The 144,179-nt window shown below is 38.4% G+C and overlaps 3 protein-coding genes and 1 long non-coding RNA gene across 7 annotated transcripts; 3 read left to right on the top strand and 1 right to left on the bottom strand.

The window, feature by feature from the left end:
* The first annotated feature begins 14,488 nt into the window (after positions 1–14,488).
* On the top strand, positions 14,489–68,514 carry LOC109409075 (calcyphosin-like protein). Of its 3 annotated transcripts, none has more exons than XM_062854397.1 (4): positions 14,489–14,607; positions 67,190–67,467; positions 67,747–67,899; positions 67,967–68,514. In XM_062854397.1, exons 2-4 carry the CDS (start codon positions 67,190–67,192, stop codon positions 68,181–68,183), a joined length of 648 nt encoding a protein of 215 aa, XP_062710381.1. In that variant the 5' UTR covers positions 14,489–14,607; the 3' UTR covers positions 68,184–68,514. The 3 variants fall into 3 exon arrangements, with proteins under 3 accessions (XP_062710381.1, XP_062710380.1, XP_029716653.1); XM_062854396.1 differs by lacking the exon at positions 14,489–14,607 and adding an exon at positions 30,934–31,193; XM_029860793.2 differs by lacking the exon at positions 14,489–14,607 and adding an exon at positions 56,282–56,608.
* On the bottom strand, positions 37,129–37,780 carry LOC134287495 (uncharacterized). The gene is made up of 2 exons (XR_009997342.1): positions 37,381–37,780; positions 37,129–37,320 (listed from the first exon to the last, which is right to left on the bottom strand). It is a non-coding gene; the product is annotated as an uncharacterized LOC134287495 (long non-coding RNA).
* Positions 68,515–83,786: 15,272 nt separating the features above from the next.
* On the top strand, positions 83,787–130,438 carry LOC109622524 (27 kDa hemolymph protein). 2 transcript variants are annotated; one of them, XM_029860794.2, is made up of 7 exons: positions 83,787–83,953; positions 121,845–122,109; positions 129,070–129,382; positions 129,444–129,607; positions 129,672–129,825; positions 129,898–130,027; positions 130,094–130,438. In XM_029860794.2, the coding sequence occupies exons 2-7, from the start codon at positions 122,052–122,054 to the stop codon at positions 130,196–130,198; spliced, it is 924 nt and encodes a 307-aa protein (XP_029716654.2). In that variant the 5' UTR covers positions 83,787–83,953; positions 121,845–122,051; the 3' UTR covers positions 130,199–130,438. The 2 variants fall into 2 exon arrangements, with proteins under 2 accessions (XP_029716654.2, XP_029716655.2); XM_029860795.2 differs by lacking the exon at positions 83,787–83,953 and adding an exon at positions 84,455–84,608.
* Positions 130,439–136,425: 5,987 nt separating this feature from the next.
* On the top strand, positions 136,426–143,502 carry LOC134288710 (uncharacterized). Its single transcript, XM_062854395.1, has 2 exons — positions 136,426–137,069; positions 137,162–143,502. Exon 2 carries the CDS (start codon positions 137,628–137,630, stop codon positions 142,980–142,982), a length of 5,355 nt encoding a protein of 1,784 aa, XP_062710379.1. The 5' UTR covers positions 136,426–137,069; positions 137,162–137,627; the 3' UTR covers positions 142,983–143,502.
* Positions 143,503–144,179: the final 677 nt, after the last annotated feature.

Genomic DNA, 144,179 nt, shown 5'->3' with positions numbered 1-144,179 from the left:
GCAACAAACACCAATGAACATGTATTTAGACGGACACAAATTTCCGCTTGCTTGATGTTTATCCGCTTCCGAACGGTTGAGCATGCTGAGGCTTTCCACGAAGCAGCACGAAAAAAATCCATTTTTTTAATTTTGCATTTTTGATTTGCATAAAATTTTGCACAGCTGTTCTAATCAATATAAATAACTATTTTTTCATATTAAAACTTTTTATTGAGTCTCGACTAACTTTCAAATAGGGCCTATGAAAAAATGGAACACATGCAAATGAAAAATCATATCTCTGAAACTGCTTGTTTGATCGGAAAACTGTCTTTGGCAAAGTTGTAGATTAATAAATGGTGGCTATCAGAAAAATACACATTGAAAAATTTTAGTTTTTCTTCTGAAAAAAACTGAATTTTATTACTAAAAATTAAATATCTCAAAAAGTTATTTTTTTACCTTCGTGATATTTTGTGAGAATAAAGTTCATTCTGTTAGCTACCATCTGTAGAAATTTCATAATGGTAAAAAAATGTTCAAAAAAGTTATGGCACTTTGAACATTTTCGGTTGTGTGTTTTTTAGAGTGTATGATGGATTCACGAAAACTCGCCGTAGGGGTTTGGCAAAACTGTCTCAGAATCCGATGGAATTTCTTAGCTTTAAAGACGTATTTTAAAGCAAGATTGCATACGTTGTTTTTTTTTATTTACCTAGACTAATATTTGAAAAGGTCTAAAGTATTTGACCGTTTTTTACTCAATATAACTTAAAAATGACATTACCTACAAAAAAGTTATGTATGGGTGACTTTTAGATAATCATGTGAACTTTCATAACATTGAAAAATGTCAATACGCTTTAAAAGTAAAAAAAATGCATATAAGAAAAATTATTTCAATTTGCAAAACATGACATTTTTGTAATTATTGAAAATTTTGCCATATATCGCAAGATGCGCACTTTTGAAGAAAAGTATTTCTGAGGTACCGTGATTTCGGGTGAAACTGATCAGTGGGGTGAAATTGATCGACGTGAGGGTCATGTTCATTTGTTAAAAATATTGCTTTAAACTGTATGCGTCTAGTTGAATAAAGTTCCAATAAATGTGTTAAAAAAAACAAAAAAACCTAAAACAATTTGTAGAAAATGACCATCATCCGGTTAAAGGATTATTGAATGATGAGTTACATGTTTTACAGTCAATTAGCCACATATTTCTGTATTAAATTCAATATTTTCCGTAATTGCGTGTTTGGCGAACCTCAAATACCCTTTCAAACTTTTGTTACCGTGGCTGTATCGCACATGTAATGAATATTCGAATGGATGCTTTTAGCTGCCAAGTATTTGCTAAACACGATTTCATAATCAAAAATTTTATAAATATGTATTCAAATTTATACATAAAATTGCACTTTCCGGAAGTAATCACTTTTTCAGTATGAAAAGTGCATACTTTAAGGCGTTTTCATGAAATTTATTAAATTTAAAACTTGAATAATTAAAAATTGAGAAAACTCGTTAAACTTTTGCGCAGCATTTCGCATTCTGGGGTTGTTAATTCAGGTGGAAAACATATTTTTGGCACATGCAAAGGTATTTCATTTACTGATCAATTTCATCCCGAAAGCAAAATTATTGTTTTTTTATTTTAAATGATATTTACCTATTGCAATAAAATGATTTGTAGTAAAAGTTTCAATCTCGTTGACTGATGAGAATCGTGGTCGTACTTGTTTATTGCTTTGAGTTTGACTTTCTTTGGGTGATCGACTGTACGTTGGATGATATCTTTAATTGGCAATTCAGTCTAATTTGGTCAATCAAAAAGAACTATATGTTTTCTTAACCCGACGTTTCGGTCCTTATTGGACCTTTTTCAAGGATTCTGTAATGTTTGAGTTTGACCATATCGCTGCATTCGAAATCACGGTAGCATTAGTAGAACATTTTTGACAGCTCCTTCCCTCTTAAAGTATATTCTCCTATACCTAATAGAGGGCTCCTAGCAATATCATAAACTTCCTCTAAAATGCTACGTCTTTAATGGACGGTTCCTAACAACAAATACTTCATGTCATCATTTTGCGTGTTTCTCTTCGGTAGAAAACAAAAGATTTTATCCAGGGCGTTTTTTACAGATATTAAATTAAACATAGCCCCATATGTTTCAATCACAAGTCTATCTAATGCACAGTATTTATTTTATTCTCTTTTGAATAAGAAAACTTTTAAGTTGAAATTCGACTTCTGGTTGATGTTCTGAATTTCTGTGTAACAAATCTGGTGTTCTGGTTCAAAAGAGAATCCTAAATTATATTATAAAAAGACAAAAAGACACTACACCGTCTTCAGCCAGAGGCTGCACAGACTGAACATTACATACAAGAGACAACGGACAACACGCATAACACCCAGTGGCCCAATGGAGAATTTTCCGTTTGACGAAAAGTTTTCCCCGACTGGAGCGGGAATCGAACCCGCACTCCGAGGCTTACGAAACGCCTAGACGACTGACGCCGCTAACCGCACGGCCACGAAGCCCACATTCTTTGTATTGGATAGATTTATAATTGAAACATGTAAAGCTATGTTCAATATCAATATGTGAAAATCCACGTATAAAAATACCCAAAAATTGGTTTGACTAAAAAAAAACATTTTGTGTTGGGTTAAATTTAGATAATAGCAATTTAATTACTTTGATCCATTTTGAATTCTATTCTTATTGGTTAGTGTGGGGTTTGGTTCTCCGAAATAGGATTAATTTAATTTCGCAAATGGGCATGTATTCCAAATTGACTTCAATTTATTTTTTAACTTTTTTTAGCGTGATCGTTTTTTCAATATTTCAATTTTTACTTGAAAGTTTACACAAATTCCTTAAAGTCACACATACCACACTTTTTTGCAGGTCATTATTATTATTACTATTTATTAACGACACTTTACCATTATTGTGGCATTCGTGTCATTATATTTTGCAGGTCATGTTATTTTTAAGTTATATTGGTATAAATAAAATAGTCAAAAACTTAAGCCCTTTTCAAATATTAGTGAAGATAAATTTAAAAAAACAACAAAGTATGCAACGTTGCTTTAAAGTACATAGTCTTCATACCTACACAATTCCATTGAAATCTGAGAGGGTGCTGCCAACCCACTAGCGTGCGCAGGGTTCTTGCTTAGGGGGGGCACCATTATTATGGTGCAATATTTGTATGATCATGGTGCAAAATAGAATTATGGTGTTACACGCAATATGAATTCCCAAGTAGGGGTTTCAACATGTTGTGGTGCTAACATCGCCAGCCAAGTACTTCATATTGGGAGTCTGGAGAAGGCTTCGGATGGTGATTATATCAAGGCTTTACGAAACTTTAATATGAAGTCATTATCTCGACTCTTATAACATTTTATAATCGTATCAAATACAATGAAGAATATCCAGAAAATTATCAATTATAAAAAGAAATATTGTCGTTGTGAAAGAATTTTGATCCTGGACAATTAGTTATGCTAGAATTGAAGAATGTCAGAATTCCTAGATAGAACATTTTGATCGGAATCCTTGTTGCAATCTGCAGAGATTCCTCTAGGATTTCTCCAAAGATTCGTGCATGATTGCTCCAGGAATTCCTCCAAAAAATCTTCCAATAATTTCTTCAGAATTTCCTCCAGGAATTCTCATATATTTCTCCAGGAATTCCTCCAGTATATACTCCACAAAGTCTTCCAAAATTACCTTCAGGAATTCATCCTGAAATTTCTTTCAGGAAAAATCCTCTAGGAATGTCTGCCAGAATTCCCCCAATATTTCCTCCAGGGATTCCTCTAGGAATTGCTCCACGGAATCCCCCAGAAAATTCTAAAGGAGTTTCTAAATATTATCTTCCTGGAATTTCTCGAGAAATTCCTCCAGGAGTTCCTTCAGAAAATTATCCAGGAAATTCTCCACGATTTTTTCAGGAATTCCTGAATCCATGAATTTTTTCAAAAAATTCTTCTTACAACAAATTCCTTTAGAAATTCCTTCAGAAATTTCTCGAAAAATAACGCCAGAAATTCCTACAGGAATTCCTCCAAAAAAATTCTCTAAGAATTCCTCATGAAATTCCTCCAGGGATTTCTCCAGAAAATCCTCTAGGAATTTCTGCCAGAATTTCTCCAGAGAATCCTAAAAGAATGTCTCCCGGATCCCTTCCAAATATGTTGCGAGGAATCTCTACAGGAAATTCTCCACAGATTCCTCCAGTAATTTCTCCAGGATTTTTTTTCAGGAATTCCTACAGGGATTCAATAATGAATTTCTTCAGAAATACCTCCAGATATTCCCTTAGAAACTCCTCGAGGGGTTCCTTCAGACATTTCTTTAGAAATTCCTCCAATATACAACTAGTGATTTCTTTCAGGAATTCCTCCACGGATTCCTGCAGAAAATCCTAAAGGAATTTCTTCCAAAACTCTTCCAGGAATACCTCCAGGGAATCCTCCAGGAATTTCTTTAGATTTTTTTCAGAAATTTCTTCAGGAGTTTCTCCAGGGATTCATTACTGATTTTTTTCAGAAATTCCTCAGAAACTTCTTCCAGAAATTCCTTCAGTAATTCCTTCAGAAATCCCTCGAGGAGTTCTTTCAGACATTTCTCCAGGAAGCCTCATATATTTCTCCAGAAATTCCTCAAATAAATCCTCCAGGAATTCCTCCAGTAAATACACCTAAAATTCCTCCAGAGATCCCTCCTGACATTTTTCTAGGAAAAATTCTGAATGTCTGCTTATCAGAATTCCCCCAATATTTCCTCCACGAATGCCTCCATAACATGCTAAAGGAATTTATCACGGAATTCTTCCAGGTATTCCTCAAGAAATTTCTCCAAGGATTCTTCCATGGATTCCTCCAGGAAATTCTCAAACAATTTCATCAGGAATTCCTCCAGGGATCACTCCATGATTTTTTTTCGGAAATTTCACAAAAAATCCTCCAGAAATTCCACCAGGAATTCTTTCAGAAACTTGTCGAGGAAGAACTCCTGATATTCCTCCAGCAACTCCTCTAGGAATTTCTGCCTGAGTTCCCCAAGAATGTCTCCCGGAACCCTTCCAAGAATTTCTCGAGGAATTCCACAAGAAATTTGTCCAGGAAATCCTCCACGGATTCCTTCAGGAATTTCTTCAGGATTTTTTCCAGCAATTTATCCAAGAATTCCTGCAGGAATTCATTCATAAATTTCTTCAAAAATTCCTCAAAAAACTCCTCCAGGTATTCCTTCAGAATTTGCTCGAGTAGTTCCTTTACACATTCATCCAGAAATTTCCCCGAGATGCCTCCAGGGATTTCTCCCCGAAAATCATCCATGAACTCCACCAGAAAATCCTAAAGTAATTTCACCCGAAACTCTTCCAGGAATCTCCAGGATTTCTCCTTGCATTCCTCAAAGAACTCCTCCAGAACTTTTTCTTGGAGTTTCTCAAGGAGTTCTTGCAGGGATTCGTTAAAAAAATTTCTTTAGAAATTCTTTAAAAAAATCCTGCAGAAATTCCTCCAGAAATTCCTTCAGAAATTCCTCGAGGAGTTCCTTCAGAAATTTCTCCATGAAGCCTCATATATTTCTCCAGAATTTCCCCAAATAATTCCTCCAGTGAATACTCCAGAAATTTCTTCAGAATTACCCCCAGGAATTCATCCAGAGATTCCTCATGAAATTTCTTCTAGAGAAAATCCTCTAGGAATGTCTGCCAGAATTTCTTCAATGTTTCCTCCAGGGATTCTTCAAGGAATTGCTCTACAGATTCCTCCAGAAAAACCCTAAAGTAACTTTTACCGGAACTCTTCCAGGATTTCCTCCTGGAATTTCTCGAACAATTTTTCAATGGATTCCTCCAGGAAATTCTACAGGAAATTCTCAAGGATTTCTTCAGGGATTCATTCCTTCAACGATTTATTCATGAATTTCTTCAAAAATCATCCAGAAATACCTCCAGGAATTACTCCAGAAAATCCTCTAGGAATTCCTGTCAGAATTCCTCCAGAGAATTTTAAAGGAATGTCTCCCGGAACCCTTCCAAGAATTCCTTCAGGGATACCTCCATGGATTCCTCCAGGAATTTCTCAAGGATTTTTTTTTCAGGAACTCCTTCAAAAATTCCTTCCTCCTTGGATTCCACCAGAAATTTCTCAAGGCTTTCATCCAGGGATTTTTCCAGGAAATCCTTCACGAAATACTCCACATAATCCTCAATCAATTTCTCCCAGAACTCTTCTAGGAATTCCTCCAGGGATACTTCCACGGAATCCTCATGAAATACCTCCAGGGATTGCTACCGTAATTCCTACAGAAAATTCTCTAAGAATTTCTGCCAGAATTCCTCCAATATTGTCTCCAGGCAGGGATTCTTCCAGTAATTCCTCGACTAATTCCTCCAGAAAATCCTAAAAGAATTTTTCCCGGATCTTTTCCGGGAATTTCTCTAGGAATTCCTCCAGAGATTTCTCCATGGATTCCTTCAAAATTTCTTCGGGAATTCATCCATGAGTTTCTTCAGTAATTGCTAAATAAATCCTTTATTAATTCCTTGAGGAGCTCCTCCAGACATTCCTCCAGGAAGCTTTCAATATTTGTCCAGAAATGCCTTAAAGAATTCATCCAGGAATATCTCTAGTTATTTCTCTAAGAATTCATAAATGAATTCCTCCAAAAAATTTTGGAGGAATTTATCCAGAAATACCTCTCGGAATGCAAACATGGATTCTTCCAGAAATTTCTCCAGAGATTCCTGAAAAAAATCATCCAGGAATTTCTCCAGGAATGTTTCGCAAAAAATACCTCAAAGATTTTTTTCGGGAATTCCTTAAGGAATTCCTCCATTCATTCCCTCAAAATTTTTTTCAGTTATTCCATCTTGAATTTCTACAGATATTCCTCCAGGATTTTCATCAAGGATACTTTAAGGAATTCCTGCTCGGATTTCTCAAGAAAATACTGAAGAAATTTCTCCCGGAACTCTTCCAGGAATTCCTCGAGATTTTTTTCCAGGGATTTCCACAGAATTTTCATATCTGGAATTTTTCCAGGAATCTCTCCAGAAATTTCTCCTGGGACAACTATAAAAAATTCTCTAGTTTTTGCTCCAGAAAATCCTCAAAAAAATTCTTCATGAATACCCCCAAGAATTCCTCTAGGTATTCCTCCAAGAGTTTATCCACGAATTTCTCCAGAAAGAACTTCTCCCGAAACTGTTCCAGGAATTCCTCTAGGAATTCCTCGAAAAATTTCTCCAGGGATTCCTCCAGGGATTCCTCCATGAATTTCTCCACGAATTTCATCAATGAATTTCTTCAGATATTCCTCAAAAATCCCTCTGGGAAATCTTTCAGAAATTGCTCGATGAGTTCCTTAAATCATTTCTCCAGGAAGCCGCAAATATTTTTCCAGGAATTTTTCAAAAAGTTCCTTCAGGAAATCCTGCAGAAATTTTTCCAGGAATTCCTTCATTTTTCAGGAATTTCTCCAGAAAAATCTTCAAGGGTTCTTCCAGATATTTCTCTAGGAATTCTCCAGGGATTCATCCTTGAATTCCTTCACAGATTCCTTCAGGAATCCCTCCTAGGATTACAGCAGGGATTTTTCCCGGATCTTCTCTGGGTATTTCTCTAGGAATTCCTTTAGGGATTTCTCCATGGATTCCTCCAGGAATTTCTTCGGGAATTCATCCAGGAGTCCATCTATGAGTTTCTTCAGAAATTACTCAAAACAATCCTTCACAAATTCCTCGAGGAGTTCCTCTAGAAATTCGTCCAGGAAGCCTTAAATATTTGTCCAGAAATTCCTTAAAGAATTCATCCAGGAATTTCTCTAGATATTCCACCAAAAAAAAAATCTTCAGGAATTTATCCAGAAATACCTCCCGGAATGCAAACATGGATTCCTCCAGGAATTTCTCCAAAGATTGCTCAAGAAAATCTTCCAGGAATTTCTCCAGGAATGTTTCGCAAAAAATACCTCAAAGAATTCTTTCGGAAATTGCTCCAGGAATTCCACCATTATTACTTCAAAAATTCCTTCGTTAATTCCATTTTGAATACCTCCGGGGATTTCTACAGAGATTCTTCCAGGAATTTCCGCAAGGACTCCTAAAGGAATTCCTGCTCGGATTTCTCCAGAATATCCTGAAGAAATTTCTCCCGGAACTCTTCCAGGAATTCCTCGAGAAATTTCTCCAGGGATTTCTACAGACATTTTTTTCTGGAATTTTTCAAGGAATCTCTCCAGAAATTTCTCCTGGGACAACTATAAAAATTTCTCTATCAATTGCTCCAGAAAATCATCTAAAAAATTCTTCATGGATTCCTCCAAGAATTCCTCTAGGTATTCCTACAAGAATTTATCCATGAATTTCTCCAGAAAAAAAAACTTCTCCTGGAACTGTTCCAGGAATTCCTCGAAAAATTTCTTCAGGTATTCCTCCATGGATTTCGACAGGAATTTCTCCAGGAATTCCATCAGGAACTCCTCCAGGGATTCTTCAATGAATTTCTTCAGATATTTCTCAAAAATCCCTTTAGGAATTCTTTTGCTCGAGGAGTTCGTTTAATCGTTCCAGGAAGCCGCAAATATTTTTCCAGAAATTTTTCAAAGCATTCCTTCAGGAAATCCTACAGAAATTCTTCCAGGAATTCCTACATTTTTTAGGAATTTCTCCAGAAAAAACTTTAAGGGATTCTTGCAGAAGTTTCTCTAGTAATTCTCCAGGGATTCATCCTTGAATTCCTTTACGGATTCCTTCAGGAATTCCTCCTAGGATTACAGCAGGGATTTCTCCAGGAATTTTCCAAAGCTTTCTCTAGGATTTCCTCTATGAATGTCTCCAGGGATTCAGCCAAGTACTCCTCCTGAAAATCCTCCAGAAATTCTTCCAATAATTCTTGAAAGAATTCCTCCAGATATTCCTCAAAGAATTTTTTCACGGATTCTTCCAAAAAATCCTTCAGGAATGCCTCCACTGATTCCTCCAGAAATTGCTCCACAAATTCCTCCAGAGATTTCTCCAGTAATTTCTGTAAGGATTCGTCATTGAATTCCTCGAGTTATTCTTCCACAAATTCATGCAGGAATTTTTTCCAAAAAATCCTTCAGGAATTCCTCCAGCAATTCATCCTGGAATTCCTCCATGAATTATTTCATGGATTCCTTCTGTCACCCCTCCAGTGTTTCATCCTGTAATTCCTTCACGGATTCCTTCAGGAATTCCTCCAGGGATTACATAAGGGATTCCTCCAGAAATTTCTCATAGCTTCCTCCAGGAATTCTTAGAAACTCCTCCAAATGTCTTTCCAGAAATTTCCTCAGGGATTCCTGCAGAAATTCCTTCGGACATTGTTCCAGAAGTTCCTCCAGGAATTCTTTTTTTTTTAAGACAATTACACCGTCTTCGACCTCGCGGCCTCTACAGACTGAACAATACTAACATTTGACAACGGACAACACATATAACACCCAGTGGCCCAGTGGAGAATTTTTCATCCGACGAAAAGTTTTCCCCGACTGGAGCGGGAATCGAACCCACACTCCGAGGCTTACGAGACACCTAAACGACTGACGCCGCTAACCGCTCGGCCACGAAGCCCACAAGGAAAATTCCAGGCATTCTTCCAAGGATTCCTTCAGGGATGCCTTCAGAGATTCCTCCAGAAATTCTTCCAGGAATTCCTCCAGGGTTTCTTCCAGGAATGCCTCCAGAGTTTACTCCAGGAAATCCTCCAGGGGTTCGTCAATGAGCCCCTGCTGGAACTCTTCAAGAAATTTGTCCAGGAGTTTTTCGAAATATTTCTCCACAAATTACTCTATGAATTCTTTCACGAATTCCTCTACGGATTCCCCTAGGAAATTCTTCAAGGATTCCTTTAGGGATGCCTCCAGAGATTTCCTTCAATAATTTTTCCAGCAATTCCCATAGTAGCTCCTCCTGCAAATTCTACAGGAATTTCTTGACTCCTCTTCCAGTTTTTGAGAGCTTCTTTCAAGAAATTTTTCAAGCACTTCTTTAGTAATGCCTTCAGGGATTCCTCCAGAAAGTCCTTCAAGGATTACCCCTGAAATTTCTTCAGGGATTTCTCCTAGAATGCCTCCACGGATTACTCCAGATATTTCTCGAGCTGGTAAAGTGTTTCTCAAAATGATCCACGGAATGCTATTTTGATGCGCAAATCACAAAATGGTATATAAAATTCAATTGTGGATGATACAATGAACACCAAGAAGGTGTACAGAATTTTAAAAAGGTGTGTGATGTGAGTATGGTTTATTATATACCTTAATGATCAAGGGAACGTCGAGATAATGCATGCGTGGTAAGTAATTGCAATTTGATTTATAGAATGCTAAGATAAAACATGAGATTTGGAGATGGTGTAAACATAAAAATGTTGGCGCTGCGTGAAAATCAAATTGCGTGCGGCAATAAAGGTGCATGAGGTCACCGTGGTGTATAGGTTCTTCTGGTAACACTGAGTTCATTGGTATGGTGCATTGAATGCTGATATGGAGCATGTCATTCAAAGATGGTGCTTGATGTCAGTATGATGCATTAGAGTTGACATCGTACAATAAATGCTATTTCGATGTACGAAACTACATGCAATAATAATGGTGCAATAGATGCCTAGATGATATAGTGAACGCCTCGATTACGCATTAAATGCTTTAGTAATGCATGAAAATTAACGATGGTGCATTATTTCGCAATTAGACACATATTTGATTCAAAGATGGTGCGTGAGATGTGGCCTAGATGATTCTGTGAACATCATGGCGGTGCATGATGTCTGTATGGTGCACTAGCTTCACCATGATTCTGTTATACTCGTCATGTTTCATATTAAGGTGCACTTGCAATTCGTGCAAAGGTGCAGGAAACTCAATGTGGCACAGAAATCAACATGTTCCAGGTACGTGGAATACTATTTTGTATGCGAAATGCTAAAATGGTGCATCATATTTAAATGTTAACCACATCATAATGGTGCATAAGATACCTAGATGGTATAATGAATGCCAAAATGGTGCATTGAAGGCTTGGAAGAAGGCGTATGATGCTTGTGAGCTACATTAGTTGTCACCGTTATTCAAAGATTATCAACATGTTGCATGGTTAGGTGCACGAATTGCAAAAATGGTGCATAGAATACAAAATAAAAGTATATTATGTGATGCTTACAACATAATGGTGCATCAGATGCCTAGATGATATAATAAACGCTGAAATGGTGCTTGGAAAGCTTTGATGGTGCATGAAATTTAATGATTTAATGATTAGTTGATTAAAAGTTAGTGCATGAGATCAGCATAATGCGTGGATAACTAGATCAATCTGTGGATGCTTTGAAGAAGGTACATGATGTTAGTGTGCTGTATTAGTTATCACCGTTATTCAGCGACACTCGACATTGTGTATGGCTAGGTGCACGAATTGCAAAAATGGAATTCAATGTAGTGTCGAAGTCACCAGGTTCACGTAAATGGATTACAGTTTTGGAAAACGAAATGCCAAAATGGTGCATGTTATTCGAATATGGTGCTGACATCACTGATTAGTTAAAAGATGGTGCGTTAGATTAGTCTAAAAAAGATTCTGAGAACATCATGGTTGTGCATGAGATACTAAGAAATTGTATGTATCAGGGGTGCATTTGTTGCCATCATGATTCAGTGATTCTCAACATTGGGTGGATAGATCTAAAATCAAGAATTGCAAAAATGATGCATAGAATTTAATGTGGTGCGGAAGTCAACATGGATCAGGTACATGGAATACAATTGGGTATACGATATGGCAAAATGGAGCTTATGAAATTCAAATGTTAATTAAATGCTTAGATGACGCGTGAGATGGTGCTTAGATATTTATGTGATCATCAAGGTGGTACATGGGATGCAAAGGAGCTACATGATGTCTGTATGGTGCATTAGTTTTACCATGATTCAGTTATACTCAACAAATTCCATATGTACTGCCTATGATCGCATAATTGTCCCATATGAATAGGAAACCCAGCAAAGATGGGACTGATATGCGATCATGGGCAGTGTAGGTGCACGAATTGCAAACATGGTGCGGGAAACTCAATGCGGCACAGAAATCAACATAGTCCAGGTACAAGGAATGCTATTTTGTATGCGAAATACCAAAATGGTGCATCAAATTCACTTTCGAACCACATCATAATGGTGCATAAGATGCCTAGATGATATAGTGAATGCCAAAATGGTGGTTCGAAAGCTTTGAAGAAGGTGCATGATACTAGATGATGCATTAGTTGTCACCGTTTTTCAAAGCTTATGGTTAGGTGCACGAATTGGAAAAATGGTGTATAGCATACAAAAAAAATGTATTTTGTGTGATGCTCACGACATTACGGTGCTTTAGATGCCTAGATGATATGATAAACGCTAAATTGGTGCTTGAAGAGCTATGATGGTGTATGAAATTTCATGATGGTGCATATCAGTATGAGGTATCGTCACTGTTATTCAGTGATACTCGTTATTTTGTATGGCTAGGTGCACGAATTGCAAAAATGGTGCTTAGAATTCAATGTGGTGCCGAAGTCACCATGATTCACGTACATGGAATACAGTTTTGGAATACGAAATGCCAAAATGGTGCATGTTTTTCAAATGTGGTGCTGACATCACTGATTAGTTAGAAGATGGTGCGTGAGTTTAGCCTAGATGATTTTGAGAACATCATGGTTGTGCATGAGATACTATGAAATTGTATGTGTCAATGGTGCACCATAGCTCAGTGATTCTCAACATTGCGTGGTAAGGTGCAAGAATTGCAAAAATGGTGCATAGATTTTTTTATAGAAGGGGGGGCAAGTGCCCCCCCCCCCCCTGTGCACGCTAGTGTGCCAACCCCAAAATCTAGTTTGCGGGAAATTCGTCATGCACTCTAAAAAAACACGCAACCAAAAATGTTCAAAGTGCCGTAACTTGTTTGTACATTTTTTTACCACTATAAAAATTTTACAGATGATAGTTAACAGAATGAACTTTATTCTCACAAAAAAACACGAAGGTAAAAAAATAGCTTTTTGAGATATTTAATTTTTAGTAACAAAATTCAGTTTTTTCAGAAAAAAACTAAATAAATTTTTCAATGTGTATTTTTCTGAGAGCCGCCATATATTATTCTACAACTTTGCTGAAGACACCTTTCCGATCGAACAAGCCGTTTCCGTGTTATAATTTTTTGTTTGCTTGTGTTCCATTTTTTCATAGGCCCTATTTGAAAGTTAGTCGAGACAAAATATTAATTTTTGATATGAAAAAATGGTTTCTCACATGAAAAGGAATAGTATACAAAAATATCAAGTAAATTAAAAACATCGATTAAAATGGATTCGTGCTGGTCCGTGGAAAGCCTCTGCTGCTAAAACGTAGGGGGTGTTGGTCAGTAGGGAGACAGACAGGCATTTTACTCAGTGTCTCAAAAGATGCTTGAGGATTAGGCTGTCCCAAAAAAAAACGATGTTCGAACAGTCAAGGTACTCAACCCATAAATGAAAGATATACATATTTGAAGCATAGAACCTTCCGTACATCATCATCATACTTTCTTTATTTTTCGGAAGTTTTGCCAACATTTAGGGGATATAGACGGGCTTGGTCGTCTAGTGGCTACCGCTTCTGTTTCATATGCAGAAGGTCCTGGGTTCAATCCCTGGCCCGCCCCTTTCCTTATACTTTGAATCTTACTATCCACTTTCTCTATACTCTCTTCTCTATATATACAACTCATGTATATTCATATGTTCGTAGCCATCGCTAGTATCAAAACGGTTAAAAAGCCGTTCCCTTCCTTCCAACTTTCACAGCACAATGTCAATCTATCAGATAACGCCTACAAATTATGCAATCAAGCGAACTGTGCCGCTTCAGCTTCATAGTAATAATCGGACTTATTTATCACTTTAAGCCGGGCATACATACGCCAATGTGGGAACCCTATGCCAACCATATCCCACCAACACTCCAATCAATTTTGCTAACATTAAAGGAGATCGTCCCATAAACTTGCCAATGTCTCGACTTCCATCAATCTAATGCAACAATTGTATGGCATTCACATTTTTAATCATGCAAAAATATTCAAAATTGGTTGATTATAACGCAAGATATTTGAATTTTAGTTAATTCCATATTAAAAAAACGGTAAAACTCGGTTTTCACCTAAAACTTAAGAGCTGTTTTACTATGCTGTGCAAGCATCCCCTATCTCTAACCAGAACCGAAACACAAAACTAGGCAGGACACCTTCTATAACTAACTATATTCAACAAGACCGCTCCCAACCCCCGGGGCAGCATTTGAAAACCTCCATCGGGGCCTATCGGGGATCAAGCAATAATGTGGGATGGGTCCGACGAGAAACAAAAAAGAAAATTCGTTTCCGAACGTTGTCTTTCTGGCGCCTTCAGTTTAGGTTGTACCGTGTCCGTGCGTGCTTCGAGTTGTCCGGAATTTCGTTTTCGGTGAAAATTTTCGGTGTGCTCGGAGAGATAACAACCACCCCCAAGTGCATTGCCTGCCGTACTTGCATTCAAGGCAATTTCCGAGGTATCTACAGCGGGAGTTCAATGAGTACATAGTATCCATCAAGGGGAAAGCAACATATGTTTTGAGATAGAGTTTCAGTGATAAGGAAAAATGAAAGGATTACTCATCACCTAAAGCTCTGAAGGTTCTGTTCAGTTGGGTTATTAGTGGCATGCGACGAAATTATACCGTGTTATGCGGTGATAGGGTGCTAAATGGAAAATCGATTCCAGATAGCATGCAATAAAGAGAAAAGGTTATGATGATATATGATAGCAACCTGTTGAAGGTGGGGTAGATGTAGTGTGACCTAGTTTTATGATATATGTGTTTTGGGAAAACCAGCAAGCGCATTTGATAAAAAGAACTCATTTGAGCTGAGATAGACAATTCGAATGTTGTGTACCGTCGATAGGGGTGACAATGGGTCTGGGGGGTGAGATTGGGTCAAAACGGAGAAACATAAAATTTGAAATAGCTCAATAACTATCGCTAATTTATGTTGAAAACTTTAAATTATTTCAAAGGGGAGATGTTTTTACACGTCATGATGCAAAATAAGATGTTTTGCAATAATCGTTTTTTGTTAAATTTGTGGCTAAACTTATATGATGAAATTACTTGTAAATCACTCTGAAAAAAATTCTCTTTCGTAATGTTTAACACAAGTACCTAACCATAAATTTTCCTATAAGTGGTTAGCTGTAGGTATAACCTGGTTGATGTCATGAAATAAGCGGGCTGTCATTGCTCTTTTTATTTAAAAACTTAATATTTTCGACCCTATGTCTAAATATTAAGAATAGGGGTGAGATTGGGTCAAGCAAGTTATCGAGTGCACATAACCTTAACTAAAAATTCAACTTGTTATCCAGTCCCCGTTTGACGTTAGAGTGGTGCCATGTTTACCGTATTTTCACTAAAGCACGCTTTCTTTCAAAAATATGTCGAGAAGCGTCAAACGAGTGTGTTAATACGTTTAGTGCCTAAAATCATTTATAACAATACACCCATGCGTGTGGACAACTCCTCTAATCATCAGCTAATCTTTAGTGAACTGCAATATCGTGAGCTCACAAAATAGACTTACCATAATATTTGAACGATCCTCTATCTTGAGATGGAGTGATTTGCTTTAGCAATATAGAGGCCAATGATCATGTACAAAAGAGTTTATAACGGAGGGTTTGGTTAAACATTTCTTATGCAGTATACAAAAACTAGCATGTTTTTTTTTACAATCAATCTTTTATTCTTTCTTCGCCCCTCCCTCATTGTTATCTCCCCTCCTGTCATGGAGGTTGAAACTCTTAATGAGGATGATTATGATGGCTCAAAATGATGATACAGTATACAAAGGTTATTTTATCAAATTTCAACCATTTTTTCGGTTGGATTTTAGGTGGATTAATCATCTTTTAAAATTACCTAAGCTTTTATTCGTCATGATAATATTGTGTTTTAAGTAGGTTTACTATATATGATCAATAAAATTAATTTATACTCTTAGATAGGTGATTTCGAATACTTTGACCCATTCTCACCCCCTCTAAGGGGTGAGATTGGGTCAATTTTCAGTAATTTGTAGTTTACTAAGCAATTCATATAACGTGATACTTTCTTGCTAAACTATCATTACCACATAGAAGAGTATACATACCAAATAAAAAGTTATTCTGACTTCAATTGCATTTGTTATTTAACAAACAATCTATGAGTATCGTTTTTTGACCCATTCTCACCCCCAACGACGGTATTCACATATCTATCAAAAGCATCTAGTACATAACCCCTTTCGTTATTCGTCTGCAATCTATTCGTCTGAAATCTATAATAGGACAACCTTTTGTGATAAAAATGGAGTAAACTCACGGTTACCTAAACTTAGCCAAGATACTGCACATGTACGTAGATTGCCATCATTTCTTGTTCATTTAAGCAACCCGAGACCTATAGATAGCTACAGGGTAACTTCTGATGGCTGATACTCCATCACAAAAAAAAAATAACTTGGTCTGCCTTCACCTGAAAGATGCAACCATGTACTGTGACTAGATGTACAATAGGTTTGCTGTTCAAGCATCTCTTCTCATTCCTAACCAAAAGTGTTGCCACCAAGATCGATTCTCAAGAAGTCAACACACAAAGCCAAAAAGACCTTATTCTAGGACAACTATTTCTATACATTTTAAAGGCAACTTAGCTTTTCAATCAGGGCCGCATTTCGGGGTTAACATATTTTAAAAATTCTGATTTTACGGTTACGCATTCTTAATAAACCAAAACAAATTGTTAGCTAACCCGACGTTTCGACATTTTGAAAGGACACTTTTTTCAGACGAAAGATGTGTTTTTTTGTTCTATGTGGTTTTATCTCTAAAATGTACAGAATACAGTTGATTCTGTACATGTCTACCACTGTAGAAAATCGAAATGCCCTGTCGAGTATTCATGTTCTTTTCTGTGGAAAATTCTTGAAGATATTTTGAAGAATTTTCTACGGAGTTCGTAAAAAAAATCGAAAAATATTCTAGTTTTTTTTGTCGGATTTTTTTGTTCTTAGGAAAATTGAATATATTTTATACTAGCTGTACCCGGCAAACTTTATCTTGCCTACTGCGTTTTTTTGACGTTTTAAGTTTCTATCCAAGACCAAGTCCCGGTCAATATGCATGGAAGATCGATTTTCAAAAACTCTCAATTTTTCCATCTTTTTTGTCTCATAAACCTTCCTTGGGTGAAAACTAACAGAACAAAACTAAGACGAACAAAATCGGTCCTTCCGTTCGCAAGTTATGCGCGGCCCCACGTATGCCACTGCATTTATATATATATATATATATATATATATATATATATATATATATATATATATATATATATATATATATATATATATATATATATATATATATATATATATATATATATATATATATATATATATATATATATATATATATATATATATATATATATATATATATATATATATATATATATATATATATATATATATATATATATATATATATACACAGACAAACAGACGTAACACTTCGAACATTTTTCGATTCAAATCATAGTCACGGAAACATATTCGCCCAATGCTAAAAGGCCTATGTTTGGCCGACCACCAACTAGGTGGCGGTAGTGAGCAAACGTCAAACTCGAACAAAAACGATGCGAGCGCCACGGTTGAGCAGTTAACCAACAATCAAATTTTGGAAAAGACCGTTAAATCGGTGTACGATGTGAATTATCAGAGTGTTACGTCTGTTTGTATGTTTATATATAAGATTCAAATTTTTTCTCAACACTACAATTTAATTTGTATCCTCTAGTGAAATATCTAGAAAAATCTTTTATAAGCTACTACCAGCAGGTCATTTTGACTTCCTAAGAAAAGTCTTGGCAGGAACATGAAGAAATTCAGGTTGATTCCCAGAAGCAATTCCTTAAAAAATATCGACGATAATCATTAGAAAAAAAAATCAATTAATTAAAATAGATCCACCGTTCACAGAAATTTTTAAAAGACTTTATGATGAAATCTTTGACAGCATTTCTTATGGAATTCAAACTGAATATCTTGCCTACCTCTTGATAGTATTTCTAAATGTTTGCAGTAATTTCATGATAAATCACTAGAGATATCCAGGAAGTAACTATCATTCGAAAAAAAAACAGATTTCGAAACTGTGTAAGGATTTTTGCAAGAAAGCCAAAATAAATTTAGAAAGTATCACGTACTTCTACTTCTTTTATTTTAACCCATTGACTAATGTTTTGTAGAATAATTGGAAAATTTCTTCAATGAATCTATGGATAAATCCGATTAAAGCGTGAAACTACAGTGAAGGATTTGGGTATTCTTTTGGATGTTCAGCTGACCCTCAAGGACCATGTGGCGTACATCTTTTCGAAATCCTCGTCACAGCTGGGATTTCTGTTTCGCTTCTGCAAAAAGTTCACGGACGTATACTGCCTGAAAGCGTCCTGTACTAGAATACTCATCCGTCGTATGGTCACCGTACTACAGGAACGAAATTCAACGGATTGAGGCCGTCCAGCGTAAATTCGTCCGTTTCGCCCTTCGTCACCTCAGTTGGAGGCACCCATTAAACTTGCCAAGCTACGAAAGCCGCTGCAAACTGATATGCCTGGAGCTACTCGAGCCGAGGCGCGACGTGGCAAAAGCGTGCTTTATAGGGGATCTCCTACAAGGCAATATTGATTGTCCGCTGCTCCTCAGCATGCTGGATATCAACATACGCTACCGGAATCTTCGCCAAAATGCATTCATCCATTTTCCCCGCACCAGAACTAACTATGTATTCCATGAACCGATCCGCAGTATGTCCCGTGTTTTTTAATTTTACAAGAGTTTTATGTTAGTTTTAAGATTAATCATTGTCATTGGGGTTGGGATTTCACCTGTTGACGAATAAACAATACATAAATCAGTAACGGAATTGATAGAAAAGTTGAAGTAGCAGCGAAGGTCCGTATTATAGTTTTGTTCCAAGTTTTCTAGGGGAGCCTATTTTGTAGAATATGGTCATGTTTTCTTTGCGTTTCTCTAAATATCGTTGGTAGGACAATACATGGACTGACCTACCTGCCATAAATAGGCTGCTTTTTTGATAATTTCCATAAACCTTCTAAGCGCTAGTATTTTTTGTGCTTAAGTTCCACACAAAATATATTATGATAATCGACCAGCATCCACTAGGAATTCTCGTTGGAGCTTTTACAACAACGATCCCAGCGATTGCATAACAAATGTTACTAGCAATTTCTCGAAGTTTTAATGTGGGAACTTCAGAGCGATCACCTTTTGGAATGCTGCCTACAAAGTGCTATCCCAGATCATCTTCCGTCGTCTGCCACCTAAAACAAATGTCTTCGTGGGAAGTTATCAAGCCGGCTTCATCGACGGCCGGTCGACAACGGACGAGATCTTCACCGTACGGCATATCATTCGGAAATGCCGTGAATACCAGGTCTCAACGCATCAGCTGTTGGAGAATCATGGACGAAACGGCTTTCCAGGGAAGCAGACTAGACTGATTAAAGCAACGATGGACGCTGTGCAAAACTGCATAAGGGTTTCGGGTCCATTCGAATCTCGCCGGGGACTGCGACAAGGTGATGGACTCTCATGCCTACTCTTCAACATCGCTCTGGAAGGTGTGATGCGACGACCCGGGCTCAACAACCGGGGAATGGTTTTCACAAAATCCGGTCAATTTGTGTGCTTTGCGGACGACATGCAGCAAAGGTCGGACTGGTGGTGAGTGGTGTATGCCTCAAAAACAAAGTACATGCTGGCAGGTGCAACCGAACACGACCGGATCCTTCTGCGTAGAAATGTTACGATAGACGGGGATAGGATGAACCACGAGTTCGCTGCACTTTACAGCGAACCCAGCATCCAGAAGGTGGCCAAAGCTGACAGAATAGCAAGGCATGTTGCAGGAATGCCGGATAACAACACTGCAAAGTCGGTGTTCGCTACTGATCCATTTGGCACCAGAAGGCGAGGATCGCAGAGAGAACGATGGGTGGACCAGGTGGAGCATGACTTGGCAAACGGGTTATCTTCGCAGTGCTTGCTTTGAAACTTAATTACAAACACAGTAGCCCATAAGAAACATCCAAAGCCAAGGTTATTTGTCTTCTGTTCCATTTCTCATCATCTACAGGGTGACCCAAATAGATTGGCAGTATTCATGTTAATGTTTCTTTTTAAATGAAACGTAATTTTATCAACTGAAGTGAAGTGAAATGTTTTCGTTAATTTTAAAAGCTAGAGTAATATGTTATTCCATAACGATTTGGATATTGATTTCATTTCAAATTTGGAGAAATGCAGTTACTCTTTCTATCACTTTCCCAATGAGCAAACCAAACTGAGAGCGCTTCTCAACGCTTTGTTTGATTCACAAACTATGGGGTTGAGTCTTAATACTAAATTAAAAGTGTGTTTCCACTTCGTGGGTACTGTGCAAAAATATAGGGAAAGCAATGATCAAGTATGATTCCGCTTCAACCCTTTGGAGGCGGTATTTTCACATTTCTGGATGCAATCTCGCTGGTCTAGAACACGTTTGTAAAGGTCGGTTTTCACGGCTTGTCTAATGTGGCTGATCCGTCTCCAAAACGGTTCAAATGTATTGAGCAGTTTGCAGATGGCAAGTAAAGAAAAAAGTGTAACGACTGTAATGTCTCCCGTGTAAATCAAATAGTGTATTGGTTCCCTTATTAAGCATATGGCTCCCATTTTCATCCTACTAAAAACCAAGGATTGAAGCGTTGTTTGTTTTGTTTCTTATTTTTGCATTTTTCATTAGAAGTGAGCTCACCAAACCAAAAAGAACGGAATCAATCGGTGCCGCAATCGCTTGTTTTCGAATAGGATGAACACGGGAGCGTAATATTAATTATGGCACTCATACACCCTAGATCTGTTACTTTCACGCTCGGAAAAATACTCCGTTCTAATACTACATACAGTGTATCAAACAATTGTCCGTACATCAATTTTTTGGTCAAAATAATTTTTCATTTAAATGTTTATAACTTTTTTATACGTCCATCAAAAACGCTGAGATTTTGATCAATTATAACCCATATATTAAAGCTCCATTGGTAAAATTTTGAGCGAGATCGAATAAGTTTTCTGAAAGTAATAGAACTTTTAGTAAAACTTATAAAATTTTTGAACACATTTTTAAAACATTATATCTCAATATGTACTTGATGAAACTTTTTCAATTTTTTTTGAGTTACAGCTCATACCTAAGGCTTTCATATGCAGCTTCGTTAAAGGTTTTATATTCATTACAAAAAATATGAAAAATTTGTATATGTTCAGAGTGTCATTTGGAAACTTATCATATTTTGATCAATAAAAGTGCCAAGTGTTTTCAACTTTTTTAAACTCTCTTAAGGTAATATTTTTATACAGGACCTACTAAACTACATATGATGAGTAGGTCCTATGGATTTTTCGTTCAGTTAATGCACTTTTATTGGTGGAAAACGTTTGGCAGATTATATGTGCAAAATATGGTAAATTTTTGAACATCGTCAACTACATAAGCACATTTTTCATATTTTTTGTAGTGAATAAAAAAACCCAAACATAGCTGCATATGAAAGCCTCAGGTATAAGATGTAACACAAAAAAAATAGAAAAAAATTCATCGAGTACATATTAAGTTATAATGTTTTAAAAATGTGTTCAAAAATTTTATAAGTTTTACTAAAAGTTCTATAACTTTCAGAAAACTTATTCGATCTCGCTCAAAATTTTACCAATGGAGCTTTAACATATGATCCATGATTAGTCAAATTTTCAGCGTTTTTGATTGACGCATAAAAAAGTTATAAATATTTGAATGAAAAAATATTTTGACAAAAAAATTGCTGTACGGACAATTGTTTTATACACTGTAAGAACTAGTCACTTTTCTCCCGAACCGGATCTGCTGTCAAAACAATATTCAGATAAAAGACGCATTTTACTTGAGTGCTCTTTTTGAAAACAGCTTAAAGTTAAACAACCACCAAGACTAACATGAGAAAAAAAAACTTTATACACTTTAAAATAAACATTACCTAAAATATGTACGATCATTATTTGCTGCATTATGTCTTTATTGCATTACTGACAAGTTGTCCAGCGCGTGACAACTAACCTGGGACACCCTGTAATAACGCAAGAATTCAAGTTACTTTTTCTTGTTGCATTGGTCGACAGTTAGACATTGAAAGGAAATAAAAAAATCGATAAAAGTAATAGAGTGTAGTTCATATCTGCAACCACTAGGTACTCGCAGGACACCATCATCAATAATAGATTACCATTGAGGCAAGCCTCTTTGTATTAGATATGATTGCATAGGAATATGGATTGAACAAAACACACATATATGCCATACCACGCACGCTTAAAACGCAAGGACATGCGGTATTGTGTCATTCGATTGTTATCTTTTAATACATGTTTAGCGAGACTTTAACACAGATTGTTCTATTATTGTGGAAGCTCTGTGGAGCGCGTGAGCAATTACCGTTTGTTGTGGTATGGAAAACGTGGCTGCTCCACGTTGACAATGCAATTGACATACCGTAAAATGGGGTATCTTTGATAATGCGGGTAACTTTGATATCGCGGCAGGCATTGTATAGTATATCTTATAACTATGATTCCTTCAGCCAGTTAAGAAAAAGGCAAATGTAAATCAATTCTATACATATGAAAGTTCATCTTAGACGTATTTTCATTAAAACCTAGTTTATATACATTTTTTAGGCAAAAAATAAAAATTGTTGATATTTTTGTCATTTGTCAACCCCTTCAAACAATCTGCTATACGACTTCGTTACAACTATTTTTCCAATGAATAGACTCTTATTCTCGATAGATTCATCATAGTAGATTCCAAATCTGGCCTTGAATCTCTTAACGAAGTGTGTTTTTACGAAATTGAAGCAATTTTGTAAATTAGGATATAAATTTCCATACATTGATAAACGCCTAAAAGTATGCAATTCCCTTGTAATTTCATGTAGATCTGTGTTGTTCATAATTTGCAAATTACATGTTAATAAAACATTAAAAAACTACACAAAAAAGAAAACTCACCACGAATATTATATTATCATATGTTGATGTACCGTTAAGCATATATTATTACAAAGATAATGCTTTTTGATAGCTAAATTCACTGTGTTTTCCACTCAGTACTCCACAAACTCATTTTTATATGTAGAATTTAGTAAAAAATCAATATTTTAATATAAAAATTCTATCTGGCATCTCCGCAAGGCTTCTCTCATCATGTTCTTACTCCTAAGCTTTCAATCTGTGATTATTTTTTAAGATTTGATGTGTTTTCAGGGCATTATCAAAGTAACCCCAAAATGAAAATCTGATTCTCGCTCATATGAAAAACTAAAAGTTAATCAAAATATTTCAAATTACCGAATCTTTCAATTGCAATTGATAACTGATACCCCAGTACTTGTTTCAAAAATATAAAAGTCAGGGAAATACTGTTACATGGAAAAATATCGAGAAAATTCGCTGAAAAACTATCAAAGTTACCCCATTTTACGGTACTTTTAATTCAGATCAATCAAGGTTGTCGTCAAGGTCCCTTGCATGAACACTGGAAAGTCCGACCTTCACGAGCTTAATGCTTAATTGAAAGCTTATATGTATGTTTATTTTCTTTATATGTATAAGAAGAAATAAAGTAATGTCAATGTGTAGGATCATTATAAAGTATCAGTAGGTCAGGTCAAGGGACACGTTCTCCTCAATTTGGGATATCCCAAGCAACACACATGTTATATAAAAGTTACGACAGCGCAAGTTTTGGTTGTATAGAAGTTTATTTTACGTTATTTCAACACAATGTTAGAATTACGTAAAATTAACTTCTATACAACCAAAACTTGCGCTGCCGTAACTCTATTATAACATGTGTGTTGCTTGGGATGTGTAGGATTGAAAATCGTTTTCTACGACTATTTAAGTTGCAAGCTTTTTTAAAACACTTTCTATGTTAAGCGCACCTTGAATTGATCTGAGTGTTATTACAGTAGTGATAGACATTCGTTTAGCCGAGGCCCAAAAAAAAAAAATCAAAAAATTGTCAGGAATCTCATACAAAAGATTTTATGATAGAACTTTTTTTATCGCAGTGATAGTATTTCGCCCCCTTAATGCTAGAACTAGGTCTGGTTTTGCAAAATTTCGAGAATTCGGTTTATATCTGAACATGCACTACGAAAACACATAATGATTCATCTTTTAAGACCAACAAAGTGTTTATTTTATACCAGGATTGGTTTTACCAGCCATTTTTATCCGCACTTCCAAAAACGAGTTACCTAGCATAAAGGGGGCGATATCTAGTACTGTTTTAGGAAAACGTATTACATCACACTAACATCTACACCGAAACAAAAACGACGGGAAAAACCTTTCAAATGTCATTTTTTGCCAAGACATTCGTTTAGCCGAGGTAAATGATCAATTGAATTTCAATAGAGTTTTTGCAATTTGAGCATTTTTCGAGCATATACCCCAAGGCATTTAGTTTATGACGTGTTAGCAAGATAATTGACCTTAAAAAGTTGATTTATTTGAGAAATTCAGATAAATATAACAAAAAAAATTCTCAATAATGAGATACGATGATAAAAAAATTATATGAGCAAAATGCTTTCTGTGAACACTCTAATGTAAGCTAGATTAGTTGTTTTGAAAATATGGCACAGAATTATTGTTGGAAATGTTCAAATTATTACATAAAGTATCGTGAGAAAATTATGTATATAGGTTTTTGGGTGATTAAATACCAAAATGGGATTGATAAAAGTTAAAAAGAATAGTTCTGTGTAGGAATAAAGACGTATCCTAATGCGTCTGAAATATAACTGTATAATGCTAACTATTAAATGAATTAGAAGACTACCAAGCGAAAGAACTGCAAGAAGAGTTGGAATTTTTGTACCCTGTTTATTTTATAGCAGATTTTCATACAAAAATGCATGAAATGGTCAAACAATTGGCTTATTTCATCAAATCTGAAGAAATATATTATAAATGAGTCTTAGTTCTGAACCACATTCATTTTTAACATGACATATTTGAAAAGAACGTCTAAATTATGAAACAAATAGTTCATGCTAGCAATATGAATACTTTGGGTGCCATTTCTCAAAGTGTGGGTGTCCAATATATGTTATATTAGTCAGCACACAGTCTCTAGAAGATATTGGGAGCTATCAGAAGACATAATAGTAGTAAATATTTCGACTTATGCATGTACAGTTGACTCTCTTCATCTCGATATTGAAGGGACCATCGAGATAGAGAGAGATCGAATTCAAGAGCCAATTTGTAATGCACACTAGATTGAAAACCCTTCGTAACTAGGAAAACCCGTCAACAAACAAATGTTACTTCGCCTTCAGAGAATGTCTTGCACCTAAGAAACGCGATCTAGCAACCTGTAAAAAGGGGCATGTCGACAAATGGAGAGAAAATCTCGAACAAAAACGAATGAGATTTCTTCGAGATAAGAAGATATCGATATGTAGAAAGGAAAAATGTATGCAGATTGAAGGGATCGAGCAAACCATCGAGAGAGGGAGAGATATAGAGATGTAGAACATCGACATGTGGAGAGTCGACTGTCGTACTATCATATTTAATCAAAACAATACTTAAATACGTGATTTTTTTAAGTTTTTCGGCATTTTCTTTCTTTTTAACTTTATTTTTCATAGTTTTAACCTGCACTCGTCATGATACTTTTAATAGAATCTTTTGAAACATTTCAGATGAAAATATCTACAAAAATTCTCAATTTGGAAACATTTTCAATATTATGACATAGTTATATGAAATGCATGTAAAATTAATATGACAATATTTCCGAAAACGATCAAATTTAAAATTTACAAGCCGATCTACATGGTAGGTCACCATACAAAATAATTGTGTTGGATATTTTTCGAAATTTGATAGTTTTAATTATGTAATTCTTAACATTGAACAATTCGGCTAAACGAATGTCTAGGCAATTTTTCTATTATTCTTGTAATTTACGACCAAGAAAATAATAATATATTGTTTCATCCCATTGGCTAATGCAAATTACTCAGAGAGAAATTTACGTAAAAAATAGGAAAAATATGCCTCGGCTATACGAATGTCTACCACTGTAGTAACCATGCACTTCCAAATTCATCCAATTCTAAAACAAGTGATTATGTCACCGATTGATTCCGTTCTTTTTGTCTTATACCTACGTGCTTACTTAAAAAAGAGGAACAAAACTAAGTGATAGTTCCGCTCAAAATTCTGGCAAAAACCAATATTACTTCTTCTAAGTATTGCAGAAACTCTGTCAATTCGATCATAAAAGGAGGAATTTAAACAAGCAAGTCTCAGAAATTGAAAGGAGAAGTTTCCAGAGCAATTCCTAAAATAAAATAAATAAAAATGTATGTGACAGCTGCGGCGAGAATCGAACCGCGCTCCTCAGCACGGACTAAGTGCTTGGTGAGACTAGCCGCACAAATATTTCTGTAGAGCAACATGGATAAATGTGATAATTTCGTTGAATCTTGAGTAAATTTTGTAAGTTTTGGCGAAACAAGTATCTATAAATTCATCCGAAATTTCTGCCATTTATTTTCAAATCCTTTCAACAGATTCTTTCTTGAGTTTTCGCAGAAACGACCCCAGCGAATGCGAATCGAATTTTTTCAATTCTTTGTCTCAAAGTATGGTTAAGAGCCCATGCTGTGTTTTGTCTCAAAATATCATTCCTTCTGAATGGTGTTCCATCGAAGTGATAAGCAGAGATGCCAGATGTACAAATTTTGCTGTATTATACAGATTTTTGACCTCCTGTACAGACAAGATAAAGTGTACAGAAAAATACAGATGTTTATACTGTGATACAGATTTCTCCAGAAAACATAAAATTTGAATTTATTCTAATAAAATTAATGAAAACTTTATAAAATGTTGCTTAAACTTTAAACAATTTATGAAAATTTGTTAATTTTCATGTTTTGGAAAAATAAATACCTGTAAAAATAAAAGACAGTCAAAAAGTAGTAAATTTTTCCTTTGTTTCCAATAAAATTTAAAACTCTCGGTGTCTACTATACCCTCAAACAGGCTTGTCCGCAATCAGCGCATGAAAATTCTGCTCTTTTAATTTACATCCCCTGAATCATCGTATTTATTCAATCTTCCTATCTTACCTGATGAAAGGATGTTGAAATATCCTAAATGTCACTTCGAACTGTCAAAAAATCGCACCGCAGTGCCACACTGTGTACGCAAAGTGAATTTCACCCGGGTGAATTCACCCCAGTGAATTTCTCTTTGCATGCTCAGTGCGGCACTGCGGTGCGATTTTTTGACAGTTCGAAATGACATTTTGGATATTTCAACATCCTTCTATCAGGTAAAATAGAATGATTGCATAAATACGAAGGTGGTGTAAATCAAAAGAGCAGAATTTTCATGCGCTCAGTGCGGACAAGCCTGCCCTCAACTACGACGATTCAGAAAAAATCTGTATTGATACAGATTTTTTATTAAATAATCTGGCATCTTTGGTGATAAGTATAAGGACATACTTGTTAGAATTCCAAAATGGTCGTCACAATGGTCGATTTTGGCACCTACTCACGATCTAGAAAGCACAAATCTCTTCGTAAACAAAACCAGCGCACCTGAGCTTTTTATTTTAAGCTTAGGCGCTGTCCATAAACTACGTAGATTCAATTTTGGTCATCTCAGACCCCCCCTCCCCCACCGTAGAATTTCTTCCATACAAAAATTTTGAAATTTGTAAGGACCGTAGACTTTGGCCAAACCTCGCTTGCAACGGTTATACATATACATATACCTAACGATAATTCCTACGTTTTCATCAAACTCCACACTGATGTTCATAGCCATGTTTAAGAAAGTCTGATCATAGCACACAGATAAAAATAATGACATTTACACGTCATGTAAACTTAATTTTGGTAATGTAAACTTAGTGTTATGATGGTTTACATGATATATCATGTAAATTTACGTTATATGTCATGTAAAAACTCAGAGTCATGCTGGATTACATGACATATAATGGAAGTTTACATGATATTTCATGAATTTTACATGATATGTCATGTAATGAACCATTACCGCACTGCTAATTTGGTGTGGGAAAATAGGCCTTTTCTTGGCAGATTTGCGTGAGGTAAAACAGCCTATTCTTCCTTACACCAACAAAGCTAGCCATGAAAATGTTTGACAATTCTCAGGTCATTTTGGCAGATCACACACATGCACGAAAAGGACGGATCATATATTCTATTTTATCGATCTTGTTGCCGTCCTTTTCATGCTCATGTTACATCTGTCAAAATGGTTAGGTTCGTTGATGTAATAAAGAATTACGATGAGGGTTGGATACCATAACTTTTGATCTCGTTTCAGAGAGCGGGTAAAGGCGCTTAAGCGTAGGCTTGAGAGCCAGAGCATACGGGGTAAATACCGTTGTCCCATCCTAGGATTCCAAAGGCATTGGAGTGACATTAACATTCTTAGCATAGTCACTCCCAACGATGCGGTACATTATTATCACTTTTGAAGGAACGGTTGGTACGAGATGACCCCGTTTTCTGATTTCAATAACAATAACGCTACACAGTAGGCCTCACTTTAATGCTTGTAATGCAGTTCTGATGCACTGCAACCATTAATAATGACAAGGAAAATTATAGGAGTAGTCGATCCTATCATTTTCCAGGATTCTTTCAATGAATGACTGTGTATGTGTAGACTAGACTAGACTAGACTAGACAGTTTTACCAAATTTTGTTTCTCCAAGTTCTTCTAGATTCCCTCCTTCAGGGATTTGCTCAATAGATATGTTGGGTGTTTTCGAGAAATTCTTTAGCATTTTGTGAATCTCCGGTAAATAAAGTTGATGAGATGAGAATTCTCAACGGAACTCTAGCAGCTTCTGAAGCTGCTGTAAAATACACATCAGGGGATTTTTTATTATCGTACGAATTGGGCCGAAGGGTCTCAGTTTTTCATGAAACTTTTTTTACAGGCAGGGCAGGCACACCCGATCAAAAGTTTGGGGTCACCCCCTCAAAAACATGTCATTTTTTAGACCAATATCTCCGCCAATTTGCGTGCGATTTCAAAACCCTAGGTCTCATTTGAAAGATAATAAGTCAAAGTAACTGTAAACATGCTTCAAGTGAAACTTTTTCAAAAATATTTGTATGTAAACTTAACCCAAAGTTGCCAAATTTTCTAAAAAATGAATATAAACTTACGACAGTGTCGCTGGAAATTGGGTCAACCAAATTTTAAGTTGAGGTCGGTAATAGGGTATCGCGCTACTTGGGCGGTGGGTTCTATATTCGTCTGTTTGCCACTATAACTCAGTCAATTTTGAACCAATTGACTTGAAATGTTGTACACGGGTAGATACTATACCTATCTCACTGCATTCCAAAAATTGTATCAATTGGTTCAAATTTGACTGAGTTATAGTGGAAAACAGACGAAAATAGATGCCACCGCCCAAGTGGCGCGATTCCCTATAACCTATTTTCTGTTAGCTTTCGACTACTTTTTACCGAACTTTGTTAAAAAATCTAGAAAAAAAAGTTATTGAGTATATTAACACTTGATGTCATCGACCAAAAGCTTGGGGTCACTATAGTAAAACATGGAAAAGTAATTTGTTAATATCTTCGTCACCTATAGTTAAATTTTAATTCTTTATGGCTCATAATTAATAAATTAACGTTTGATGTTTCTAATTTGACGTATTCAACGATTTTTATGTATAAAAATGTTATGTACAGTTAACACATTTCACCAACTTTCAAAAAATGAGGCAAATAATCCAAGAAGTATTAAAATTGTATTAAAGATGACAAAGATATCAACAAAACACTTTTCCATGTTTTACGATAGTGACCCCAAACTTTTGGCCGATACACCATTTTGAGGGGTGACCCCAAACTTTTGGTCGATGACATCGAGAGTTAATTTACTTAATAGCTTTTTTTCTAAATTTTTTAGCTAAGTTCGGTAAAAAGCAGTCGAAAGCTAATAGAAAGTAGGTTATATTACCGCTCTCATCTTAAAATTTGTTCGAACCAATTTCCAGCGACACTGCCGTAAGTTTATTTTCATTTTTAAGAAAATTTGGCAACTTTAGCTTAAGTTTACATACAGACATTTTTGAAAAAATTTCATTTCAATGATGTTCAAAGTTACTTTGACTTATTATCTTTTGAATGAGACCTATGGTTTTAAAATCGGACGCAAATTGGCGGAGATATGGGTCTAAAAAAATTACATATTTTTGAAGGGGTGACCCCAAACTTTTGATCGGAAGTGTATATGAATGAAAAAAAATGGGAAAAAACAGGGTCACTATTTGCCCAGCTATTTTTTGTTTTTGAAAATTTGTTTTATTCATATATCCATGCCTATGGGAAAAGTATCATGAAAATCTGAGACCCTTCGGCACAAACTCGTACGACAATAAAAAAAATATTATCAGTTCTCCTAATTCTCGACAAACCCACATTTTACCTCGACAGCCCCCATCATCCGAAGAAGGGTAAAACAGATACAAACCTCATCCGAGTGTTTTTGTTGTTGTTTATGGAAGAGTATACTAAACCGGGCCGACCCGACACTGACTCACGTGTGCCTCACGCCCGCGGCGCAGGCTGGCTCGCTGTGCTGCACCAACCCTAGCGAAGAAGGAAACTTGTTCTCATTCGCGATCTACGCTTTCGGCGGGTCGGTCCAGTTTGTTTTTTCTCTCTTCTGTGTGAGTCACGCGAGTAAAGCCATTCGGAAGTGTTCGAGCGGTGTTAATTTCTGTTCAGTGCATTTGTGAGCTACAGGTGTTCGGATTGGGACCGTGGTGAAGTGTTTGTTGGTGATAATTTGAAGAACTGATCGATTTCTCTGGACCTCAGCGGGAAACGAGAAGACAATTTTCATCTTTGGGGCGTACCAGTGTGTAAATATCGTTGCAATTACTCATAAAACTAGTTTTATTAAACAGCGGAATTACAATTATCTACTGTGTGGAAGTAATCGTCAATTCATCTGAAATAGCATGGTGTTCAAGTGTTGGGGAAGTGGCCTTGATACGCGCGAAGTGATTCACGGCATGTCGTCAACTACTTATTTGCTATTTCTATGCATCATTTTCTGCCAGTTAGCGTCTGTTTCGAATAGAAACTTTTAATTCCCATTTTATGATTGCTTGAGTGAACCAAGGAAAAAATGAATGACAAATCAATAGCTGAAACTAATTCCTATCTAATTTTAGAATAATTTGGGTCGTCCAATCTGTCGTGGACTTTAGCTTCGTAGATCTGGAGCATGTGTTTTTTTTCTATGAACAGTAGTTTGTACATCCATAAAATCTCTTAAAACCTCAAAAGTTATTCAAAGTGCGATAGGTCTACCGGATTACAAATTTACTCTGGAGAACAGACCTGCAAGTCCACCTTTTTGTCAAAATTCCGATTTTCTGCAAATCAGATTTTGAAAATGTTTTAAAATAAAATTCAATATGTAATTGTAATCTGGTTATACAAATTTGCTTGGCATTTTAAAAGTTTTCAATTATGTAGTCCTATACAGATTATAAAATGCTAAAACTCACCGATAAAGTGTAACTATAAATAGCAAAATAAGTTGATATTACGATTGAAGATTCTAATTTTCGAATTTTGAAAATGTTCAATTAGCTGTAACTTTTTTGTAAAGTCTAGCCATTATTGATCAAACTGTTATACCGTGGGTACACAGTAATGGATCACTTAATGGTATTTTTGACCTCCAAAACTCAATAAAAAAAAATAGAAGAAAACACAAACAAAGACTTTGAAAGTAGTGTTGGTTATGTTTTTATTGAAACTTTTGGTTTCTGGACCATCTGAAGTATAATGAAAAGCCATTTTCCTGTGAAAAAAAGAATATTTCACTGTTTACCACTGTTTGCCCTATTATGGATCAATTTGCGTCAAATTATGGATCAGTGCGTCATTACTCAAAATTCCAACTCTAATATTAAATTTGCGTTGGTAAGGCTTAACTATGCAGTGTATTGATTATTTCATTGATGGAGTACCCGATATTACAACAGGAATAAAGAGAAAACATCAAAAAGTCCCGCATCCCTATACTACGCAAAAGGTATGCCACTAGGGTTTAGTGATGTTCTATATCATAAGTATAGCGCATTTATTTCACCACTGGACTATCGCACTAGTTTTTACGAGTGCGAAAACGCAAATAGAAGTGCGCGATTGCATCTAATCAACTTGGTGTCCTCAGAGCACTTATTCAGCATACATCGAAGAAATAGTGCGCCGAAGACATCAATTTGATTTGATGCAATCGCGCAGTTTTATTTACGTTTTCGCACTTATGAAGACTAAGTGCGCAGTCCAGTGGTGAACTAAATGCGGTATATTATTATTACCATTCTGCGTTTCGAAACACCTGGTTTTCAAGGTTCTATGTTTGGAAAGGTTGATTTTGACACTTTAAGCAAAAAATTTTATATCAAGAGCGTTGAGCAAAGCAAAAATCAATATTTGTTTAAAGTGATCCATAACAGCGTCAAACGATGCGCTTCTGGGTCACATTATGGATCACTGTTGAAAGTCACATTATTTTAGTATTCGAACCCAGAATGAAACAAAACTTCGCTAAATAGATAGAAACATATATTATCCAAGCTGTACGAACGATTTTTATATCAAAATCGATGGATTTCGATACTATTAGAGCTTACCACTGCAGCAGTAGCTTCTTGTGGAATCCAGCTATTTTCTGGCAGTTGTGAAGAAACAACTCCATCGTTACATTATACAACATTTGATTTTCAGATTGGGCTCTTAAAAAATCACTTTTAAATGCAGAAAACAAATAGGATCATGCTACAAAAATGAATTTTGTGCCGAAATATATGTTTTGTATAAGATATTCGACTTTAAACATCAAAGTGATCCGTAACTGTGTGTGATCCATAACTGTATAGGGACGGTAACTCTAAATCAATGAATGAAAATGTATTGCAAAATTGCAGTAGTTTGAGATAGCTATATTCTAACATAAATTGCTGTATTACTTTTTGCCTTTCTCGTACACCAAAGTGTACTGAAAGGCTATATCACAGACAAACTGACGTCTCACTCTAGTCACTTCTCATCGTTACCCTTTTTAACGGTTAGTTCAAATATTTTGTAATTCGCAAATCGCTCGGTCACGGCGCCCGCATCGTTTTTACTCCTGTTTGACGTTTGTTCACTACCGCCATCTACTGAGTGGTTTGCGTAACACAGCTTGGTTAGCATTGGGCGATTATGCTTTCGTGACGATGATTTTTATCGCAATTTGTTCCAAGTGATACGTCTGTTTGTCTGTGGCTATATGTTCACTCAAAAAACGAATTTTCGATAGAAGACTCGGAGGGTCAAGTCACATATACCAATCAACTCAGTTCGATGAATTGAGATGATGTCTGTATGTGTGTATGTATGCCTGTGTACAAAAAAGGTCACTCATTTTTAAGGTACTTCCCATTGATCGATTTTACGGATTTTAGCACGAATCGAACCGAAATTCTACCGCATTGTTGGCTATTGAAAATGGTTAGGATCGCTCAAGTTCCGGAGTTATGGCCATTTTAGTGATCCGGACCAGCACCGGTGGAAATCGTCATATATAAAACTGAACCAAGCCCCATCAGGCGACACATCAAGCTGCGCCGATTTTTGTAACCTTTAGCATGGTTGACGAATTTTGTGCGGAAATAAATACTGGAGACCAGAGAATCCCCAATATCGGCCCAATATCCAAGATAGCGTTCTAAAATCCAAAATGGCGGTTGAAAATTTTGGTTCAAAACCATGCAATATAAGTATATTTGGTACAGTAGACGTTCGATAACTGTAACATATTTACGTTTCACTTAGCGAACAAAGTTCGAGAACTGCAACGTCAGACAGGCATCAACAACCCATAAATTGACGTTAAATGAACACAAAATTCATTCGACCGTTCATTTGGGCTAACTTGGCGCACCGTTTTGACGGATAGCGGTGCGATAACTGCAAATTTGTTGCACTTACCGGACTTGCAGTTAAAAAGCATTGCAGTTAAACCGTTTGCACCGACTGAACGTCTACTGTATGAGGAAGATGCCCGGAGCTCAAAAATGGCCACCAGAATATCCAAGAAGGCGGTCATATATCCAAGATAGCGGCTCCAAATTCAAGATGGAGGCTGTTTAATGGAGTTTTAGGCCCTAAATCATGCAATATGGGTACATTTTGTAAAGAGAAGATGTCCGAAGTCCCAAAATGGCGGCCAGAATATCCAAGATGGCGGACTAAAACCCAATATGGTGGCTCCAAATTCAAGATGGCGGCTCTTTAATGGAGTTTTAGGCCCCAAACCATGCAATATGGGTATATTTGGTATGGAGAAGATGTGCAATATGGGTATATTTGGTATGGAGAAGATCTCCGGAGTCCAAACGTGGCGACCATAATATCCAAGATGGTGGTCTAAAATCCAAGATGGCAGCTCGAAATTCAAGATAGCGGCTTTTTCTTAAGATTTTAAGACTCAAACATCAAAAGCCATATAAGCGATACGATTTCTGGTGTCATAAAATGGATTCTTGTTAAAGTGCTATATAGTTTCTTACCGATTTTAGCAACACTCGTTTCTGTCTACTCCCGATTTTGGCAACATCCATTTTGTCAACATTTTCTTCCCGATTTTGGCAACACCCGTTTTTGGCAACAATTTCTAACCGATTTTGGCAACACCCGTTTTTTGTAACATTTTTTTACCGATTTTGGCAACACCCGATTTTTTTTTACTTTTTCGTTTATGGGCATCACTGAGCCGATATCTTTTGTTTTTACATTGATTTTATGTTAGTTTGGGAAGCCGAAGTACTCGCGGCTGTTTCGAGGTTAAGGATTGAAGAAAAAAAAATATTGATTGATTTGTTTATATTTAAGAGACTTTCAGCCTTTGGCTCGAAAACAAAATAAAATAAAATTGGGAAGGAGGGATTTATGGGTTTCAAATTAAATTATTTGCTAACTTACACTAAAAACATTGATGTTACAAATTGTCCATATCTGAAACGGAACCAAAAAAAAAGGACTTTATCGGTAGACACCGACAAGAAGAGGACAACACAACCAAAAGGCGGACAACGAAAACAAGGAACGTACTCATCAAACTCTGACATCAACACGTTTCAAATCCTGATAAACACATCCGATTTTGGCATCTCAAATTTTTGACAAAATTTTTTAATCGCAAAATCATCTTAAATACATGTATTCAGCTTTACCTTTATTAAAAAAATATAAATTCATTAAGTTTTCAAAAACGACTTTTTTTTAAATCATGACGTAATTTATGAACGTCACATAGGAGGCGTTTTGTGACTTGTGAATAGTCCATATTCATAATATAAGTCAAAATAACGTATAAAAGTTGTAAAATCAGAATTTTTTTTACCGATTTTGGCAACATAAAATTCCCCTAATGTTGCCAAAATCGGTAAGAAACTGTATTCATCAACATGTCACTTGAGTTTTGTTGAAATTGGTTTTCGAAGGCACGAGAAAAGCGCCAGCACCGCTAGGTGGATTAACTAGGGTTTTTAATTCAGATTTTCCAATATTTTCAATTTCTACTCGGGAATCGAGTAGCTACGCATTGCATCTAAAAAATGACAATAAACTGCAAATTTGTGTTGCTTCTAATATTTATTGAACATTGGTAACGGCCATAAACTTCAAATCAGATTATCGACTCCGAACCGGAACGACTTTGATCGGTTAATTAAACAAAACAATTTAGTTCAAGAGTTCTAGAGTGCGTCGTCGTCGTCGTTAGATGTTCAGAAGCACCACGTTGGTTGCTTGGTTGTTTGCAAGGTTTCGCCAACATCGTCGTGTAAGATTGAATTGAAACCTATACCCTCTGGCTGGCTAGAGGCAACGATTCGGTCCGCTTGATGGAGCAAAATTTATTTCGCGCTTGGCCGGTTTTACCCTTTGTATTCTTGTTACTTACTACCTAGTGCTTTTCTGAATCATCGGCGCAGATTCACAGAAGGAGGAAGTGTTCCAGGCTAACATCGTTTATTTTGTATGCAGAGTAAACAGCGCTGAGCGTCGAAGGGTGCGTCATTTGAATTCGTATGTGTAAAAGTTGGAATATTATTACTTAATCGCGGAATTTTTTTGTTTTACGTGCTACTGCTACTAAATGGCAAGAAATAATTCCAATAATTGTTTTTGCTTATTTTGATCATTTGCCGGAATGGTAGGGAAACTCAGCCCAAGCCAGGCAGACAAAACCAGGCAGATTTCCCTATGAAAAGAGGCAACTTCCGGTTTTTCTTGCTATTAATTCAGGTTTTCTGGTGATTTTATCATCAGCCAAGTGTTTCCAAGAAGTTTGAGAAACACATGGAGACGCATGGTTGTTGATACCTACGGTATTCCATGTTGGAGGTCATTCAAATATGACGACCATCGTTTAGAAGAGAGATCTGTAAAAGTGTGCCACTCCATGTATTGAGTATACCAATAAAAGCATGACAAAGGTGGATATGGGGTCTGAAATGCCCGAAGCATGATAGACGTCATTTTTGAATGTCGTCATTAAGTGGCATCTTACCCCATGGCAGATGACCTTTTTGCACCTCTTCCATTTTCCGAACCAACCTTTAAAATAGCTAAAATCGTTTTTGTTGAAAATTCATGAAAACGCATGTATCATCAACGATGTTTAGAAAGTAGACGAATTCACGAAGATACCTGTGCTTCCTGAAGATATATCATGATTATGAAAGAAGTTTGGGAGATGGCTTAGCAGTCTTGGAGGAAATTGAAAACTAGTTGTTTAAAACTTTCCCGACGTTTCGATCCGTTTGGGATCTTTTTCAAGGGTTCTAAAATAGTTTAATTATCGTATTATAAAATAATGTTACATTGGTATAATTTGACTTCTAGTTACCGATTTGCTACTGTTTTTTCGTCAAGATTGGTTTTGTATAACGTGAAAATGTCATATGAAAAAATGGTCTGTTTCTGGAAGAGTCAATAGTTAATTCTAGATTTTCGTGGTCACGTTTTTCTCAGTGTACTCACTTCGACTTGGTCCGACTAAGTTTGACGGTTTGTGCGTCGGATAATCCGCAATATTCTGCGCTGGTCGAATTCGGGCACACTGTTTTGCTGTCTTCCACCATTGCTTTTCATATTTCATTTCAACGTCATTGTGTGTGTCAGGGTGTTTTACATTAGTGTTTGTGTTTACAATTTTTGAGTATTTCTTCAAGTTTGTTTTGATCATCAGTTTCGTCTCATATTTCTCTCATTTTTCAATGTGTGTAACAGTCCTGCATAAGCTGTATGGAGATTATCAGTGTCAGTGCGTTTATTTACAGTGTGGTTTGTGTTGTATATGTGGCAGCTCTCAAGAATATTTAAGTTGTTTGTTTTGAATGTTCTGTCTATTATTTTCGTCTCTTCTAGTTTGAAATTATGGTTGGTGTCAGCTATATGACTCGGTTTTGTCCCTTCCCAGAGAACCTCTGTGTCAGTATTTGTGTGCCCCTTATCAAGTAGTGTTTTTAGTTTCTTCACATTTGACCGATGTCCAGATATTCGTTGCTTTAATTTCGTGCTCGTCATCCCTATGTAGCACGATTCACAGTCCGCGCAGTCTATTACGTTGCTCATTTCCATGTCTGGTGTTTTGTCTTTGACACCAACCATAATTTCAAACTAGAAACGCGAGTGTGTTGTGGATTGGCATCTAAGCCGAAAAAGAGATGAATTTGTGAAAAAAGGAACACATGGTGTGGCGTCGGAGTCAGTTTGGCTTTCTGTTCCGCAGAATCGTTACATGTTCTGTGGCTTAGTTGGTTAAAGCGCCGGTCTAGCGAATACGGAGTCGTGGGTTCGAATCTCACCAGAACACGATTTTTTTTTCACAAATTTGATCTCTCAATTTGTCAATTAGCAACACTTCGTTTTTTTAGTATATTTCACTGCTATTTCAATTTCAATAGATGGGTAGAAGTCTTTTTTTGATGCATTCCTTTATGTTATTTTCACCTTTTATTGTTCCTGTTGTGAAATACGAAGAATTGTTTAAACCGCATGAACAATTGGCTTATCACACCAAAAACTTTTTCCCAATTTTTTCAGTTCTGATGTACCCTGCATCATCCAGCACATCTGTCCCCTGCTCAGCGTTGAAAAATTGCGGTCCCGGATGTGTACTAGTATGCCAATTCTCGAAACGACAACTTTTTGGAACACCATTTGTGCAGAATTCATCTGCTAGTCGCTAAGCTAATTCAACCCATCGATCAAAATTTCTCACTTTTTTCCGTTTTCTTTGAATAAGTTGCCGAAGTGAACAATGGTTTAACACACTGAGCAAAAATTTTTATTTTTTTGTTTAGTTTTAACTCTATACTACTGGTAAACAGATGTCCACTTTCTTTAATGAACAGTCCTCATAATGCCTTCGGGAATTGCTCTGGCAGCTCCTCTGAGAATTCTAATAGGACTCCATCCAAGAATTTCTCTAGGAGTTGGAGTTTCTCTGGGATTTCCTCTAAGACCTCCTCCGGGAATTTTTCTAGGGGTTCTCCAGAGATCGTGAACTCCGACAAGAATTCCATCGGAATACCCGATGGAACTCCTAGAGGAAACTTCTGGAAGAAGAATTCTGTATGCAGCTTCCGGAGGAATCTCCAAAGAAACTCCAGGAGAAATCTCTGAAGGAACTGCTAGAGGAATTCGCAGAAGAAACTTCCGGAATTTTCGGAGAAATTTCTAGACGAATTTCCAGAGGGTTTCTAGAGAAATTTTTAGTGGAACTCCTAAAGAAATTTCCAGAGAAACTTCTGGAATTTCCGAAGGAACTCCTGGAGAAATTCCGCATGGAACTTCCAAAGCAATTCCCTGAGGAGCATCTAGAGATATTTTCAGTGGAACTCCTACAGGACATCCCGGTGCAACTCATGGAGGAATTCCCGAAGGCACTGCAAAAATAGTTCCCGGAGGAACTGCTAGACGAATTCCCGCAGAAATCTTTCGAAATGCACGGAGGAATTTCTTGAGGATTTCCTTACGAAATTCCTATAAGGAGCATCAGGGGAAATTTTTGAATGAACTGCAAGACGAGCTCCCGGAAGAAAATTTCGAAATTCCTAGAGGATTTCTTAGAGCAAACTTCAGTGGAACTTCCAGGGGATTTCTTGGAGGAACTCCTTGAGAACTTCCAGGTGGAGCTCATAGAGGAATTCCCGAAGGGGCCTATAAAAATTCCTGCAGAAATTGTTAGAAGAATTCCCATTGAAACTTTCAGAGGAATTCCCTGAGGAACTCCTACATGAATTCCCGGAGGATCCCCTAGAGAAATGTTCAGTGGAATTAATACAGGAATTCCTAGTTCCTAGATCAATTCAATACGTAGCTTTCGGTAGAGCTCCCAGAAACACTCCAGGGATTTTTTTTTTCGGAGGAACTGTTATAGGAATTTCAAGAAGATACTTGTGGGGTAGTTTCTGGAGTAATTCCCAGGGGATTTCCTAGAGAAATTTTCAGGACAGCTCTTACATTCCCATTCGAAGTAATAGAGGAATCTCCAGTGGAACTCTTTTGGGAATTATTGACTGGGGAATTTCCAGAGGAACTACTAGAGAAATTTCCAGTAGAACTCCACGATAAATTCCCGGAAAAACTCCTAGAAAATTTTTCGAACGAACACAGAGTAATTTCCAGTAGAACTCATAGAGAAATTAGCAGGGGCATTCATAAATGAACTACCAGAGGAAATTCCAACAGCCATTCTCAGTGAAACACCTAGAGGAATTTCCGAATTTTCTGGATGAACTTCTACAGTAATTCCCGGAGAAAATCGTAGAGGAATTCCTGGAGGAACTCCTAGAGGAATTCCCGGAATACTCCAACATGGATTTCCGGAAGAGCTCTCACAGCTTTTGCTAATTTAGCATTTTCTTTTTTCTTACTCACTCTCCTAAACAAACACGAGAAAGACAAAAATGAAAGACGGTGCACTGGAACCCCTTTGGATCCCGCGCTTTTTCATGTTCATCAGAGAGCATGAATTAGAAAAAAGAAAAAGTTAGAAACGCCAATGTTCAACATAAATTTCCGGTGGAACTCCTACATGTCTTGCCGGAGGAACTGCTAGAGGATTTCCTAGTGGAACTCCTAGAGTGATTTCTGAAAAAAAAAACTATTCAAAGAACTCATGGAGAAGGTCTTAGAGGAATTCCGGACGGAATTCATAGACGAACTCGCAGTGAAATTCCCGCAGGAACTCCTAGATCAATTCACGGAAGAATTCCTAGAACAATTCCTGGAGAAGCCCCTAGATCGGTGATTCCCAAAGTGGGCGAAATCGCCCCCCAGGCGGTGAAAATCATGCCGAAGGGGGCGAAAATGTGGAAAACCAAAATTGGGGGGCGAGAATACTAAAAAAGGGGGCGATTTTTTGAATAATTGGAAAAAATCAAAAGTATTGAAATACAAGTCCAGAATGTCAACTAAATCATTAAAAATCCCTAACATTTGGTTGTTTCCAGGATTATTGAAAAATGTCTGTTTTGAGATCGACTACATTTTACAGATTTTTTTTCCGATTCAGACTTTTCGTCAAAATTTCAAGAACAAAAAAACACAAATAAGACTGCTATATAATTTCCTAAATAAGGAATTATGGAGATCTAATGTTATACATGTTAAGAAACTATGAAGAAACTTTTATAAGAGATTTTGAGAAGAACCGTTTTTTACTTGATCAGAAAGTTTTGTTTTTAATTCATGGGCGTTTTTTTCATGGAATTTTCAATCAAAATCATGATGTTTCAGACGAATTTCAGAACACGTTTTGGATGGGAGCTATCACACTTTGTTTGAACATTTCAAACTTATTACTAGTAGCTATTTCGATTTTCTACGAATTCAGCGTTGATTTCCCTCAAAACCGAGTAATGACTGTTGCATATTTACTTATTTGACAATAGAAGTTCCTCCAATTTATACTGGCTTTTCATTATTTGCATTTACTTTGAAAAGCTGACTACATTTGAAAAAACACAGATATATTCCTGATTCGTTCTTTCTGTATAAAACATATTTTTGAAATTGTATTTCAATATCCCACCAGTAGTAGAACCTTTTTCAAAAACACTAGTACAATATCTGGTGTAAGATAACGAGTTTTCGTAAATGTTTACAGTCCGTTCTGTTTGCTCGTTTTTGTTCAAGAATATGTATAGCACAAACATGATTTCAAAATGTATTGTTATGCATGCAATAATGCGTTTTTTTTTTAATAAGAGAGATACTAATTTAGATACATTAAATATCAGTTTCGCCACAGTAGTGTCAAATAGTGGGGTTTTGAGGGCTTCAGCTCAACAAAGTTTCAGCCTTTTTTCATAAAACAAATAAATCTCATTTAGGGGGGCGAAAAAGTTTTTCTCAAGCTCCAAGGGGGCGATAACTCCTAAAAGTTTGGGAAACACTGTCCTAGATGAATACATAGATAAATATGAAGTTCAACTTCTAGTGGAATTCCCGGAGGAATTCTCGGAGGAACTCCTAAAGTAGGCCCCGGAGGAAATCATAGATGAACTCGCAGAGATACTTTTAGAGGAATTCTCAGTGGAACTCTAAGAAGAACTCCCGGAGGAATTCATAGAGGAATTCCGGGAGGAACTCATAGATGGATTCCTGTAAAAACTATTAGACACATTCTACCGTGACGTTACAACGTTTTGACGCATTCGTAGTCAGATTTTCCTCCATAACTCTTAAAAACGAGCGTAAACAGCAAAATATTTTTTCATATTCGGATTCCTTGTAAAATTTCTGATTTATTTGACCTATTGAATATTTAGTTTTCATTAGAAAAACGTGTTCGAAATGCGTATTTGTAGCGTGACGTTACAACGCGTTAGAATCCGACCCTCTCTAACGCGCTAACAACATCTTAAAAAATCTGCTTATGATATTCTGAATTTTTTTTCCACCATTCAAATTTATTGGTTTGTTCTTCAATTCAATGGAATAAAACATTTAAATTTCGGATTTGTTTTTGAATAATTGACTTTTACATTTCGTGACGTTACAACGCCCGTTCAGTTTCAAACAGGGTTCTGCTCGCGTTGTAACGTCACGAAAATGCACATCATGTTAAAATCAGAATAATCAGCCAAATTTACCCAAATTTGTGGATATATCATTGCATTATCTTCACTGCTTCAAGGGGAACTTTATTCTATTGAAAATCTGTTTTGTGATAAATGGCTCGGAGGGCCAAGTTATTGCTATCAATAGTATGAATACTCCTTCATGAAGGTTAATGAGACCGGCACCCATCTTCGGTTTAGTACCACCCATATTCTTCTAGTTTTGTTCCAAAGACTGGCGCGCTGAGATCCATTACTTTGCACCGCCAGATATTTAAATTTTTCAGCATATAATTCATCACGCCGTCGAGATAGGGCACACTCTACCGTGACGTTACAACGTTTCTACGCATTCGTAGTCAGATTTATCACTGTAATTCATAAAAGCGACTGTAAACCTCAAAATATTTTATCATATTCAGATTCCTTGTAAAATTCCCGATATGTTGGACCTTTTTAACATTTAGTTTTCATTATAAAAACTTGTTTAAATTGCTTATTAGTAGCGTGACAGTACAACGCGCTAGAATTCGACCCCCTCTACCGCGCAACCAACATCTTGAAAAATTTGCTCGGATTTTTAATTTAAACTGAAAGTTTCTTCCACCATTGAAATTTATTGGTTTGTTCTTCAATGCAGAGAAATAAAACATACACATTTCGGATTCGTTTTTGGATAATCGATTTATACATTTCGTGACGCTACTACGCACGTTTAGTATCAAACAGGGTTCTGCTCGCGTTGTAACGTCACGAAATTGCACATCATTTTTGAATCAGAATAATCAGACAAAATTGCCCGAATTTGTGAATATATTATTGCATTATTTTTACTGCTCCCAGAGCAACTTTATTCTATTAAAAATCCGTTTTGTGATAAATGGCTCGGAGGGCCAAGTTATTGCTATCAGCAGTATGAAAACTCCTTCATGAAAGTTAATGGTACCCATCTTCGGTCTAGTACCACCCATATTCATCTATTATTGTTCCAAAGCCTGAACCGTTGATATTCATTACTTCGCACCGCCAGATATTTAGATTTTGCAGCATAAAACTAATCACGCCGTCGAATTAAACATTTTTTTCAATAATTTATGCAATGTCATTGATTCATTGATTGATTGATTTGACTTTATTAAACAGACTTTCAGCCCTTGGCTGGTTCGTTTCTAGGATCATTGATTTAATTAAAAACGCTTTAAGACAGTGTTTCCCAAACTTTTAGGAGTTATCGCCCCCTTGGAGCTTGAGAAAAACTTTTTCGCCCCCCTAAATGAGATTTATTTGTTTTATGAAAAAAGGCTGAAACTTTGTTGAGCTGAAGCCCTCAAAACCCCACTATTTGACACTACTGTGGCGAAACTGATATTTAATGTATCTAAATTAGTATCTCTCTTATTAAAAAAACGCATTATTGCATGCATAACAATACATTTTGAAATCATGTTTGTGCTATACATATTCTTGAACAAAAACGAGCAAACAGAACGGACTGTAAACATTTACGAAAACTCGTTATCTTACACCAGATATTGTACTAGTGTTTTTGAAAAAGGTTCTACTACTGGTGGGATATTGAAATACAATTTCAAAAATATGTTTTATACAGAAAGAACGAATCAGGAATATATCTGTGTATTTTCAAATGTAGTCAGCTTTTCAAAGTAAATGCAAATAATGAAAAGCCAGTATAAATTGGAGGAACTTCTATTGTCAAATAAGTAAATATGCAACAGTCATTACTCGGTTTTGAGGGAAATCAACGCTGAATTCGTAGAAAATCGAAATAGCTACTAGTAATAAGTTTGAAATTTTCAAACAAAGTGTGATAGCTCCCATCCAAAACGTGTTCTGAAATTCGTCTGAAACATCATGATTTTGATTGAAAATTCCATGAAAAAAACGCCCATGAATTAAAAACAAAACTTTCTGATCAAGTAAAAAACGGTTCTTCTCAAAATCTCTTATAAAAGTATCTTCATAGTTTCTTAACATGTATAACATTAGATCTCCATAATTCCTTATTTAGGAAATTATATAGCAGTCTTATTTGTGTTTTTTTGTTCTTGAAATTTTGACGAAAACTCTGAATCGGAAAAAAAATCTGTAAAATGTAGTCGATCTCAAAACAGACATTTTTCAATAATCCTAGAAACAACCAAATTTGAAATGTTAGGGATTTTTAATGATTTAGTTGACATTCTGGACTTGTATTTCAATACTTTTGATTTTTTCCAATTATTCAAAAAATCGCCCCCTTTTTTAGTATTCTCGCCCCCCAATTATGGTTTTCCACATTTTCGCCCCCTTCGGCATGATTTTCACCGCCTGGGGGGCGATTTCGCCCACTTTGGGAATCACCGCTTTAAGATGTGCGAGCAGTTATTGAACCAAAGACATACCTGAGGATCTGCATACCACTTAGGGGCATCAATTTCTGTGATTCCAGAGACAAATAGACCTAATTCTGACAAAAAAAATCCATCCTATATATGTCGGAGTCATAATTAGTTAGAGAGTTAGAGTCTTTTGCAAAGTTGTTTGATAAGTCAAAAACTTATAGCTGATTTACTATTGGATGTGAGATTCAGACACACTGGGCGACGCTTATTAAAAGTTTAGAATAGTTTAGAATTCCTCAAAAAGTTTTCAACATATTTTGATTAGTTGAGAAACTATTTTTTGGCAAAATATTTAGGCACTTTATAAGAAGTTACAACATGTTGAATATTTTTTGAATAAATATAAAGTGCATTATTTTTCAAAATTTCAACTACCACTAGTCAGTTAGAAACTTGAACTAAACGGCTTTTAAACTGAAAATTCTTGACAAGATGAACAGCTTTTCCAAATACATCAACATTCTAAAAGTCTAAAGTCTAAGTAATTAGAGTCACGAGATAGAGAAACGCGCCACTTGGGCGGTGGCTTCTATATTCGTCTGTTTTCCACTATAACTCAGTCAAATTTGAACCAACTGACACAACTTTTGGAATGTGATGAGATAGGTATAGTATCTTCCCGTGTACAACATTGCAAGTCAATTGGTTCAAAATTGACTGAGTTATAGTGAAAAACAGAGGAATATAGAAGCCACCGCCCAAGTGGCGCGATACCCTATATGAGTTTCAATTTCGTAGGTGTTACGTCTGTTTGTCGGTGATTCTTGTTATATCATAAATAGATGTAACACTGACGTAATATCCATCCCATATATTTCAAGATCCTAACTATTTAGACAGTTGGTGTCCTCGACAAAATTGTTTGGCTGGTCAAGAACTTTCAATTGATGGGCCGTATGATTTCAAATCCTTCCACTAGGAGGCGCTAGAGCGCATACACATTTTTTGTTTTACTTATCTCAGGATCGTGATTAATTGGAAAGATGGTTGCTTCATTAAAGTATTTTGGTAGATCACTAGACTTTCAGTTTAATAGCCGTATGGTATTAATTTCTGCCACACAGTGGTGGTAGTTGCAAATTTTCAAAAGCATGCCAATTAATTACCCAAAACACATTCAACAAGCCGTAACTTTTTATAAAATATATAAAAAATCTCAAATTTTGACTGATAGTTCCTCATTTTGTTATCTGTAATTTCTACAATTTTGGACTTGATTGGTTAGCTCTACACAAAGATGGAGCGCTTTAAGCAGAATCATATTTTTGACTGTGTTCTATTGACTTTTATATTTAAGAAATAAGTGAATCAAATCAAATTTAATTTTGAAAGTTAAGAATTATATATTGATCTTTGATTACAATTTGATTTGAATACAATATGTCCAAAGTGAAAAAGTTCCAGCTTGTAGAATACTTTTCAAGAAATTCTAATCCCTTGCCTGCTTTTGCAAAATGGAAACTAACGTCTTCTAGTGGCAAAATCTCACATCTATTGGTAAATCAAGTGCAAGTCCTTTACTTACCAAACAACTTTGCCGAAGAAATCGTATTTCTATGTAAAAGGGACCCTGAGAACTTTAAATCAAACTATCCATCAACTGTAAGTCTTTGACCAACTTAATAACTTTGTAATTTCATAAGTGTTTTGTCTGTTGTCACAGAAATTTTCGGTTTGAGTGGTATTAGATTACGATTAAAAAATTTTACAATATCGCAGTACAATTACATCGTAGATTTTGGCCAAACACCATCATCAAGAGCATACAAAATTTCATATTTGTAACGTTTTCCGTATTGGAATGAAATTCAAAAATGCTGATTTTTCGTGACGCTACAACACAATAAAAACCCATACTATGATCAGCCATATTTCAGAGTTGTAAAGTTTTCCGATTAAAAATCTTTTTATGCTAAAAAATCTACATACATTTATCTACAAATGATGGAAGACTTTTGAAAAATCAGTGTGTTGGTGTTTAAAATACGATAGTTTGGATGAAAAGTGTGCTTAAAAGACTTAAAATCACGATTTTAATGTTAATCTTAATCGTCGTTCAATTTATATTTATTGTCACACTAATGTCATGTCGAATACATTTTTGGATGACAAAAGTAATGTAGAATGTGATAAAAATGTCAAATATGCCATAACTCAACTTTGAAAAATTGGTATTGATGATACGGGGCCCGTAGAATGTGTCATTAGAGGAATTCCTGGAGCAGCTCCAAAAGGAATTCCCAAAGGAATTCATAGACGATCTCACAGTGAAACGCAAGAACACCTAGAACATTTTCTGGAGGTGCCCCTAGAGAAATTCCTGGGGAAGCTCCTAGAGGAATTCATAGACGAACATGCAGTGAAACTCCTAGTGAAATTCTCGGAGGAGATCTTAGGGAATTCCCAGAGAAGCTCCTCGAGAAATTCCCTGGAGGAATTCATAGATCAACTTGCAGTGATACTCCGAGAAGAATTCACGGAGGAACTCCTAGATGACTTCCCAGAGGAACTCCTAGATTACTTCCCGGAGAAACTCCTAGTGGAGTTTCTGGAGGAACTCCTAGAGAAATACCTGGAGGAACTCCTGAAGGAATTCTTGGAGAAGCTCCTAGAGGAATTCGCGAAGGAATTCATAGACGAACTCGCAGTGAAACTTCTAGTGGGATTACTGCAGGAACTCCTTGATCAATTCACGGAAGAAATCCTAGAACAATTCCTGGAGGAATTCCTAGAGGAATCCTTGGAGGAACTTCTAGAAGAATTCCTGGAGGAACTCCTGGAGAAATTTCTGGAAGAGTTCATAATAGAATTCCTGGAGGAACCCCTAGAACAATTCCTGGAGAAGCTCTTAGAGGAATTCATAGACGAACATGCAGTGGAACTTTTAGTGGAGTTCCCGGAGGAACTCCTAGAGCAATTTCTGGAGAACTCCTAGTAGAATTCCGAAGCTCCTAGAGAAACACGCGGAGGAGGTGTTATGAATTTTCTCTTTCCTCTTTGAGGAATTCTCGGAGGAACTCCTAAAGTAAGTCCCGGTGGAACTTCTAGAGGAATTCCTTGAAAAACTTCTAGAGGTATTCCTGGAGGATTTCCTACAAGAATTTCTGGAACACTCCTACAGAAAATCATAGATGAACATGCAGTGTAACTCCTAGTGGAATTCTCGGAGGATTTCCTAGAACGATTTCTGGAGGACTCCTAGTGGAATTCCGAAACTCGTAGATGAACTCACAGTGATACTCCTAGAGGAATTCTCGGTGGAACTCCTAGAAGAATTCCCAGAGGAACTTCTAGTGGAATTCCTGGAGGAACCCTGTCGAGGAATTTATGGAAACTTCTAGTGGAATTCACGAGAAGTCCTGTAGGAGTTTCACTGATAATTCGTCTTAAAGTTCCTCCACACTTTTCAGGATGCTTTCACGTACTGGCTGCGTTTGTATTAGATTAGATTAGATTAGATTAGATCAAGTTCCCTTAGGATATCCGCTGAAAATTGCTGTCCCTCCGGTTATTCATTTCGAAATTCCCACAGGAATTCCGGAAGTTCCTTCCGGGAGCTAGCAGTTCCTCCACAACATTTCTCGCGGAGTTCTACTGGAAATTCCTATAGGGGTTCCAATTCCTCTAACAATACATCCTGGAATTCCGAGCGTGCTTTTGGATTTTTTTTTCTAGCAGTTAAAAATGTGACAGAGGGTGGGGTAAAACGAACTTTTTAGAACCTTGTACGGTGTTCAATAATTAAATATTGAAATTTTGAGAATTATTCTCCTTTACTCAAATCATGAAGATCCTCCCACTCCGATTCGTAACATTGAGTTTTTTCTTCTTTCTATTTCCACTATCCACATTAAATAGCAATTCTTCATCTTTAACAAGTCGTTTGGCAAGCAGTCTTTCAAACGTTAAAAGAAATGGAAACTAGCAAATATTATTAAATTATTGTTAACATTTCAAAGGATGGAGTTCATCATAAAAAATGTAGGAAATTTAAATATGGACTTTCGAAACACATTCCTCTAATATATTTGACTGAAACTACAATAGAGTTAATAAACTATAGAGGACGAATGTCGCTGCTGTTCCCTTTGTTCTCGCTCGCAAACATGTCGGGTATCTATCTGTCAAACTGCATACTTTTTCGCTTTGACACTTATAGCCCGGCATATCTCCGCCAGCAAGAGATGTTTCGGCAGCGACGCCAGCGACATTCTTCCTCTATAGTTTATTAACTCTATTGAAACTACTGCCACCTAGCGTTAACTAGCGATACATTTACTGTTGTATCGTTGTATCCTCCTACCATCCAACAAAACGCTATAGTCGTTAGTCACGGAAGGCCGAAACGAATCTGAGTTAATCAGCGATTTCCGTTCCTCTCACCTGTAGTTGAAAACGAAAGTTCTTCGTTTACTTCGCAGCCATTACCTAGTTTCGTTCACCTGCTTGCTGCCTTGTCTCTGTATACTGAGAGAAAAAATGTTTCCAACCGCGCTCGGAGAATCCGGTATAGCAAAACAGCGACTCAGCCGGTTTCCTTGGCATTAACCGGTATAAACAAACGCCACCACCATAACCGTAGCACGGTTTGGCGAAATGTAGGTGAAAAGTTTAACCGCACTGATGAACTGGGCTGGGGGTCGTTTTCCAATGGCCGGTGGAAAACAGATTTTCGCAAACAATCAAAACACAACCACCCACCGCACACGGATGAATATGCATAGCTATGGTCGTTCGTTCGTCATGCAATCGTGGGTGTCAAAATTATATTCAATTATTTAGGAACAACCCGTGCTTTTCCGATTGCACTAATTTGACAATGTCAATTCGCCTATTTTGTACCGGGCGGTCAGCAATATCAATTATTCAATTTAGCTATAGGTATTATGCGGGGTGTGGAATTTGGGGCGGTCGATCGATTAATCGATTGATCGGATAGTATTTATTGGGTTGGAAGCCGTACCTATATAAAGCGATTCAAGCTCATGACCACATGGTAGATAGAACTTTGTTGCATTGCATGTTGCATAGATAAAGGAACAAATATGCCAGCGTGCCATATAATCGAGAAAATGACGGCCCATATGATTGATGCCAAACACTTTCACAGACAGAATATGTTGAAATTATTGATTTTCACGTTATCAAAGGTACATAATCAACGTGATGGCTTGTTTGGAGACTGTCATATGCTGTGTCAAGTAAGCTGACGTTTAAGGTGAACACATTTACTAGAATCATCAACCATTAGATTGTATCAACTCGGTACTGTATAGGCCTGTCAGAAGAATGTCCGTCATCTTCATGTTCGCACTATGTCAAACAAACTGGATTATTAATTAGTTGGCTTTTCTGCTATTTCACCCATGCTTTCATCCACCGTAGAACTTCCCAGCCAAGCACATTTCATCTAATAACAACCACCCTACGCTACGGAGGTTCTCAACCGTTGGTTGGCTAGTCGCTGCCTTTTAGCTTTCAGAAAGGGTGCAGGAATTAGGGATTCGTTTTGGTATTGCTGTGTGTGCACACAGCAAAATTATCAATACGATCACGCCTAAAACAACAAATGAATTTGCTATCAATAATACTAAAACAATAATAAAAAGTAAGAAAGGTTGTGTACTAGTCAAAAAGATATTATAGTACAAGATAGAGATTGTCGCTAGTGGTCCCATTGTTCTGGCGTCGGAGCATCTCAGGTACATATCTGTCAAAACGGGATTGTAGCGTAAGGCTGAATTTCAAAAGGCTGTATGCACAAAAGGCTGAATACGAAAGGCTGAAATCAAGAAAGTGTAACATAGGGCTCAAATTACAAAAGGCTGAAAATTCGAAAATGCATGTATAAGTTATAGCACGTCTTCCTTTTCTTGGAGTAACGCCCGAACTGAGATCGAGCCTGCTTCTCAGCTTTCGCATATAGTGTAAAAAGTACGAAGATACTCAATGCCGAAGGGAGCCAAGAAACTTTTCATAATGAAAAGTTCTTGGACCGAACACAAATCGTACGCGTAGCCCTCAGCATGAGCTTATAGTGAAAAGATTAATCGTGCATATCAACGAACACAAAAAGTAACTGATAATATTCATATCGTTAATTTATCCTTCTTCAAATATGAGCTACAGTGGTTTTTCGGTTTTATCACGGTCAAAAAAAAATTTACCGTGATATAAACGAAATCGTGAATTTAGCGAAACGAGAAATAAATGTAAATTTTTTATCTAAAATCGTTTCGCTGCAAAATATATGCGTCGTAGCTTATATTTTTTAACTGTTTTGGTGGATTGGACAATGCTGTATTGATTTTATATTGATTTCGGAATGTTTTAAAACAAGTGTGATAAAAACGAAATGAAAATCGTGATATAATCGAACAGAAAACCGTGAATTTGGGCGAGTAGTAATTAAAACGACTAGTGATAAAACCGAAACGCCACTGTATTCTTTTGAGTCATGTTGTTTTGGAGTTGTTTGTCATTACGGCTACTAAAACAATATCATCAGAGATTTTCCCTTCTTTGATATTTATGCTATTCTTTTGTAAAATACTATCTTAGTAATGTAGGCGTTCAATAATCCATAGCATTAAGGCCAGTCGTCAAACTTTCCAATTCAGAACATAGTAACTGAAGCATGCTTCCTCAAAATGGCTTAGTTTGACTAACCATGAACTAGGGACGGTCGGACGGTCTATCAATCTATCTATCAATTTCAAATAGATCGAAAAATCAATGAATCCCAAGTAACACACTTGTCACCGAAGAGTCACGGCGGTGCAGGTTTTTGTTGCGCAGAAGTCACTGTGACTTACTACTAGCAAGTAAGTGTTGATTTGTTAGAAGTAAGTCACAGTGACTTCTGCGCAACAAAAACCTGCGCCGCCGTGACTCTTCGGTGACAAGTGTGTTACTTGGGATGTATGTAATTGTTCCCAATTGGCGTAATCTGTTTGTCTGAGTTGATAGTGTTAATGTTAGCCTTTAGGCTGGTGCATTTGAAAACTAGTCGAATCACTGTTTCCACCTTATGCTATTTCAGCCTTTTGATGCATTCAGCCTTCTGTAATATCAACCTTTCGTATTTTAGCCTTTTGTTATTTCAGCTTTTCGTAATTCAGCCTTTTGTACGTAACCCGTCAAAACAGAATGTGGATGTCTTGAAATCACTACACCGATTGTGCTGATCATCGACGATAATCAGCACGGTTTGCATTGGGATCCCTAGTTCCTCCCATTTGCCTTTCAATGTTTCTATCTCAAAATTTGATTATACCCTGAATCACTTTTCTCACATGCGGAGTACTCGTATCTGAAAACAAAATTAGCATTTTTTTTATTAGACAGCGTTGAAGAACCTGACAAAAACTTCTATCGTTAATGTTCGGCTCAGATTGCTTCAATGATTGATTTCAACAACAACTATTTTCAAGATTTCGTCACTCAGTATGGAGGCTGACATATTCTATTTCAGACACTTTCATATGTTAGCCTTTCATCGCCACCAGCTGATGCTGGCTGTAAACAAACCGTTTGACAGACGTGACCCGGAGATGTTGCGGACAGTGACGCGAGCGACAATCTTCATTTTGTACTATAATATCTTTTACTAGTCACGACCACAGGTTTGACGTTGAATAACGTCCGTGTATGCATTAGTTTCGACTATTGAATGCTGTATGGACATTGATATAGACTCTTATACGCAGTTTTGGTTTGTCATTGGTTTGAAGTAAGATGGCAATTGATAGACCTTGATGTTAGAGGAGGTTGCTAGCTATATGAATACGAAAATTAACTCTTGAGTGGATTTTCTTTGTGGCCCTGAAAAGGGCCATTGATTTGATTGTAGGAGAATTAAACTCTTTTTTCCACAGATGCGCTCTCCTCGGAGAGTCTAAGAAAAGTTAGCCAAGATGCCAAGAAGCAGTTTGATTTTATACGACATAACACATTTGCGTTCTTAGAAAATTCGACACTGATTTTTCATTAGGGCCTAACTGACATTTTCGATTTCTCTTCATCGATCCTCTCTTTATGTTATTACAGAATGTGTATTGCGTTTTCCAAAGATTTTTTGGTTGAAATGCGAAGAAGACGACTGCATCTTGCTATAGAAACAAGAAGAATAATGATATTGTTTGTTTTGATCAAGTTATTAGCGAAAGAGAGAGTCGACGAAGAGAAATCGATCAAGTCAGTTAGGCCCTTATGAAAAATCATTGTCGAATTATTCCTTCTCTCTTGAAGCCCTAAAAAGGGCTGTTTGAATTGTGCCAAAAGCAGAACAACAACGGTGATGTTGGCGTTGCGATTGCGATGAGGTGAACCGCCCTCGCTGCTGTCGTGCCAGTCTTTGCCGACTACACAGCACTGGCGAAAGCGAACGCACCCGAGCGCAACCGCCGACAACTAGCGCACTCAGCCTGTCAAAGAATACTGAAGGAACTGGCTGACTCTCTTTCAATACGTTCCCTTCGGACAGCAAATAATGAATGAGGTAAGATGGGAAGAAGATATTAACTTTTACCTACTGGTCGATGCTCCATATTGACGATCTTGCGCCAAATACGACGCACAGGCAAACAAAATTGTCCCACCACAAAATATGCACTGATAGACGGCTTGCGGTAATGACGAGCACACAAATGTTTTCAAATTTACCATGGCAAAACGTGATCATCGACCAACAAACGCTTCTTGTGTGCGTTTTGTTTCCTTACTTATCAACCGGTTCGATAGCCGAGTGGTAGCGTGCGAGCCTGGTGATGTCAAGGTTCTTGGTTCGAATCCGGCTGCCAACAGACACTTTTTTAATTTGTAAATCGGGTCCATGGTAGAATTGAAAACATAAATCTGTTGAGCTGAAACGAAAATCAGTCTGCACAAATCAAGTGGCGTTGTGCATTTAAGTTGACCCTCAGAATAGTAATTTCAACTGCAAACCGCCTTTCAGTGTGCACACCGGTTTCAGCATACATTGGTTGAAGTCGCCGCTACAGTTTTCCAGTAACGGAGCGTTATTTTGGGGTGGTGTTTCGACTAATCGGTTTGTTTATGCACTGTTTCCTTTGTTGTTGGATGTGTGAACATTGTGCTTTCAAAGATTGAGCATTTGCACGATCGTCGCGAAATCCTGGCAAAGCTCAATACTTGGTCGAAAACCACAAACTTGTGCTCAAACGTGATTGGTCGGACAAGTGAGGGTAAGAATCAGTGATGCCATGAATATTTATCTGCAATCAAACAAATTTTTCATAATGTTCACCACAATTCATTAAACTTTTACAAACTGATAGCCTGAATGGACCAAAATATTTACCTGTGGAAAAAGTTTCATGAAAATCTAAGACCCTTCGGCCCAAACCCGTACGGTAATAAAAAAAATCCCCATATCAGTCACTTAGTTGTGGTTTTGTTGTACTGGTATGCTGGACAATTGTTGTACTGGTTTTCATTGAAAGTACAAAGTCATTTTCGTCCAAAATGTCAAGACTCATTGGCATAAACAATGCTTCTTTTTATTGGTCATGCGTTAGCTTCGAAATTCAACTATGAACCTCTGCTTCCCACCAAGAATGTTTCATATCAACCTGCAATAGTCTGACTATTCCACCCACAACTCAGTTCAGAAGCCAAAACAGAAAAAAACATATTTTATATTAAAAACCGCAAACATAGTTTGCCTTTATTTTGTATTAAAAATCGTAGAAAAAAAAATCGGAAAAAATAGTTAAACGACTTTGATAATTTTGGTTTTGGCTGGGATACTGTCAAATTTTGAGGTTAGTAGTCAGCTTTCTACAGAAAAATAATAAAAAAAGTCGACGAATAAGGTTCTTGGCAAATTGAAATTATACGACATCTAACATAAACAAGCGATGAATATTACTAACAGTGTATTTTTTTTTCTAAAAGTCCATCAGATATCCTTAAACATCTTCGAACACGATCTTGTACCGACTTTTTCGAACCCTCTTCGAATTAAAAGGTACGAAACTGATAACACTCATTCGAAGATCTTCGAACACATTATTTTAGTACAACAAATCGTTTTCAAGTTATTTTTTGCAGAACAAAATTCGTTTTTATTTTATACGCTTTTTTTAAGTTAGGTGAGGAAAAATGTATGTGTGTTGGTGCAAAAGTAAGTGATTCATGAAACATTTTATTCAAATAAAAAATATCGAGCCAAAAACAACCATTTTATTCGTGTTTTGGGCAGGAAACTCCATATTCAAAATTGCGCAACTAGAGTGTCCTTCCCGGGACATCCCGGGACAAGAATTCCCGGGATTTGAGTGATTTCGGGATTTCCCGAATCCCGGGATATCATTTCAGAAATCCCAACAATCCCGGGAATCCCGGGATGAAGACAATATGTAGATAAAACTGCCAAATATCAAGGCAAAAACTTTATCTGGCCATTTTCACTTTCGAAATATGAGCGGTTTTCTCACACACCACCATCGGGCTTTGGACACTAGGTCATACTTGAAAAAAAAATCAATCATTCATGATAAACTTGGTATCATGTTATGCTTTTCATTCATCTTTTTCTATTTATTGGTTTATTCAGTAGCAGCAAAAACAAACTGGACATAGCCCACATACCATATTACATTGTAATTTTGGAAATCTGAGACCAAACTTTTACTATATTATATAAATAATTTGAATTTTTCAGAAGAGAATTAATGAATCTCAATAACAAGTACAAAAGTTTTAAAATTATGGAAAACCGCAATTGCAAAAAGAGTCCAACCTTTTGTATTGAAATATTCGGAAACTAAGAGTTCAAAAGGTACTCTTGTGATGGATACAGAAATAACCATAACTAAAAAAATGAATAGTTCAACTGCACAAAAGCTAAACAAATCAATTTTCTGGGTTTTATTGAAATTTTAAAAAATCCCGGGATCCCGGGATTTCCCGGGATTAGCGAAGTATTTTGTCCCGAATCCCAGGACACGAAAATTGGCCGGGAAATGGACACTCTATGCGCAACATAGTATTCCTATTGAATATTGTGCTCGAACCGTGCCTTCGGAACGAGAGCGATTATAAGCTCCAATTCCCTAAAAAAGGTATAATACACTTCGAAACGTTAGATGAATATAATTTGCTTGCACTAAACGATTACGAAGCCCAAAACCCTGGTTTTAGTAGCTACCACAGTACTACATACATTTGATACAAATTTCCCAAATGGAGGAGAACGTGCCTCTGGAGCCAACCTACTGATACTACGTACATTCAGGCAAGGTCTCGCACAGGACACACCTGGGAACCTCTGCTCTGTAGAGCCAGTAGTGGCACTCTCTTAGTTTTCGAGACTTTCGCTTGCTCTCGCTCCACTGGCACTGGTAAGGACCAGTCCGTGTTGTGCCTTAGCCGAGGAAACAAATCCGTTCGAATTGCAGAAAACGTTTTCCATTTGCACAGTGCTTCTACCTTGTATTGTGGGGTATTCCAACCGGATAGAACGGAATATGAGCGAAAACGAAGTGTGGTTTAGAAATTCTTCAACGGGAGTCTTCGATTGAAGCTGTTCCATTTGGCAAACCCAGTGCTCGTGGCACCCCTCCTCAACTACCTCAAACTTGCCGAAAGGATTAATCACGCATCATCATTCACTTTTTTGAAGATTTCATCAAACGGTTACCGTCTTCTAAGCAGCACCAAGTGCCCATCATGAGAGCAGCGCATAGATTCAACAACAGAATTCCATTGAAGGTAAATCGAGCCATTTCACGCCAACAAACGCTGCTGACCAATCGATTGGATGGCCGTACTTGGTTTTATACAAGGATACTTCCATACGCCTGTTCAATGCCCCGCCATGGTTCCCTATAGATCTCGTTTCACCTTGGAATTCACACCTTCGATTAATTCACATTGCGGTTGAGCGGCACTGACTGTGAGCTAACACCAAATCTAAACAAGGACCTTGTGTGGGTGGAGGTTAAAAATTGAGGTCAACACTGATATAATTAGTATCGAAGGCGATGACTGCCCCAGCTAGGATCCACAACCACAACACTTTGAACGGAGGAGACGCATGGTTGATAGTTTGACGGCAACTGCGAAGCGGGAGGGTGCTAACTAACGAACCGAGCAATACCATGATGAGGGGAAATTGAACAAAAAGACGTGCAAATTTGGCATTACCACGCTCGTGCAGAACTAATTCAAAGTTCAGATGCCTCAATCAAGGTGGTTTCAATTCATGCTTCATCATTTTGGTAAAATCTATTATGTCGAAAAAAGCTTTCAATTTGCTGTACCTGCAGCTTGATATGAATCTTGAACTCATGCAGGTCAACGTTCTTGGAGATTTTTTTTTTGTATGTTCACACCTAGTCCAATATACCCTACGTTTGAAATGGGAAAGACTGTATGTTTATATATAAAGGTGATGCATGATTGCGGCGAGCGTCATTAAAGGGAAATAAATGCACTCAATAATTTATCAGCACCAATGATGCCATTGGTGATTGGAATGGAAATATAGCCGACAAGCCCCTTGACCTAAGGAGGATATCGGCAGTCGCAAACATGCGGGATTAAATCAGTGACTCCTAAACTTTTGTAACTTTCGTAAGTACACTCCGTCCTCGTTTAACGTCTAGGCAGGGTGACCGTAAAACATTGTAGTACATACCTACTTTCGTGAAAGTTTAAGTACAAGATGCAATTTTACCTTCTCTATATGTTCAGCAAAGTTTGAGTGTCTATTGAGAACTCTTACGTGGCGTGGATATTCACTACTCGGAATTGTGACTTCAGATGACAACACTGATCGGTATACATAAAATAGTCCATTAACTGTGTGTTTATATAACCCTTTGAAGCCGGATTTTTTTCCAAGCGTTATAATAAAGTTTTTTGCATGTTTATGAAGCATAAAAGGGGTAGAATATGATACAGAATATTTTTTTCTGGATATCCTAGGTCATCCAAACTGTTCTTAAGCTTAGATGCTAGAGTATACGGGTGTAGCGTTACTTCTTTGATTATACAAAGCTACGATGTGTAATCTGTCATGTCCAGTAAGTCTTCTGAAAGTTCAATGGACAGTATCAGATCAGTCAGGAGGCCCTAGGTCATCCAAACTGTTCTTTAGTTTAGATCCTGAAGTGTACGAGTGTAACGGTGACATCCCAAGTAACCAAAAGTTCCGCTTCCCATGATAAAATGCACTTTCAAGTTCCGTGAAGTTCAGATAAAGTTCCAAATGGAACTTTCTGGCTGTTTAAGAGGCTAACGATGAGCCTTGCTGGAACTTCGGTCACAAGTTCCGGTAAGGCTCATTGTTAGCCTCTTAAACAGCCAGAAAATTCCATTCGGAACTTTATCTGAACTTCGCGGAACTTAAAAGCTGCTTAAGATGCTACTCGGAACTTTGTCGGAACTTTTAAGTTTATAGAAGTTCAGTTTCTTTTACAGAAAACAAGTCTTTAAGCATACACGAATAAAAGACAAATATGAATTTATCAAATCAATGAATACTAGGCTTGAGCAAAAAAACTGCCGCCCACCGGATTTGAACCGATAGTGCTGCGTGAGAACCCTACGCTCTACCACAGTACTACAGCTGTGATTGAGTGGACAGCAGGTAAAGTCTGACTTGAATCGATTTTCTGTCGGCAGCTAGTTTTGCACATTTGTACAGTAGTGGAGTTAGCTTGACTTCGTCAAGTGTCTTCAGCGACGCAGCGGTAACTCGGCAGGCTATCACGCAGCACGGTGTGCTGAAACATGATTATTATCGAAGTTGCATGAACCTAAAATATTTTTTTCGTTATAAGTTAGCCTTAAGCGTGTAGAAAAAGATTCTGGGGGGTAGAAAATCTTTCATCGGGGAAAATTGAAATAAAATCGATTTTAGTATTTTACCATTTTCTTCATATAAAAAATATACGCAAAAAACAGGTAAGTCAAACTCCTCTTTTAAAGCCACCTTTCCAATCATAAAATTAAACATTCATAGAGTAAAATAAATGTAAAACATTTTACAACAAATTACAAATTATTTGAGACGTTCGTTCTATGTGACCAGCCCACTAGAGTCTGCCAAATGTCATATATTAGAATAGCACATAAATTCAATGCCCTATATGTGAAGGTTCTGCCGCTTATCCCTTGTTATATTTTACTCATAACAAACCCTGACAGTGACAAAACATCGTCCTAAAGTATAGACGTGACTTGTGAATTTACAGGCATTACCCGTAGTTCCTGTCGATGCCAACGGCCCAACTTCCCTTCTAAATGGCAACGTTAGTTTTTTTCTGATGCAACTTCTAATAATATTTGATTCTGAGCCAACGATACCAAAAGTCTGACTTCTAAACGCGACGCCAGGACAGCATCAATGTTCTTTATGTGTTGTGATGTGAATAATATTAATATATATACCTGGTTTTGTGTGGTAGCCCCAAAAAGAGAACATAAAATTTTAGTAATTAAATAAAATTTTTGTGTACCCTAAAATTGCCTGTAATCATCCATGCCATGACGCGCAAATTATTTTATTTTTATTTATTTTTTCATGACAATTCCAAAACATGAAATGGTTTTCTGTAATTGTGTTTAAATTTAAATGATTAAATTTATGTTATCTTACAATTGTTGAAAGCATAAATTTCTGCCACCTTTGATAAAATGAATCAGTAAATCACACTGGTCAAATTCGATAAACTGTGTATGAAAAAGGAGCTCCTCATTTGGCCTCAATCCCATTCAACCAGACATACTATACGTATCTTCACCGTTCACAGTATGGTCCAGCGTTCTGAAAGGCAGTCATCTTGGATCGTTTCTTCCCCAGCTGTACATAAATGACGTTAAAATTATCCTTAAATGCCTGAAACTTTCATATGCTCACGACCTGCAGTTGTATTTCATGATTAAGCAGCGTCCCGATGCAGCTTTTCTGCACTGCCGTAATTCTGCAAAGTGACGTAAGCGACATTGATAGTTTTTGCCCGTTTTTTGGTTATTATGCATAAAGCTCTTGCTCATTCTCTAAGTTTCTTTCCATAGATGATATATTACGACTAGATGTTGCATGATAATACAGCAGGCATACCACAGTGTTATTTTTACACCAGATATAATATAAAATATACCAAAAAATACCGACATTTTGAATGGCGCTTACGTCACTTTGCAGAATTACGGCAGTGCAGCAACAGTTTAAAACCTTTGCTACATGGTGCTCGTCAAAGCGGATATCACTAAATATATCGAAATGCTCCGTCATATCATTCGGCCCAAAAAAGTCTATTTCCTACTTTGGCTACGCTTTGGGAGGTGTTAAATTAATGCGCAAATCGACAGTCAAACTGCCGTAATTCTGCAAAGTGCCGTAAGCGCCATTCAAAAGTTTGACATTTTTTGTTATAAAAAATAGGCCAAAACTATCAATGTCGCTTACGTCACTTTGCAGAATTACGGCAGCAAAGATCTCGGAGTTCTGTTTGACACAAAACTGTCATTCAAAGACCGTGTCACTTATGTCATGGTCAAGACATCGTCGCAACATGGCTTCCTCTTTCGCTTCGCCCTCGCCAAGAAGTTTAAGGACATCTATAGTTTGAAGTCGCTATATTGTTCAATAGTGCGCCCCATCTTGGAATACTCGGTTGTTGTCTGGACTTCTTATTACAACAATGAAATTCCCCGCATTGAAAGAGTACAGCGTAAATATATTCGTTTTTCGCTTCGTCATCTCAAGTGGAGGAATCCGCTAACATTGACAAGCTATAAAAGCCACTGTTAGCTTATTAATTTGGACCTTTCAGTGCGAGACGCAATGTGGTCAAAGTTTATTTTGTTAGAGATCTTCTTCAAGGCAACATTGATTGCCCCGCTTTTTTAGGTATGTTGCACATCAACACACGTCGACGTAGTCTTAGATCTCATCATTTCCTAAATCTTCCATCAGTGAAGAGATGAACCAGCCTAGGGCTGAAAATCTCTATAATAAAGTAATAATAATAATTATAATTCCATCAGCAAACACCAACTACAGCATGAATTACAGCCTACATGAGCCGACTCGTGGTATTTCTTGTTTGTTCAATATTTGTTATTTTGAAATTTTTGTGCTAAAACACGATTGTTATCGTACTTGCATTGAATATATCACGTCTATACTTAAGGATGATGCATTAACAGCTTGTTGTAAGTGAAATTCAATAAGAGATAAGAGGCAGAATATTCACATATAGGGCAATGAATTTATGCGCTATTCATATCTCTGATATATGGATTTTGGTAGACTCTAGTTGGCTGATCACATAGAACGAACGTCTCAAATAATTTGTAATTCGTTGTAAAATGTTTTACATTTATTTTACTCTATGAATGTTCAATTTTATGATTGGAAAGGTGGCTTTAAAAGAGGAGTTTGACTTACCTGTTTTTTGCGTAACACTAGCTTTATATGAAGAAAATGGTAAAATACTAAAATCGATTTTATTTCAATTTTCCCCGATGAAAGATTTTCTACCCCCCAGAATCTTTTTCTACACGCTTAAGGCTAACTTATAACGAAAAAATATTTTAGGTTCATGCAACTTCGATAATAATCATGTTTCAGCACACCGTGCGCAGGAGAATCCAGTTCAAATTTACATAGCAGCGACATGTGTGAAAATAAATTTATCAGAAGCAATTGCCAGACGTGAATCACAAACTCACTAACAGGGTTGTGATTTTGAAAAACACATTTTTGTTTCTGCATGAATTTTGTCAAAGTTCTGTCAGAAGCTACCTAGAAGGCTATCCAGCGTGCTTATGTGAACTTTCAAGTTCCAAAATTACTTAAAAATGAAGCTGCTTAGAAGGCAAACGAGCAACCTCGAACAAGCTGCTTAGCTTATAAAGTACCCTTTTTTATCTGAACTTTTGGTTACTTGGGATGTTTCATTATACAAAGCTTTTATTTGTAATCTATTGTGTCCAGTAAATCTTCTGAAAGTTCAATGGACAGTATCAGATCAGTCGGGATATCCTAGGTCAAGCAAACTGTTCTTGAGTTTAGTTACCATAGTCTACGGGTTTAACGGTAACTTCATTCATTGTACAAAGCTACGATTTGTGTTTAATCATGTCCAGTAAGTCTTCTGAAAGTTCAATAGACAATAGCAGATTTGTTGAGATTTACTAGATCATCCAAACCGTTCTTGAGTTTAAACACTAAAGCCTACAGTTGTAACTTCATTCATTATACAAAGCTACGATATATAATCTATCATGTCCAGTAAATCTTCTAAATATTCAATGGACATTATTAGATCAGCTGGTGTCACTTCGGAATGTTGGCTTTGGGGGAATCAAAAACACTAGTTTATGATTTTTCCCGACGTTTCGGTCCGTATGGGACCTTTTTCAAGGGTTCTAAAATATAATTATTCTACTATCAATACAAAATTTTTAACAGTTAGTTAGTTATACAAATTACTAATCGTTCAAGGTTTCCTAGTCAAGATGGCTTTGCATCTTCCATTTAAACCAAAACTTCCGCATGTCAATTTTTAGTTTATCACCAACCAACTGTAGTTTCTGTTTATAGAGTTATATTGCATAATCTATTATACTTACTGTGGAGCTCGCAGAATATAATCAGAGACTATGACATAATTTCGATGTATTCAGAATCGTATACATTGTCCTGCCATAAATAACACGAAGTCTGCAGCTTACGCAGTCAATTAATCTGTTAACAGAATCCCTTTAAGATATTCTTAGCTGTTTTGAGTTACACAACATTACCAACTGTAATGATTGTATCTAATTTATTATTTTAGCGTAAATAACAATAATAATAACACTGAATCAACAATACTTCACAATGACTACAAAGAATGCAGATTTCAAAAAATAGGTTCCATAAAAGTTTAAGCAACTTTAAATATTTTGAAGATACAGAACAATGTCTACTAGTCTTTGGAAAATATTAGTACCCAAGCAGCACCTGCAACATCATGCAAAATCTGGTTTTCTATGCTATGGTCTAAAAGAGTTGCAATAAAAGCACACGCAACTTCAATCTTACCAGTTGAGTTGCATTTAAACTCCGAATATCGTTAAGTTGCAGCTTTGTTTCATAGGAATTACAAAAAACATCGTATTTGACATCGATTTATGGAGGCGGAGCTAATATATTCCTCACAAGTGACAATACAGTCAGCTTGCATTAAATGTGCTATGTAACACACATGAAACATCTAACTGTGGTTTGTTTGTTCAGATTAGGTTCCAAATGTGTTACAGAAAACTTGCGCGTCTTTTCATTTTGACAGCTTTCTAACTTGTGACAAAGAAGATACAATGAAGTAACGCGTAACTTCAGTAGCTTTTATGGTGCGTTGAACAGCAAATCTCTCACAGAGCTTCTGGTTTAGTATGTTAGGTGAGTGGTTAATACTCCTGGTGTCCATGGTTCGAGTCTGGACATTTTTTTCTTTTTTTATCAATACCCCTAGCTCAAGTTGCATAACGATTTAGAATTTGCGCTTTTTGCGTTTCAAAGGAGAAGCAATTATGTTATGTTGTCCTTAATACAAACACTGAATAAATTGCACTGATGTTGCTTGTTCTGGCTTTGAAACAAGTCGTGTTGCTTGGGTAAACATGGTTCATTATTGTATCATCATTCAGCGTAGCAGGCTAGCATTGCAAGTGTAGATATAAAGTTGTGTACTTCACGAATGATTGGATAACCTAAATTATCACAAAACTATCGTGGAGTAACCCTTGAGAGTAAAGAGGTATATGGATCCCATTTGGTTGTTCAACGTTACTGTCTAAAGCTAAATTACCTTATGCTTTTATCAATTAGGCTCCATAACAGTAAGGATGACTCATAATATCCCAAAATTATATAAAAACGCTTATTGTTCCTTATCCCTTATTCCTTATCCCTTATTGTAGAGTAGTTTGGATGATCTGTAATATCTCAAAAGTATCTTGAAATGACTCGTGAAATTCCAGGATGATTACATATTGGAGTAGGAGTAATCAAGCAAAGTTGCTCAGTATAGTATAGCTGCTGTTACAATTGTAGACCTAAAGTTCTGAACTCTAAGGTAGTTTGGCTAATCTTGAATATCCCCATATAGTGTCTCTAAATGGCATTTCAAATTTCAAGAACTTCACGGCTCCCAGCAAGTTATGTTATGCTATTATTTATGGCGAAAACACATTCTTGTAGATTTTTGAAGGATACTTCATTATAGGACAGTTTGGATGACCCCGCATGTTCCAAAAGTTTATAATAATATCTAGTAGACTTCAGGTTCATCCAGTAACCGCGGTTGATTATGAAACGTTACTCCGTATGACAGACACGACTACTGTTGAGAGTATAAATCTGAAGTTCTGAACTCCGAGGTAGTTTGGCTGACCTGGAATACCCCTATAGTGTATCTATATCACATTTCACATTAAGTAAATTTATGGCACTCAGTAGATTGTGCAATGCTATTATTTATGGCGAAAACACAAGGAATTATTCTTGTAGATTTGAAGGACTTTATTATAGGACAGTTAGGATGACCCTGAATGTGCCAAAAGTACTGGACTCCAGTAACCGTAGTTGGTTATGCAACGTTACTAAGTATGACAGATATGGCTACTGTTACGAGTAAAGATCTGAAGTTCTGAACTCCAAGGTAGTTTGACTGTCCTGGGATATCCCTATAGTGTCTACAAAAGACATTATAGATTTCAAGAGCTTCACGGATCCCAGTAGATTATGTAATGCTATTCAAGGATGTTTTCGGTCACCTGGCAATCATTTGACTCATTTGGCTATAACTCAGTTCAGAAGCCCAATATTTCAATGTGGTGTTCGGCAAACTTGTGGATTAGTGTTTTTCCTACAATTATCACCAAGGACGCCATATTCTAACTCTGATATGTATTTACGGCGTACAAGTGTAAATACCACCTACTCTTACTAAACGATCGGATTTTTTGATCGTTTAGTATGAGTAGGTGGTACTAGTGCTCTCACACCGTAAATATTAGAGTTGGCATATGACTTCCTTGGTGATAATTGTAGGAAAAACATTAATCTACAAGTTTCCCGAACACCACGTTGTAATATTGGACTTCTGAACTGAGTTATAAACAAAAGAGTCAAATGATTGCCAGGTGATCGAAAACATCCTTGATGCTATGATTTATTTCGAAAACTAATCGGATTATTCTTGTAGATTTGAAGGACGTTATCGAACAGTTTTGAGCACCTAGGATAAGAATATAAAACATCTTTTGATATTCTTGACGAAGGTTCAATGAATGCATATGAACGTAACCCACATCCAAATTCAGCTTTTAGAACCACTGGTATGTCAATTAGTTCGTTTCATGGTGTTCAGACAAGGTTCAGAATGTTCTAGGTTGTCAATAAAGTTCTCAAGAGGTTCCAAGGATTTTGATAAAGGAGCCTCAGGACTTTAAGGTCGCTCAGAGGTATTTCCCGCTCCTGAGACTCCCATTATGCCCTCTAAAACGCCCCTAAAGCCCCTGAGACGAACCTTAGACCCCCTTAAACGCGCGCGTCGGAGACCTCATGGTATTCCCTAAAACCCAGTGTGACCCCCTTGAAATATCCCTGAGATCTCATGGTACCCCACTAAAACTCCACAACACTTGTTGACCTTTCAACTTATCTAGTTTCAATCACCTGCTTCAGCTGATTTCAGAAGCTGAAGCTAAAAATAGGATGCATGACAAACTTGTGCGGCTAGATATCTATTTTTTAAGATTTTCAGTAAGATCGATGAGAAGAGTTGTACTTCATGAAAGGATAGTTGTGATACCGGAAGTTCATGTGTGAATCTGTTTCTGAACCGGAAATAAGTGCTCCCTGGTGCAAGGCGAGCTTGATGGTCTATTGGCTACCGCTTCTGAGTCGCATGCAAAAGGTCCTGACCCGTCTCTTTCCTCCTACTTATCTTTCTATATACTTTCTCCCTCCTCTCTACATATACAACTCATGTATACATGTAATAATTTCATAGTCATCGGTAGAACCAGAAACGGTTGAAAAGTCGTTTCTCTTCCTTCCAACTTTCACAGCACAGTGATGATCTATCAGATAACGCCTACGCGTTATGCAATCAAGCGAACTGTGCCGCATTAGCTTCATAGTAATAATCTAAAGCCTGGCACCAATGTGTGAACCCTCTGCCAACCATACCCCAGCAGCAATCAGATATCCGCATTAATTTGTGCAGACGCAGAGGTACAGTCGGGTCTCCTATTAGACGCTGCCACCCACTTTACGCCCACCGCGTTTTCCAGGCTGTCTTATAACCAATTCAGTTCATTTTTTATATGTGATAAGTCTATAGTAAGTACTAACTGCGCTAAAAAATCAGCTGGATTGGATTCAAGACAGCTGAGAAATTGCGGTGGGCGTAAAGTGGGTGGCAGCGTCTAATAGAAGACTCGACTGTATATTCGATCTGCTGTGGATACAAACGATTGCAATCATCACTTCCTTCCCCTTCTCCACATTGACCTTCAACCTGAGGTGGCAGGCGCCATTATCGGCTAAAAATAGAAAATCACCAATACTCACACACTGAGGAATGAATGAGGATGCCTGTTAGCCCCGGCAGATATCTTATTGGTTCCTTATGTGAGTGTGGCTGGTCTTGCGATACTGGAGCAGCATCCGCGGGCGATCAATCAAGCTCAAGCAAGCGGAAATAAATAAATGTTTCCTGGTGCAATGTTTTAATGATTCGTACATGAATCTGGCATTTTATAATAGTTCTGAGCTTTTTTAACAACTTGAAATGGTAGGCCAATGCAAGAACACATTGCTAAGGTTGTTTTCTAGCATGTGTTGCATCTGAAATTTGATCCCAGATGTGTACTTCCGGTAGTACTCTGGGCACACCGTTCCCTTAGACCCGATTTCATGTCTATTTATAAGACAAAGTGGGGCTTTATCGTAATCTGATATGATCTCCACTGATTATCGTTTGAGTGTGATTGAATGACTGAAAACTTGCACCGAGGTCATCCGGAAAGTTGGCAGAGTTGGTGTCAGGGCCCGCCAACCAACCCTCCAATACTCACCGATCTTCTGAAGAATCGGTAGAAATAGAATTCTCAACAGTAGTATATAGTTAGTACAATGGATTAAATGACAGAGTTGATTGAGTTCATGAATTAGCGCGGTGTGTTTTCTCCGCGTAAGAAAAGATCTGACTGTAGTTTTCTTAAGTACAGTGTTTACGAAAAGTATTGTAAAATATGTTGTTTCTACCCCCTTTTATTCTCCAGATGACACATCGTCCCGTCAGTGCAATGTCTCGTCAAGAATCGGAAATGATCAACCGCAGCCGTCGGGCTCTGTCGTCGGGCACCCTGACGGACTCGATCGAGAAACTACGTCACATGTGTCTGGCCCGAGGCGCGTCGGGAATTCTCGGCCTCGGTCGGTGCTTCCGTCGCATGGACGACGACGGCAACAAGGCACTCAACCTGGAGGAGTTCATCAAGGGTCTGCTCGACACCGGACTGGACATTACCAACGAGGAAGCCACCGAGATGTTTAACAAGTAATGATGCAGGCGTAGAATTGATATATTTGAACGCTTTTAGTTTTTGTTTGTTAACCAACTTACTTACTACTTGCTTACTTACACACTTACTTATTTACCTACTCACTTACTTACTTATTAACTTACTTACTTATTAACTTACATACTTACTCACTTACTTACTTACTCACTTATTTTCTTACTTACTTATTTGCCGAATTACTGATAACTGTTTGATACAATTTCTACCTGAAAAAATCACCCATTTACTACATTCGACTTCCTGTTTAATTCCAGGTTTGACACCGATAGCAGCGGATCGATAAACATGACCGAATTCTTGATCGCAATCCGTCCCAATATGTCCGAATCAAGGAAGAACATCGTGAGCCAAGCTTTCGCTAAGTTGGACAAAACTGGTGATGGAGCCATCACCATCGAGGATTTGAAGTATTGCTATTTCCATTATCGTGGAAGTAACATGTCATTAACTGCTCCTGTCCTCACTTTTTTCCAGGAATGTCTACTCGGTCAAAAATCACCCGTTGTACATCAGCGGTGAGGAAACGGAAGATGTCATCCTGAGGAAATTTTTGGCCAACTTCGAGGAGAACGGAAACGTCGACGGGACCGTCACCAAGGAGGAGTTCCTGAACTATTATGCCGGCCTTAGTGCTTCGATCGATTCGGATGCCTATTTCGATTTGATGGTTCGCCAAGCTTACAAGCTGTAAACTGGCCCTACAAGAGTATTCTAAGTCGTTACAAATGCAACAATATTAAATATTACTATTTATTGTTTTATTAACATACCTAGAATGTGCAGCATATTACCAAAAAGATACAAAAAAAAACAAAATGGACGTGGAACAAGTCAAAGCGCCATTCGTTGCAAGGTTTGCTTGCAAACTGCCTTCGCTGATTTGAACTAGTAGTGTTTTGAAAACGATTACAATTCGTTCACTAGGATTACAATTGAGAGCAAACATGTTTTTTAACTTTTATCAATTGAATCACGCGAGATCTGTGACAATGCAACAGTAAAATAAATGTTCTAAAATGCTAGTTTGTAGTTCTTATGTATTTTCTTCGAAAAGAAATCCAACACCGGCAGTAGAAGTTAACCGTTAGTTACCCTAAAGTTACGCACAACGGAAACCACACCACAGCCCTGATAACATCAGAGCATTGCGTCCAGCAATTGACTTCTTTTGTGGTGTTGAGATAATTCCATATTCTGAATCTGCATGCAAAACTGAGTCGAAATCCAAATTTTCATGAATTTTGGTGTCCGGGAACCTATTTAAAAAACAGTTTGAAGTTTGTATTGGAGCGATTTGTCGAATCACCCCTTGTCGCATTTTGTACTGGGTGGAGCTGTCAAGCAGTTGCCCAGCTGACAAAAGGTGATTTCGAATAATCTCTTCGAAATTGCTTTTAGGTACCAAAATGAAGTTCTAAAAATCTGAAATTTGCTCTTTCGTATAAAATCAAAAAATCAATACATTTTTCTTAATTTAAAAATCCAATTAGCTAGAACCTGCCAGCTATCAAACATTACCACGAAGTAGAAGTAACACTTCATTCCCGCACAACATAAAACAGGAGATAACCCAAACATTAGTTGCGGTCAAGATGATAAGAACTTTCTAGGAGAATGCAGCTGTTCATAAATACCCCATGGAGGAGGCAGTCTCAAGTCAGTCTTGTTTGAGTCCGCATTCCGGGCAGGCCACGGTCTCGTGTCAGAATTAAGTATAGAAACACATGATGTACTGTATATCCTCATACATATTCAATTGTGTGAATTGGCTGGAACGATTTAGGAAACAATCCAAAACAACTCATATCACAGAAAACCTGTAGTCATGTGATCGATTCCATGAGAACGGAAATAAAGAGGACTTTTTAGCGTTGTAACTCGAAAAATACTTAGGAATTAATTACGAAGAGTTTCACTGTTAGAGAATTGCAGACCTAAAGTTACGGTTCCCGCAGTTATGAGTGTCCCTCAAAATGGTTAAAAATAAAAAGTAAGCATATTTGTTTAACTACCGTCAAACGGGGTTACTTGCAACAGCGGTGTAACTTGCAGCACGATGACATATATTAATTTTGATTTATATTCTCATAATAATGAAAGCTAGTATGCTCCACTATTACGGTTATCAATATTGTGTATGTAAAAAATCGCACGGTGTGCTGAAACATGATTATTATCGAAGTTGCATGAACCTAAAATATTTTTTCGTTATAAGTTAGCCTTAAGCGTGTAGAAAAAGATTCTGGGGGGTAGAAAATCTTTCATCGGGGAAAATTGAAATAAAATCGATTTTAGTATTTTACCATTTTCTTCATATAAAGCTAGTGTTACGCAAAAAACAGGTAAGTCAAACTCCTCTTTTAAAGCCACCTTTCCAATCATAAAATTGAACATTCATAGAGTAAAATAAATGTAAAACATTTTACAACGAATTACAAATTATTTGAGACGTTCGTTCTATGTGATCAGCCCACTAGAGTCTACCAAAATCCATATATCAGAGATATGAATAGCGCATAAATTCATTGCCCTATATGTGAATATTCTGCCTCTTATCTCTTATTGAATTTCACTTACAACAAGCTGTTAATGCATCATCCTTAAGTATAGACGTGATATATTCAATGCAAGTACGATAACAATCGTGTTTTAGCACAAAAATTTCAAAATAACAAATATTGAACAAACAAGAAATACCACGAGTCGGCTCATGTAGGCTGTAATTCATGCTGTAGTTGGTGTTTGCTGATGGAATTATAATTATTATTATTACTTTATTATAGAGATTTTCAGCCCTAGGCTGGTTCATCTCTTCACTGATGGAAGATTTAGGAAATGATGAGATCTAAGACTACGTCGACGTGTGTTGATGTGCAACATACCTAAAAAAGCGGGGCAATCAATGTTGCCTTGAAGAAGATCTCTAACAAAATAAACTTTGACCACATTGCGTCTCGCACTGAAAGGTCCAAATTAATAAGCTAACAGTGGCTTTTATAGCTTGTCAATGTTAGCGGATTCCTCCACTTGAGATGACGAAGCGAAAAACGAATATATTTACGCTGTACTCTTTCAATGCGGGGAATTTCATTGTTGTAATAAGAAGTCCAGACAACAACCGAGTATTCCAAGATGGGGCGCACTATTGAACAATATAGCGACTTCAAACTATAGATGTCCTTAAACTTCTTGGCGAGGGCGAAGCGAAAGAGGAAGCCATGTTGCGACGATGTCTTGACCATGACATAAGTGACACGGTCTTTGAATGACAGTTTTGTGTCAAACAGAACTCCGAGATCTTTGCTGCCGTAATTCTGCAAAGTGACGTAAGCGACATTGATAGTTTTGGCCTATTTTTTATAACAAAAAATGTCAAACTTTTGAATGGCGCTTACGGCACTTTGCAGAATTACGGCAGTTTGACTGTCGATTTGCGCATTAATTTAACACCTCCCAAAGCGTAGCCAAAGTAGGAAATAGACTTTTTTGGGCCGAATGATATGACGGAGCATTTCGATATATTTAGTGATATCCGCTTTGACGAGCACCATGTAGCAAAGGTTTTAAACTGTTGCTGCACTGCCGTAATTCTGCAAAGTGACGTAAGCGCCATTCAAAATGTCGGTATTTTTTGGTATATTTTATATTATATCTGGTGTAAAAATAACACTGTGGTATGCCTGCTGTATTATCATGCAACATCTAGTCGTAATATATCATCTATGGAAAGAAACTTAGAGAATGAGCAAGAGCTTTATGCATAATAACCAAAAAACGGGCAAAAACTATCAATGTCGCTTACGTCACTTTGCAGAATTACGGCAGTGCAGAAAAGCTGCATCGGGACGCTGCTTAATCATGAAATACAACTGCAGGTCGTGAGCATATGAAAGTTTCAGGCATTTAAGGATAATTTTAACGTCATTTATGTACAGCTGGGGAAGAAACGATCCAAGATGACTGCCTTTCAGAACGCTGGACCATACTGTGAACGGTGAAGATACGTATAGTATGTCTGGTTGAATGGGATTGAGGCCAAATGAGGAGCTCCTTTTTCATACACAGTTTATCGAATTTGACCAGTGTGATTTACTGATTCATTTTATCAAAGGTGGCAGAAATTTATGCTTTCAACAATTGTAAGATAACATAAATTTAATCATTTAAATTTAAACACAATTACAGAAAACCATTTCATGTTTTGGAATTGTCATGAAAAAATAAATAAAAATAAAATAATTTGCGCGTCATGGCATGGATGATTACAGGCAATTTTAGGGTACACAAAAATTTTATTTAATTACTAAAATTTTATGTTCTCTTTTTGGGGCTACCACACAAAACCAGGTATATATATTAATATTATTCACATCACAACACATAAAGAACATTGATGCTGTCCTGGCGTCGCGTTTAGAAGTCAGACTTTTGGTATCGTTGGCTCAGAATCAAATATTATTAGAAGTTGCATCAGAAAAAAACTAACGTTGCCATTTAGAAGGGAAGTTGGGCCGTTGGCATCGACAGGAACTACGGGTAATGCCTGTAAATTCACAAGTCACGTCTATACTTTAGGACGATGTTTTGTCACTGTCAGGGTTTGTTATGAGTAAAATTTAACAAGAGATAAGCGGCAGAACCTTCACATATAGGGCATTGAATTTATGTGCTATTCTAATATATGACATTTGGCAGACTCTAGTGGGCTGGTCACATAGAACGAACGTCTCAAATAATTTGTAATTCGTTGTAAAATGTTTTACATTTATTTTACTCTATGAATGTTTAATTTTATGATTGGAAAGGTGGCTTTAAAAGAGGAGTTTGACTTACCTGTTTTTTGCGTAACACTAGCTTTATATGAAGAAAATGGTAAAATACTAAAATCGATTTTATTTCAATTTTCCCCGATGAAAGATTTTCTACCCCCCAGAATCTTTTTCTACACGCTTAAGGCTAACTTATAACGAAAAAATATTTTAGGTTCATGCAACTTCGATAATAATCATGTTTCAGCACACCGTGAATCGTTTAGTGGAAAAAACAATTTTATTTCTTTGTTTATTGTTCAGCTACACTGTAAAAACAGTTTGCTCATTTAATGCCATAAAAACAAGTATGAATATCGTGCTTTCCCTCTCTTCTATGGTAAGTGCGATAAGTCTGATGGTTTTGGTAGCAGTTAGGGTACCTAATAGTAATACTTGAAATTATTTTAATAATCCATGTCGCACACTCTTATTATTCACCATTCCAAGCATTTCATGATGAAGAGCTGTAGCGTGAATCGGATAATATCCAAACTGCTGCTTCCCGATAGACTTTAGGGGGTTTGTAGTAACAGCCTGCATTCGTTATATTTTTGTAAACGAAACAGCTTCAGCTTAAGGCTCAAGCATCCGTCATCATTTTTCGGAAAATAAAAAGCAGTTTTCTCGCTGTAAATCAAAACATCGATCATGAAAATATATTCACTGCATTCTATTCCTCATGTGGAGTACAGTGAATATATTTTCACATCTAAGACTTTTGTTTTGAACGAAAAAACTGCTTTCAAATATTTGATGATGACGATGATTTCAAAGACGAATTGTTCAACGTGAAACATCTAATAGGTATTTATTTTGTTTTGCTTCATGCTAATAATTTGACAGTCTTATTCTACTTAGCCATGTATGTATGTCTTTTACTATTACTCGATACTAGATTTCCTGAGCACACCTGATCATGCCGGAGTCACCTTCATCTGGCGTTGCGTTCATTGGAGCAGAATCTTCCCGTCCCGTTTGTGGCGGTAGTGCAGTTTCATCGTTTTTATAGACATACTGCCGTGTGCAGCAAAGTAGTCCCATATTAATGTGGATTACCATAGAATATGGGACAGCAATGCTGCACATGCCTGCATTGTAGTAATAAGATTTTGAGTAAGCAGCTCTAAAGCGGTATGCGAATGATGATAGATTTGGGTCAGACCAGGATAATACATCTGTGATTATATTTAACAAATTTTGCTCTGGGGGCGATTTCCTTACCAGATGCTCTCCAACAAACTTATGTCATTTATGCAATCTTTCGCCTGCTAAGAAAACAAAGCTAAAACTATATGCTGCCGCCACCTCCCGTCTATGAGGCTATGCGCAAACAACATTTAGGATATTTTTGGAGTATATCAGCAATGGCTCATCGCTTGGAAATGTTTGGAATCGTTGGTATTAGGATGCGAACCACTCATATCAAATCAAACTCGCCTGGTTTCTTTAGAAATAATGTGTATTCGATCATTTATTCAGTTATTGTCACGTAAAAAAACATTATTAAAAATAAAAAATGATTTTTTACCTTGAAAACATACCATTCCCTAATTGACCCCACAATACCCTAACATTTCAACATTTTAATGACTTAAATGTATGTAACGTTACTCAATGGAGTTGGGGCGATGGAATCCCAGTGAAAAAATCATTAAAATCATAACAAATGCCGTAAAATGGCAGAAATTCTCAATTTCAAGGGGAACTGGGGTAAAACGGGCTCTATAACTCACTTCAGAGTAGTTGCCCGTACATGAATCATCCACCAACCAATTCTTGAGAAATTTTGCTTTTGAATAAGCCATCGATGGTCACATAGGGTCTTGTATTAAGAAAGTAATTAATTTTTTCCACCTTTGGGCTTGATTTTGCCCAATGTGCATTGTTAAGAACTGCCATATTTTGACATTTTATTCATGTTGTACCTTGTTGAAAGTTCAATTCAGTTCATGGACGTCGGAAAACAATCACCAATATCAATTGTGAAAATATATGGAGTAAATTATTTCAGCTGAATGCCCAAATAACCGGCATTGATATTTACAAAGTTGAATGATTTAATGTTATTTTTGCTGAAGTAGTCAAACATCACTTCAAACTGAAAATCATCTTAAAATGACTTACTCTACATTTTCAAGAAATTAAATTAGGCAGCATCGTTTTATTACATAACGCTAAAATCGAAATTCTTCGAACAATTGAATTACGCGATACCAGTGACAATGTAACAGTAACATTAATGTAAATTAAATGAATTTAATATTGAATTTAATTCTGTTGTTCTTTGCATTGTCTTTGGAAACAAACCCAAAAGCCCACTAAATCTTTTACGTTGAAACATCTTGGTAGAATTTTGGGAAATAACGATTTTTAATTTTGCAATCTATAGTAAAAAGGAAAAAAACACGTTAAAGGCAAGGGAACAATACTTCACCACTGGTTGTATTGCACATTATAAGCCTGTCCAATTTTTAAAAATGTTCTCTGATTCTCAAGTCAGTCAAGTCCACCCCCATATTTTGATTGGCATCTTAAAAGAAGTAACTGGTCAAAATTTCAGTCAAATCCATTGCAATTAAGAGGTACATACATCACATCAATTTTATGATTCTCGACTATTTTCGAGCTTCAAAAAATCATAACTACACTAAAATTAGTCAAAAATTAATTCTTTCAGCACAAATTGAAAAATATACTTGTTTGCTATAAGTTCTCCGAACAACGTATATGTCAATAAAATTAAAGGAAACATATGTAGTTAGTGTAATTGTCACATTTGTAATTATTAATTAAATAATTAATTAATTAATTAAGTAATTAATCACCTTCAAAATATGATTTTTTGATAGTTTTTTTCTGGAATACCCTAATATACATAACAAGTTTACGATTGGTGGGTGTTCAGCTTTGTAGTCTACAGTTCTCTAGAACGACCGTTAAGGATTCGTCCCAACGTTTCGGCAATTGTTGGTGCCTTCTTCAGGGGAACTGGGGAGAGGGGTTTATTTTAAATGTGGTTTTGCACAATATTTTAGAACCTATACTCACAAATCATGAATATCGTTCACCGTTTAATGTCAGTGTTGTCATGTTGAGATGTGGTAGATTGTGCATATGGGATTTTGGGATTTTTAATAATTATGGAAATTATTGACTTTTGGCTATTGACTTACATACGTTTTTGTGTTAAATTTGTCAATTTACGTTTTATAATTATTGTTTTAATTTTGTACTTCTTGCATGGAGTAGCTGTTTTCATCAACTGTAGACTTGTTTTTACTAGGATAGGTTGTGTGTATGGTTTGAATCTTGACTATTTTCATGGTTTTGCGATATTGTCGTGGAATTATAGGTTCGAGATTTGATTGTGTGCAAAAAAGCTGCGTACGTTCAATTCAGTCCTTGTGAGTCTACTCTTTCGTTTACGTGCGCACAAATCTAAATTCCTTGCAGCTGTTGGATAGTTTGGTTCAAAATTCCATCAACAGGCGGTTCTAGAGAACTTACAAATTTTATATTTCACTAGCTGACCCCGGCAAACTTCTTACCTACTGCGTTTTTTGACGTTCCAAGTTTAGGTCCCCGTCGAGTCCCTGGTCAAAATGTATGAAAAATCGATTTTCAATAAATCCTTTTTGTCTCCATGTTTTTGCCTCACCTTCCTGGGGTGAAAATTAACAGAATAAAGCTAAGCCAACCTCTAAATCGGACCTTCCGTTCGCAAGTTATGCGCCTGCCCCCCTTCCCAGAGATGGAAGAGGTCTCACACCGAGCTAAGAACCTTCCTCGGCATCAAAAGCACATACACACAAAGTTTCAAGCCAATTTTTTGTCATACGAATGCAGTATATGTTTTTTTTTAAGTTTTTACACAGGTTTTCCTAACAAACATTGTTGCTGTACAACAGATGAATAAGCCGCTCTAAATCTTGATTTTTAAAATTTGGCTTAATAATTTGTTATTAAGCTGTCGTTGTTACTTGGGTTGAGTTCAATTTTATTCTAGGTTAAACATCAGTTATCTGTGCTTAGAGTGTTGATGTCTTTGACAAATTTGTTTGACTTTTCAAGGACTTTAACCATCACGTAGGTACCCGACCCCTGACAACAAATTTTGAAAATGCTGGCATTTTGTCAATTTCCTACCGATTATTTTAAAGTCGCCCTTATCGATCATAAATTGGCACAAGTTTATTACACTTAAGTGGTCATGTAGTATCCGGAACCATTCCGGAGATATTCCGGATTATTTCGTGTATTATTGTATTTAAGAGGCCCTCGCGGAACCTGCTACTGGTGTTCCGGAGCGGCTTTGTAAGTTGATACATACTCTAGTCTTTCTTTTCTGCCCCATTCTCTGTTTTGGCTGCAAACCAGAAATGTCCCCGATGACGACTCCGCGAAACCTGTGCTAGATGTTCCAGGATGGTCATATTAGATGATAGAGACTTCAAGGTATCGTTTCTGACTCCTTCATTCGAAATCATGAAGTGTTTGATATGTCACATGACATGTTTTTGTTGAAAACCAAAAGTGTCCCCAATGAAGCCCCGCGGAACCTGTCAGTCACGGTGATCCCGATGGGTCAACTTATTCAAATCTGATTATCGCAGTTGTGTTTTATTGTTCGCAATGAAAACTCCGCTGAAAATCGATTATTCAAACACAATAGCACACGAATAATCACTTTTAGCTATTTCGGTGCCCCTCCTGACCCCAGTACAATCCGGAATACCTCCGGAATGGTTCCGGATATTGCACGGTCACCTAAGTGTAGAATTAGCTATAAGTTAAAATACACATTAATAAAAACAAAAAAAAAAAAATTGCACGGTCAATCGGATGTAATAAACTTGCACCAATTAATGATCGATTGAAGGCGACTTCAAAATAAAATGAATGAAAGTTGACGAAATGCCAGCATTTTGAAAATGAAATGCTGGGGGTCGGGTATGTGAAGGTTAATTTTTAAGATTTGTAATCGATCACTCATGCGAAAAGCGCTAAAATCGCTAGAAAATAAAGGGGACGTTTTGCCCCGGTGGGGCACTTTATATCCATTTATCCTACTAATGTGAGTCGGTGCTATGTTGGTCAATTCGGATCAATCACTTATGGGTATGCAATTCACAATTTCAAAATGTTTCATCATGAATCATGGAAAACTTATCTTCTAGTCGACTATAACGGACTATAACGTTGTTTGTTTTGTTTCTTATTTCTATAGCCATCACAGGAGACTATCGGTAGAATTCCGTGGAGTCCGAATCCGCCAAGTAAGGGTTGAGGTGAGAGTAAAAATTAACGGGGCTTTGCATAGAGACAAATCGTAATACACTGGAACCTTTTTTAATGTACAGAGGAGGGGAATTCGCTTCTGCGGGGTAGTGACTCTGGATGTAAGGAATGCATTTAATAGCGCCAGTTGGGCTGCTATTGCTGATGCGCTCCTGCGTCTGGGGATACCGGAATACTTGTACAAGATTCTCGGAAGCTACTTCCAGAATCGCGTACTAGTTTACGACACGGAGGTGGGTCGGAAGTGCTTTCACATAACCTCAGGAGTCCCGCAAGGTTCCATCCTGGGTCCGGTGTTATGGAATGTCATGTACGACGAGGTGTTGAGGTTAGAGTACCCAGTGGGAGTGGTGATTGTTGGATTTGCCGACGATATTACGCTCGAAGTCTACGGTGAAACGATCGAGGAGGTGAAGTTGACTACCGACCACTCGATCAAAGTTGTGGAGGCGTGGATGCGGTCCAGAAAACTGGAGCTGGCTCACCACAAGACAGAGGTGACGGTTGTTAACAACATGCAGTCGGCGCAGCAGACGGAGATCAGTGTAGGAGAGTGCACTATCCTGTCGAAGCGCTCTGTCAAGCACTTGGGCGTGATGATCGACGATAAGCTTACCTTCGGTAGCCACGTCGATTATGCCTGTAAAAGAGCCTCCACAGCTATTGCGGCACTGTCCCGGATGATGTCCAATAGCTCAGCGGTGCACGCCAGTAAGCGCAAGCTTCCGGCTAGTGTTGCTACGTCCATACTTAGGTATGGCGGCCCGGCGTGGGGTACCGCGCTAAGTACTGAATGCTACCGACGGAAGCTGGAAAGTACTTACAGGCTTATGTGTCTGAGGGTTGCAAGCGCGTACCGTACCGTGTCACACGACGCTCTCTGTGTCATTACTGGTATGGTGCCCATCAGCATTCTTATCAGTGAGGATATGGAGTGCTTCGAAATGCGCGGCACAAGAGGCATACGCAAGACTGTCAGGATGGCCTCTATGGTCAAATGGCAGCGCGCGTGGGACAGTTCCACCAAAGGAAGGTGGACCCATAGGTTGATACCGAGGGTAGATAGTTGGATTAACAGGCGCCATGGGGAAGTTTCATTCCACCTGACACAGGTCCTTACAGGTCATGGTTGCTTCCGACAGTATCTACACCGTTTCGGGCATGCGGATTCTCCCGAATGCCCAGTGTGCAATGGTTTAGAGGAAACGGCGGAACACGTTTTGTTCGTGTGCCCGCGTTTTCGCACAATGCGTGACCGCATGCTTGCCACATGCGGGGAGGACACAACTCCGGACAACTTGGTCCAGAGAATGTGTAGGGATGAGATTAGCTGGAATGCCGTTTCAACGGCTATCACCCATATCGTCTGGGAGCTACAAAGGAGGTGGCGCGTGGACTCGGAGAATGGCTAGTCCAGATGCAGTACAAGAGGTGGTCCAGGGGTTCGAAGTCGGCTTCGTAGGTCATACCGGTGCCCTGCGGTCGAGATCGACCCTTACAGCGATTAAGTGGCCGCGGAGAGGAAGTCCCGGTAGCGGTGCTGTCGTGGCGTCAGTCTACTGGGTTGGATCTGAGCCCGCGGTTGGAAAGGGGTCCCCGGCAAGGGTCGGGGTAGGTGAGACCCTGCTGTCTGCAACCTACGGGTGCATCTGATAGGGCCTGAAGGGTAGTGATACCCTTCCTTTGCGGGCAGGTCAGATCGGGTTGCACGTGGGCATCAGTTCTTGATGTCCGCTCAGCAGTAGGGCGCGGGCGGGGTTGACCCTGCCCGCCTTCCGAGGACAAAGGGAGTGGCGAGGACCACTCGGGAAACTGGCTAAGCGCCAGCATGCTATCGTGATGGACTCTCCAGAGCGAGTCATCGATGTTCGTTGCTGCTAGGCTACGGCAGCTAACCTTGAGGGTGCGATATGCACTAGCCCCTCTCAGAAGCAATACCTTCTTGGTGGTTCCGGAGAGACGTAGGGTTTGGCGACCATAGGAATGTGTTTTAGTGGGTCGAGGAGAGAGTAGTCCTGGCTTCTACCGGCATTGTAGAAGACGGCCTCATCCCCACACTACCCTAACCTTCCTGTTAGGGTGTCTGATGAGCAGATTTATCCCCCTATGGTTTAGAAGGAAAAAAAAAAAAAATAATGTACATGGCTGCGACTGCATAAATTAAAAATGTGCGTAAAAAAAAGGCATAAAGAGAGGGAAATTAATGCGTAAATTAAGTTTAGCCTTTAACGAGGAAATGTAGCTCGCGAGAACAGGCCTTGCTCCTGAGCAGTTAAGGTGGGGCTAAGGGGGTTTCCAGAAAGTTCCCAGAGAGTCCAATCAAGGGGGTTCCAAGGGGCTTAAGGGGCGTTTTAGGGGTTGTTTCAGGGGATTTGAAGAGCTTTTAAACTGCGTTCTGTCAAGAGTTGCTGGTGTTTTGATGGGATTACGGGGAATTCAGAGTCATTTAAACGAGTTTCAGGGTGTTTCAGGAACATTTCATGGGCGTTCGTAGAAGTTTTAGGGGCGTTTGATAGCAATTCAAGGACGTTTCAAGGGGTTTAAGGACACTATTGAAGGCATCCAAAGGGGTTTCAGAGGCATTTCGAGTTGATTATGATGATTTCAAGGGCGTTTCAATGGGATTACGGAGGTTTCAGGGACGTTTCAAGGCAATTTAGGTCAGGGTCTGAAGAACACCTATAAATCAACGGGTATTTCAGGGGTATTATAGGATATAGGATAGTGTTATAGGAATATGTATTTACGACAGCTATAGAAAGTCTAAGGCGTGCATGATGGTTAGAGGAACCCGGCTCAAAATGTATAAATGTTGCCAAGATATGTTTGCAAAAAAACATCCTTCTAGAAACCAGGCAGGCAAACCCACGGAAAACCTTCAATTTCCCAATGAAAATTGGCAACTTCCGGTTTCTTATGCTCGCATTTTTGTTGATTTTATTATCAAAGAGATCCAAAGAGATTGAAAAACACATGGAGGCGCATGATTGTTGATTCTACTGAATTCTGCTGAAATATCAAGCAAATATTCCCAAGTAACCAGTAAGCATTTAAAATAGCATTACTCCAGAATTATAGTAGTCCTTACGACAAGGCGTATAATGCTAATTGGCTGTATATGCGCCTATAGTGCTACCTCACAGCAGGTTTTGGCAAAATAACGGGCTACCTGAGTGCAGCACCTTCAGGAACGTCGTATCAAAATGTCAAAGAAACGTAACGCCTCGTCGAGCAAAACAAAACAAAAATAGATTTACGCCCGCTCCTCGCTCTTCGCACTTCCTCGTCCTTGCACACTCCAGCTGATGTTAGTACTTTTTTTTTTGCATATTTTAATAGTTATTTGGATTTGAACATACGATCCAGAGATTATTCGTCCATGTTTGCTGCTCCAGTTTATGCTCCACGCTACAGGATATGCCACAGCTGTTCCGATGGCGTGTGTTGATTTAATTCCCAATATAAAGAATAATTCCAAAGTAGCTTCAGTTCCAACACCCAAAACTTGTTTTCTGTGCACAAAGCATTTTCATTCCCTCTTCGATCTACCATGATTCCCTCTTCCGCATAATTTTATGACCCGCCAAAGCATTCACCGATTCGGTACATACTTTTCGACGAAATGATGCATGGTAATTGTTCGATGGCCATGTTCCTAATCTGAACCAGCTGCAGCAATGTTTGCTGCGGAGCTTTTGGATGAGTAGGGGAACAAACAAGGGAAAATTCATAAAGAACTCAGATGTACAAATATGTCAACAGAGGCATAGACTATATAAGAAAGAGACAACATGCGTTACCAAACAAGTAACATGTCTTCCATACTCTTTGATCTTAGCATTTGAAGAGCAGTTAAAAAGCATTCTGAATGCTTCCAGGCGAAAACATCTCAAGCAGTTGAAGTGCTAATTAACAGCCAAAAGCTTTTGAGCAGCACAGCTTATGCTAATTCAAGGCTGCTATGCATTCGAACTGCTTATGTAGGGCAGCACGCAGTTCAAATGCTTAATACGGTCTGCTCTACGGCTTATCCAAATGCTAAGTGGTTAGCTGGGTTGTTTAATTGCTTTAAAATGGCATCTTACCTCCGTTTCCTAATGGCAGCCCAATGTTTGCGCCTTTAAACTTAAAAACTGATCCATGAAAAATTGTCAAATGATCCATTGATAACTTTTCAATATTCTATTGAAGCATACCAGAAAACCATAAAGCAGTCATTTGTATCCATGAAACATTGTCGAATGCTCCCTACTTTTCGTAAAATTTAGCAATAAAAAAATCAGAATTTCATAAACTGCTCCTTGAAATGGTTAGAATCGATCCATATAAAATCGGAAATGATGCATAGAAAATAGGAGAATGATCCATAAAATTTAAGAAATGATCCATAAACCAACAGCGTGAATTTTATGAAAAAGTCATCCATGGTTTTATTTGATCATTTAATAAAAATATGGATCGTTTCCTAAAGTTCATGGATTATTTCTTATATTTTATGGATCGTTTCGCAATTTTCTATGGATCATATTCTATATTTTATGGATCATTTGCTATTTTATCAGGGATCGTTTCGTATTTTTTATGGATCATTCTATGGATCGTTTCAGTCATTTCATGAGGCGGATCATGAAAACCTGGAATTTTTATTGCTAAATTTTACGAAAAGAAGGGAGCATTTGACAATGTTTCATGGGCCCTGGTTTCTTGACTGCTTTATGGTTTTCTGATATGCTTCTATGGAATATTGAAAATTTATCAATGGATAATTTTGGAATTTTTTCATCGATCACTCGTGGCTTTTTTCTTGCCACCTAACCGCTCAATCGCTTACATTCCGTGCGTATTAAACTATCGTTTTCTACGCTAGAACGTAATAAAATTCTGTTAAAATGATATCATGGTTAGTTAAAGTCTACGCTCCATACATTTTTTATGTATGAACAAAAGTCTACGAGGAGGAGAGGAGGGGGTATGAGATGGCCAAATTTTGGTCTACATGGTTTATGAACCCCCTTACTTTTACAATTTATTGTCGGCTGTTTTTTTTTAAATTTTGTTCAGTCAGAGCATAGTGTTTTCGACCCTATTCCTGGCACAAAAGGTAAACAAAATTGTTCATTGCTAAATCTCACAACGAAACGACCGTTTTCGTCCACTTCTTCCATCTGAATCAGATGCCTTATAGCGTAAACTTGTTGTTAACAGTGATTGTTGTGATGATTTTCCGCCGGAAAGTGGATTTCAAACGAGTTTACTGCACCTAATTCAGCGCCAATTCTCGGCACCAGTGCCGAACTTCCAGCGAAATCAAATGGGGAATCACTTCGGCATTCATCTGTGTGCTGCCGAAGTGCACTCGTCTGCGTGTAATATTTGTTTTGAGCACTTGTGCGGCTTCAGAGTGAAATCGTAGCTCTTTGACTGTGGATCCCGTTACGCATTTCCGGGAGATGACTACCTACGGAAGTGCGTTTGAAAAATATGCAGCATGTGATATTTTGATTTGTTTTGTTGTGAGGCGCCGGGAATTGACGCGGGTGCCCAAGTAGTTTGAAACCCTATGTATATTTAAAGACAAACATCTTTAAATCCCGCTTCAACAATGCATCAGAACTTCAGACGCACAAATCTCAAGAAACAAGCTTCAAACAACAGTGCATTCAATTATTCTGTTCTTGCTCACTTGTAATAAGCTTAAAATAAGAAGATCAGATGCGCTGGTTTTGTTTACGAAGAGATTTGTGCGCTCGAAGTCGTAAGTAGATACCAAAGTCGGCCATTGTGGTGGCCATTTTGGGATTCTAACAAGTCTGTCCTTAAGTAGGACAAAAGTAATTTAAGTGAACTAAAATTACCTTTTTTGAATTTTGATGGTGAAGTTGCGACTTTTTTTAATTGTATTAAACATTAAACCAAAAATATCATAAACTTTGAAACCCCCCTCTGAACTATTGGAGGTTTATCCATCCTTGCAAAACACACTGTCCACCGAAAAGACCGACCTTCAGGTCTTCATTTCAAGGCTACGGCGCCGCATACACCGATCGACTCGACGCGCTGGTAAGCTAGAGTAATCTGCGTGCATCGGACGCCATAGTCCGGTCTACGCCACTACACGCAGAAAAAGAGCATGGTAAACTGTGGTGGACAAGCAATAAGCTTCTTTCTCGTTTCCCATTCAGTTCGCCTTCGGCACTCGACGTGGTTAGGAGGACTACCTCACTTGATTTTTATCAGTTTTTATTCAAACTATTCGGTTTCTTTACTAATCATTCTGCTTGTTGGTGCTTGCGGTGTACATACGTAATTTATCAGAACGGAACTGTGATATAATCCAGCAAAGTGTTCAAAGGTCAGTTTAGTAAGCTAATCGAAGCGTCGATCTACAAATGAGCGATTAAAGCTACTCGCGTATAAAATCTGACCGAGAATGTAATAATCACAGAAGTACACAGAAAGTCTGTGTGCGTTGTTTACTCATGTTTCTATACGTCCAGTCGACAGTCCAGCCATCAGGGTCGTCATCATCGCCATATACCTACCTAGCACCTTTTTTTGTTTATGCATGGAATTTCGTACCGGTGATGAATGGCAAATTTCTGCCTGCCCCAAACTCAATGCTTTTTATGATTGTTCTGTGTTGTGACGCGGTTGGTTGTGAATGTATTTTGAAGAGACCGAAAAAAAGTGTTCGCACATTGCTACTCCAAGCGGGTACTATACAAGTATTGTTGGTTGTCAACAGTTCAAATCGGGCAACCGCACCTAGTGTATGATAAGGTGCATTGATTGAAATAATGGACAAATTGCTCAGGTGCAGCGTCGTGGTTGGTTCTTCACACATATTGAAATTAATTGAAAGGTGCCCGTTGCCCCGTTGAACCGGAATTGCACTAGCAACGCGCTCGGACTGTCTTGGAACGCGGCAGTGTCGTCTAGAAGTCGTCGCGCGCGCACACAATATCAGCTTATCAGCTTGCAGCAGCTGTATTGAAGCATAGGCAAAGGTAGGATCGATGGAAAGGGAATATGATTCGCGGCTAGCTGTCGGAGCTGTATCCGCATTTATTATCTGAAAACTAAGTTTTATTTTCAAAGTTGTCATTTTTTGTGTTCGCATGTGGAGAGCACAAAGAAGAACTTTGTAAAAGCAACGCAGCCACTTTCAAAAAAAACTTTACCTTGGGCCAACGCAGGCCTTGTAATGAACCACTAAAGTCATTTATTCTGTTGAAAAATAACTATTTTCTACTGTTTTTGATGTTCTTTATTGACGAATGATAATCTAGTCAGCGAGTAAAACAAGATTTGGTGTTATAAATAGGTGAAAAAATGATTGATTGATTTGTCTTTATTATAGAGACTTTCAGCCCATGGCTTATTCGTCTCTAGTAAATATCGATGTTTGAGTTACTGGAGATACTAACGTGATTATAAAGTGCCCTGACGAATAAAACGATTTTATTCAAATGTTGACCGTAGCCTAAAGTGACCACATATGTTTTGTTCTATTACGGGACACATGGTCGGCGTTAAGTCAGAGGGGACCAAGTAACAAAATTGACGAAAATTAGATTTTGAAGGCATTTGATAAAGAATTACTTTAGCTACTTGGAACATTCACCCAATTTTCTTAATATTACATTTAACGAGAGTTATAGCACAATTTTATTTTGATTGAACTGCGAAAATCGTTAATAGTGTGCAGTCAGTGTGGACCAAATGCTTGATGTCCAGAGAATTGAAAATATGTGTATTTTTTAAAATCCAATAATCAAAATAATTTATCATCAAAATATAATACGTTTCCAAATCGTATGACCCCCTAACGCATTTTCTGATGATTATTGATCAAGAAAGCACGTAAAAATCAATTTTATTATGATCAACATCGTATTTTACAGATCATCGTGTTGAAGCATATTGTGGCATTTCGCGTGCAGACAGAGTGGACCATGTGTCTCTAAGAAAAATAGTTGAAATTACCTTATTCTCCGTAATCCTCTCCATATCAAAATATGTTGGGCATCATAATGAAATGTACCAATACTTGTTTCATGAAGAAATTGATTTTATTAAGAATTGTGTACTTGGATCACTCTGTCTGAACGAATTTTTGAAAAACGCCAGTCCTCTGAATAAATTATTATGAACTGTGTAACAACAATATTTCAAAAACGTACCGAACTATAAAAATACGTTCAAAAATTGTAAGTTATTAAATGTTCAAGGTAAGAACTCTTAAATAGCTCATTAATTGACTACCCTTCATGTGATATTGAACTGTTGTGCGTGGTCCACTCTGACTGAACATAAAAATTGAAAATGGTAATCGACAGTGTAATATGTAATAGAAATATCAAATTTCAAACTTCCTGCTCACATTATACACCACTGCCATTAACTGTTGTCCTACTTGTGCATTATTTTTTCATCAAATATGTTCACAACTTGAGTGTGAACTGTAGTTGGCTGTAGATTTTCCAAAAATCGTTTAGTCAGAGTGGATTAAGTACAATCAATTACTTAGCAATTTCTCGGCTTCAAGCTTTATTTTACGTTTTTTCTCGATCAATACAGAGCGATGCTTTGATGAATAGTTACTGAAATTTATGACAAAAATTCAAGAATATTTGTTGAAAAACTCAAAACCAGTGGTGTCATCGTGGTTACTCCAAGTTACTCATTGAGTAACCAGCTCTTCAGTTGAGAAAAAAAATTTTTTTTAGCCCTCAGGATAAAAATACGCTTTTTTTGAAAAACGTTTTATTTTTTTTTTGTGCATACCTTATTAAATGCAAGCTGTAACAATATAAATATTAGATATTTTTCGCATATACCGCAATATTTACTCTGTTGGTGTGCAACCAATCAGAATTTTTAAAAGCCCTTAATCTTATACTTATCCGCCCTCATGAATATCGAGAAAAATATCTTATCATTTACCTACTAATATACCTTTTCGATTTGACCAATTTTTACTTCCGCCCCGAATTCGCCAAATTGATTTTATTTTTCTTCTTGCGCCCCCATGAGTATCAGAAAAGTTATCTTGTAATTAATTCACTGATATACCTTACCATTTTTTTCTTATGCCCCCACGAATTGCAAAAAATTTATCTTATAATACGCCCATGTCTGATTTTACATTTTTTTTTCTTCCGCCCCGAAATTACCAATCGAATTTTTTTTTGTGCCCTCATGAGTATCTGTGATCTTACCATTTTTTTCCGCCCTCATGAATAGCAGAAAATTTAGCTTGTAATTCGCCCACGTCTGATTTTTCCAATGTTTTCTTCCGCCCCGAAATCACCAATTCATTATTTTTCTTTTACACCTCCTCAAATATCGTAAAACTTATCTTGTAATTTGCCCACTAAAATAGTTAATTTTGTGGGTTTTTCAATTTTTTCTTCCGCCCTAAAATGACCATTTTAATTTTAATATTTTTTCCGCCCCCATGAATATCAGAAATATGATCTTGTAATTCGCCCATTTAGGATTTTCCCAATTTTTCTTTCGCCCCGAAATCACCATTCTAATTTTATTTTTTTGCGCCCTCTTGGGTATCAAAAAAAGTTATCTTGTAATTAATCCTTTGATATACCTTTGTGGCCTTGCCATTTTTCTCCGCCCTAATAAATAGCAGAAAATTTAGCTTGTAATTCGCCCATGTCTGATTTTTCCAATATTTTCTTCTGCCCCGAAATCACCAATTTATTATTTTTCTTTTGCGCCCCTTTAAATATCATAAAACTTATCATGTAATTCGCCCACTAATATAGGTACCTTTGTGGCTTTACCAATTTTTTCTTCCGCCCTAAAATGACTATTTTAATTTTAATATTTTTTCCGCCCTCATGAGTATCAGAAATATGATCTTGTAATTCGCCCATTCATTTTCCCAATTTTTCTTTCGCCCCGAAATCACCATTCTAATTTCATTTTTTGCGCCCCCTTGGTTATCAAAAAAAGTTATCTTGTAATTAATCCTTTGATATACCTTTGTGGCCTTGCCATTTTTCTCCGCCCTCATAAATAGCAGAAAATTTAACTTGTAATTCGCCCATGTAATATTTTCTTCCGCCCCGAAATCACCTATTTTTTTTTTGCGCTCCCTTAAATATCGTAAAACTTTTCTTGTAATTTGCCCACTAGGGTCGTGAGTTCAAATCTCACCTGAGCTGAGGATTTTTTTCCGAATTTAACCAATAATTTACCCATCTGTACATATGTACGTTGAATTGTTTAAAATTCACCAATTTATTAAATATCGTAAAACTTATCTTGTAATTCGCTCACTAATGTAGGTAACTCTGTGGTTTTACCAATTTTTTCTTCCGCCCTAAAATGACCATTTTAATTTTAATATTTTTTCCGACTCCACGAATATTAGCCCATTAAGGGATTTCCTGATTTTACTTTCGCTCCGAAATCACCATTCTAAATTAATTTTCTTTTTGCGCCCTAATAAATATAATAAAACTTATCATGTTATTCGTCCACTAATATACCAGTGGTTTTACCATTTTTTTTTTCTTCCGCCCCAAAATCACCATTCATCTTTTTTTGCGTGCCCATGAGTATCAGAACAAGTCATCATGTAATTTATCCACTGATATAGGTAAGACCTCAATAACATTTTTTTCCGCCCTCATGAATAGCAAAAAATGTATCTTGTAATTCACCCATGTCCGATCCTTCCAATATTTTCTTCTGCCCTGAAATCATCAATCAAATTTCATTTTTTTTCGCGCCCTCATGAATATCAGAAATGTTATCTTGTAATTTGCCCATTCAGAATTTTCCTATTTTTTTTGTGCTCCGAAATCGCCATTATTAATTTCAATTTTTTTTGCGCCCCAATGAGTATCAGAAAAAAATAGCTTGAAATTGGCTCATTTATAACATTTATATTTTCTAATTTTTTTCTTAGCCCTAAAATCACCAATCTATTTTTTTTTCTTGCGCCCCCCCTAAAACCTGATTCAATTGTATAAACTGCACAAAACCGCTATATACGTTCCAAAGTACCGGAGCCCATATGCATACTTACGACAACTTTTCTCGATTTCTCATGGTGCCTTATAGAATATGCTAGATTTTCGAAAATTCGACTTCCTATGATTAATGTTTGAAATTATTATGACCATAAAAAAAGTTTCGAACCACGTCTAAAACTCAGCCTTGAACATGGAACCTTGACATCCGCAATCTGATACCGTACCACTGCACCACTGCAGTTGTTTTGATTGTTGGGTAAGCTTTACTCAATATAAACTCAACCACTCTATCCCAAGACACTAGTCTTACTACACTCGTTACTTTGCTGGCCTGATATTTAACCCGGGAGCGGTCGCGTCGTGTACTGGGTACACGCACCATGAAAAATGCTCGCATGTGGTACACAGCGTGAGCGGGGCGTCGCTGCAGGTAGTCGAAGACGCGACTGCTCGAGGGTTAACATATATGTTAATATGGTATATGTACTTACCAAGTTATGATATAGGGCACTGCATGGAATTCATTCTTTCTCTTTCACTCTTACAGAAATTTTGTAAACAACAAGGCCAAGAAACATCAAAATCCCATACAAAATCAAAACAATGTAGTCGCCTTCGTTGTCGTCATAATCTTTATATCCCTTCCCCACATATTGCACAAACAAATCGTACAACAACACATTATATCTTTCATAAATTGTTCACTTGAAATCTGGTTCAATTTATCCTTTTGAGTAGGACGTATTATTTTACCATGTTAAATCGGTGACAATAATGAACCCCCTTGAGTTTAGTCAATAGTGGCCCCGCAGTCTTGTTTACATTTTGCAAATTCGTTTAAAGAAACGAATTATGATATTACAGCATAATTCTACCAGCTGGAACTGTTGTCTAGCAATAGAAGAATTCGAATGCGCCAATTGTAGAGGTGCTTGGTGAGATAAGGTGAAAATCATTTGTTTACAACAAAAGTTTATTTTTTGTCTTCAAAATTAACTAATATTCCGCCCTACAAGGGACTATTTTCAATTTGCAATGGCTTCAAATATCATCATTCTCGATGTCCACGCCGACAGACATCGGATTGGCCAGCAAACAAAAAATCCGGAAGTCAGCCCGCCGGAGGCATAGCAAGAGCTTTTCAATTTAATCACATAGGTATATTGTTCGTAAGTACCTACCGGATCTGAGAGCATCTGAAAGAAAATTAAATTTTCTATCCGAAAAGTGTTCGTTTGGTGCTCTACGAAGCGGAATTTGATCAGAAAAAGTGAAAAACGTGTACTTTGCCTATGCCACGCCGTGACACTTTTTGGCGGAATCACTCTTTCCACCGCACAGTTCGAAAAAAAATCTGTAAAATTAAGACGGACCGAATGTAACAAAAGGACCCCGTCATATATGATGGAAATTTTTGTGCGATCTTAAAATTACATTGCAGATCTGTTAGAAAATATAAAAAAAAATAATTGAGAAACAAGCGAGAATTGAACTCAGATCCGTGGAGTGTGAGTAGCCCGCCCCAGCTCTCTCGGCTATCTCAGCTTCTTGAACAGAAGACAGTCAAAGTTAAACTGCTTCTACCATAATGCACGCATTCCCGACATGCTCCGACTGCTGCAAAGAGTACTGAGAGAGACAACGGGGAAACCGCCACAGCTGCGAGCAGCCGTTCGTTTAGCTGATGACGGAGAGTGGCTGGCATGATTTATAGCAGATGCATGTGGATTTAAAGCGAATATGCTTTAAAATCTGTAAACAAGCCGTCTGACCAGCAGCGGACTGCTCGGCTGACGTTGAATGTTGGCGATTTACATTTTTCTGTCGCAAATTTCAGTTGATCTTCAATTTACGTGTTGTTTATTTTTCATGATTTCTTTCTGTGCGGGCTCTCATTCCTGTGTAGAATAACTAGCCACAGAAGTCCTGTGTCGCGACTGTTCGTGTGACTAACATCTAGTTTGCCACGCCCTTACAGCGTCAGCAGCGGTACTAGAAGCACAGACAAACAGACGTAACACACTTCAAAACGGCTTGGTACATGCATTTAACGATCAATTCAAATTTCATTTGACTTGCGCGATCGTTCCACCAGATGCGCAATTGTTCGATCGCTTTGACGTTTGCCAATGTACACGTTGCTGAATGATGCAAACGAAAATTACAGGCAATTTGTGTAGTAGTGTGCGTGTCAGCAAAACGTCAAATCGAAATCCATCATGGCCGACAGAGTCGCGCACGGTTCTACCAACAGGTGGCAGTGTGCTCATGAAAATGACACCGGGCAAAAGTTGTTGATGAATTTCCTCTAAGAGTTACGTCTGTTTGTCTGTGCTAGAAGTGTCAAGTTGCTTTTGTTTACAATAACAAAAAGTCCTCTACAAGATGGACACTTGAAAATAGTAAATTATTGCAATCAAAGTTATTAAAATAATTGAATAAGAAAAGTGACTACAGCGCCATTGAAGTTCTAGTGTACATATTTCTATTCATTCCTGCCACCAGATGCGGAAAAACATGGTCAAAAATACAATTTCAAAATAGTAACATCAAGAATGTTTTCAGTCAATGGTACTTCACGCATGGTAATATTGACAATGTTTCAGTACAATTAACAGAATTTTGCATTCGGTTGAAAATTGTTGGTACAGTTCTTAATTTTACCATGGATTCGGTGAAAACGACAACAAAATTTATTTCAGTGGAGGATTTATTTATTTATTCGTTAGCTTCCGTCGAATAAGCCTATTGGCTTCCTGGAATCTGAAAAAAATTGTTGCATGTGTGCGTGTGCCCTGTCGCGCTAGTTTCTCATTATTTGTCTTATTTTATGAGTAGCCATGACAGTAGTGGCGGTACCGCACCATTGACCAAAACAGGTTTAAAAAAATGTGGGTGGAGGCGGGAATCGAACCGAGACACTATCACAGTGTCAGTGAAAATCTTTCTTTATCTGCAGTACAGTGTGTTACGCGGGCCAGCAGCAGCGGATAAAACAACGAAAAGTAGCTCAGGCAGCCTGAAAAGTGAAGAAACTTTGAAAAGCGGCTGAAGACTGCTTGATGGGATCCTGCTGCAGGAACGGAAAATTTGTATTTATCGATCCGGATGAGTTCAAGGTGCAATTCACATCTCCAACCAATTTTAATTTACCAGAAATATAGTACCTAATGTGTTCAATCGTTGTGATACCAAACAAAATCAGTACAGGCCATTTGTTTTACGTGATGTGAACGGACATTCTTCATTACACCAACAAAGCTAGCCATGAAAATGTTTGACAATTCACAGGTCATTTTGACAGACTACACACATGCACGAAAAAGACGGATAACTTTATCGATCTTGTTGCCGTCATTTTCATGCTCATGTTACATCTGTCAATCTGTAGATGTAACATGAGCATGATAAGGACCTGTTCGTTGGTGTAATACACAATTAGGAGCATCACGGTTGCTCGTTCCACATCGGATGATTTATTTCAGACAGCGAATCGTCGTGAAGGGCTTGCGTCGTGAAGAAAACAAAATCTTCATTCGTTTTGTTTCGCTCTTCGTCCAACTGCTCCTAGCCGGCGGAGTAAATGTTGTCCTCAGCAACCAAAAATTGGATTTCAATAAAGAAAATGAAAAGACCTGGAATCAAACCACAAACGTGTAGCTTGACAATAACGAGGTCATACCAACAGAGCTAATGTGGATTTACACCGGCCATGCGCTGGAACGCCAATAGAAGCGGGTTTCCGTTTTTGCTCACTTGGCCCGTTGTCGTTCGTTTCCAAGGAACAAAGCGGACGGCGAAAAACAAAGTGCGCGCTCGTGGAAAATTCAGTTGCGTGCGGACTCTTACCAAAAATGTGATGTGCGGCAAAGGCCCACTGCACAAATTTTTGCTGGTCTGTTTACTCTCACAGTAATTTTGATGTTTGAGTGGTGCCGACATCGCTCAAACGTCAAAATTTCGTGTGGGAGTAAGCAGGGCAGTATAAATTCGTGCAATAATCCAATGATGGCAAGCTGGTGAAACAGAGCTCCAGAGTTCCCCTTTTAAGAATTTCTCCTTTTGGGATAACTCGATGAGTTTTTTTTAACGATTCTTCCAGGAATCCTTTTTGTGTTCCTCCAGAAATTTATCCGGAATTTCTCTAAAAGGTTCTCAGGGATCTCCTTGAGAGATTCATCCTGAAATTTATTCCGAACTAGCTGTCCCGGCATACGTCGTACTGCCTGCCTACTGTGTTTTTGACATCCAAGTCCATAAAAAAGTGCCATTCAAAACGCAATTTCTGATTTTCCCGTATTCTTCATTACACCAACAAAGCTAGCCATGAAAATGTTTGACAATTCTCATACAAACACGTCGGCGCCCTGTCCGAATGCAACAGTGAAAGAATAAAGTACACCCGTTGCCCCGTTTTCGAGCCTATTCCTGATGACATACAAACACCATACCATTTTTATTTATATACTAGCTGTACCCGGCAAACTTTGTCTTGCCTACCGCGTTTTTGACGTTTCAAGTTTCTAGCCAAGACCCAAGTCCCCGGTCAAAATGTATGGAAATCGATTTTCAAAAACTTTAAATTTGTCCATCTTTTTTGCCTCATAAACCTTCCTTGGATGAAAACTAACAGAACAAAACTAAGACGACTCGAATCGGATCCTCCGATCGCAAGTTATGTGCGGTCCCACGTATGCCACTGCATTTTTATATATATAATATAGATAGATATATTTGTTCAGAAGATATAGATAGATAGATTTGTTCAGAAGTTCTATCTGGGATTCCTCCAGGAGTCTGCTCCGAGATTTCTCCAGGAACTGCTAAGAGGTTCCTTCAGAATGGAAGAATTCGAATAATTGTAGAGGCGCTAGGTGGGATGAGGAAAAAATCGTTTGTTCACATCAAAAAATCAATTTTTCGTCTTAAAAAATAACTAATATATTGCTATTAACCATTGGTAAAGGCTTCTATTATCATCATTCTTTATGCCCACGCCGACAGGCACCGGATTGGCCAGCTTTTTGGAAAGGAAATTTGATTTTCTTTCAGAAGCGCTAAGATCCGGTAGGTACTTACCCCGGGAAATCTTCCAGATTTTTTGTTTGCTGGCCAATCCGATGTCCGTCGGCATGGTCATCGAGAATGATGATATCACTATCAGAAGCCATTACGAATGAAATTGAAATGAAATGAAAATGACAAAAATTGTCTTTTTTTATGTAAACAAACGATTTTCTCCTTATCTCCAGGGTCCATCTGTTTCGTCACCGATCAACGACGAAAAATTAAAAATTTCGTCACCAAAAAAAAAAAAACTCCGTTACTTGCATCATCATCAGCGACCGACAAAGAATCCACGACTAGGATGAACCGAAAATAACGCAGGGAGCTATAGTTTTCGTCATTCTCTTTTATCTCCTTTTGCAACGACGAAAAACGAACATGTTTTCGTCACATGGCATCCGATTGCAGACGAAAGGCGAACCAAGCTTTAATTGACAATTTAGTCTCATTTGTTCAGAACTGCCCAAGTAACCACGAAGCCGTATATAAGTGCATCAATTTTGCCATATATTCATATTTAAAATTGTGTATATAATGCTGCATTACTTTAAACACCTCATTGAAGCAATATTAAAGTCGAAAAGGGCCCCACTAAAATCAAGTTAGTGCCACATATTGCAGCACGCTGACAGCCATTGCTAAAGTAACATAAATGCATGTGCTGTACATTTGCATTTGCACATGCTTAATACGTGCAACACGGAAAACCAAAACAAAAAACTATTTTTAGCACCGTTTCGTTATGGGCGGTACTGATGCCCCACACATGCTGTTTTAACCATTATTTTTTGTCGCCCGGTCGGGAGTCGAACCAGAAGTGTTGAAGACCGCTAGATGAGTTCCATCGCGCTGGCGCCTTGGACCGTTTCTGCTGCAGTGATAACAACAGATTTTTCATTAACTAAAAGGAAACTGATCTTCTGTCCTTATCATTGCAGTAGAAGCCAAAACGACTATGTCATATGAATAGAATACAGTAATTTATCACATTCTGATAAATTAATGATAAATACATAATGCATTTTAGAAGATATTTAATCAATAAGAAAATTAAAACGTCGATTAAAACACCCTTCGCATACTGCTCATATGCTAATTGTGATAGCAGCCTACAGAAAAGAGAAAAGGTCATTTCTAAAAAGGTTTTGCTGTCGTCGATCGGTGGCTCAAATGGGGATTAAGTTGGTCGCAAGACGAACCAGAAATGTTGAATACTGATGGAGTTGATAGTCAAGTTGTTCAATCTTCTTGATTTCATTTGTTTACCATTAGAGTCAAGCTTTTATAATTGTATTGTTAGAGCAAACTTTGCTAGTTTGTACATTGCATTTATTCAGTTTTTGCAGTGTTGAATTATTGGATTATCTTATATCACTTTTTAATGAACCCTAATGTAAAAAAAAAATGCAATGCATCATTACATTGATAATGCCAATCTAAAGGATTATTGCATGACAAGTGTGGAATAACTGCATTTCGCATTGCAGATGTTGATATTCAGTCTAATTCGTGCAATGATATAATGCTTGTGGTTACTTGGGTGTTGAGTTAGCTCTGATGGTAGGCCTGTTGTGTTGCCAATCTAAAGGTTTTTGGTTCGATTCCGAATGAAGGCGTGTTTGATTTTTGCATTTTTTTTTTTATCAGCCATTCCCGTGAGGCTGATTATTCGCTGGCCTGCCCTGTTCGGTGCAAGCCACTCAACGAAAATGGCTATAAAGAGTGTAAGGAGATACTTTCAGCCCTTACCCGCTGTTACCCGGCAGGGCGGCCTAAAGCAGGGTACCTCCACTAAATTTCGGACTTCGGATAGAATCAAATAGGAAAATGGGTAATAAATAAATTTTGCAATAAAACTTATATTCTACTCAAACCTCTGTTTTACCCCGTTATCCCCAAGGCACTTGTAGACGTCACTCGTTGGGGCCCTTGCTGCAAACGGTGGTGGTGGTCGTCGTTGGATTCTGCGCTCCCGCACGGTCTATGCGGAGCTGCTTCTTCTTCTTCTTTCTTCTTCCACTTTTCTTCTTTGGGCTCACTTTTGGACTACCGAAGTAGTCGTCTTTGACGATTAGCTAGGGGGAGGAGATTGACTCCTTTATCGGACCCCCCCCTAGCGACGGTGGTGATAAATCACCGGACAAGCTACTCGCCGTAGCAGGTCCCGGTAGAAACCGCAGTTTTACTACCGCAGGCAGTACGCCCCTTTGTACTGTCCTGCCTTCGTTCTCCTTGGCTATTAGCTACACGGGCGAGACAAAGCTCTATTGGCTGAGCCCGTGTAGCGAGAACGGTGGGATTTTGGACGCTTTGCGAACCGCTACGCAATGGCGGTGGTCCTCACCCTAGCACTTTTAGCACTAATCACTGTGCCCGAACCACGGGCCGGCACAAATCGGGGAGAAATGTTCACTTTTCACACCCGACGAGACTGGGAACAACCATCCAGCCTATATGGACAACGCGAAAACGGCACTAAATCATTGTTCTGGCACGTCTTTCGCGGAGTTAAACATGCGTCCGTCGCGTTTCGTGGTTCGACACTTTCTTCTTCAATTGTCATCCGCTCGACCAAAAACAAACCACACACCGCACTCGATTGTTTCTGCTGCTTGTTGCTGCTGATGTGTGCCTTGGAGTGGGGGAGCTTGGGGGTCGAATGCCTCACCGATACAATATTCATGAATTTATTTCCCTAATTTAATTTGATACAAAAAAACTAAATAAAATAAAACAAATTAAAATTAACCAAAACACAGTGGTGTAGGTGGGTAAAATGCACACAACAAAAGTACACAAAATTGTAACCACAGGTTACAAGAGAAACGACAAAACTTTTTCGTCGCGACCAGCAAACTGACTGACGGTTCATTCAAGAGCTGCTGACTCCGTGACACAAACTTTTTATTGTCCCGGTTGGAATCAAGACCGACATTCAATCAAAAATAGCCATTTTCTTAGTCTACAAGTGTCGCAACTGTTTCGCATCTAGTGCGCTGTGTTGCTGACAACAACGGGAAGGATGCGCACTACTTTTGACATGATTAAAAAACGTCGCGAGTTGGGTCGCGTCGCGATTTGATTGTGCGAAGTCCGGTTTGGTGGCGGCCCGATAATATTACCCGTTGTCGTCAGTCGTCAGTGATAATGCTTCAGCTCCGATGATTATAGGGCACTGCACTGTTTTGATTTTGTATGGGATTTTGACGTTTCGTGGCCTTGTTGTTTACAAAGTTTCTGTAAGAGTGAAAGAGAAGGAAAGCATTTCAAGCAGTGCCCTATAGGCTCATTCGGATTACCCCAATAGTCTATTTTACGAAACGACAACAGTGTTGATATTGATATTAACACTCACGGGCTTGGGCGCAACCTCCTGTCAAATTTTCATTCATGAAATAAGCGATCAGCTGATCCGAAACGTCTCGCAAAATGGCTCATTGGGGATTACCAAGGTTGATGAGCCGGAAAACACTCTTTCTTATGGGAGTATGAGTGAAAAAAAAGCAAAAAATCTTCCCTCCTTCACTTTCTCACAAAAAGCCGCAAACAAAATCATCACCTTCGTAGTACCCAATTTTGGTGTTTAGTGAAAAAAATATTCCTATTTTCTATAGCCTAATCCGAAAGAGCTCATTTTACTGAGTATGACGTGATTTTATTAGATTCCAATACCTTTGTTTTGATGGTAAAATTAACAAAACAGTTTCAGCTTTCGTGGATAGAATGACAGTTCATTTCCCCATACAAACTTAAAATTCATGTTAAAAATAGTTTAAAGACTCCAAAAATTATGAAACTTTGGATTTCGACTGATTTTTGGGCGGAGAATCCGATTATGAAACAATCCGGATACCCCTAAAGAACCCAATTGGCTTCTTTAGCGGTGTTGAGATAATGCCATATTCAGAATCTATCTGCATGAAAAACTGAGCCGAAACCCAAATTTTCATGAATTTTGGTGCCCGGGAACCTATTTAAAAATCAATTTGAAGTTTGTATGGGAGCGATTTCTCGGATCACCCCTCGTCGCATTTTGTACTGGGCGGAGCTGTCAAGCAGTTGCTCAGCTGTCAAAAGGTGATTTCAAAAAATCTCTTTGAAATTGTTTTTATGCACCAAAATGAAGTTCTAAAAATCTGAAAAAAATTATAGTGGCACAGAAAAAGATGCTCTTTCGTATGAAATCGAAAAAACAATACATTTTTTCTAAATTTAAAAACCCAATTGTAGAGGCGCTTGGCGAGATAAGGGAACGTCCATAAATTACGTCACGCAAAAATTGGTCATTTTCAACCCCCCGCCCCCCTATGTCACACTTTTTGTATGGAACCTCTGAAAGTTTTGTATGGGTAGTCACACTTTGCTGAACCCCCCCCCCTCCCCCCTTAAAGCGTGACGTAATTTATGGACGCTCCCTAAGGAGAAAATCATTTGTTTACATAAAAAGGTCAAATTTTATTCATTTTTTGTTCTAGAATTTGCTATTTTCCATTTGCAATGGCTTCCATTATCATCATTCTTGATGTCCACGCCGACAGATACCGGATTTGCCGGCTAAAAAAAATTCCGGGGGTTCATTATTGTCACCGATTTAACATGGTAAAAGAATACGTCCTGCTCAAAAGGATAATTTGAACCAGATTTCAAATGATCATTTTATGAAAGATATAATAGTCCTGTTCAACGACTTGCTCGAAGTTGCTGCATCCCACTCTTACCCGTTTGATGACAAATGAGTAAGAGCAAGATGCAGCAACTTCGAGCAAGTTCAACCTGCGTCGTTGAACAGCACTAATGTGTTGTTGTACGATTTGTTTGTGCAATTCTTTATTCTTCATTACACCAACAAAGTTGGAAATGTTTGACAATTCACAGGTCATTTTGACAGACCACACACATGCACGAAAAAGACGGATAACATATTCTACTTTATCGATCTATGAAGAATTGCACCAACGAGCCTAACCTCAAAGTGACTGACAATTCTCAGGTCATTTTGACAGATGTAACATGAGCATGAAAAGGACGGCAACAAGATCGATAAAGTAGAATACATGATCCGTCTTTTTCTTGCATGTGTGTGGTCTGTCAAAATGACCTGAGAATTGTCAAACATCTGCATGGCTAGCTTTGTTGGTGTAATAAAGAATCATTGATAAATATTTCAACTGGAATATCGTACTGTTTTACCGATTGGCTAAATTGCCATATGTCGCAGGGAAGCTTTTGTTCGACCATTATGACGACGACGAAGGCGACGATATGCACACGACACGAACACTATATTCTTCATTACACCAACAAAGCTAGCCATGATAATATTTGACAATTCTCAGGTCATTTTGACAGACCACACACATGCACGGAAAAGACGGATCATATATTCTACTTTATCGATCTTGTTGCCGTCCTTTTCATGCTTATGCTAAATCTGTCAAAATGACCTGAGAATTGTCAGTCATTTTGAGGTTAGGTTCGTTGGTGTAATGAAGAATATTAAATTTAGGTCAGCAAAGTAACGAATGTAGCAAGACCAGTAGCCAGACCAGTGTCTTGGGATAAGATGATTGAGTTTATATTGAGTAAAGCTTACCCAACAATCAAGACAGCTAAAGTAGTGCAGTGGTATGGTATCAGACTGCGGATGTCAAGGTTCCGAGTTCAAGGCTGAGTTTGAAATGTTAAAAATAAGAAATTTATTTTTATGGTCATAATAATTTCAAACATCATATTAAGGGGCCGTTCATAAACCACGTAGACTTTTCGGGAGAAGGAAGGGGGGGGGGGGGTTCTAGCCAAAGTCTACGCTGCATACAAATTTCATTTTTTTTTAAATGGACAAAAGTCTACGAAAGGGGAGGAGGGGGGTGGGTCTGAAATGGCCAAATTTTGGTCTACGTGGTTTATGAACAGCCCCTAATCATCGGAAGTAGGGCTGAAAATCGTCGCCGTGCGAGCAGAAAAGTCGACGACGAGAACGAAAACTAGACCGTTCCACATCGGATGACTCATTTGAGCCAGTGAATCGTCGTGAAGGGCTTGCGTCGTGACGAAAACAAAATCTTCATCCGTTTTGTTTCGCTCTTCGTCCATGTGTGCCTAGCCGATGAAGTCATTGTGGCCACCAGCAACACACACACACACAAAAAAAGATTTTAATGAAAAAAATATTGCACCTGGAATCAAACAACCAACCCTCAGATTGCCAATCCAGCTCTCTCACCAACTGAGCTAATGAGGTTTCACACTAACGTAAGCGCTGGAACACCAATAAAACCTATTCTCTATTGGCGTTCGCTTGGTCCGTCGTCGCTCGGTAAACAAAGAGGACGACGAAAAAGTTGGTGGGCAACTATGATTGAGCTTCGTCGTGAAACCCGCAGTCAGCGACGAAAAGGTTAGTCGTCACCGTTGTTCTTTCGGACGAAGATTGTTTTATTGTTATCTTCACGCTGTGGTGACGAGAAGGACGATTAGTCAATCCTGATAGGGTAAAAGCTCCCTTAGTGGAGGTAGTACCAATAGTGGTGGTAGTGGCAATTTAGCACTATTTCGACCAAAACGCTTATAAATCGCATTTTTAATAGATGCATCATACCTAATTGATAACATTAATTCAGTTTTGTGTGCAGGATTTGACGAAAAAGCTATTTTTAACAATTATTTTCCTTAATTTTTTTGCTCCTTTGCACCTATAGTGGTGGTAGTGTTCCTATTGTGGTGGGTCCCATAAGAAATCAATGGAATGCGCCACTATGGTCCACTGCACGAATTTATGCTGGCCTGCTTACTCTCACACGAAATTTGACGTTTGAGAGGTGTCGGCACCGCTCAAACGTCAAATTTCGTGTGAGAGTAAGCAGGCTAGCATAAATTCGTGCAGTGGACCATAGGAACCAATATTAAATTTTACCTCCATTATAGGAACCGTGTACCTATAGTTGGTGCAAGTAATTTATTAACAAAAACTGCAATAAACAATGGTTTTTACATTTTTCTTAGCAAATTTAAGTAATAAACTACCGATTAACGTTTACAGACTTTTTATTTTGTGGTATTATCAATTTTATTCAATTATTTTACTACAAGGAGCTACTAATAGCACCACTATTGGTACATTTACCCTAGGAAGTCTAATTTTTATTCAATCGAAAATCTAGCATATCCTATAAGCCACCATAAGGAATCGAGAAAAGTTGTCATAACACCGCCAAAAAATAGAAAGCACGTAAATTGAAGATCAACTGAAATTTGCGACAGAAAAATGTAAATCGTCAACATTCAACGTCAGCCGAGCAGTCCGCTGCTGGTCAAACGGCTTGTTTACATATTTTAAAGCATATTCGCTTTAAATTTACATGCATCTTCTATAAATCATGCCAGCCACTCTCCGTCATCAGCTAAACGAACGGCTGCTCGCAGCTGTGGCGGTTTCCCCGTTGTCTCTCTCAGTACTCTTTGCAGCAGTCGGAGCATGTCGGGAATGCGTGCATTATGGTAGAAGCAGTTTAACTTTGACTGTCTTCTGTTCAAAAAGCTGAGATAGCCGAAAGAGCTCGGGAGTGCTACTCACACTCCAAGGATCTGAGTTCAATTCTCGCTTGTTCCTCAATTTTTTTTTTATATTTTCTAACAGATCTGCAATGTAATTTTAAGATCGCACAAAAATTTCCATCCGTCTTAATTTTACAGATTTTTTTTTTTGAACTGTGCACGCATTCCCGACATGCTCCGACTGCTGCAAAGAGTACTGAGAGAGACAACGGGGAAACCGCCACAGCTGCGAGCAGCCGTTCGTTTAGCTGATGACGGAGAGTGGCTGGCATGATTTATAGCAGATGCATGTAAATTTAAAGCGAATATGCTTTAAAATCTGTAAACAAGCCGTCTGACCAGCAGCGGGCTGCTCGGCTGACGTTAAATGTTGGAGATTTACATTTTTCTGCCGCAAATTTCAGTTGATTTTCAATTTACGTGCTGTTTAACTTTCACATTTTTTTGCTGTGCGGATTTCAATTTTTCTTTATATTTTCTAACAGATATCTGCAATGTAATTTTGAGATCGATTTCATCCATATTTTTTCGTTACATTCAAAATGACCTGATAAGTGTCAATCATCCTCAGGTTAGGCCGTTTGTCTAACAAAGAATTCTTTGGTTTAGTTTTAATTTTAACAAGTCATCTGACGTTAAATGGTGGTGATTTACAATTTTCTGCCGCAAATTTCATGCGAACTTCAATTTACGTGCTGTTTAACTTTCATATATTTTGCTGTTGCTTAAGTTGCCATTTTCATATTATTTTCCTCTGCTTTCTGCAACATCTACACACAGCAACATCTGCAACCTATCTGCAGCATCCGAAGCAAGCCAGCAGTTCGTGCGTTATAGTAGAAGCAGTTTAATTTTGACTGATCGAAAGCCATCAATCAGAGATAGCCGAGAAGGCTCGGGCGTGCTACTCATACTTCAAGGTTCTTAGTTCGATTCTCGCTCGATGCTCAATTTTGCTTTATATTTTCTAACAGATATCTGCAAGTAATTTTAAGATCGCACAAAAATTTCCATCATTTATAAGGGCGTTCTTTTGTTACATTCGATTCATCAAATTGCTATTTCTCCTCAAATTCCTCCCATAAGTTATTTAAACTTTTCATACAGCTATTTACTCAGGACTTCTTTCTTTATTTTTTTCCAACAACTTTTTTTCAGAGATTCCTCCAGGAACTTTTCTGAGATTCCACCACGAATTCTCTAAAGGATTCCTTATTTAACTCCTCCAAGGCTTCCACCAGGAATTTCTCCGGAGATTCCTTCAGAGATTTTTTAAGGAATTGGTCTAATAGTCCATCCAGGATTTTTTTTTTCCAATAATTCCTCCAGGCATTCCTTCAGGCACCAGCGAGTCTTCAAGAAAATCCTCCCATTATTATTGCATATAAGGATCTCTCTCATGAACTTCTTCCACGGATTCCCCAAGAATTTCACCAGGAGACTCCTTAAAAAAATCTCCAGCAGTTTCTCCTGGTATGCCTCCAGGGATTCCTCCGGGAATTTGTGTAGGAATTACAGAAACTCCACCGGGGATTCCTAAAGGAATTACTCCGTAAATTCTTACAGGAATTTCTCCAGAATTTACTTCAGAATTCCCCCGGAAATTATTTTACTGATTCCTCCAGGAATTCCTCAAGAATTTCCTCCAGAAATATTTCCGGGGAAAACTCCAGGGAATCTTCCGAAAAATCCTCCAGGAATTACTCAAGAAACAACTGCAGAAATTACCTTTTTGATTACTTCTAAAATTCCTACAGGGTTTCCTGAAATAATTTCTTCATGAATTACTGCTAAAATTCCTCCGAGAGTTCCTCTAAGGATTTCTCCAGGAATTCCATGAGGATTTCTACAGGAAAACCTCCAGAAATCCTGCCAGAAATTATTCCAGAAATACCTTCATAAATTTCCCCCAGAAATCCTCCAGAAATTTCTCCAAAATATCTCAATGAATTGCTTTACGAATACCTCTGGAAATTTCGCTAGGGATTCCTCAAGAGAATTCTCAAGAAGGTGCTCCAAGAATTCTTGCGGGAATTCCTCCATGAATTCTTTCAAAGATTCCTCCTGAGATTTTTCCACAAATTCCTCCAGAATTCCGTCCAACGAATCCTACAGAAAATTTTCCAATTTTTGCTCCAGAAATTCCTCCACGAATTTCTCCAGAAGTTTCTCAAAGAATTCTTCCAGGAATTTCTCTAGGATAACCTCCAAGAATTCCTTTAGGAAATTCTCCGAGAATACCTCCATGAATTTTTCCATGTTTTTTTTTCTAAATCAAAATTATCTTCCGGATAATCCTTTAGAAATTCCTCCAATATTTTTTCCAGGAATTTCTTAAAGCATTTCTTGAGGAGTTCCTCGAGGAATTTCTCCATGAAATTCTCCAAGAATTCCTCCTGGACTTTCTCCAGCAATTTCTCCAGGATTTTTACCATAATTTCCAACTAAGGAGCATCCACACATGACGCAGCAGCACTGGCGTAGCCATTGTGGGGGTGGGGGGGGGGGGGTGGGCGGTGGTTTAGGGTTAAAACCCCCCCAGAGCCAAAATTTCTGGAACAAATTTCCAGTTTAAAACGCTTTATAACAAAAAAAATTTCGGCCGTAGGTTAAGGCTTAAATTGAGTTTACATATTTACGAAATATGAGTGTCAAATAAAAAATGGTATTATTGAACATCGAACTTTCCCATATCAATACATGGCTAGTAGCAATTTCAGAGACTCTCCCCTCCCCCTTAAAATACTAAGTCATTTAAGGATGGTCCCCAAGAAAATCCTCCAAAAATTGTTTCAGGAATTTTTCCAAGAATCCCTTCAACTTTTCCTCCAGGAATTCCTCCAGAAATTCCTCCAAGAATTCCTGAAGGAATTGCTCAAGGTATTTTTGCAGGAATTCATCCAGGACTTACTCCAGAAATATCTTCAGGAACACCTTCAGAAATACCGTCAGAGTTTTTTTTTCAGAAATTCTTCCTGGATCTGATTCCTCCAAGAATTTCTCCAAAAATACTTCTAGGATTTCCTCCAGGGATTCCCCATTTCAACAAGGAATCACTGGAAGAACATATGCAGGAAAATCTGAAGGATTGTTGTTAAATAATGCTGATACTAATTTTGATTTTTTATCTCCCCCTGCCCTTAAAAAAATATGGTTGGATTTTGCGTTTTGGGGGGGCACCTAAAAATATGTATCAAAATATCGAGTTTTGCTAAAAAAAAATAACAAATCCGATGAGTTTGTAATATTTTTCAGATTACATAAGTGACCCGATTTTGTCAGCCCCTTTTCCGAACACATTTCATGCTCTCCTCAAGAACCAAAAAAGTTTTTCAAACATTGTATCGTTCTATGCTCTGCATTACAGCTGTAGATAGATGACAAAAATAAATTAATTGGTTAAAGTTTGACCGTGAGATAACGAGAGCAAGAAGTTTGCCGCAAAATAGGGCTGACAAAATCGGGTCCTTTATATGCTTTATTATTTTTATCCCCCCCTCGACCAACCAAAGAGTGGTGGGACAAAAAGTGAAACAAATATTTGTAACGGCCTACCTGCGATTAAAAGGAATTCCTGAAATACCTGGAGGAATTATTGGACGAATACCTGAATCATAGGTTCCCAAACTTTCAGGTGCGCTACCCCCTTTTGCCAGCAGACATACTTTTCACAACCCACCATAGAAATTCCCTCATTTGACGTCTGTTACAGTAAAATGTTCTACTGTTCCTCGCGACCCCCTGGATGAAGGCCGGTGACCCCCCTGTGGGGTCGCGACCCACAGTTTGGGAAACCATGCCCTAGATGAATGGAGAGTATGAATGAAGAATTCCTTGATGAATTCATTTAAAAATTTCTGGAATTCCTGGTGAAAAATCAAGAGAAATTAGAGAAGCAATCTATGGAAGAATTCGTTGTGAGATCCATAAAAAATCTCTGAAGAAATTTCCTATAGGAAGTTCTAGTGAAATTCCTGGTGAAATCTCTGGACGGAGTTGTAGGGGAATTCCTAAAAAAATCTGCGATGAACCCCAAGAGGAATCTCCAGAGGAATGCTTGGCTCTCGTGAGAGAATCCTGGACCAATTCATGGAGAAAACTCAGAAAAATTTGAAAGACATCTCTGCATAAATTCCTTATGGAATTCTTGGAGGAAGTCTGGGAAAAATTCTTGGAGGCATTCCTGGAGGAATTCTTGCAGGTACTCCTAGAGAAATTTCGGAAGGAATTCCCTGGAATTTTCTGGAAGAATTGCTGAAGTAATTTCTGGAAAAATTTCCTGAGAAATTTCTCAAGAAACTGATTCAGACATTCGTTCAAAAATTTTCAGCAAGAATTTCTCCAATAACTTCAATAAGGATTCTTCCAGGAATTTCTCCCAGATTTTTTCTAGGAGTACCTCCAAGAATTTCTGCAGGAATGCCTCCAAGAATTCTTCTAGAACTTCCTCCAAGTATTCCATAAGAAATTTCTGCAGAGATGTCTTTTAAATTCCTCTGAGTTTCCTCCATGAATATATCCAGGAATCTCTCACGAGATTGTTCCAGGAATTCCTTAGGGAATTCCGCCAACCATTATTCTAGAGTTTCCTCCAGGGTTTCGTCGAAGTTATTCATTGGAATTTCCCTAGGACTCTGTCCAGAGATTTCACCAGTAATTGCATTCGAATTTTTGCCAAGGTTCTTGGTTCGAATCCGTATTCCAACAGACACTTTTTTTAAATTGTAAATCGGGTCCATGGTAAATTTGAAAACATTAATCTGTTGAAATGAAATCAAACTCAGTCTGGACAAATTTAGTAGCTTTGTGTATTTAAATTAACCCTGCAAAATAGTAAATTCAACCGCAAGTCGTCTTTCAGTTCTATAGAATTTGTTTAGGAATTTCTCCAAAAATTTCTCGAGAATCTTGTCCATTTATTTCTACAGAACATTCTCCAAAAGATCCTCTAGGAATTCCTCCACAATTCCCCCAAGAATTTATCCAAAAATCCTTCAGAAATTCTTCGAGAAACTCTTCTAGCATTTTCTGCAAGAATTCCTCTAGGATTTATACAAGAGTTTTCCAGGATTCTATCTAAACATGTCTCCTGTAACTTCTTGAAAATTTATTGAAGGCATTTTTGGAGCAATTTCTGGAAAAAAATGATTAAGGAATTTCTGAAGGAATTTTTTGTCTTGTACTGACTTTCCGAACCCCCTAAGCAGAAAACCCTCTCCGAATGGGTGTAATCAGTGTTGTATCTTTTTTTTTGCAATTTCTCATCGTAATAGGCTGTTTTACTTCACGCTAATCTGACAGGTAAAGGCCTACTTTCCCACACCTAATTAACAGTGCTGTAATGATTCATTACAGCACTGATTTGCGTTGCGTAATGAACCATTACAGCACTGTTTTCAGTTTTGGTCAACTTCTTGATGCTTTCTGGACGCAGTTTTAAAAAAATTGTGACAACTGCACAGTATAACCTATTATGATCAGATTTTCTTAAACATTGGCTATGAACATCAGTGTGCAGTTTGATGAAAAAGTTTTGTTGAAAACTATCCTCAAGGGTAATTTATGAAATTGCAAAAAACGTTGTACGCAACTCGGTGCTGAACTCGATTTTTTCAGCACTCGTCGTAATTACCCGACAAAGTTGTTTGGTATATAGTCACCTACAATAATACCAAAGGGTTTGATTATTGAACGCTTACAGCGCCACCTAGCGGCAATATTCAAAAACTTAAAATTTCTGCATACATTTGGCCAAGTTTTCCCATACTAACTTCAAGCGTTTTGAGCGCCCCCTTAGGCTTAATTGATTTTGCTCAAATCTTGAACGATGCTTCTGGGAGTTCAAAACAACTGATTTAGGAGGTAAGACTTGGCATGTTTCGAAATTTTTGTTTTTCATATAAGTGTGGGCCACCTTACTCCAGATATTTCAGGAAATCTTTTAAGGGATTCCTCCAGCAGTTATTTAAAAACAATCCTTCCGATTTTCCTGCATATGTTCTTCCAGTGATTCCTTGTTAAAATCGTACAAGGATCTCTCATATGAATCCCCCTCCAAATTTTAAACTCCAGAAATTACTTTAGAAATTCTTCCAGGAATTCATTAATTCCTTCACGAATTTCTCCTCCAATTTCTACAGAATTTCTGTAAAAAATCCAACATAAATTACTCCAGGGATTACTCAAGGTATTACTCAGTTATTCCTCAAAAAAAAATCGTCTAGGAATTCCTCCAGAAGTCCCATCAGAAATTGCTCTTGGGATTCATCCAACAATTCTTCCAGGGATTACTTCAAGACTTCCGCTAGAAAATCCCCCCGAAAATTTCTCCGGGAATGCCTCCAATGATTCCTTCAGGAGTTCTCTTAAAACTTTCACCAGTGATTCCTCCTTCATACTGGAGGTCCTCCAGAAATTCCTCCAAGAAATCGTTCAGGGATTCCTCCAGGAATAGTTCCATAGCTTTCAGAGATTGTTCTAGAGACCTCTCCAGAAATCCATCCAGGTATTGCTCCTGGGATTCCTCCAGAACTTTTTTCAAGAATAACTCTAGAAAGTCCTCTCGGAATTCCTCCCAGCATATCTGTAGAAGTATTGTGATTTCGGATGAAAATTTATCACTCTTCAAAGTTTCGGCGTCTTATTTTTGAATATATATCGACATGATAAAACTCAATGCTTTAAAATAAGTACAACCACGGTTTTCATTAGTCAAATAGGTTCAAACTTTTACTGAAAATTTATTGTAATAATTTGAAATAAAAAACTATAATTTTGCTTTCGGGGTGAAATTAATCAGTTAATGATATACCTTTGTAAGTGCTGGAAATATGTTTTCCACCTGAAATAACCATCCCAGAATGCGATAAACTACGTCAAATTTTTGCAACGTTTTTAAATTTTAAGTTATTTTTTTTTAAGTTTAAAGTTTGATAAATCCAAAGGAAACGCCTGCAACTATGCAATTGCCATGCGTTTTATAGAACTTTTGATAACGAAATCGGATTGAGCGAATCCTTGCCAACTATAGGGGATTGGACATATTTTGGCCCGGGCAGATATTTTTACAGTATCTTCGCAATTTTTTATTGGAAGTTCCAATAATAATTTGCCGAGATTTTGTAGAGATTATATGATAATTGTAATAAAATTCACGAGGAGGGCCAAAATACCCCCGCCCACCGAGCCAAAATATGTCCACTACCCTAAACATTCATTCCAATATTTTTTACATGTGCGATACAACTACGTAGTTTGTAAGTGTCTTTGAAGTTCGCCTAACACGCAGTTAGGGAAAATATTGAATTTAATACAGAAGTATGTGAGTAATTGGCTATAAAATGAGTAAATTTGTCATTCAATAACTCTTAAGATAGATGATCGTCATTTTCCACAAATTGTGTTAAAGCGTTATTTGAAAGAAACAAAATTGACCTTACGTCGACCAATTTCACCAGAAATCACGGTACCTCAATGAATTTCTTTAGGAATTCCTCCATGAATTTCTCCAGGCTATTTATAATCCAAGAAATTTTCCAGGAATTTATCCAAGATTTTTTCCAAGAATTTCTCAAGGAATTTTTCAAGGGATATCTCCAAAAATTTCTTAAAAATTCCTACAGAAATTCTTCAAGGACATCCTGCGAGTTTAAGAAATGTATGGAAAACAACCAGATTAGTCGACACACCAAAATTCGAATTTTCAACTTGAACGTGAAATCTGTGCTGCTATACGCCAGTGATACCTGGTGTGTATCAGTGGAGAACACTCAACGGCTGCAGGTCTTCATAAATAGATGCCTGCGGTACTTATGTTTATTTTTTAGACATACATAATGACTGAAGTTCACAGGCACAATATGTGTTGAAAAATGGACAAATTGAGTGGAAAAAAATTGCGAAAAAATCCACGTAGTTCTGGTGGGATTTGAACTCACGTCTCCCCGAGTTCGCTAGACATTCGTATTGGTTTATCTTTTAATTTTTATTTCTGTGTATTTATTTTGACCTAAGCTAGTTCAACAGCAAATTCTTTAGAAATTCCTGAAGGATTTTTTTGAAAATGATAATGGAGAAATTTCTGAAGGTATTCGTGGAGAAATTTTTTGAAGAAAAGAATCCCTGGAGGACTTCCTGAAGGAATACATAGAGGACTTCTTAAAAGAATCCCTGGAGAAATTTCTGAAGGAATCTCTGGAGAAATTTCTTAACGAATTTGCAATTCCTAGAGAAATTTTTGAAAAAAAAAACCTTTAACGAGTTTCTGGAGAAACTTTTAAAGGTATTTCTGGATGAATGCTTGGAAAAACTCCAGGAGGAATACTTGAAGGAAGAAAACCTTGGAAGATTTCCTGGAGGGATTATTAGAGAATTTCTTGGAACAATTTCTGGTCGAATTTCTGAAAAAAAAAATCCTGTGCAAATTTTTCGAAAAAATCTTGTACAAATTCCCGGAAGAATTCTTGAAGAAATTCTTCGAGGAATTCTTAGAGGAACTTCTCAAGAAATTCTTGAAGGAGATCATGAAGAAATTTCAAGAGTATGTTTGTAAGGAATTACCGGGAGATTTTTTGGAGATGTTCATGGAAAAGATTGCTCCTATCCTTTGACAGATCCAGTGGATAGCTGACACTGAGGAAGATTACAAGTGGTAGTTGAAAAACGCGTATCTGTCAAAAAATATGCAAAAGAGGGCGGAATTATGAGGTACAAAACTGATTCCTGAAGGTATCTGGAGAAACTCCTGGACATATCTGTTAGAAAATCCATGGTGGAATTTCTGAAAAAAAAAACCTGGAGAAACGTTCAAAGAAATTTCTGGATGAATACCTGCAAAAACGCCCGGAGGAGTTTAATACAAAATCATGGCAGTGATTTCATACAATAAATCGTTATTGATATTCTTTGAGAACTTTCTGGGGTTTTGGTCACCGTTGAGTTTTATGTTTCGAAATTTGTTGATTTTGTTCGGTGAAAAATAGTTTCCAAATCGTTTTGGCATAACGTTTCGGCCTACTTCATTCAGCCATCATCAGATACAAAACGTTTGTTCTCCACCACTTTTGATAGACCACAGTGGTGGAGAACAAACGTTTTGTATCTGATGATGGCTGAATGAAGTAGGCCGAAACGTTATGCCAAAACGATTTGGAAACTATTTTTTACCGAAAAAAAATCAACAAATTTCGAAACATACTTTGAGAACATTTGATATGAGATCCCATATCTTATTTTGAGAGGCGCAGAAGCTTATACCTTTGGTATCAAATTTTGATTAGAGCAATTTTCTTATTCTATTTTTGAAATATTATGTTTCTGGTTCAAAACCAAATTAACGACTTTTTTTTTCTTTTACTTCCGCTGCTTTTCCCTTACGTTGTCGGAAGTGGGGCGCTCTATTGTACACCTACTCTATACAGCGCCCACTTCCGACTACGTAAGGGAAAAGCAGCGGAAGTAAAAGAAAAAATATCGCTAATTCGGTTTTGAACTGGAAACATAATATGTCAAGGGCATTTCCTTCTGCTGAAATGCAAAATGCAACTCATTGAAGTGCGCAGGAAGTTTCACAATGTTATTAATTTACGATGAGCCGAAAAAATATTACACTATTTTTAGTATATGATGAGCGCAATTTTCTCATTTAAGATTAACACTTTTCTGTGAGCGGGAAAATTGTTTTGTTTGCTTTATTTTGGGAAACCGTAAAATCGTCACATTGAGCCCAATGCTTGATTTATTTATATGGGGGCGTAGCATCATAGGGGGCGCAGCTTTTTTGAAATCTTGGGTAACCAGCTCTGATTTTACCATGACAGCACTGCTCAAAACTCCTCGAATTAATTGTGGAATTCTCAGAGTGATCCGCCATATATTTCTTGCGACATTTCTTTAGAAATCTCTTGATCATTGCTCCGAAAATCCTCAGGAAAATCTGTTGAGGGCAATACTGGTGGAGGAATAAAAAGAATGCATATAAATCCTTGCAAGATTTGGTAGTGATAACTTTGGAGAAAAAATAATCGCTTATAAAATACAAGATAAACCTTGTGGAGCAGGGTAACTAACATTATATGAAAAACATAAATCTTGAAAATGCAAAGTGTTATCCCCTGAGTCAGTTGTTTTGGATTCCCAGAGGCTACGATAAAGTGACCAGACGTTCCGGATTGTGCGGACAGTCCCGGATCCAAGCTAATCGTTCCGCATTGTAAAGTGTCCCGGATTTCAACAATCGCTATTTTTTTTTTCTAGGTAGATAAATCTGTTGAAAATGTGTTGAACTGCTTCTCTTCTTCTTTAAAGCAATCTTTGGACAAATCTTTAAATTGACTTTTGATTCGGAAATCAACAAGGCACATTTTGTTTGATTCTTGTAAGCTATTTGCTAGAGAATTTAAAGATGTTTTGCCATAACTTCCGTTTGCGTTTTTTTTTTAATATTCCTTGAAAGATTTCGAAAACGATCTATACGTTTTTGGACTAATACAGAACCCGCCAGATAAAATCCCAAAAGAAACATGCCAATGGATTTGTGGAAAAATCGTGGAAATCTTTTAAAGTGAGCGTGAATTTGAGTAGGATACTCTTGAAGAATTCTTAAAACATTACTTTGAGAAAGATTAAGTAATGGCAGAAAAAAATTAATGAACAAAAGACAAAGGAATCGTCTAGAGAGAGCACCTGCAGGAAATACTAAAAAAGATTCCTTAGTAACCTCTTTGTGAAAATGCTCGAGAAACAATGTTAATATTTTTAGATTGACTTGAAGATTTTTTTGTGCAAGTTAATTTGAAATTGTCGTAGTATGTTTCCTGTTTTTAAGGGTTGCTCCGAGAACCTCCTCAAGCTATTATATTGGAATGCCTGGAAAGAATCCCCAAGATTTTTTCCACAGTTTTCACTAGATATTCTTGCAGGATTTTTATGCAATGTTTTAAATTTTCTTCAGGATTTTCGTCAATAGGTTTTTCCAGGGATTTTCAGAAATGATCAATATTTCAAAAGAAATTTTTCAATAAAAAATTCCAAAGAAATTTTTCATAAAAAAAATTCACGCATTTTAAACGAATTATAACTTGAAAAAATAAGAAATAATTTTCAGAAAAACACAAAAAAAACATCGAAATCCATTCACAAGGATCTCCAAAATAATAAAAGAGATCCTCGGAAGAATTTTGAGGATGTGGCAGATTCAAAAACTTATTTTCAAAGATTCTTATCAATGACAATAAAATTTCTCCATATATATGTTATTTTCCTATTTTGTCCCAAAGTTCTTTGATTCGCCAAAATCAATTATTCTTTTCAATTCTTGACGTTTTTAAAAAAAAGCCTTTTTCGAAAAATTAACCATATTTTTAATTTTCTATTCGTTACGTCTACAATGTGGATTTTGATATCATTGTTTTTTTTTGATCACTAAATCACTGAAAAACTTACAATTTGAGTTACGTAAAATTGTGTGCCGCATTATAGCAACATATATCTGGTCACTTTATTCAATTGCCATTACCGCAACATTAGGTACACCCAAACCTTATTTTACGTCCACTATTGGCTCAGCGAAAAAAATTTCTACTGCCAAAATAATGATCAAAATACACATTTTTATATTTTTGTACACTTCTCCTAATCACGAAGATGTTTTAAAAAATATAAAACTGTTGAGTTTTCTCATTGTCTTGGCGGTAGAATTTTTTGTCGCTTAGCCAAGCATGGACGTAAAAAAAGGACGAGGTGTACTACCACAACGAAGGGAACAATTACCCTATACCCATATTTTACTTTTATATGGCTTGTCTGTCGGTTTGCAACTAGCGATTGCTAGACCCATTTTCAAGCTGCGGCGGATAATTTGCCGCGTGGAAAGGATGTGATTTGTACATTCCCTTAACGATGCGACTTAAGTATAGCGAATATGATGTGACATGGTAGAAATCCACTTCATCATATGCGCTAATTCTCGTTATATCCAACGGAAAATAGCCGATAATTACAGATATTTCAACTTACCTATACCAATCGCTCATCAGATGGAAGCAAAAATATGTAGATTACACTAGTTTACAGCATTTTTGAACTCGGTAAGCTGATGATCATTTTTGGTGTAGAATTATGCCCTGAATTCGAAAACGCGAAAGAAAAAAAATTACAGTAGAGCGGAATTTTTTTCGACTTCCCATACAAGGTTGATGATTTGAAATCGATTTTTGTTCTATTTTTAAGCAAAGTCGCTCACTTCAAACATCTCATTCTCCGTAATCAATGCTTCAATTAAGCTGAAATTTTTACTGTAACTCGCCTACATATGATATGTCAAATAAAAGTCGAGAAAACAAATTTTAAGTAGGTTTTTTCTTATTGAAAAAAATACATTTCTTCAAAAAAATTGGGAATTTTGCTAAAATTTAAGAAGATTGTTCCTAAAACTCGCCAATATCTTGAATTTCATCAATCTGACGCAAACCCTGTATTCAGATGATCGAATGGTATTGTATTCAGCTTTTAATTTATGGAAAAAGATTTAAAATTGGTTGAACAAAACTCAATATATTTGAATTTTAGTAAATTACATATTTTGAAAAGTTGTAAAACTTGATATTGAGCTAAAACTCAAAAACTGTTCTACTTAAATTTGTTTGAAGGTCGGCTTCGAAATCAGCACTAAATTGTGCTTCAAAAATTTTGGTCGTTGACAGAAGTTCACGACTTTCGTTTTATTTTGTAAACTTGTGTTATCAATGCGCATCCACCACAGTAAATCGAATAATAACGCAAAATTTTTCGTTTAAAAAAAAGAGAAATCTCTGAGTTCGAGCCAAAAATTTTAAGATATAGACTCAAAGTTGAATTTTCAAGTAAAAAAATGCTTCCACTTTAAGTGCCATATCTTTTCCAACTTTCAACCGATTTTCAATCTTTTTATGAATCTCACACAAATTGATTTCATAATAAACTTGTAAAACATAAAATTTTGCCAAAGTTACCGAAAATACCGTCAGTGTACCATTAACCGCTCGTGTTCCAATAGCCGCTCACCGTCATAAAAATGATGCTTATTGGTACAAATGTGTACGATTGTGTTCATCCGGGTATAATTCAGCACGCATATTTTCAATATCCCTGGAAAAAAAAAGATCGTATTTTAGCATGAAACCTTGTTTTCTACGCTCGTGAGCGGCTATTGGAACACGAGCGACTATTGGTACATTGAGGGTATGAGTTTTTAAAGATTACATTTATTTTTTTCTTCTTTTCACAAAAAAATAATTTTATTTTTTTTTATCTGTATTAACGAGATTTTTAACTCTAGGTTAGTTAATCTCGGGACCCACGCTTTACTTCCCTTCCGAAGGAAGAACTCACGTTTTGCGAGTTTGTCGGGAGTGGGATTCGATCCCAGGTCCTCGGCGTGATAGTCAAGTATTCTAACCATCACACCAGGTCCGCTCCACAAAATAACATTAGGGCCCGATAACTTTTTTTCAACTTGACCAATTTCAAATCTTTTAGGTTTCTCGATTTTGCTTTTGGCTGACCAAGCCATATGGGAAATTACACTGTTGAAAATGCTTTGACATCCATGTGCACAACAGAACATGTGCTCGATGAACAAATTGAGATTTGAATTATGAAAAGAAATCCACGTACTCCGGTGAGACTCGAACTCACGACTCCCAATTCGCTAGACAGGCGCTTCTATTCCTTCAAGCTACGGAGTCACTCTTTAATGTTGTTTTTTTAGATATTTTCGTTGTCTAAGAATGCTGTGAATAATCTGTACCTGTAAAAATATGGATTAAACATGGATGTATATAAATAAATATCAAAACCCATTCAAAAACATGTATTTTATAAGAAAAATGAGAATTTTGGTAAAAGTGATGCTTAGTATCTGGTTTTCAGCAAAAATTGCCAAAAAATCGTCCTTAACCCGGGAGCGGTCGCATCGTGTACTGTGTACACGCACCATGAAAAAAAACTCGATTGTTGTACACAACGTGTGCGTGGTGCCGTTGAGGGTGGCCGAAGACGTGACTGTTTGACTGCTCAAATTTTACATGAAAAAAAAACAAGTTTTAAGGCATGTTTTGGCAGTTGTTGGTGTTGGTGTTATAAAAATGAATACTTTGACGAATAGTTCCTTCAGGACAAATTTAGGCAACAAAAATATCTATAAAAGCACGTTAAATGATTTGAAATTAGTCAAGCTGTTGAAAAGTTATCGAGCCCTTTAAGGTACTTTTTTTTGCAAAAAAATGAAAAAATGAAAGTAATTTTTTAAAACTCATAAATTTTGTTTCTGAAGAAAATAATCGTTCTGATTTCCTTGAAAAAACATAGCATGTGTACTCCTAAGAATCAAATAATAAATGTCAAGCTTTTGTTTCACGTTTTGTAAAAAAAAATTAGTGTATGGGAAACTTCTAGGTATGGTAAAAACCTACATTTTTTCCGAAGACTCTATCTTTAAAATTGTATGAGCTGGGAACAGCTTTTATAGTGATGCAGAGGCGCGTGATCGGTTGGTGGCCGATCGACGAAAGAATGTGCAGGTTGAGGATCAAGGGCCGATTCTTCAACTTCAGCATAATAAACGTGCACAGCCCACACTCCGGAAGTACTGATGATGACAAGGACGCATTTTACGCGCAGCTCGAACGCGAGTACGATCGCTGCCCAAGCCACGACGTCAAAATCATCATAGGAGATTTGAACGCTCAGGTAGGCCAGGAGGAGGAATTCAGACCGACGATTGTTAAGTTCAGCGCCCACCAGCAGACGAACGAAAACGGCCTACGACTCATTGATTTCGCCGCCTCCAAAAATATGGCCATACGTAGTACCTTTTCCAACACAGCCTCCCTTATCGTTACACCTGGAGATCACCACAGCAGACGGAATCTCAAATCGACCACGTTCTGATTGACGGACGGCACTTCTCCGACATTATTGACGTCAGGACCTATCGTGGCGCCAACATCGACTCCGACCACTATTTGGTGATGGTCAAACTGCGCCCAAAACTCTCCGTCATCAACAATGTACGGTACCGGCGACCGCCACGGTACAACCTAGAGCGACTGAAGCAACCAGATGTCGCATCAGCATACGCGCAGAATCTCGAAGCCGCGTTGCCAGACGATGGCGAGCTCGATGAGGCCCCTCTAGAGGACTGCTGGAGTACAGTGAAAGCAGCCATCAACGACGCAGCCGAGAGCACCATCGGGTACGTGGAACGGAATCGACGGAACGAATGGTTCGACGAAGAGTGCAGAACGGTTTTGGAGGAGAAGAACGCAAAGAGGGCGGTAATGCTGCAGCAAGGGACTCGACAGAACGTGGAACGGTACAAACAGAAGCGGAAACAGCAGACCCGCCTTTTTCGGGAGAAAAAGCGCCGCCTGGAAGAAGCGGAGTGTGAAGAAATGGAACTGCTGTGCCGTCCCCAAGAAACACGGAAGTTCTATCAGAAGCTCAACGCATCTCGCAACGGCTTCATGCCGCGAGCCGAAATATGCAGGGATAAAGACGGAGGCCTCTTGACGGACGGACGTGAGGTGATCGAAAGGTGGAAGTAGCACTTCGATCAGCACCTGAACGGCGTGGAGAACGTAGGCACGGGAGCCCACGGCAACGGAGGAAACGACGACGCCAATGCAGCGGAGGACAGAAATGAACCAACTCCCACGCTGAGGGATGCCATTCACCAGCTCAAAACCAACAAAGCAGCTGGTAAGGATGGTATCGCAGCTGAACTCATCAAGATGGGCCCAGAAAAGTTGGCCACCTGTTTGCATCGGCTGATAGTCAGGATCTGGGAAATCGAACAGCTACCGGAGGAGTGGAAGGAAGGGGTAATCTGCCCCATTCACAAGAAAGGCGACCATTTGGAATGTGAGAACTTCAGGGCGATCACTATTTTGAATGCTGCCTACAAAGTGCTATCCCAGATCATCTTCCGTCGTCTGTCACCTAAAACGAATGAGTTCGTGGGAAGTTATCAGGCTGGCTTCATCGACGGCCGGTCGACAACGGACCAGATCTTTACCGTACGGCAAATCCTCCAGAAATGCCGTGAATACCAGGTCCCAACCCATCACCTGTTCATCGACTTCAAAGCGGCATACGACAGTATCGACCGCGCAGAGCTATGGATAATCATGGACGAAAACGGCTTTCCTGGGAAGCTGACTAGACTGATTAAAGCAACGATGGACGGTGTGCAAAACTGCGTAAGGGTTTCGGGTGAACTATCCAGTTCATTTGAATCTCGCCGGGGACTGCGACAAGGTGATGGACTCTCATGCCTACTCTTCAACATCGCTCTGGAAGATGTGATGCGACGAGCCGTGCTCAACAGCCGGAGAACGATTTTCACAAAATCCGGCAAATTTGTGTGCTTTGCGGATGACATGGACATTATTGCAAGAACATTTGGAACGGTGGCAGAGCTGTACACCCGCCTGAAACCCGAAGCAGCAAAGGTCGGACTGGTGGTGAATGCCTCAAAAATAAAGTACATGCTGGTAGGCGGAACCGAACACGACCGGATCCGTCTGGGTAGTAATGTTACGATAGACGGGGATACTTTCGAGGTGGTGGAGGAATTCGTCTACCTCGGATCCTTACTGACGGCTGACAACAACGTGAGCCGTGGAATTCGGAGGCGCATCATCAGCGGAAGTCGGGCCTACTACACGGGCTCCAGAAGAAACTGCGGTCCAAAAAGGATTCACCCATGCACCAAATGCACCATGTACAAAACGCTAATAAGACCTGTGATCCTCTACGGGCACGAGACATGGACCATGCTCGAGGAGGACCTGCACGCACTTGGAGTTTTCGAGCGACGCGTGCTAAGGACGATCTTCGGCGGTGTGCAGGAGAACGGTGTGTGGCGGGAGAAGGATGAACCACGAGCTCGCTGCACTTTACGGCGAACCCAGCATCCAGAAGGTGGCCAAAGCCGGAAGGATACGGTAAGCAGGGCATGTTGCAAGAATGCCGGACAACAACCCTGCAAAGCTGGTGTTTGCAACTGACACGGTTGGCACAAGAAGGCGTGGAGCGCAGAGAGCACGATGGGTGGACCAGGTGGAGCCCAGCGAGCATTGGGCGCGACCGAGGATGGAGAGCGGCAGCCACAAACCGAGTATTGTGGCGTACTATTGTTGATTATTTCTTATCTTAATGATGTTAAAGAAATAAATGTATGTATGTATGTATGTATGTATGAATGTATGTATGTGACTTTAAAAATGCCGTCCGAAGAACTTTTATACTACCAATTCCATGAGATATAACCATTTCATAACACAATTGTTTTTGAGTCAAAATTGCCCATAACATTTGAAATATGCGTCATAACTACTTGCTCTTCAAATGCTCCAAAGCTCACATCTTCTAAAAAATCAAATAAAGAAGTTATTGTAAAAAAAAAACATTTTTGGGAGAATCATTCTATGTCAAAACTTAAAATTGACCTATTAAGTTCAGATTAAGAGCTAAATAAAAGGTGTCTTCAGCAAAGTTGCTCGAAATAGCATTGCCTACAACTTTACTGAAGAATTCGATCGCATATGACTAAAAATTAGAGAATTTTTTTTTCTGATTTGAGTTAAGACGAGGACCGCCCTAATCAAAAAAGTTTTGGAAAAGATGCAGCAAAAACGATGGATTCGAACCGTAGTGCATTGACTGTAGTTCTAGTACAAATCAAACAGTAGAAAAACAGCTAGCAAGTTGTTACAAAAACCATTATAAGAAAGTAATACAAGTTGTTATAATTATGTTATTTCCATCTGGTCTGATATTCATAATCTAAAACAAAGTTACCGAAGGAGGAAAAATCCGAAGCAACATGCGGAATTACGTAATATGTGCAATCTTAGATTATACGTGACTAATCGTATGAGTCCCTTCGTGGTCAATCAAAAGGAACCAACAAACGCATCATTGTAGTTTTTCATTCGCATATCTTATTGATTTATGATAAGTTAACAAGCTGTTTTCGTGAAAAAATGCTCAGTGACATACCAAAAGATCCTTCAAAAGTGTATTGAAATTCGACTGATTCATTTGTTTAGTTTAGTTCAACATCATAATAATGATAACACTGTGTAAACAATTTGTCATCATAAAACTCGGTTTGCAACTGCAGCCCTTTCAGTCCCGCTCAACCCTCGCTAGATGTTATTCTACCTGGTCCGCCCATCGTGATTTTTGTGCTTCTCACCCTCTTGTGCCAACCGGATCAGTATCGAACAACAAATTCAAAAACTTTAGATGATTGTTTCCAAGAACGGATTTTAAGGGAAACTAAACAGGAATCTGGTTTCGTATGTTTTTGTCATACAGACGCTCAAGAAAAAACTAGTCAAATTGTAAGGACGACAGTTGAGATATTGTTAACAGAACAGGACTATCGGTGGTTAAGGTTATTTGTTCTATCTAAACAGGTGACGAAATGGAATACATGTCTCTTTATTCATTCCAATCTGAATACGGAATTCAGAATTGTGATCACTCGAAAATTCTGACAATCTAGCTTGTACCCATTAATTACTCATTTCTTCAACTCTTCCGGTAGCTTTTTCGTCTCCCAGGTCCTGTCGTTTAACCGGTGCAAGCATATAGCCAATATTTCCGGACCTATTATCTCAATGCTCACCAGCTATCATATTGTTCTTGAGTTGTTGAATGGCAACTTCAACTTCATTCGACGACAAAGTTGGTTGGTTTAAGATCATCTACTGTGCTTCCACCGCCTTGATCCAACGAGTATGGGCTTATCGGGCTTCTTCTTCTTCTTCTTTACGACTCTACGTCCGCACTGGAACTTGGCCTGCCTCGCTTCAACTTAGTGTTCTTTGAGCACTTCCCCAGTTATTAATTAAAGGGCTTTCTTTGCCTGCCATTGCATTAATTTGTATATTGCTTTTTTTGCACCGTATTCGACCCCCTGCAGAAATTTTTTGTCACACTACAATATGTTCCCACCAGTTTCAGCATACATTGGTTCGTTTCGCTGCTAGAAATTTTAAGCGTCGGTTACACTTTTTGGGTGGTGCATGGAATAATCGGTTTGTTTACTTGCTACTTTCCTCAGTGTTTGACGTGTGAACAAATATTTTAGATTATTGAACATTTGCACGGTAATCTATAAAGCAAAGCAAAATGCAATATTGTGAGGCAAGTACAATGATGCTCTATGCCCTCTATTTTCCCGACCGGAACGGGAATCTTCGGATTGGCGATCCATAGCCTTAACCACTAGGCTAACTGGAGACCCCCCCCCCCCCTCCTTGGGCTTATCAAATGTTTTTTTCGAAATGCTACTTCCACCTTTCAATCACCGCCGGTTTTACTTTTCAAGAGGCAGGTTTACTGTTTCCGCTTCCGCTTGTAACGTTCCACGTTCTGTCAAGTCCCAAGCCTGATGCGTTCTGTTTTCCAAATTCTCTCATCGCTCCTCGTACTGCCAAGTGTTCCTTCGTTTTAAGTTGTACCGTGACGGTCGCCGGTACCGTTCACTGTTGCTCACGAACTTTTGGGTGCGGCTTGACGGCAGAGTCAATGTTAGCGATACAACAGGTCCAGACGTCGATCCTCTCCTCTTCTTGGCGTAACGTCCTCACTGGGACAAAGCCTGCTTCTCAGCTTAGTGTTCAATGAGCACTTCCACAGTTATTAACTGAGAGCTTCCTCTGCCAAAGACCATTTTGCATATGTATATCGTGTGGCAGGCACGAAGATACTCTATGCCCAAGGAAGTCAAGGAAATTTCCTTCACGAAAAGATCCTGGACCGACCGGGAATCGAACCCGTCACCCTCAGCATGGTCATGCTGAATACCCGTGCGTTTACCGCCTCGGCTATATGGGCCCTTATGTCCAGACGTCGATAATATCGGCGAATCTAAACGGGGTCGATTTGTGATTTCATCTCTCGTAAAGACCAAGGTGCAACGGAAAGATTGGCTCTGCTAGAAGAAGGTGCTGCGATTGATCATGTTCTTGGAAGCGATTAAGTCGATGAGCCGTTTTCCTACGTCAGCTTGGGAGCGTTCAATCGTCTTTCGAAACAGAAACAAAATAATTAGATGGAACGAGCTCACTGTTTTATATATGCATCCTTAGTTACCTTAGAAATTGCTTAATTGCTGCCAGAATTCTCTGAGAATTATAGATATTTTAGGCAGAAAAAAATTATCTGATTATTCCAGGTTTTTCATTTCAACTGTTTTAAAAGAATTAGATAAATTAATCTATCAAAGATATTATATAAAACTTCTTTAATCCTGAATTTATTCACATTCATTAGGATAATTTAACCACTTTCACTAACATAACATATTTTTCGAGCTATTTTCAAACCTCAAAATATCAGTTGCTGTCTACCTATTGTTACAATTGAGTCATCCAGATCTCAGAAAAACTTCTACAGGTACAAACTACAGAAAATAGAACATGAAGTAAACAACCCTTAGTACTTTCAGTTATAGATACCGTCTTACAGGGCGACAGATCCAAAATCTTCATTCAATACATTCCACAAATACAGTGGTCAGTGGTACACATTCATTATCATTTTCTGTCGAATCTATACTTTCAGGTGCTACAGATTGAGACAAAAGAGCTCCCGATGAAGTAACAAGTGTTTGATTGATAACGAGCTGTGCCGCTGCTGTGTGTAGGCATTGTGCGGGGTAATTGTTAGTCCGAGTTCAGACGTGAGTGGTATCGGGTCGTTCGAGGTGCCAAGACCAGTCCCCCAAGAGTATCAATTACGAACAAAGTCTAACGGCTAAAGATCACTGAGATGAAGCGGAAACAGATCCAGATCAGCGCGGGACTGCTGCTGCTAACATTTATTCTAGGTAAGTATCAAAGTTTTAGTGTACGTATCATTAGTTTAAAATTTGAATCCTTTAATCAAACTTTGAACAGTTTTCGAAATGAATGACCTTTTGGATGATAGTGTTTCGATTGCCACTACAATTCAAGTTTTTTTGAAATGTATCTCAAGACTCAATGACTAATAATGTCACAAGAATTCTAAACCCAAGATTTTCTTCACTTCTTACTACTGCTTTTGGACGCGCTAAGTGAGCTCTCATCATCATCAACTGTTATCAACTTCGATTCCGATGGAACGATAAGGCGAACAGTGAAACAAACGGAGTAAAGTTCAAAGCCATCACTACGTCACTACACAGCCCATATAGCTGGACGTTCCTAATCCATTACCATTCACGTGGGAGTAGCTGAAGCAAAACCGACGACGGCGGTGATAGGCAAACCGATTTGCTTACCTGCCTGTTATCGAATTTTAAGGAAGGTCATTGGGTAAAGCTGCTTCGGTAGTGGCGTTTGTGCGAACGAACGCTGCTCAGCTTAACTAATGCGAAATAAGTAATTCAGGAGGGGCATTGTTTAAGTCGGTAGGGTGAAATTCTGATCGTAATGCGTATGATAAAGGTAACGCAGTGGGCACGATCACGCAAGATAACTAATTATCAGTTCTGGCGATCTGAGCAGTTAGCCTGATTGTTTTCTACAATATACATAGTGAAACAAGTTTCAAGCTCATTGCATATGCAATGAGTTCAGTTGTAAATGAACATAGTTTTCAGTAACTTATTGGAAAAATATGCACCTTTCCAATATATAATTAATAAGAAGAAAATCGTTAATCTTCCTTCTGCACTGTTATGGCATATTTTAATAATTCAAGTTGCAACATATAAGTTAAATAGCAACATAACAAAAAGTACGTACGTAAAGTAGGGTCTTGTACCATTTGGGCAGGTGTGCCTATTTTGGGCACTTGCCGCTAAAACTAAGACAATTTCAAACCGATTGATTTGAATTTTTGTACAGAGTTAGATACTGTACGTGCATAACTCCATACAAAATTTCAAGTCAATCGGTTTGAAATTGATTTAGTTATAGCGGCAAGTGCCCAAAATAGGTACACCTGCCCAAATGGTACAAGACCCTAGTTAATTTTAAAATAACTAGTTCTGTCATAAATTGAATTTGATACAACTTTGCCCCGTTTATTATATTAAAGGATATTGCAATGAGTAATTAATTAACATTTATAACAAAATTTGTTTGTTATACTTAATTATGTTATATTTTTGTTAGAATCTCCTAGTTGGGAATAATAGCCATTGCCATTTGTACGTACCGTGATCTGGAGTCAAATTGATCAAACAGGAACTGAATTGTTATACCATATAAGGAACTTTTTTTTACTCACTCTCTTAACCCTAAAAGGGATACCTTCATGGCCTCAGTTTCGTCACCTGTGTTCCATCAAAGACGAGCTCTGAAAGGCGCCTGGGGTCCAATGGACCCCAGGTATCCCTTTTAGGGTTAAACAAACAAGAGAAAGAGAAGGATGGAAGAGGGGAGCACTCACCTTACTACGGCCTGAGTGGCCTCTGCTGGACATAGTAGCCGTCTCCGTTCCACTCGGTCCATAACTGTGTGTCTCCAGTTCCGCACTCTGCAAAGGGACCGCAGATCGTCCTCGATGCAGGGAGCACTCGTCCCCTCTTTCATTTTTCTTTATCCCGTGTTTGTTTAGGAGAATGATTAACAAACAAAAATCTGGCCAATACGCCAATGCGATCATAAACATCTTACCTTACATACATATGTACATGTATTTGCTCTACATCATATTTTATGATAAGCCATAATCAACAATAGCAATAGTACACCACAATTTGACTTTTGAATTTTGAAAAATGTATTGATTTTTTTTTTTTATTTTATACGAAAGAGCACCTTTTTCTGATTTTAAAAACATAATTTCGGTACCGAAAATCAACTTCAGAGAATTTTTGAAATCAGCTTTTGACAGATGGGCAAATGTTTGACAGTTTGACAAAGTACGACGAGGGGTGATTCAACAAATCGCTCCCATACAAACTTCAAATAAATTTTTATACAGGGTGTTAGGTTCCTGAGTGCAAACTTTTTAAAGGGTGATAGAGGACCATAAATGGTGAAAAAAATTGTACTACACTTATGGTCAAATCTCAACCGTTACGTAGTTATTGAACTCTCCATGATTTTTACTCTTATTGCCTTAACTGGCTATAACTTTAAAATGGTCAAACTTATCGCAGTTTTTTCACCCTTATTCGAAAGATTATTGAATTTTCTATCAAATGGCATCTGTGAATCGATTGGTTTAGTTAAATAACTAAGTTTTCTAGAGCAAAATAGCTCAAAATAGTGTGTTTTAATTTGTTTTCGTCAATTATCTTTGAAACATGCGTAATAAATTAAAATTCTTTCTTTGGAAAAGTTGTGGCCCCTGTTCCACTCTACAATTCGTTCTTTGACATCAATCGTCTATCTCTTATCGTTTTCTTGCAATTTTGATTTAAACATCGCATTTCAGTTCTTAAATTTGCAACTGTCAAGGTAAACACTTTTTTGATCACTGTGCCGCACATTTAAATTGAATTAGCAAAAAACCGATAAGAGCTAGAAGTTTGGTGTCAAAGAACGAATTGTAGAGTGGAATAGGGGCCACTACTTTACCAAAGAAAGAATTTCAATTTATTACGCATGTTTCAAAGATAATTGACAAAAACAAATTAAAATACACTATTTTGAGCTATTTTGCTCTAGAAAACTTAGTTATTTAACTAAACCAATCGATTCAAAGATGCCATTTGATAGAAAATTCAATAATCTTTCGAATAAGAGTAAAACAATAGGACAGATCGGTGAAGTACTAGATTTGTAGTAATGAGCTGAATTTTAGTATGGTGAGAAGGTCAATTCTCCGTTTCTGCAATGAAATGGTGCAAAAAGCGTGGGTATTATGATTCCTTGCCTAATTTGATGCTGTTTGAGCAAAACTTTGGGCAACAGTGTTGTTGTTTTCTCCATTTCTTGCAACATAAACATCATAGTTATAGAAAGTTTTGCTCAAACAGCATCAAATTTGGCAAGGAATCATAATACCCACGCTTTTTGCACCATTTCGTTGCAGAAACGGAGAATTGACCTTCTCACCATACTAAAATTCAGCTCATTACTACAAATCTAGTACTACACCGAACGTGCCCCATTGCGATAAGTTTGACCATTTTAAAGTTAGAGCCAGTTAAGGCAATAATAGTAAAAATCATGGAGAGTTCAATAACTACGTAACGGTTGAGATTTGACCATAAGTGTAGAACAATTTCTTTCACCATTTATGGTCCTCTATCACCCTTTAAAAAGTTTGCACTCAGGAACCTAACACCCTGTATAATGTTCCCGGGCACCAAAATTCATGAAAAATTGGATTTCAGCTTAGTTTTGCATGCAGATTCAGAATAATGAATTACCGTCGTTCGGGGTGACATTGGGCCTAGAGGGTAACATTGGTCCATCGATCCCACGGATTCAATATAAGTCAAAGAATCCGACGTTTGATGCAAAGTATCTTAGAATTATGTATTCTAGTAGTTAAGCACACAATATGCATTCCAGCCTTATTCTAAACGTGCGACATAGTGGCCCAATGTCACCCCATTTTGGCCCAATGACACCCCGCACGACGGTATCTCAATACCACTAAAAAAGCCAATTGTAATTGTCGGGTGATTTTGGCTATCTCAGATCCCCCTTCCTCTTGCAGATGTTTATCCATACAAAAATTTTAAAATTGGTATGGAGCGTAGACTTGGGCCCCTCGACAGTGGTTGAAATCTCGAAAAACACGATCGTGGTCATTTTGAGCGTGAAATTGTATAATAATATAATGTGATGTTCTGCAAAGTTGTTACATATTTTTAGAAGCAACTTTTGGTAAGTTTTGTTTTTTGATCAGTTCACTCAAAAGTATGTTAAAAATTCTATTTTCTAAATAAGCCAAGAAAACCAAATAGTATCTTCGACAAAGTTACTAAAAATGTTGCCGAAGACACTTTTGTTCTTTCTTTTGAAATACGCGATATATACTAAATTTAGTATAAACAACCCCTTCAAACCTTGAAAACTCACTAAATCTTTTATATCTTTCTTGGATGAGATTTTCATGGCTTTTGATGTTCTGTAACCTTTTCAGTATATTATTATGCATCTTTTTTTTGAAGGCAGTGTTGCCATATTACTATTTTTTCTACGTGAATTGGGTTGTTTAATGAATAAAATATTGCTATTTTCTATAGCCTAATCGAAAGAGCTCATTTTTCTGAGTTTTACGTGATTTTATTGGATTCCAATACCTTTCAAATTAACAAAACAGTTTTAATTTTCGTGGATAGAAGGATAGTTCAATCGATAAAATGACAGTTCGTTTCGAACAAAAATTTTTCCCCATGCAATCTTTAAATGCATTTTAAAAATAGTTCCCGGTCTCCAAAAATTATAAAATTTTGGATTCAGACTAATTTTGGGGCGGGGAATCCGATTATGATATAATCTAGATACCCCTGAAGAACCCAATTTTCAAGTTTCCTATTAAAAAAATATCATTTTTTATAATGAGACATCTTGCAAAGTTACAAAAAGTTGCTAAAAAGTCAAAGCACAACAAAAAGTTGAATAAAAATGCTATCTCATATTGACCTGTATTTTAGTTTAGTTGATCTTTGTCTCTTCGATATTTAAATTGTGTTTGAAAACCGTTATTTTCTCACTCTTCGGATGTTCATGTGAGCTTTTTAGTAACTCAAAATACATATTTTAGCTGAAGACAGTGATGCCATATTTTCATTTTAAGTTCGGCTTTTTATGTTAAAGAGTTTTTATATTATGCGATATCTTGAAAAGTCTCAGGAAGTTTCAATAATCTATTTAAAAGGTGGATAATAATTCTAACGATCAACGATCAAATCTGACTGTACATGTCAATGGTTGCTCCTCCGTGATTGATCTGAGCTGGTACCAATAGCACTAAGTGCAGTTTAAGCAGCTCATACATTTTTGATCAATAACGGCGCCGGCCACGTCCTTATAGTCAGTAGGGAAGGGAAAGGAATGTTAGAGTGTGCTGGTTGTTGCTACTAAAGACCGAGATCACCCCTGCATCCCCACAACCAGCACGAAACGTGGTATTTGTTAGACGGAAAGGATGGGAGATCTGGGTGTCACCGTTGGGTCGGTGATGCGATCCATGGATAGGGGATATTTAAGGCCGCACGGGACGACGTGTAATTTTTCCTATCTTCCCTCTCTTTCTAACAATTTGCCTCGCGATTTTGAAGAAGCAAATATCAATTTCCACTGCACTGACTTAGCTGAAACTTAAGTCGATTGTGCACCACAAGTGAGCAAATGAACGATCAAATTTCTAGTCAATAATATGAAGTAGAAGTTGAGATTTGCATCTTACTAACAACAGAGCAATGGCGGACGATTCAACCACCGTCCCGTCCGGCCTTAAAGTGTTCGTTAGGTGATAGATTGTGTGGTGATTACTATGAAGCGCCACATATCGCTTTGGTTGCATAACTTGTAGGCGTTATATACACTGTGCTGAGGAAGTTGGAAGGAAGGGAAACGAATTTTTGCAATTCGTTTCTGGTTCTAGCGATGGCTATAAACATATGAATATCAATATACAAGAGTTCGTAAGAGATGAACCAGCCTAGGGCTGAAAATCTCTATAATAAAGTAATAATAATAATAATAATAATAATACAAGAGTTGTATATGTAGAGAAGAGAAAGAGAGAGAAAGTGGATAGAAATATGCAAAGTAGGATGAAAGGGACGGGCCAGGGATTGAACCTATGACCTTCTGCATACGAATCAGAAGCTGTAGCAACTAGGCCACCAAGCCCGTCTATTAAAAAGGTTTAAAAAGGAAATTTAAAAACCCATTTTTTTAGTACCGTGATTTCGGGTGAAATTTATCAGTGGTTCAATTTTTTTGTCAAAAACGCTTAAAACTTAAAACAAGATGTGAAAAATGACCGTCATCTGATTTAAGGGTTATTGAATGACGAGTTAGCAAGTTTTATGGCTAATGAATAACATATTTCTATATTTAATTTGATATTTTCTCAAACTGCGAGATAAGCGATATTGAAATACACGTTAAAACCTTTCTTGCTGTAGCAGTATCGCACATGTAATGAACATTCCAATGAATGTTTCTAGCTGGCAAGTATTTGTTAAACACGATTTCATCATCAAAAATGCGTAAAAGTTCAATTATTGTAAGTTATTACTTATTCTCTGTTGAAGTAGCATACTTTCAGACGTTTTCGTCAAATTTAGTAAACTTTAAACTTAAATAATTGAACATTTAGGAAACTTGTAAAAGTTTTGCGTAGCTTATCGCATTCTAGGATGTCACATTTAGTTGGGAAAAATATTTTAAGCTCTCGCAAAGGCACTTTATTGACTGATCAATTTCACCATGAAAGCAGAATCATTCATTATTTTTTATTTAAAACTAGCTGTCCTGACAAACGTCCTAGAAAAATGTCCCACAAAATGAAATTCCAAACTTTCCCGGGAAGGCATCAATCCCGGTCGATTTTTTCAAATTATTTTTTCGGACGAACACGTCGGAGCCCTGCACTAATGATACACTGAAAGATTGGTGTAGATCCGTTGTCCCGTTCCTGAGCCTATTCGTGACATACAAACACCATTCCATTTTTATTTATATAGATGCTATTTGTTACATTCCAACGATTTGTAGTAAAAGTTTCAACCTCGTTGACTGATGCAATCCATGGTCGTACTTGTTTTAAAGCATTTAGTTTGATCATATCGGTTGTCATTTAAAAATAAGACGCCAAAAACTGTGAAAAGTGATCAATTCCACCCGAAATCACGGTATATCCTAATTGAAATATGTCATTCCAGCACCTGCCATCAATGCCGACGAGCTTCCCAAAGAAATCAAAGACCTGGATATCGACAAACTGCGGGAGCAGCTGCCCGAAGGCCTTCTTCCACCGGAGCTGTTGAACGTTACCCTCCCTAGCCTAGAGGACATCCAACGGATCGTGAAGGATAAATGCTCGCGTGTCGCCGGTAGTGACGCTGCCTACCAGCAAGCCGAACAATCCGGCCAAAAGCTGAACGATTGTCTACAGGGTCTGCTCGATTTCAGCGATCTGCAGAATGAAATTAAAAAGGCCAAGCCGACGGGCGATTTGGATACCGTGTTCAACAAGTGAGAGATCTGTGTTTCTAGGGTTAGGCATAGTGTCTTATGAATCCAATTACAACCGTAGATACTGTCGGAGGCGATCCACTGCCATTGAATGCATCAATACGTTCTCCAACGACGTGGATGTGTGTCTGGAGGAGGAGGAACGGGAAAGCAAAAAGGTACTGGTTAACATCATCCAAGGTCTGCTGAACTTCGTGTGTCACAAAGATGGTGACCAAATTGCTTGTAAGATCAACGCCAAATAATCCATGTCGCTCATCCTACTGTAACTATTTTGTTGTGATTTTAGTGTTCATCGCCGAAGAAGGACCCGAGTGTTTCGAGGAACAAAAGCAGCCAATGATCGACTGCTTCAATTCCACTCTGAGGGGCTATCTGGACGAACCGACTCCACAGGCTTCGGAAGGAATTCCCAAGCTGGTCATGGGGAAGAAGCAATGCGAGTTAGTTTTCCTTTTTTTTTTAATTCTCTTGTTTCCCAATCCATTCTAATGTAAACTTTCTTCTTCAATCAGCGATATGGATAACCTGAGGGATTGCTTCGTTAGAGTCCTAGAAGACTGCAGACAGTCCACCCCAGCCAACCTGGTGGAGTCGCTGTTCAAGTTTGTCCGGCGGGAAACCCCATGCGCTAACTTCACTACGGTAAGCATCCGTGAGTAAACTTCTCTAGAAACACGTTACTAATTAAGATTTCCCTAACGATTACAGCCGGAACATTCGAAGCGTGGCGCTGCGGATGTGAGCCGAGCTTCATTACATATAATCCTTGCAACGTGGCTGCTAGCGTTGTTAGCCAAAATGTTCGTCCAATAGTTCCTATCAAACATCAGTTCATTAAGGTCCGGGGGCATCTTTATCGAACAAGAGTTCGCAGAAATCGATGAGATTCGGATGAATCAAGAGGTGAAATTCTAAAAATTGGTGTGTGGTGATTGCCAAATTCTAAGCTGTTGTCAAACTAATGATAAGTTTCAAATCATCAGACAAATCCTATTGTAAATTATTTTACCAAAAAATAAACATGACTGCATGGCTGTGTAGTTCCTTTTCGTATTTTATTGAATTTAATTGTTAATATATGTTTGTAATTTTGGATTGAATCGAATTGAATGTTAATTAGTTCTAGGAGGCTCTAATGCGGCCCAATCAACTTTCCAGCTACCGTCGTCTGGGTGGCATTGGGTGGCGCGATTAGGTCAAAACATTTGAAATAGCATCTCAAATATCGCGAATATCAATTAAACAATTATTGTATGTTGAATTCCACTATACAGTCGAAGCGGTAAACGCTCGATTTAGCAAGACGGGTTCGATTCCTTCATGGACGAAATTTTGTAAGGTAAATTTTACTGGGCATACACATTTAATTTTGAATACCGTGTTCGGTAATTTTTTGACGAAATTCCGCTGCGTTGTTCATAGAAGAAGAAAAATGTGTCTGACAAATTTTAGGCAGCTGAATCAAAATCCATGTTCAGATTTGCTCCAGCTCCAGCTAATCCTCAGAATATATGAAAACAATATTTTGTTGATTTTTGACAACAATCCATTAAACATGCAAAACATTGTTGAAGCAAACAATCGGTAAATTTTTGTATTTAAACCTGAATAAACGATAAACAAATAAGCATGACCATGAGCATTAGACTAGATCAACAAAGTCGTTTTTTTTTGGAATATAGCTTTTTCGATTCCTCTTAGCGTCCGAAGCAACTGTGGAAAATTTGGGAGCGATTGGTTACGTTCCCGTATTCCGCATTGCTATTCAAATTTGTATGGAATTTAGTATGGAAAAACGTGCTTTTTTGTTTTTCTCATTAATTCTCATATTTTTTCTCAATAATTAAGTTTCTCAAAAACATATTTTTTTTTGTCTAAATCGATCTAACTAATGACGTTAAAGTATAGCCTAGGATATGCCGAAAAACTTTGCCGAAGACCGCAAAGTGATCCGACACTAGCGAAAAAAGTTATAACATACAGTTGGTGCTTAACATTTAACATGTAAATGAATAACATCAATAATAAAATCTCAATTTTTGGCCTAAGTTACCAAGCGAATAACTTTTTTCAGAAGCGTCGAATCACTTTGCGGTCTCTTGCGGTCACTTTGCGGACTTTTGCGGTCGGTATACCCTAGGCTATACTTTAACGTCATTAGTTACATGGTATTAGACAAAAGAATTCATCTTATGAGTAAAATGCTAAAAAGTACGTTTTCCCATACTAAATTCCATACAAATTTCAATCGCACGCCGGAATACGGGGACACAACCAATTGCTTCCAAATTTTGCACAGTTGTTTTGGACGCTAATATAGATTAAAAAAGATCTGTTTCGGGTTGATGGGATCAAATTGAAATTTTCTCCATATAACGTTGACCCACTCTAATGAGCATTGATGATCGTACACTTCGTAGCTGCTATTCCGTGACACTATGATGTCATGAATAAACACATGCAGTTCATATCAGTAGTCATAGCCGCTACACAGAGTACTTTATATAATTAACTATGGTTGCTGGACCTGCTTGAAGATTATTAAATATTATTATATACTTTGAGGACATTCAGATTCATACAAACTGCCATGGAGTTTAGTCATTGGCATCTACAGCTGTACAGTAGTTATTTTCGCAATGAACTGTAACATTACATAACTAACTATTATTAATTGTATTAATCATTCAAAAGTTCTTTCGAGACATTCTAGATCAATCAAACTACTCCGAAGAGCAGAACTTCGGGTCTACACACGTATCAGTAATTATAGCCGCGATATAGAGTAGCGTTGTATAATTAACTACCGGACCTACGGGAAGACTAACAGATATTATTATATACTTTTGAGACATTCAGGGTCGTCCAAACTGTCCTGGAATTTTGTCCTTGACATCTATAGCTGTACAGTAGTTATTTTGAATATAGAGTAATGTGGGACAAAAGTTTGGACGGGGCAAAAGTTCGCAGTGGATCTTTCTCTACTCACGAGTTAAGAACCCAAACAAATCTGTATGGGTTCGATACATAATCAGGTCGTCATGATATGGCAGAATTATGCATAAAAATGTATTTCTAGGTGTTTTGATACAATTTATGGACCTTTTGGAATAAGAATTTGTAGTAACAGGAAGAAGAAGAATCTCATAACCTCTTCATGTCGGAGAATCGTTATTCCATAGTAGTTCGAGAGGTGCAGTCGAATAGACAATAAACTACTAGTGCTTCTTGCAGAAAGGAACATTGTTAAAACCTCGACAGTGGGGCAAAAGTTCGCACTAGATATCTGAATGCAGTACATCAATATAATTACAGAATCTTCGAAGCAATGATGATTTACATTTTTTCGAGAAAGACCCAAAAAGTTTCAATCTAAGATAACTTTTTTAAATGTATAAAAAGTATCAATGTTTTAATAACTTGTGAAGCACTAATATATTGTTGATAAACTTTCAGATTTTCATTCAATTCAGTTCACTTGTTTCTAAGATATGACAGTCCAAAAATAAGCCTTCTGAAAAATAGTTTATTATTACTATATATTTAAGACACTTTACCACTTAAGTGGCATTCGTGTCTGATGAAAAATAGTGTTTCACGAAAACGGTTGTAGCTTCGCGAAAGTTTACCCAATTAGCATAGCATAGCATAGCATAGCATAGCCGACCGTACACATCCTGGGGTGGCTGTCGATAGAGACGTTTAATGCGCCAGAAAAGTTGCCTGGGACTTGACAAACCTTTCATTTAACGAACTCTCGACACCTGGCCAGGTCCTTACGATCAGCGGGGATGGGAAGGAAATGTTGATTAGATATCTACTCAGAATATGTCCAAGAACTTGGCCCACTTCATAGATATCCCAAGAAACAATTTTTGCTTTAAGAAATGTTTCTCAAAGCAACGTTATTAAACTGGAAGTCGTATTATATTTGAATAATTTTAAAATGAAACTGTTCTTCAACTCTTGTTCGCCCAAAAATGAGAATTTATTCAACGTCAACCGTTCTATAAGCACGATGAAATGAAAGTTTATCCTATGATCGTACATCGGTTGTGAAACTCTTGTTCAACGTTAGAACCATCAGCAATTTACATAAACATCATAAACTTTACTTCAACGTTTATTAAACAATGTTGTATGACGCTATTTGTTTAATAATTTAAGAATGGTTTTAGAAACCGTTATTGTGCACTAGCAGCATAGCGCATAATAACAAGCTTTCTTCGATATTTATTCCACCATAATACAATCAAAACATGCTGGAGCCGTGATAAAACTTCCGAAATTTATTTCTATTTATAGATATAATTTTATAATTGCTACAAAAACGATTCTTAAACGTTTCTTCACCATCATGTTACATCATGTAACAATAAAATGAGAAAATGATTTAACTTTCAACATTTCTGCATTTGTGTCTGAAATAGCTCTCTCTGATTATGTACCCCCAACATCTTTATTTTATTACATTTTATGGGACAAATCACATCAATGGAAAGACTCGAACTCTGGATCTTTGGGTTCACACTCGTCTGCATCCGCTCTGCTTCAATCCGAATTACATGAATCGGAAGATTTAAAGCAGTATATAAATATTCAATTCCTAAGTCGAATACATTACCGTACATATGCTGCTTAAACATTGCTTACACATTTTATTCAACTAATTGCCTTCATAAACATTGAAGTTGATCAATGTTTGAATAATTGTAACCGCAACGTTTAATCATAAGGCATGCATGCTAATTAGTTTGTTTGTTTACAACGTGTCAGTAATTCACGGTGTTGTGTTGTAAGATTGGTGACTCTTCGAACTTTTTTTCATTTAAACGCCCAAACAAGTGAACTTATTTGTTTTATTTTCACCGGTCCTGTTTTGTGTCGAGAGGAAAATGTGCAACGATTGTGTATATCTCCAATCAGCTGGAAATATGAACATTAGGAAGCTGAGCCCGGTTTGACCGGTGCCACCTTGGTGGGTAATCTACCTCGTCAATACCAAAAAGGAGCCGCCCAGGATCCACTGCAGTTGCATTTTCTGGTGTTTTTGTTGCCGATGCTGCTGTCGTTGGAGCGTAGTGTAAAAGGTGAGTCAGAATGTTTTTAAAAGTGTGAAGAGTGTGATATTTAGAGCTGCTGCATGAAGTTTTTTGGTCTTCAAGCTTGTAGCCGCGGTTGCTCTTTTTAGGCTCCTAATCAGCAATCGTGTTTACAAAAAGGGGCATGGCGAACAACGATAATTAAGTGACACAGTACCACTGCTAATCAACATTGCTTGAATAAAAGTGTAACATTTATATTAAAGAAACATGGTAATATCTTGTTGTTAAGCTATATCAGTGTAGTTGAATAAAATGATCAAGCAAAAGTTGTTAAACTTTAAATAGGCTACTTGTTCCACTGAAGATCTGATGTGGAATAACGGCATCTAATACGTTGGAAGCAGCTTGTATTCTATCATTATTAGAGCACTATTGGACAGATGATGGCAATACTTAAGCAACTGTTTTTAAACTTTTATACCATTGGTTATTCAATAAGCAGAAATATGTTTAACTAACGTGCAGTTTCCACTGCATGAAACATTTATTCGCCATTTTGTTCAACATAAACTCTTGTACAACTGTCGGCGCCTTTGTAGCACATTTAATCAACTGACATGCTTATTAATGATTTTGAATTGTTACTTGGGATCTGGAGTTGGAAATTGGATAGGGTTTAATGGGGTGCTTTCCTTGGCGAAAAAGCGTATGAGAAATTGTCATGATTTAATCATTTACCTGGTTACCACGAAAAGAAAAATTAGGTAGATCTCACCAAATTTGTCTCTTGAAGACATAAAATCTTATTCCTCAAGCCAGAACACCTCAAAATCGCCGCACCACTTCAGAACGTCTCATAAACGCGGAATTCACTGAGGGCAATCCATCATCCACACTGAAAAACGACGACGCACACAAAAAAATCAAACCAACGCGACGACAGCAGCGGGACCTAATTCGAAATATGAAAAATCACCACCACTTCCAAAATTTAAAATTTTCAGACGCGAAAAAAATGACAGCGCGGAAATTCGAAACGTCCGCGCGCGCACCAGCTTCGCGAAAGTTTACCCAATTGAGCCCAAATTTGTACCAATGAAATGTGGATTGATTGATGATTCCGCGTCTAAGGGATTGTCCATAAATGACGTAGCATTTAAGGCCGAAGTCGCTGAAATTGCAACAAGCTAATGGAAAAATTGGCTACAAGGGTGGAGGGGTGTTGAAAACTGGCTAAAAAATGCTACGTCATATGCGGATTCTTCCTAAGAAGTCGTGCAAATCATAATAATATTCAGTCAGAAATCGTCTCATGGCTCTATCCAGTTCTATTTCAGTTCATATCTTAATACGAACCCAAAGCAGAAAAATTGCATCGTAAAGATGACGGCATATTATTGAAGTTTATAGGTACACTGGAACCTCTTTTTATGCACATGGCTGGGACTGCATAAATTAAAAATGTGCATAAATTAAAAAAGGCATAAAAAGAGGTAAATGTATGCATAAATTAAGTTTGGGCTTTAATTACAGAACCTAGTTTGCGAGAACAGGTCTTCTCCTGGGCAGTTGAGATGGGGCTGAGGGGATTTCCAGAAAGTTCCCAGAGAGGGTTCCAAGGGGCTGCAGGGGCGTTTCAAGGGGTTGTTTCGGGGGATTTGAAAAGCATTTGAAGGGTGTCCTGCAAGATATTTTGGTGTTTTCATGGGATTACGGGGAATTCTGGGGTATTCAATAGTATTAAGTGGACTCCATGTAACGCACCTGAGAGGCTCCAAACCCCCGAAAACTCCTCGTAACGCTTTTGTAACGCCTCTTAATCCCACAGAAAATGCTCTGAAACGTCCTGAAATGCCTTCAAAATCCCGGGCCCCACGTAACGCACCTAAGAGACCCCGAACCCCCTAAAAACTCCTCCGTAACGCTTTCGTAACGCCTCTTAATCGCGCCGAAAATGGTCTGAAACATTCTAAAATCTCCCTTAAACCCCTGTTGAATTTAGATTGTTTTCAAGTATAGCTTAGGCAGCCAGCACCGCTTGTGTAGACATTTCTCATCTCTCATTTTGTGATCTTCGGATGCTGAGCTAGAAACGATTGTATTCGCTTTACCTAGTTTAGTTATGAGCCGACCACCGATGTGATCAGAACCGTTTTCGTATAGAGCCCAATAAAATCTAAACCTACAGTCGGTCTGCATGAAAGGTTCGCGTTGTCTAGTGCATGTACCTAAAATAGTGGACATTTGAACGCAATAAAGAATAGTGCTTTTAACTTTAACGGAGTTGTAAAGTGCTGTGCCGGATCCCCCCAAGTACAACGCCTTCGACGTGGTGTTTAGAGCGGCGGAGCAAGATAAAGGTGAGCCCCGATCTGCAACATATTTCTGGTGCCGTGACCAGGATCGGGGGCTGCATCATTGTCGCCATCTTCCACGCGCGGCAACCTGTCGGATCGCTGTACTATTGTTCGACGCCATCCTAGTCGAAAATTGACGCCATCATCCCACGAAAGAACGCCACCAAATTACTGGAGAGAGCCTATTGTGAGCCGATATTTGCATGCGGTCGACACGACTGTGCTACGCCGGTATCCTGTGCAGATGTTGATTGATTCAAGGCATATTCAATCATTTGTCAGGTAAAGTACCTGTCCAAATTCTGCGCATCACCCCACGGGTGCCTTTAGATTTTTGTACAATTTGCATGTTACACTGTTCGTCGGTGGAGTAGTGCTGCATTGCTCGTCGGAGTGCTCATCCCAATCGCATTTTCGACCGATAGCCGGGTGTCTAATCATCGTCAGCGGTTCTCAACTTCAGCTGCATACCGCCCCAGGTGGCAGCCCGTTCGTGGACCAACCCGTGATGCACCTACCTACTAGAAAACCCTGTGAACCAAATCAACTATAGTGTGCGAACATCGATCTTGACACGAGCTTTTTCGTTAATTGTGATCGCTTCCATCCGTGTCGTTTCTCGCGTCCAGAGAACGATATTCCTGCCAAAGAGCAACTTCTGTGCCGTGCTAGGCAAGCTCAGTTCCTGCGTTCCAGTTTTGATTGATATACAAGGCATTTCCAAGCCTTGGCTCAGGTTAGTAACCTTCCAAGCATCCCATTTTCTTTCGTCCGGGTCTACCTGGTCTTTCATATCGGCAGGCATTCTCCAATTTCAACGATCGAGTCCTACGATCAACGATGTGCGATACTCGTACTCGAGACCAGTTGACAACCCGAAGGACCACTCTGATCGCCTCGTTGAGCCGTGCGGAACAGTTCACCGAGGACTTCGTCGCCGAACGGGATGGGCTCGAGGTGCAAATACGCCTGGAGAACCTGGACCTGTTATGGAAAACGCTGGAAGATGTGCAGACGGCGCTGGAGGACCTGGAGGAGACCAACGAAGGTAAAGTTTTGAATCTACAATACCGTGCCTCCTTTGAACCCAGGCTGTTCCGATTAAAAGCAAGACTTCAATCTAAATTACCGCCTCCACTCATTTCGCAAGCCAATTTCCCTACTGAACCCCCTCCTCGCGCTGTGTCCACCTTGGCTGGTTTAAAGTTGCCGACTATCTCGCTACCAGAGTTTGACGGTGATTATATGCAGTGGTTGACCTTCCACGACACTTTTCAAGCGTTGATCCACGACAACCAGGAACTGCCTCCGATCCAGAAGTTCCACTACCTCCGGGCTGCGGTGAAGGGAGACGCCGCGCAGATCATCGAAACGATTTCCATCAGTGCTGCCAACTATCCACTAGCATGGCAGGCGCTAGTCAATCGCTATTCCAACGAATATTTACTTAAAAAGCGTCACCTACAGGACCTGCTGGATATTCCTCGAATGAAGAAGGAAAGCGCCGCTGCCCTGCATTCAACCGTCGACGAGTTCCAAAGGCACATCAAGATTTTGCAGCAGTTGGGAGAGCCGACGCAGTCGTGGAGTACCCTACTAGAACATCTTTTGTGCATGCGGCTTCACGATGACACCATTCGAGCGTGGGAGGACCACGCAGAGTCAGTTGGCGACCAATCGTACACATGTCTCGTCGAGTTTTTGGAGAAACGGATTCGAGTGCTCGAGTCGATTTCCGTCAATCATTCTTCTCACCCAAGCCCACCAGTATTTCCCAACGGAAACCATCGTAAGCAATTGCCAGTTAAAATGTCGTCCTATTCCGCTACCGAAAACTTCGCTCCGAAATGCCATGCGTGTGACCAGCAGCACCCGCTGGTGAAGTGTCAAACGTTCGAACGAATGTCTCTGGCCGACCGCTTGCGGACGGTGAATTCCAAGCGTTTGTGCCTGAACTGCTTCCGCCAAGACCATTTCGCACGTGATTGCCCCTCCAATTTCTCCTGCAGGGTATGCAGGAAAAACCACCACACACTCCTCCACCCCGGTCAGCTCCCTAGTTACCCCAGAAACAACGGCGAAAATTCCCAGTCCAGCCATAGGTCGAATCAGCCACCAGCTTCGTATTCCAGAACCCAATCAAGAGTTGCTGTACAATCGGTGTCGAATGTAGATGAACCTACCGTCGTTCAGTGTAGCAGCGTACTGCGAAGCCCTCAGCCTACCATTTTTATGTTGACGGTCGTTCTCCGTATAGTTGACGTATATGGAAAGGAACATTTTGCAAGAGCCCTCCTGGATAGTGCTTCGCAACCCAACCTCATGTCAGACCGATTGGCTCAGCTTCTGAGACTGAAGCGCGAGAAGGTGAACGTACTCGTTCATGGGATCGGGGAGCAGCCAGATCATGCAACGGAGTCGGTCACAACAAGCATTTCTTCTCGAAAGGACAATTTTTCCAAAGAAGTGTCTTTCTTGGTCCTCAAGCGGATGATCTCCAACCTTCCTGCCGAAGACATTCCGATAGACGATTGGAAACTTCCTAGCGATATTTCACTCGCTGATCCCAGTTTCAATCGCTCGGGCAAGATTGATTTGGTACTCGGAACCCAACACTTCTTCGATTGCTTCCCAGCTGCTGCTCGAATCAAACTTGCAGAAGGACTTCCAGATCTGGTTGACAGCGTGTTTGGCTGGATAGTTGCCGGCGGTACGAACGTTTCCCCCTCAAGCCAGGAATCCATCTGCTGCAAAACCGTTACCACTTCCCTTTCCTCTCTAGAAGAATCCATGGAGCGTTTCTGGAAAATAGAAGAGCTCGGAACTCGATCCGCCCTATCGATAGAAGAGAAGGCCTGTGAAGAATTGTTTCAATCTACCGTTTCTCGCGACGAGGTAGGTAGATACATTGTAGAATTGCCCAAACAACCGAACTTCGACGAGATGATTGGCGAATCCGAAGCAACTGCTGTCCGGCGTTTCGAAATGCTGGAGAAAAGATTCACCAAGGATCCCAAGTTGAAGGAAGACTACGATAAATTCATGGCCGAATATTTGTCACTAGGCCACATGAAGCTGGTTCCGAATGGCTTCGCTGCGGGTTCCAAGGAATGTTTCCTTCCTCACCATCCTGTCGTTAAAGAAGCCAGTTCTACCACCAAAACCCGAGTAGTTTTCGACGGTTCCAGCAAAACCTCTAGCGGATTTTCCTTAAACCAGGCACTGTGTGTGGGACCGACCGTGCAGCATGAGCTGCTGGATCTCGTCATACGAAACCGCAAATTTCCGGTAGCCATTACGGCCGACGTCGAGAAGATGTATCGCCAGGTTCTAGTGCACCCGAAAGACACTCCCCTGCAGAAAATTAAGTATCGTTTCCAACCCACTGATCCCCTTCAATCGTACGAGCTCCTCACCGTCACATACGGACTTGCGCCCTCCTCGTTCCTGGCCACACGTGCTCTACAACAAGTGGCCGAAGATGAAGGACCTGACTTTCCACTCGCTGCTCCGGTCGTGAAAAAGTCGTTCTATGTAGATGATTTCATCGGTGGCGCTTTTTCTGTTGCTGAAGCCATCCAACTGCGTGAAGAGCTGACCGGCATGCTAGCTAAGGGAGGATTTCCTTTGCGAAAGTGGACCTCCAACAAATTGGATGTTTTGCAAGGGCTGCCTGCCGATCAGATTGGAACCCAATCGACGTATCGATTCAACCCCGGAGAGACTGTGAAGACCCTAGGAATCTTGTGGGAGCCAGGATCCGATCAATTTCGTTTCGATTTTCAAGTTGATATGCGCCAACAAACAGCTACAAAACGAACGATTTTGTCCAGAATTTCGCAACTTTTTGATCCGTTAGGACTAATTGCACCGATCGTCATTAGGGGAAAAATACTGATGCAGGAGTTGTGGCTGGTTTCGTGTTCCTGGGATGAAGAAGTTCCGGATCAGATCAATCGCAAATGGCAGGTTTTGTGCGGACAGCTTCCTGGTTTGGCGAGATTCCGAATCGACCGATATGCGTTTCAACTAAACTCGGTTATTCAGTTGCACACTTTTGCTGACGCTTCTGAAGCTGCGTATGGTGCTTGTGTGTACGTCCGATGTGTAGACACTGAAGGGAACGTTCGTGTACAACTGTTGGCTGCTAAATCCCGAGTCGCACCCCTTAAAAGACTTTCAATACCGAGACTCGAATTATGTGCAGCTCTTGTTGGATCGCAGCTGCACTCCCGGATCATAGAGGCTTTGGAAATGAACATCGACGAATCTTACTTCTGGTCCGATTCCACAGTGGTTCTTCAGTGGCTAGGCTCTCCTCCCAGTGCCTGGAAAACCTTTGTCGCTAATCGTGTCTCTGAAGTGCAAAATTTGACGCATGGATCCCGTTGGAGTCATGTATCAGGTTTCGAAAACCCTGCCGACCTAGTATCCAGAGGAATGAATGTCGACGATTTCGTGGAGAGCAGTTTGTGGAAGTATGGCCCGCAATGGTTGCAGCATCCAGAAATAGAATGGCCGATTCGAAGATCCTCCGAAGTTCCTGAAGCCGAAACCGAGCGAAAAGGTGTAGTAGTCGCCGTCACAACAAGTACGCCGTACTACAATCCAATCTTCTCACGATATTCTTCTTTTTCCCGCCTGACAAGAATAGTCGCCCTATGCCAAAGGTTCGTCAGCAATATCCGCTCCAATTCTAGAACTCAACAAACTTCCACAGGCCCTGTCAAATTCAAAACGCTGTCACTCGAGGAACTCACGCAGGCAAAAATGACTCTGGTTCGAATTGCTCAAGCCGATTGTTTCCACGAAGAGCTACGAGAACTGCAACAAGGTCGGCAACTGCCAAAACGATCTTCACTACGGCTTCTTAGTCCATTCATTGACACAGAGGGGGTTCTTAGAGTGGGGGGACGATTGAAATTATCGGAACAGCCATACCTATCCAAGCACCCAGCCCTGCTCCCCAGCTTCCATCCTCTAGCACAGCTGATTGCCAAATCCTTTCACTACAAACTGGTTCACGGTGGCGGCCACTTGACATTATCGGTAATGCGTGAGGAATACTGGCCTATTAACGGACGGCGTCTTGTGCGGAGCATCATCAGAAACTGCTTCCAATGCGCCCGAGCCAATCCCGTTCCGGCTAGCCAGCAAATTGGACAGTTGCCAGCCCAGAGAGTCACCGTCAGCAGGCCTTTCGCTATCACCGGAGTGGATTATGCGGGACCCGTATACTTGAAGGCTATCCACAAGCGCGCTGCCCCTGCGAAGGCCTACATTTGCTTGTTCGTGTGTTTCACGACGAAGGCTGTTCACTTGGAGTTGGTAGGTGACCTCTCTACACCGGCCTTCATATCTGCTCTTCGACGTTTTGTTGCCCGCCGAGGACGTCCTGGTCATTTGCATTCCGACAACGGGAAAAATTTTGTCGGAGCAAAAAATGAATTGCGAGAACTTCACCAAATGCTTTCCAACGAAGCCGACATGGACCGAATAACGAGATTCTGCGCAGAACAAGAAATAGAGTGGCATCTCAATCCACCCAAAGCTCCCCATTTCGGTGGACTCTGGGAAGCCGCAATCAAGGTGGCAAAGAAGCAACTCCATCGTCAATTAGGGAACTCGAGGCTTTCCTATGAAGATTTGTCTACCATCCTAACTGAAATTGAAGCTGCGATGAATTCGAGACCTATCGTTCCCATGACTGAGGACCCGAACGACTTCGCTGTTCTTACACCGGCACACTTCATTATAGGCTCTACTATGCATGCTGTCCCCAGTCCAAGCGTTGTCGATGTCCAAATATCACGCTTGGCATATCATCAAAAGCTCCAACAGTTTTTCCAGCGCTTCTGGCATCAGTGGAGGACTGAATATTTGCAGGAGCTTCAGAAGGATACTAGGTTACGCCATCCAAATCACGAAATTCTATCAGGAAGATTGGTAGTAATTGTCGACGAGTTTCAGCACCCAGTCCGATGGCCGCTGGCCCGAATAGAAGCTGTGCATCCTGGAGCAGACGGTCTTGTACGCGTTGTTACATTACGTACTCCCAAAGGCATCTTTAAACGCCCCATAACAAAGATCTGCCTCCTACCAACCGATTCATCGAACACAACGTACCCTGAAGAAGCCAATGCATCAGACGATCACCCACCAGTTGGAGACGACGCTCATGTGAACGACGGATAGATCATCACTCTGTGAGCTCATCGAAGCAGCAAACATCGAAGGAATAACAAAGTGAATTGAATTATATTGTTAAAGATTTTTTTTTCTATTTTGTTTTGATTTTGAAATTCGTATATTTCAAAGGTGGCGGCAATGTTGAATTTAGATTGTTTTCAAGTATAGCTTAGGCAGCCAGCACCGCTTGTGTAGACATTTCTCATCTCTCATTTTGTGATCTTCGGATGCTGAGCTAGAAACGATTGTATTCGCTTTACCTAGTTTAGTTATGAGCCGACCACCGATGTGATCAGAACCGTTTTCGTATAGAGCCCAATAAAATCTAAACCTACAGTCGGTCTGCATGAAAGGTTCGCGTTGTCTAGTGCATGTACCTAAAATAGTGGACATTTGAACGCAATAAAGAATAGTGCTTTTAACTTTAACGGAGTTGTAAAGTGCTGTGCCGGATCCCCCCAAGTACAACGCCTTCGACGTGGTGTTTAGAGCGGCGGAGCAAGATAAAGGTGAGCCCCGATCTGCAACAACCCCTTCCGATCCCATGTAACGCACCTGAGGCTCCAAACCCCCCGAAAACTCCTCGTAACGCTTAAGTAACGCCTCTACATCCCGCCGAAAATGCTCTTAAACGTCCTGAAATGCCTTCAAAATCCCGGGCCCCACGTAACGCACCTAAGAGGCCCCGAACCCCCTAAAAACTCCTCCGTAACGCTTTCGTAACGCCTCTTAATCACGCCGAAAATGGTCTAAAACATTCTAAAATCCCCCTAAACCCCTTCGGATCCCATGTAACGCACCTGAGAGGCTCCAAACCCCCCGAAAACTCCTCGTAACGTTTGAGCAACGCGTTGCAACGTCTCTTCATCCCGCCGAAAATGCTCTTAAACGTCTTGAAATGCCTTCAAAATCCCCCTTACAACCCCCTCCGTAACGCTTCCGTAACGCCTCTTAATCACGCCGAAAATGGTCTGAAACATCCTGAAATGCCTCGAAAAGCCTCCTAAACAAAAACCCCTAAAAACAACAAGCCTAAAATACTCTGAGACTTCCTAAAATGACTCCGAAACCCCCTTAAGACCCACTCGGACCCTATGTAACGCACATGAGACCTTCTGAAACACCCAAAAACGAACCTGTAACCTTCCTTTGCTCTCCTCTGTAAACACTCCTTGGCTACCGTTGCAATAGTTCCCGTCATTA

This window comes from Aedes albopictus, chromosome 2 (assembly GCF_035046485.1).
Source record: "Aedes albopictus strain Foshan chromosome 2, AalbF5, whole genome shotgun sequence".
Classification (NCBI taxonomy): Eukaryota; Metazoa; Arthropoda; class Insecta; order Diptera; family Culicidae; genus Aedes; species Aedes albopictus.
Note: the sequence above shows the minus strand (reverse complement) of the source record. Positions and strands in the feature narration are given on the sequence as shown.

Coding starts and splice junctions, on each gene's coding strand:
- LOC109622524 (XM_029860794.2), top strand. CDS start 122,052: ATGAAGCGGAAACAGATCCAGATCAGCGCGGGACTGCTGCTGCTAACA. Junction 122,110..129,069: donor GCTGCTAACATTTATTCTAG/GTAAGTATCAAA, acceptor ATGTCATTCCAG/CACCTGCCATCAATGCCGAC. Junction 129,608..129,671: donor AGATGGTGACCAAATTGCTT/GTAAGATCAACG, acceptor TTGTGATTTTAG/TGTTCATCGCCGAAGAAGGA.
- LOC134288710 (XM_062854395.1), top strand. CDS start 137,628: ATGTGCGATACTCGTACTCGAGACCAGTTGACAACCCGAAGGACCACT.
- LOC109409075 (XM_029860793.2), top strand. CDS start 56,567: ATGAGAGCAGCGCATAGATTCAACAACAGAATTCCATTGAAG. Junction 56,609..67,189: donor ACAACAGAATTCCATTGAAG/GTAAATCGAGCC, acceptor TTTATTCTCCAG/ATGACACATCGTCCCGTCAG. Junction 67,468..67,746: donor GCCACCGAGATGTTTAACAA/GTAATGATGCAG, acceptor GTTTAATTCCAG/GTTTGACACCGATAGCAGCG.